This window comes from Cervus canadensis, chromosome 13 (assembly GCF_019320065.1).
Source record: "Cervus canadensis isolate Bull #8, Minnesota chromosome 13, ASM1932006v1, whole genome shotgun sequence".
In the NCBI taxonomy this organism is placed as follows: Eukaryota; Metazoa; Chordata; class Mammalia; order Artiodactyla; family Cervidae; genus Cervus; species Cervus canadensis.
This window is the reverse complement of record NC_057398.1, coordinates 70,136,441-70,280,619: the sequence shown is the minus strand read 5'-3', so window position 1 is coordinate 70,280,619 and position 144,179 is coordinate 70,136,441. Positions and strand designations below refer to the sequence as shown.

Sequence of the window (144,179 nt, the reverse complement as noted above, 5' to 3'; positions counted from 1 at the left end):
GTGAATCTGAGCAAGCTCCGGGAGTTTGTGATGGACAGGTTGCTGCAGTCTATGGGGTTGCAAAGAGTCAGATATGACTGCATGACTGAACTGAACTGAAGGACAGAGAAGCCTGGCAGGCTACAACCCATAGGTCATATAGAGTCGGACAGGAGTGAAGTGACTCAGCATGTGTGCACAGAGAACTTCCAGATTTATATGTAGAACAATCTAACACACACATTATTAGCATTTCCAACACTGTTACATTTATTATTTAATTCTGATAAGTAGCCTGTAATGTAAATAAAGCAAATATATATGTATTTTAAAAAAATCCATGTGTATTAATTCTGTTTTTATTGTTCGGACTCTATAGTACTTGGTCTTTTTTCACATTCTGCTATTAAAGTGTGGTTTAAACAAAAACCATGTAGAAACATTCTTGTATATTTTTATAATCTACCTTACATGGACTTTAATTCAAGGAGGGTCATGATTTATTAAAGACCAGGTCATCAACACTGTACTACATCATCAGGGATACAGAACTGTTAACCTGGGAATTGCTGTGTGTATCTTTAAAAATTATTTTAGAGTAAGATGTTAACACTGTTTCCCCCTTCCTGTCCTCACTTCTGAACAGATTCTGGTGATTTTTTTTTTTTCCTGGTGATCTTCAATTTCATACCAGCTGCAAACGTGGGATGTTTTGGAAGCTCAAAGATGAGACAATTCCTGTCCATTTTCAGCTTACAGTCTATAATAAAGACAGTCATTCTTGGCCAAAAGAAGAGCATAATTAAAGGTACACATTGTGAAAAACTTGGGAGTGAGCAGAATAAAGCATTATATATAAGACTGGAATAGAGCATATGTGGGTGAGGGAAGCAGAAAAATAGCAACACGTCAGAACTGCACTATGTGATCCTTCTACTCATACAGTGAAATCATTTTAATCATTTTTAAGAATTCTAAATTACTATGGAATCTATGAGTACCTGGGCTTCCCAGGTACCAGTGTTAAAGAACCTGTCTGCCAATGCAGGAGATGTAAGATGTAAGCTGTAAGGTCCAAGTTTAATCCCTGGGTCGGGAAGATCCCCTGGAAGAGGCCAAGACAACCCACTCCAGTATTCTTGCCTGGAGAATCCCTTGAACAGAAGAGCCTGGCAGGCTATAGTCCATACAGTTGCAAACAGTCGACATGAACACTACGCAGCTTTGCCATGTGACATGTCTTGGATATTATCTTGCCTTAATATTCATGTGTCCTACAGGTAAGAAACATTCAGAAATTATTTGATAAAAGAATACTGCCTACGGCTTTCTAAATTACTTCTTTGATCATTCCATCCTAAGCAGGATTTTCCTAAATACAAATGATTACATAATTATTTTGAACTTTTAAGAACTGAAAATCTCCTATGTTTATTATTTAGCTTTTTCCAGTAATTTTCTATGTTTAAAATAATTGATAGCATTTATTGAATCTTTCTACATGCCAGACACTAGCAAGGGGCTTTCCATCCAACATGAAGGGCCTACAACAATATTACTACATAGTTTTCTCAATACTGTTTCAGAGAAGAAAATTTTATGCCCCAAAGAAATTAGGTAAGTTTCTTAGCACCACATTAATATGTACAGAAATTAAAAATCAAACCCTAAAAATGAAATTTCATTCTGAAATGTACACTCCTCCCCACACCATCTCCACTCTCTCAAATTTGTTTTATTCCATCACACTGCCTTTTGCTCTTACTGGTTGGATCTCCTTGCAGTCCAATGGGCTCTCAAGACTCTGATTTATTGATCAAAACCTTCTCTTTTAATCTTTATATACCACTTTTAGTTCTTTGGGATTTGTTTTATTCTAATTACATTCTCTAGTTCTGAAATCTATGAAGTGGTATGCTGAAGATATTTTTAAATAACTTCTTTATACTTTCCTCCCCATATACCTTTTAAAAATTGACTTCAATGACCTATGCACATCAAAGGCATTCTGTCCCAGGGCTCTACCAACACAATTCTAAATAATCCTTGAATTATGAGGGATAAAGGAGTATCTAAATCTGATTGTGATTTGTACAAAATGTTTCATGATACTTTAGTTAGGAGTCAAAACTATGTTCAGTTCAGTTGCTCAGTCATGTCCAGCTCTGTGGCCCCTTTGACTGCAGCACACCAGGCTTCCCTGTCCATCACCAACTCCCAGAGCTTGCTCAAACTCATGTCCACCAAGTCAGTGATACCATCCAACCATCTCATCCTCTGTCATCCCCTTCTCCTGTCTTTAATCTGTCCCAGCACCAGGGTCTTTTCCAATGAGTCAGTTCTTTCCAACAGGTGGCCAAAGTATTGGAGCTTCAACTTCAGCATCAGTCCTTCCAGTGAATATTCAGGGCTGATTTCCTTGAGGATAGACTGGTTTGATCAGCATGCATTCCAAGGGACTCTCCGGAGTCTTCTCCAACACCACAGTTCAAAAGCATCAGTTCTTCAGCACTCAGCCCTCTTTATGGTCCAACTCTCACATCCATACATGACTACTGGAAAAACCATACCTTTGACTAGACGAACCTTTGTCAGCAAAGTAATGTACCTGCTTTTTAATATGCTGTCTAGTTTGGACATAACTTTTCTTCCAAGGAGCAAGCATCTTTAATTTCATGGCTGCAGCTAACACCTGCAGTGATTTTGGAGCCCCCCCCACCAAAAAGTCTCTCACTGTTTCCATTGATTCCCCACCTATTTGCCATGAAGTGATGGGAGCGGATACCATGATCTTAGTTTTCTGAATGTTGAGCTTTAAGCCAACTTTTTCACTCTCCTCCTTCCACTTTCATCAAAAGGCTCTTCAGTTCCTCTTCACTTTCTGCCATAAGGGTTGTATCATCTACATATCTGAGGTTATTGATATTTTTCCTTTACTCTTGATCTCCTTGCTGTCCAAGGGACTCTCTGATGCTTTTGAACTGTGGCTTTTGAAAAGACTCTTGAGAGTCCCTTGGACTTCAAAGAGATCAAACCAGGTATTTTTCCTTTACTCCTGAGCATAAAAGAAAGCACCTGTAATTAATTCCAAAACAATGAATATAAGAATGAATACTTATGAAAATTTATATTATACAAATCTATATCAAGCTATATCAACTGATATTTATCAATATCAATTATGAATTTCAAACATACTAAATATATGTGAATATATTTGCATTTCATATATATGCATCACAAATGCATATAAGACTTATTTAATATAACATTGTAATATTTAGCATATTTTCTTTATATGCTATTTATTTAAATAACACATTGTTAATTATAGTTAAACTTCTCAAAGCTTCCTATTTGTATACCTATCTATGTTTAACTAATCTGCAATAGGGATATTGGTATAAGCCTATTAGGGCAAGTCAGCTCTGTGATTTCCTGCATGCTTAAAGGCAGTGAAGTATAAAGAATAAATGAAATATGAATAAACAATATCATTTAAGTTTCTGCCGAAAATCAGGTAGGACTCAAGGGGATAGCTCTCTGTCAGAAATCTTCATGAATACTTATCACAAAATATACTCACAGTTCCAATCCTGGAGCTGACAGAACCTTATTAAAACACATATATACACTTGTGGCTGATTCATGTCACTTTATGGGAAAACCATCATAATACTGTAAAGTAATTAGCCTCCAATTAAAATAAATAAGTTAAAAAATGTATTTAAATTTCAGTAAAACACTAAACTCTTTAACTCCTAGTCATCCTGAAATGTATCAGTCATTTAAAAGCAAGTTTCCAACCACATCTACCTTATAATCAGTGGTAATCAGACACACAAAACATGCTTATCAGGGTCTCTGTATCCAATGTGTTGCTGTTCTGTTCTGTTGCTAAGTTGTGTCTCACTCTTTCTGAACCCATGGACTGCAGCATGCCAGGCTCCCCTGGCCTTCACTATTTCCTGGAGTTTGCTCAAATTCAAGTCCATTGAATTGGTGATGCTATCTAATCATCTCATAGCCTTAGGGTTGAAAGAAGACAACTCAAGTCACTGACACATAGGAGAGAATGCTGAACAGGAGGCTGCACATCCTGGTCTTTATTTCTTACAAATCCCATGGCCTCGGTTCCATTATGTTTAAAATGAACTTATTAAAACAGTTGCTGTTGATATTTAACAAGACACTTTTAAGATAAAATGAACTTCTACATATGAAACTAACTATAGAGTTCAAGCAGATTTATTCCAGGACTAGAATCAATGATCACAGTTCCAATTAAAGTGAAACAGTCCCCATGGAAGAGTATTTCATGAATTAACCTTTAAGAGACATGTGCATTCAAGCACAGATGTTAAGTCATGTCTGACTCTGAGACCCCACAGACTGTAGCCCACAGACTCCTCTGTCCATGGGATTTTCCAGGCAAGAATACCAGAGTAGGCTGCCACTTCCACCTCCAGGGGATCTTCCTAACCCAGGTATCAAACCCGCATCTCCTGTGTCTTCTGCATTGGCAGGTGGATTCCTCACCACTGAGTGACCAGGGAAGCCCAGGGGCCTCTATAAGTCTAGGTAAATTGGAATATTATGCTATTAATATCATCAGAGTTTAAATATAGCATTATTGTGAGTCATATTGTCATTTCACATGTAAATTTATACACATAGTTCCTATATTCTTAACGACTTATATTACTGTAATATGAAAAAAAAATTGAAAGGTTTTTTTGTCATTTATGATTCATTTCTTGTTATTTTTATTTGTACTAAATTTTATTTAATTCACATTGCTGATTCTTAGGAACCTGATCATTACATGAAGGCTATCGTGAACTGTTCATTTTAAACAACTTGATATTTTCAGATGGTCTTGTAACTCTAAAATTTCTAAAAACTTGCTATGTCTGTGATAGTAAAGATAATGAAATAAACACTTTTGATATCATTATTAGTGATCTTCGTAACAAAGATTTTACAGTGCTTTGTTTTTTTTTCGAGGTAATTTCTAAATTCAGGAAAGTATTTGAGGTTCTCAGAATTTTATGAAGTTATATTATTTTTACTCTTTTCCACATTTAGTTTTGATTTAGAATCCAAGAGAACCAAAAGTTAACTCACACATCAAAGTTTTCTTATCTCAAACAGCTAATTTTCTCAAGCACATAATTTGACAAAATTGCTTTCTACAAAAAATTATTTGGACACTGCAGCTTGCAATATATATGGTACCATGCTGAGAATAATGATCTCTTCCTGATACTGAAGATGTGACAATGTTGTATAGGTCAAAAACTATTTTCACTTTAGAATGTCTATTTCTTAAGTTATTATTACTTAGGTACATTGAATTTTTTAAAGCAGTGCAGAATCTCCTTTTTCTCAGTATGTACAAAGCATAAGAATCTCACTAGGAATATTTGTTTCCAAAAGAAGAACATGTTCAAATATTCTTCTTTTAATGAATAGAGAATATACCCAGGGACATTTAATAATCTTGATATTATTATGACACCATTGTTTTGAGATATCAGGAGATCATGATTTTATAAATAAAGTTCTCATCACAAGAAAAAACAATTGCAACTACATGGGGTGGTGAATGTTACTGAAGTTTTGACTCACTGATTCTGCCTTCTTCATTTCTTAGTAAGTTTTGAAAATCAGGTGTTCTTAAACTTACCCACAAGTGCTTAAAAGGTGAAAGTCTGGCATAGTGGTACAAAGGCACACTTATGTTCTGTGTATATATATTCATCAGACTGCCTTGATTTAACTTGCCACTGTGATCTGGAGTTGGTGATGGACAGGGAGGCCTGGCGTGCTACAGTCCATGGGTTCGCAAAGAGTTTGACATGACTGAGTAACTGAACTGAACTGAACTGTGATCTGCAGCCAAACTGAGGAGCAGAGGTTATAACAGGAGATATAGAGAGGAAATAGGAAAAAGGGCATTTTTTCTCTTTCCACTATGAATTCATCTATTTAAAGCAGAAAATATACTGTGTATCTTAGTCACAGTTTGAGTTCTGCTTTTTTGCATTTCATTGCTGCATATTTTAAATCCCAAATTACAAAAAAGGTAGATTTGTTTAATAAACTTAATCCATTTCAGGAAATTATCTATCTCTTGGTTCCAGTGCTTCTACAAAGTGGGAGAAATTGACCCAAGTTACAGTTGACTCAGTTCAGTTCAGTTGCTCAGTCCTGTCCAACTCTTTGTGACCCCATGGACTGCAGCACTCCAGGCTTCCCTGCTGCTGCTGCTAAGTCGCTTCAGTCGTGTCTGACCCTGTGCGACCCCATAGACAGCAGCCCACCAGGCTCCCCCGTCCCTGGGATTCTCCAGGCAAGAACACTGGAGTGGGTTCCAGGCTTCCCTGTCTATCACCAACTCCCGGAGCTTACTCAAACTTGTATCCATCGTGTTGGTGATGCCATCCAGCCATCTCATTCTCTGTCATCCCCTTCTCCTCATGCCTTCAATTTTTCCCAGTATCAGGATCTTTTCCAATAAGTCAGTTCTTCAAATCAGGTGACCAAAGTATTGGAGTTTCAGCTTCAGCAGCAGTCCTTCCAATGAATATGCAGGACTAATTTCCTTTACGATTGACTGGCTGGATTTCCTTGCAGTCCAGGTGACTCTCAAGAGTCTTCTCCAACACTACAGTTCAAAAGCATCAATTCTTTTGTGCTCAGCCTTCTTCATAGTCCAACTCTCACATCCATACATGACTACTGGAAAAACAACAGCTTTGACTAGATGAACCTTTGTTGGTAAAGTAATGTCTCTGATTTTTTAATATGCTGTCTAGGTTGGTCATAGCTTGTCTTCAAAGGAGTGTCTTTTATTTATTTTTTTTTCTACTTTATTTTTATTTTTTCATTTATTTTTATTAGTTGGAGGCTAATTACTTTACAATATTGTAGTGGTTTTTGTCATACACTGACATGAATCAGCCATGGATTTACATGTATTCCCCATCCCGATCCCCCCTCCCACCTCCCTCTCCACCCGATCCCTCTGGGTCTCCCAGTGCACCAGGCCCGAGCACTTGTCTCATGCATCCAACCTGGGCTGGTGATCTGTTTCACCCTAGATAATATACATGTCTTTTAATTTTATGGCTGCACTCACCATCTGCAGTGATTCTGGAGTCCCCCAAAATAAAGTCTCTCACTGTTTCCATTGCTTCCCCATCTATTTGCCATGAAGTGATGGGACTGGATGCGATGATCTTAGTTTTTGAATGTTGAGTTTTAAGCCAACTTTTTCACTCTCCTCTTTCACTTTCATCAAGAGGCTCTTTAGTTCTTCTTCACTTTCTGCCACAGGGTGGTGTCATCTGCATATCTGAGGTTACTGATATACTTCTCCCGGCAATCTTGATTCCAGCTTGTGCTTCATCCAGCCTGGCATTTCGCATGAGGTACTCTGCATATAAGTTAAAGAAGCAGAGTTATAATATACAACCTTGATGTACTCTTTTCCTGATTTAGAACCAGTCTGTTCCATTTTCAGTTCTAATTGTTGCTTCTTGACCTGCAGACAGATTTCTCAGGAGGCAGGTCAGGTGGTCTGGTATCTCCATCTCTTTTAAGTATTTCCCACACTTTGTTGTGATCCACACAGTCAAAGGATTTGGCGTAGTCAATAAAGCAAAAGTAGATGTTTTTTTCTGGAACTCTCTTATTTTTTTATTTTTTTGTTTTTGTTTTTTATATTTACTTGTTTTTGGCCGTGCTGGGACCTCACTGCCGTGTGCGGGCTTTCTCTCCTTGAGGGAGTGGGGTCTCCTCGTCATCACAGTGCAGGGGCTTCTCAGTGCGGGGCGCAGAGCTCTAGGGTGCGGGGGCTTCAGCAGTTGTTTTTTTCTGGAACTCTCTTATTTTTTTTGATGATCCAGCGGATGTTAACAGTTGACTAGTTACTGTAAGAGGGTAACACCCTAATGATGTTATTTCTTATCATTAGTCTGGTTCGAATGCACTAAAGCAATTCTCTTTATGACTTAAATATTCCAATGATTATTTAAGAAACAACCTTTTCCAACAAGAAATCAACAGGAAATCACTCCTTGTTTAAAAAGCAGCTGAAAATATGAGAACCTTATGCTGTGATGGACAGAACTGGGCTACTTTATTTTAGTGATGGCATTCTTACTTTAGGGCTTCCTTGGTGGCTCAGTGGTAAAGAATCTGCCTGCAGTGCAGAAGACCTGTTTTCAAGCCCTGGGTCAGGAAGATCCCCTGGAGAGGGAATGGCTACTCACTCCAGTATTCTTCCCTGGAGAATTCCATGGAGAGAGTATACTGATGGACAATGGTCCATGGTGTCACAAAGATTTGGACATGACTGAGTGACTAACAACACATCCTTCTTCTATCTTGTCAATTTCCCATGATAGCAGTCTAAAACATAGCAAGTTTTGAAATATTTCTATATCATGTATTTCTTAAATAAAATGTACTAAACAGAAGTGGCCACCTTTTGATAACCAAGGCTATCATTTTGACATGATTGTGTTACAATGAAAAATTGTATTTGCCTATTTCCATCCTTGTAGTTGCCATCTCTGATTTTTACAAAACATCCTATTTAAATTTGTTTGGTGTGTTTTCTGCCTTATAAGAAATCAATTATTCATGGTTTATAAATAAAAAGTAAATTCTGATTAACCAACATGGGGAATCCTCCTCAGAGTCAAGTGTTTAGTTTCCGATACTGAATTTTAGGCAAGTTTGCTGTTTTTGTTCAATAAGTAAGTAAGTAATCCCCCTATCTGCCACCCCATGGACTGCAGCACACCAGGCTTCCCTTTCCTTCAGTATCACCAGGTGTTTACTCAAATCATGGCCATTGAACGGGTGATGCTCTAATCATCTCATCCTCCTCCCCTTCTCCTTTTGTCTTCAAATTTTCCCAGCGTCAGGGTCTTTTCCAATTACTTGGCTCTTCACATCAGGTGGCCAAAGTATTGGAGCTTCAGCTCTAGTATCAGTCCTTCCAATATATTCAAGGTTGATTTCTTTAGGATTGACTGGCTTCATGTCCTTGAAGTCCAGGCACTCTCAAGAGTCTTCTCCAGCACCACAGTTCAAAAGCATCAGTTCTTCAGTGCTCAGCCTTCTTTATGGTCCAACTCTCACATCCCAACATAGCTACTGGGAAAAAACATAGTTTTGACTACTTGGACCTTTTTTCAGCAAAGTGATGTCTTTGCTTTTTAATATGTTGCCTAGGTTTGTCATAGAGTAAGCAAGTTTAGAGCCTGTATTTCCTCACTTCATTAGCCATATCTTAAAATGGTATTGGAAATTACTGTTGTTTCTGCAAAAAGGGAAAATACTAGAAAATATGAGGAGCTTCTGTTGTGCTGGACTGCACTGGGCAACTTTCTTTTGCTGGTGGCATCCTTAGCTTCTCCGCAGAAGACTAAGTCAAATCCAGTTTGATAACTCCTCTGAATCATGGTGGTGGTTTAGTCACTAAGTCATGTCTGACTCTTATGGTCCCATGGACTGTAGCCTGCCGGGCTCCTCTGTCCATGGGATTCTCCAGGCAAAAATACTGCAGTGGGTTGCCATTTCTTTCTCCAGGGGATCTTCCCAACTCAGGAGTTGAACCCCGGTCTCCTGCATTGCAGGCAGATTCTTTACCGAGTTACAAGGAAAGCCCATACTTGTTTGTACTTTTTATATTTATACGTTTTTCAACAAAAAGTAGTGAATATGGAAATAAAGTGGTCATCCTTAAATAGATCTCTCTTGACATAGATCTCCCTTGAATTCAAATCTGAAAATTACTTGTCAAATCATGAGTGAACTTTAGAAAAAGTAGAATTCTTGAAGTCTCTGAATTAACATGTTAAAAACAAGCACTCAGTGGTGGTTGCCAAGGCTTTAATCAGAGAAAAGTGACTCAGTTTGAAGTACTTTGAGTTCGAATAAGAGATGTGCTAAGATTTCAGATATGGCACTTTATTCTGAAACGGTTGCAGCAGATTTAATCTGAAAATCAGTTCAACTACTTGTGAGTATTACCTAAAGTGATGTATCAGGGATGGTTTCAGATTTTATGTTGAATATTATGTATGCGGATTACATGTTGTGTCAGATCGAATAAAACACAGAGCTTACAGTTTCTAAAATATTTGAATGATTTGTGCTGCATCTGAAAATTTATAAGAAACAGTCAAATAATGAAAATGCTAACATTCTATAATATTTGTGTATTTATACAAACCTGTATTAAATTTTTCCTGCTTTTCAATTAAGGTTCATTATCAATTCATAGATTTAAAAAAAGAAAAAAAATTCCACTTAAATGATTTTCTGCTTTTTATGAGGTTTTTCTGCGCCTCTCTTAAGAGGAAGAGGCTGTCATATTTTACAAGCAGCTGCTATATTCTTCAGAAGCTGAACATGCTTTGTAGAATATTGCCTGAAATTTAATTACTGTTTATGTCAGTTTGGTTTTCATCAATTTTTTAGCAGAATGAAACAGACTGATTTGAATTCGTTCACTGATCTTATACATGTCAAACAAAGATATTTTTTCTACATTAGGTTTTAAATGCCTATCTCTATGCATTTACTTAAAATTGAAGGAAAATACAAACTGAGATCCTTAGGAATTCCAGAAATCAGTTAACTAACCACTGTTCTTTGAAGCTGAATTTTTATTCAGAATATAATTTCAAACACATTACTGGAAGAAATACATAATCATTAAGATATTCATTGTTAGTAATAGGATATATACCATAAGGAAATTTATATTGAGTGGCATATTAGATTATACTATTTATAATATCTTAAGGCACTATGTTTATTTAGTGCAAAAATTTTAAACTATATTTTTACAAGACTGTTGAAATCTAACATTTTTCAAAGCCTTTGGGAAATCTTAAATTACTCAAGCTCTAATACTAAAAAAAATATATATATTCATTGGTCAACTGTGAATTGTTATGTGCTATAAACTATACGTGAATGCTGAATTTACTCTGCTGCAGAAGGCAGAAATATTCTTACTTTCATGGAGCTTATTTCTTATCATCAGTACATTTGACTCATGGAATAACACTGAAACTTAAATGAAAGGTATTAAATACAACATAGAAAATGTATGAATTATTCAAAAAACTTAAACAAAACATTGGTATTTTAAAAATAATAAAACTGCAGAGTGTCAAATGCATACACTGTTTGGTAGGTTTTGGTAGGTTTTCAGGGTTTCCCTTGTGACTCAGCTGGTAAAGAATCCGCCTGCAATGCGGGAGACCTGGGTTCGATCCCTGGGTTGGGAAGATCCCCTGGAGAAGGGAAAGGCTGCCCACTCCAGTATTCTGGCCTGGAGAATTCCATGGACTTTATAGTCCATGGGGTCGCAAAGTGTCAGACAGGACTGAGTGACTATCACTTTCACTTGTTATCAGGAATGCTACTAGCCAACTGGATAATCTCCACTACCCTGCCATCCTCCCTGTCTGGGTCTTACTCTAGTAAATATCTACCTGAGAAAATGTGTAGCCTAAATTTTTTTTTTTTCCTTTCAAGTTGCTTTCAGTCCCGTAAAAATGATTTAGAATAGTAATAGGCATATCATTCCTTAATTATACTTGAGGATTCGCTTAACCATTACTCTTTTCTCTACGTTCTCAAAGTATTATCTTAATCATAATCATTATGACTTAGTACTGCCAATGATGTATCAAGAGCCAGCAAAAAAAAGGAAAATGCTAAGCTTTAAAATAGGCATAATCATTAACATTAATCAATGATAGTCTTATATAAAATGACAATACCAAACAGAATTATCATATAAATTGTTTATGTCATTTTCAAATAAATAGGCAGATAATCAAATACTAGCAAATTAATACAAATTTATTTTAAAATTACTTTCCCCCTTTATTTCTTTGTTACTTTTGCTACATTTAAAAATATTTTTAAATATTCTTGATCTGTTAGAGCCCGGTTTTACATTTATAAGTTAAATAAGCTTTTATAGGTTCTTTGCAAGTTTTTGCATAGGAGAAGCCTACATGATGGAGACAATATTAAGGGCTGTTAGACAAAGAGGGTCAAGTAAAGGACTTATTCTTGAGGAGACTGTGGTTTAGTAGGGTAAAGAATGGATCAAGATTTAATGATGAAACTTTAACAAAAGAAATGCGTAATAGTTTTAGAAATATGGAATATGCTCTGTGCTAGGGTTAACTTTGTATGCTTGACATATTCTTTGATTAAAAATTATTGTGTTGTGCAGAGACATTTTAAAGCATGGGTTTCCTTAACGTTCTGTTAATGAGATCCATTTCTATGCAATATAGGAAAGGCCCCAGAAGAACTGGGGCACCTGCACCGCTACCCCCCCATCTGAGAAGGGAGTGGGGAAGACTTTGGTTAATGGACATGCTCTGTAGACATAACCGGTTGTGGCTTTTCTCCCTGAAGTGAAATGCCCCCTTACACTTAACAGCTGATTGACAGTGGTCAGTATTATAACTTCACTTTCCTCTTTTGGGACAGTAAGAGGAATCTTCTTGTATTCTCTGATGTTGTAGAATATTAGGCATGCTAAAATTTGTACAGCATAGAGCAGAATGTAAGAGCTGAGTTCTAATATTTAATTTTCCCTTCCTTGTTGTAATACATGAATACGTTCAAGGGAATTCCATGACTCAGTCCTTGTTATGCCATGCTTTTCCTGTGACTGCTTATTAAACTCAAGTCTTCTTGAACGAAGTTTTTTGTTTTGGTTTTTTTGTCTTATAAAAATGCTCAAGGATTCTTCAGGATTTCAAAGACAGGTAGGTCCAGGGACTGCTAAGTCATGGTACACCACAGATTGCCTTAACATGTCATGGCAAGTAACTCTAACTATCCTCACTAACAGGCAGCCATGAGATTGGCTACCCTCCATCTCGAGTAAAGCTTTTTCCTCACAGGAAGTCAAGGGACTCTCTGGGGATAATTAGGGAAGCAGTCAGCTTGTCAAAATGGCATTTTCTATATCAGTGTCCTTGTGACTCAGTTGGTTAAGAATCCACCTGTGATGTGGAAGACCTGGGTTCAATCCCTGGGTTGGGAAGATCCCCTAGAGAAGAGCAAGGCTATCTACTCCAGTATTCTGGCCTGGAGAATTCCAGGGACTGTATAGTCCATGGGGTTGCAAAGAGTCGGACACAACTGAGCAACTTTCAAAGAGAGAGAGATGTCAATGCCTGGTTTAGGAGGCCTATTGTATCTAATGTTCCTTTCTATACAATATCAGAGCTTCCCTGATAGCTCAGTTGGCAAAGAATCTGCCTGCAATGCAGGAGACCCAGGGTCAGGAAGACCCCCTGGAGAAGGGCTAGGCCACCCTCTCCAGTATTTTTGAATTTTCCTTGTGGCTCAACTGGTTAGGAATCCACCTGCAACATGGGAGACCTGGGTTCGATCCCTGGGTTGGGAAGATCCCCTGGAGAAGGGAAAGGCTGCCCACTCCAGTATTCTGGCCTGGAGAATTCCATGGTCTGTATAGTCCATGGGGTCGCAAAGAGTCGAACACGACTGAGTGACTTTCACCTTCTATAAAATGATACAGTTTGTTGTTATTATTGCATTATTTTTTTTTTTTTTTCCTGCACAGACTAGCAGTTGCATCGTGTGGCTCTCTAGTTGTGGCATGGAAGATTAGTTGCCCCGCGGCGTGTGGGATCTTAGCCCCTTGACCAGGAATCGTACGGGCATCCCCTACAATGGAAGGCAGATTCTTGACCACTGAACCACCAGGGATGCCCCACATATATTTTTATTAATTTCTAAATCTTTATTTTGAATTATACATATTCACATGCTTATTTATCTGTAAGGAGTGTCATCTTTCTAGACTAGGTGCCTGGCACAGTATCTTTCTTTTAGTAATTGTTTAAATAACAAAAATCTAAAATTCTAGAAAATAGATTGAATTAAGATTCTAGTTCTGGAGGTTGAATTCCAGGTTTCTGCTTTTAATCAATAAAACATATATATGAAATAAAATACTGAAATTGTTTTATATTAAGGTCACAAAATGATCGAGCCAAACTTTTATGTCTGCCAATATTTTTACTTTTTACTAAAAACTATTTAAGAATACCATGTATATCTTGCTTTTATTATTTACAAATACAGAGATTAGTGGAGCCAAATAATATGTGGAGGTGTTTAACAGACATGCTTCTTTCTGATTTTTTTATATACTCACTGTCCCTTGATTTACAAAGTCAATAGAAAATGGCGCCTTAGGGGATACACATAAGCACAGGACCAAAATGTCACAGATCATTTTTGATGAGGCTTTTTCTAGGTCCATCGTGAAATGTTTGTCTTGAGAGCTACCATTTTATGAATTCTGTCTTCTGGAGGGGTGGGGGGAAATTAAGCTCAAAGTTGATAGCCAGGATGACTCAGACTACAGATGGTAGAGTGGGCCAAAAGGTTCTCTTCCTGGCACACAATTTATGACAGATCCCTAATGGCAGGTGGAAGGCTTGGTGCATTTTGTGTGTAGTCATGGCTGGGTGTTTTAGATGATTCCTGTCTGCAGTCTCCCTCTCTGGGGTCAAAACTCTTCTTAGAGAGAGATAAATCCCCCTAGGTATGTCTGGAATTCCAGAGCAGTGATGCTGAACCTGTGGTTGGGATTCTTGTTAGTGTCAGCCTGGAAGAAGTTGTAGTTACTATGAAATGGAAATAACATATTTAGGCAGAGAGTGATCTGAGATTCACCTACTTGCCTCATTTTCCAAACTCTCGGCTTCTACTTCATCTGCTGATTTTTCCCTTCTCTTCTGGTTGAAGCAAAACCAAGGAAAAATCTCCTTTCTTCCCTCACCATTATTCTGTGTCTTTAACTTTTATCTTTGGAGCCCAGAAAGTGTTTCTAGATAGGTGGCAACAATATGTAAGTGTGAATGGTTTTGGAATATGTTTGAGAGTGTGTTATTCCTTTAGTAAACCAGACTCAGGTTTAATTTATGAGAATTATAGCGTCCACATAGTCTTTTGCTCTGTCATTGAAACACAGGTGGTCAGCAAGAAATTATACTTTTTTGAATAAAGGCTTGAATTATTTAAAAAAAAGAGCGAACAATATATGGAATTAAAAGCTGGCATTTCCAAGCATTGGGTGTGTGACTGCAAGGTCCTAAGTTTGATTAAAATTTAATTATGATAAAAGCAATATCTCTATCCAATAACGTTTTATAGCTTATATTACCATCTTGATCATCTTCACAATCACTTTATCCATTCTTCCTTTGAGAGTGAATGGAACTGATCACACAACCATTACTGGCTATGATCTTTTCTTTCTCCATGCACACAAATAACTTTTAAAGATTTTATTGTATACAGTTCCTGAAAAGTTGTTTTAAAATAACTGCCTATTTGGTGTAAAGATTCTAAAAAATTTGCAACTATGCTTATTTGATCTTCTTTCCAAAGAAGAGGAACTGAAGCTTCTAGGAACTTCTACCTTGCTCAAGATCACAGGTAAAAACAGAGAGTCAATTCCTAGGCAGGTTGATAAGAAGCCCTGGGTCCCCAAGGAGGAGAAAGGGGTTCGGGTTCTCAAGGAGCAGATAGGGGTCTGGAATTCTCAAGGAGGGGGAAAGGACTTCCCGACCCCCCCACCACATTCCTTAGTGAGGATTATATAACAACAATGTATCCTGCTTGAGGACAGTTTCTCCTTCTTGAAAACCTTCTGACTAATCCTGTTATCTTAAAATGTATAATATGGGAGTGGGTCTGGTAAAATCTTTCTATTGTTAAGTTCTAATCTTGTTATCTTAAAATGTAAATTGTGGGAGTGAGTCTGGTAAGATCTTTACAACTTGAGATATTCTTTTGATTTACTGTAATAACCAGTTAAAAAGCATATAACTTCCTTGCTTAGACTAGTGAGGGGGGGCACTCTCCATCCCCCTCCTGATGTCTGTGTCAGAAACTTTCTCTGTCCCTTTTTATACTTTAATAAAACTCTTTTATATAAAAGCTCTTTAGTGATCAAGCCTGGTCCCTGGTCCCAGGGAAGAAGCTAAATCTTCTTCAGAGATTAAGAATTGACATCATTCTCAGTAAGCTATCAAAACCAATTCAATTCAATTCAGCAGAATTGAATCCAGGGCATCAGAACTTCCAAATCCACACTTTTAATCACAAGTTCTTCTTTAATGTGTGATTTCACACCCCGGACAAAACAATGACTCTTTACATTTGCAGACTTTTTTTCCTTTTTAGTAACTTGTATTTGTTACAGAAACATTATAAGAATTTAAGCCACTGGGTTAATCTTGAAATCACAATAATTCTAAGGTCTTTTCCAGCAAAAAACAAAACAAAACAGTGCACAGGTAGGAAAAAAAGGCTGTTCAGTAATTACTCTGTATAAGGAAAGGGTGGACCTGGCTCTGGTCTGGTCTTTATGGAGACACAGGGCCTCTTTTCACTTGCTCCCTCATGTCATTAGAATAATATAATTAAGAAGACCTGTAAACAGAGCTTTATTTTCTTCTTTTTAGTTTTTATTTATTTAATTTTTTTCGGCTATGCCGTGTGGCTTTTGGATCTTAGCTCCCTGACCAGGGATCAAACCCTAACCCCCTGCAGTGGAAGGGCAGGGTCCTAACAACTGGACCAGCGGGGAAGTCCCCAGAGCTCTTCCTTCAATATTCATGGAGCCTCCATAATGGGATGGAAACCTTCTAATTCATGTCCTCTGGAAAGATAAATCTCCAAGTCCTTAAGATGAGAACACGTTGAGGGAAGTGGAGGCCTTTGGTGGCATTTATGTTTAAACACAATGGTCTGACTGTTTACATAGGGGAGGCTGGCACTGATGTTATAGTTGAGGTTGTGAGCCCTGGGTGCAACCAGTCTGGCACTATATTATTTTTTAGAAGCTATTAGTCATAGGTCAGGAAGCAACAGTTAGAATTGGACATGGAACAACAGACTGGTTCCAAATAGGAAAAGGAGTATGTCAAGGCTGTGTATTGTCACCCTGCTTACTTAACTTATATGCAGAGTACATCATGAGAAACACTGGGCTGGATGAAGCACAAGCTGGAATCAAGATTGCTGGGAGAAATATCAATAACCTCAGATATGCAGATATGGCAGAAAGTGAAGAGGAACTAAAAAGCCTCTTGATGAAAGTCAAAGAGGAGAGTGAAAAAGTTGGCTTAAAGCTCAACATTCAGAAAACTAAGATCATGGCATCTGGTCCCATCACTTCATGGGAAATAGATGGGGATACAGTGGAAACAGTGGGTGACTATTTTTCTGGGCTCCAAAATCACTGCAGATGGTGATTGCGGCCATGAAATTAAAAGATGCTTACTCCTTGGAAGGAAAGTTATGACCAACCTAGATAGCATATTAAAAAGCAGAGACATTGCTTTGCCAACAAAGGTCTATCTAGTCAAGGCTATGGTTTTTCCAGTGGTCATGTATGGATGTGAGAGTTGGACTGTGAAGAAAGCTGAGCGCTGAAAAATTGATGCTTTTGAACTGTGGTGTTGGAGAAGACTCTTGAGAGTCCCTTGGACTGCAAGGAGATCCAACCAGTCCATCCTAAAGGAGATCAGTCCTGGGTGTTCATTGGAAGGACTGATGCTGAAGCTGAAACTCCAATACTTTGGCCACCTCGTGCGAAGAGTTGACTCATTGGAAAAGACCCTGATGCTGGGAGGGATTGGGGGCAGGAGGAGAAGGGGACGACCGAGGATGAGGTGGCCGGATGGCATCACCGCCTGGATGGACATGAGTTTGAGTTAACTCCGGGAGTTGGTGATGGACAGGGAGGCCTGGCATGCTGTGATTCATGGGGTCGCAAAGAGTCAGACACGACTGAGCGACTGAACTGAACTGAACTGAATGATCTGAATTAGCTCCAACTTCGCTCTCCGAGTAGCTTCCAGAAGCAATCACTGACGATCATTGAACCTGTGTGGCTAGTTTTCATTATTTGCAGGGGTAGGTTTATATGCATCCTTGACTTTTTAGTATTTTATTATTCTTTAATTCATTTTTTAAAAGAAAGGCATGCTATGTTTGCAATCAGATTAAAAATTAAAAAACAACATAAAACTTTATGTATAGCTTTATAAAAATACTGAGAAGAGTCAAAATAACTGCATGGGTAAATTTAAAATCAAAAATATAAAAAACTTAATTACTTTCAAAACTATTTATAGTAAAATGATAATATCATTAATTTTAATGTGTCTTACTTATTTGCTTCAATAATTTTTAAGTAAAGCATAAGAGGACATGAAAATATATGATATCTCTGTCATCTAAATATCAATCTTTCTAATTGAAGGCTAAGTAGAATTTGGGTTGAAGTGATCATCTAAATAACTTTAATACTCTTCATAAAATCCCTTTGACTTGTAAACACAATGCTTGGGGTGATGGTTTACTGAAGAATAATATGAATGAAAACAACTGTATTACCTTCTGGATAAGCAACTGTCTGTTATATTTGTTCCATTCACAAAAATATTTTGAGCCCTGACTATCTGTTGGTACAATTCTCGGTATTGTTTATACAGTAGCGAACCAAAAACTAAGTCTTTGACTTTGTAGAGCTTAAATGTATTTATTTGGGGGCAGGGCAGAAAGCAACATTAGTTAACATCAAATGATGATGAGTATCCAAAAAAAAAAAAAAAAAAGATGTGTAAGGAGAAACAAAAGTGGGAATTGTTGCTGCTTAGGTAAGCTGGTGAGGGAGGGGCTCTCTCAAAAGGTGACCCATTTGAACAGGCACCTGAAGAAAGTGAGGATGCAAACAGCAATGCCCCAGGGCAGAAGTGTGTTCTATGCCGGCAGGCAGAACAAGAAGGTCACTGGATTTTTCTGGAGCAATGTTGGATGTTATTAGAGGAAATGAGATCGGAGAGTCAGTCCAGGCCAGAGCTTGCACTGTCACGTCTAAAACTGACTTTTACTTTGGCTTTTACTCTCTATGAGATTGGAAAGTCATTGAAGAACTTTGAGCAACAGAGAAACATCTACATTTAGCAAACAAAAAACACACAATGCTCAGTTACATTTGAACTTCAGATAAACAGTGAGTAAATGTGACATAAAAGACATCCCAAATATTGCATGGGGCATACTTACTGTAAAACATTATTTATGATCTGAAATTTGAAAAATAGAATATCCTGTATTTCAAAGGTGTTCTCACACTTGTTGTTTGGTCTCTAGGTTGTTTCCAACCCTTTTGTGAGCTCATGGACTGTAGCCCTCCAGGCTCCTCTGACCATGGGAGTTCTCAGGCAAGAATACTTGAGCGGGCAGCCATTTCCTCCTCCCAACCCAGGGATCAGACCCACATCTTCTGCATTGGCAGGTGGGTTCTTTACCACTGAGCCAGGGAAGCCCATGTTCTCTCACTGCTGTGTGGTAAATAAACATTTGTACAGGAAAGAAGTAGAAGCTGCTAGAGTTTACTTAAATAGATTCAAATATATTCACTCATTCTTCTTTAATCTGAAGTATATCTAAAAACCGTAACTCAGTGAGATGTGTGTGCTTATGGGAAGATATATGAATTTGTCTTATTTTAATAAATTTCTATCTTTTCAATTTTCTTTGGTAGCAATAAAGTATCTTTTAAACAGATACAATAAAATGAATTTTTATACAATGTCATTATAAACATGAAATAATTATATTATACAAAATAGATATTAATTTTAAAAAGCATAAAGTGGAACAAATAAGATTTGAAAAATATAACAAATTATTTTGAAGTAATGAACAAAATTAGGTCAGTAATTAGATTATACATGGTTTTTTAAGCATATATGGTGCATTTAGAAGCACTGTAAGCATTGCATTTACAAATGCAATTTGAAAGCAAATCACGAAACCTTTCAGAAGTGAAATTAAGATATTTTAAAAATACAATGCAATTATATTACAAACCAATGGCAAACCAAAAATAAAATACCCTTCACCTCATATTTTTAGACATTAAGAAATATAAAAGAATATTAGGAAAACATTATAATTGATAACAAAATGATGCTTATCAAACACTATCTGAAAAAATAAAGCAGAAATTTAAAATAATTTGCAATTTTAAACGTATAAGTTAGAAATCTGCCTGCAGTGCAAGAAACCAGAGTTCCACCTCTGGGTCGGGAAGCTCCCTTGGAGAAGAGAACGGCAACCCACACCAGTATTCTTGCCTGGAGAATTCCATGGAAAGAGGAGCCTGGAGGGCTACAGTCTATGGGGTTGTGAAGAGTTGGACACCACTGAGTGACTGACACACACACAAGATAGAAATAAAGTATCAGCTGAAAAAGTTGCAAAGTGAAAAGCAACCTGGGTCTAAGAGGTAGACAGAAAAAAATTCTCAGAGAAAGATAATTAAATAGAAAGTGTACATGTAGCAAAGTTCAAAAAAGGTCTGAAAAGTTGACAAAATAATGACTTCTTAATTGAGAGAGAGAAAAATAAAAGAGAAACCATAAATATACATATATATATATGAAATATACATATATATGAAATATATTTCAGTCATGACAGAGTGGATGCCTATAGCTGGAGAGAAGACATTAAACAGATAATAAAAGGATATTATGAACAATCTAAAAGCAATAGATTTGAAACAGATGTGAAGAGTAACTTACTAAACTGTTCATGAAAATGTTAAATGAGTATTCTGGGCTTTAAAGAAATGGAATATCATCCTTTTTTTTCCCCACAAATAAAACTCAAGGTCATGATGTCTTACCTTGTATTCTTCCAAATTAATAAGAAAGAAAATTTTCAATCTTATAGAAGCTCTTCTTGACAACAGATGAAGAAAACCCCACTCATTCCATGAGGCTGGAAGACCGTCACACCAAAATCTGACAAAGATAGTATGAGAAAGGAAAGTGATCATCCAATTTCATATAGGAACATAGATGTAATGGATTTTGCAAAAAAAACAAATACACACCAAATTCAGAAACATTTAAATATACAAATACATCCTGAACAAAACTGATCTATCTCAGTGAATGTAGGTTTTATTAACATTAAAGATCAGTAAATGTAAATCAGTATCTTAACCAGCTAAAGAGTAAAACAATGGGTTCATGGCAGTAAAAGTAGAAATTACATTTACAAAACTTCAGCATCCATTTGTCATAAAAAGAACAACAACCTCATGATCTTTCAGCAAAGTAGGTATAGAAGAGAATTTCTTTAACCTGCAAAGTTTCTCTAAAAACAAAGCACTGACAAAAAGGCCTACTGTAAATCACTTTTTCTTTAGAAAGGGAAACAATAAAGAAGAAAAAATTCTAAAATTTCTTAAACCTACCTACTTGCCTACCAGCATTCTCAATCTTATGTCATTATTATAGCTTGCTTTTCTTGTATAGAGATGCTCTTATCAAGTATATATATTCTCAGAGTCTTGCCTACCATGATATGTCTTGAGAAATTCTTCTTACTATTTGATAAAAAACTTTTTTTTTTCCTGAATCACTGCCATCAACTTAAACACTTTATCATTAAAAAAATGTCTAATAATGCCCATACATCCAACTTGCTTTTTAATACATTCAATCCCTTCAGCCCGAGGAGACATAATTGCTTACTGTAATTACTATTCTCTGGATTCATCAACTTTTCAGTTTTCTGTTTGTTTTATTATACTATTTTTACACTTTTGTAAATACTATCTAATTGCAGTCTCTTAAAACATCTGGATTGGATTCTGTTTCTATTAATAGCTGACATGCTCAGTAATATAATGGCTAATCTTTAAGATTAGAATTATTTCAATTTTGTTGAGTGCAAGAAATGGTATTTATTACAAGCTATAAGTTTGTTATTTAGCTGACTGACTAAACCATTGCATATTAAGTGTGATAAGCTAGGCTGGATAAAGCAATGATTCTTTGCATATATGTTAGAGGCTGACTAAACATTTTTAACTTGATTTTGGCAAGTTTGTGTGCCTGTGCTCAGTAGTGTCCAACTCTTTGTGACCCCATGGACTGTGGCCTGCCACACTCTTCTGTCCATGAGATTTTCCAGGCAAAAATACTGGAATGGGAGGCCATTTCCTCCTCCAGGGTATCTTTCCAACCCAGACTGAGCCCAAGTTTCCTGCATTGGCAGACAGAATTTTTATGACTGTGCCACATGGGAAGCCCAGGTGGAATCTCTCTATTCTGACACGGGAATTCCAGAGGGTTTTCACACCACTAATAATAAAGCCAAACGCTGTGCTGTGTGCCGACCTGAAAGGACACACATGGTCTGTTCCTTACACTGTGTTTGGCATCATTTCCTGTCATGCTTCCCTTTTTCTCTCTCGTTTGGCCACACTGGCCTCTTAACTGATCCTTTGCTGACCAAACACTCTACCTTCAGAGGCACCTTAAACATCACAACTTCTGCCTAGACTGCTCTTTTCCTAAATAGCTTCATGATTTGCTCTTTTACATTTTTAAACTTCCTAAATTCCAATCACCATTGACCTGTTTTTTTTTCCTCATAGGGATGTTAAGTACTGAAATATTCTATATCGTCTTATGATTTGCTCACATTACAATACCTCCATGGAACTATCCCTATAAGAACAGGTTGTCTGGCCACTTTAAGGACCCATTCAACAGTGCCCATGACACTTTCCGACATACAGTAGCAACTCAAAAATACTTGCTGAGTCGATGAATGAGTGGTTAGCAATGATGATAAGGTGAACCCAACAAAAATTAAAACATTTCTACATAAAAAAAAAATTCCAGAAAAGAAGTTATTAGGTTGGTCAAAAAGTTTGTTTGGGTTTTTTTTTCTGTAATATCTTATGGAGAAACCCAAATGACCTTTGGCCAACCCAATATTTTGCCATTTAAGCCTTCTTTTCTTATGGGCCCCACTTAGTTTTGCTATAAACTACAAAACTCAATGGAAGGAAATCCTTTCAGAAGGATAGGTATCATAAGACAGGCTTTATTGTACAGGTTGCATGAAAAGATGAAGAAAAAAGAACCAACAGAAAGAGGAATAAACTTGAAAGAGGAAGACGTCTCAGAGGAGAGACTAAGAGATTGCCTGTTTAAATCTAATTTAATTTAAATTTAAATCTAGTTTAAATTTAAATCAGTTTAAATCTATTTATACTTCCTTCACTTATCCCATTAACATCCTTACTGCAGTGTACTAATTATGTCCTTGAATCATGATAAAGATTTTCTTCCTCCTCAAAATCATGGACAGGCGTGAAGTGGGCCTGAGCTGCTCCAACAGCAGCAGTTTTGAATCATCAGTAGTAAATTAAAATGTAATTTTCTTTTCTTTTTTTTTTGGTTGGAGGTTGAAAAAGGGGGATTGCATTTATTAATTTATCTATTTTCCATTGGAGTAGTTGTTTTAAACCTTGTGTTACATTTTTGTTGGACAACAAAGTTGTCCACATAGCTGTATGTCTATACCCCCTCCCTCTCTGACCTCCGGCCCGCCCCACCTCACCCCTCCAGGTCATCACTGGGCTGAGCTCCCTGTGGTGTACAGCAGCTTCCCACCAGCTGTCTGTTTACACAAGGCAGTGCACATGCATCAATCCCGGTCTCCCGAATCCTCCCCCTCTGCCTCTGTGGAGAAGGCAACGGCACCCCACTCCAGTACTCTGGCCTGGAAAATCCCATGGACGGACGAGCCCGGTGGGCTGCAGTCCATGGGGTCGCAGAGAGTCGGACACGACTGAGCGACTTCACTTTCACTTTTCACTTTCACGCACTGGAGAAGGAAATGGCAACCCACGGAGCTGTTCTTGCCTGGAGAATCCCAGGGACGGGGGAGCCTGGTGGGCTGCAGTCTCTGGGGTCGCACAGAGTCGGACACGACTGAAGCGACTTAGCAGCAGCAGCAGCAGCTGCCCTCTGTGTCCACATGTATCCATTCTCTCCATCTACGCCTCTATTCCTGCCCTGCAAATAGGTTCATCTGTACCATTTTTATAGATTCTCTCTCTCTATATATATATATGCTTAATATACAGTATTTTTTTTTTCTCTTTCTGGCTTACTTCACTCTATATGACAGTCTCTTGGTCCAAAGGTAATTTCTAAGTCCCACCTCCAGGATTTCAGATTCCGAGAGTCAAAATGTAGCTGATTACTGCATATTTGTTTAAAAAAAAAAACGTGGTGTTTAGGCCCAGGGTTGGCCATCCCAAAATGTGCTTCAGTGGCATACCAATTATTTTAACGTTACTTAAGAATTGGCCAATGCAAGAGAGACACCTTGACTTTCATTTCTCTCTCTTTGAAGGCAGAAAATGAATCTTTTATGTGAAAAATGCACTTCCTGTGTCTGGAAGTAAGAGGTCATCCTTATCATGAAAGATAGGAAATTCAGGGCCACGGAACCCATAAAGACAAACCAGGTGACTTGAATCTACCACTCCAGCCCCAAACTCCATTTCGATTCTTCATTAATTAAACACCCAACACTTAAGTTTCTTTGTCCTGCTAATTCTTACAAATATATTGTTTCTTTTTCTAAAAGTGTATAATCTATTCCAACCACTTCTTAGGCCCTCCTTCTATGAGACTTCTGTGGGCACCAGTAGAATGTGTTTCTTTTTCTCCTGTTAATCTGTCTTGTGTCAATTTAATTTCTTATCCAGCCACCAGGACTCAAGGGGGTTGAGGGTGAAATTTCATCCTCTCAACAGTGGCTCAGATGATATCAATATTTACCTTTAATATGATTTAAAAAGCAATATGATCATTCCTGTAAATAATACAAATAATTGGCCACTATGATGCCAAAAAGAAAACAGAGAATTATTCTGATTCAAAATAGGAGAAAATAATATATGTGTTATATTAAGGAATTGATGTGATAACAGGAAATTTTCCTCATCTACTAGCCATCTTTGATGCATAAACACTTACTTTAATGAACATAAGGTTAAAAGCTTATGCAACCTCTCTAATAATATTTTTAAGTCTGCAGGTGAAAGCAAATGTTTAGAAAAAGGCAAAGGTCAACCAAATTTTATTGTAATATCTAAATTACAATTAATATGTAAAGTATACTTAATTCCTATAGCAACAGGAATCTTTTTGAAACCCTGAACACTCATGTATTTCTCCTAATTTATGGAAAATGCTTAGAAGAAAAAATGCAGGAGATGTTGTGACCAGAATTCTTCCATTGCATGTTATTATCATGAAACCTCACACTATAAGTATGAAATATGATACCGCAGAGCACACCAATCTGTGTCACATCTTGCTTTCTTGCTCATTGAAATGGTAATTCCATGGAAAATAGATTCTTTTCTTGGGAAAAGTGACTAGCAATAACTTCGTAATGCTCATTTATTCTTTTCTTAAACATTTTTTCAGCAAATTTGGTGTAACAGAGAATATGCTAAACTCTGAGAATACACAGAAAAGTAGACAGTCTTGGCTGCAAGGATGCTGTATATGTAAATTTCTCTCAATGTGGACTTCAAAGAAGGTGACTCACTTTTCTTCCACAGATGCCATTTCAATTGTGAAATCTTTATACCTAATATTAGACATTATCCTCTTTAATATTTATACTTAAAAACCACTAATGCAAATTTCACTGTCACTAGAAAGTTGCTTATATTAGCCTCTTGGAGAGTTAAACCTGAAGATAGTTTCTGACCCTAACTTATACTGATCTACTTTATGGATACTCTCACATTATATGATTACATAATCATATGATTATACAACAATAAGTTAAATATTTGAAATATATACCATGTCTTGAAAAGTATAAAAGTCTCTAATATAGTAATTGCTAATCTAATTTCAATATAGTATTTGCAAAGCTGGTATAAGAATATAGTTATATAGTTATACAAATGCTTTAAACTGAAAAACTGCACACTTTTTATTGACTGAGAAATTTAAAATTCTTTTCCATAGGGTAAAGCAGTTGTTATTAGCCAAAACCAACAAACTCTTCTATTTAATACTTTTGGAACACATGAAAAATACACTTTAAATTCTTCAAAGTATCTTACCCATAACTTCTTTTAGGCAATACTTTTAACTTCCCAGGTCAATTGCTTCTTCTGTCAATTACTGTGCATTAATTTTGTATTCTGCAAATTTACTGAAGTCATTGATGAGCTCTGGTGGCATCTTTAGGATTTTTTATGTATAGAATCATGTCAACCTGCGACAGTTTTACTTCTTTTCCAATTTGGATACCTTTCATTTCTTTTTCTTCTATGATTTCCATGGCTAGAACTTCCATAATTGTGTGGAATAAAAATAGTGACAGTGAGATTCCTTCTCTTGGTTCTGATCTTAGAGCAAGTGCTTTCTGCTTTTCACCACTGAGTGGGATATTTGCTGTGGGTTTGATGTATATGGCCTTTATTACGTTGAGGTATTTTCCCTCTATCCTCACTTTCTGGAGTTATTATCATAAATAAGTGTTGAATTTGATCAGAAGCTTTTTCTGCATCTTTAGAGATGAGCATATAGTTTTTATTCTCAGCATATAGTTTTTATTCTCAATTTGTTAATGTGGGATATAACATTGATTTGCCAATATTAAAGAAACTTTGCATCCCTGAAATAAGTGCCACTTGATCATGGTGTATGCCTCAATGTATTGTTGGATTTGGTTTGTTAGCATTTTGTTGAGTATTTTTACATCTATGCCCATCAGTTATGTTGGCCTGTAATTTTCTTTTTTTGTGGTATTTTTGTCTGGTTTTGGTATCAGGGTGATGGTGGTCTCACAGAATGAGTTTGGGAGTGTTCCTTCTTCTGCAATTTTTGGAATGTTTCAAAAGGATAAGTGTTAACTCTTCTCTAAATGCTTGACAGAATTCAACTGATGATTTTGATTTTTTTGGAAAAATTTTAATCACAGTTTCAATTTCAGTAGTTGTGATTGGTCTATTCATCTTTTCTATTTTTTCCTGCTTCAGTCTGGGATCAAGTTTTTTTATATTTTCTTTACACAAAACTATATTCACTGACAATGAGTTAGTAATCACAAAAATTTAAGTCCCCACTTATACGTGTATCAGTATGACACAATTTTTAAGTGGCAGGAATTTCCCTTTTACCCAGACTGCCTTATAATGAAATGCAATTTTTGACTTCTGCTAACTACTGCAGGAATCAAAATTATCTGAAAAACATGGAGACAGCTCATAAATTTGCTGAAAATACCAACAGCTTTCATTTTTGTTTCTCTGCATTAGGGTGTCATTCGGAGTTCTGTTCCTTTGTATATTACTGCATATTAAATATTACAAATAAACATAATGCCATTTTAAATACTTGAGATAGTCAAACCTGCAGATGTAAGTACTGTCAAATCCATTTGAGGGAAGAAAGGAGGATATAAATTTGCTACCTCATTTTGTCATTCCACGGGGTACTGAAAATGAATCCTATGTACTAAATGTTAGATTTCCTTTTTGTGGCATTGCTTTACTTTAGCTCAGGCTTGTGTTTTCTCTTGTCTAAAATAACTTCCTAGTTTAGCTTCCTTTGCCTTCCATGCTTACTCTGCCACTAGATTTTCTCCTATATTGTATCCTAGGTAAATTGCCCCTAAACTCTTCGGGTCCCAGAGAAGATCTTCTCAATATTACTACTGTCACCTCAACTTTGTCTATCATTACCTTGGCCACTCAGTCAAACATTACAAACACTGGTATCAGTTTCCACTCTTCCCTAAAGGCTATGTTTCTTCATATTTCAATATCATGGCAAATACTCTTCCTCTTTGAGAGAAAATTCCTCCAAAACTGGAAAGACATGAGAGTGGTTGAGTCATTTTCATCAAAATGGCAATATTTACCTAGTCTGCATAGTCTAGGATTCAAAATATCCACTATATATATTTTTAATGTGTATTATTCTGTTAGAAATATTTCTATTTACCAAAATACCTGAATTAGTACTTTAACTCAGGGAAAAAATTTCAAATGCATGAACTATGATGGTGGTAGTTTAGTCACTAAATTGTGCCCAAATCTTGTGACCCCATGGACTGCAGCCTGCTAGGTTCCTCTGTTCATGACATTTCCCAGGCAAGAACACTGGAGTGGGTTGCCATTTCCTTCTCCAAGGGATCCTCCCATCCCAGGGATCGAATTGGTGTCTCCTGCATTGCAGGCAGATTCTTTACTACTGAGCCACCAGGGTAGCTCATGAACTGTACAAAAAGCAGTTAAATAGATATAATCTATTCAACAGTTAATTTAATATGATGACTCATTCATACCCACCCCATAGTTATACCATTAACAAAAATCTACTATTAACATACACATCTGAAATTAATGTGGTTTTGAAGCTCCTCTAGTTACTTTTCACTAACGAGTGTTTTGGAAATCAATACCAACTGAGACCTAGGTTCAATCCATGGGTTGGGAAGATCCCCTGGAGAAACTGGCTACCCACTGCAGTATTCTTGCTTGGCGGGACACAGTCCATGGGGTCTCAAAGGGTCGGGCACGACTGAACGACTAACACTAGTGCTTATCTGACTTTTTAATCATCTTTTTCCACCTCATGTATGTAAGACACTTGGAACACCCCTTTCCTACTCTATGTCACTTCTGTGAACACTGTGCAACCTGCGATGTCCCTCAGATGTCACATGTCCCTCAGATGTCACATGTATGGACACTCCATCCTGGTCTCCCAGCTCACAGGACGCGCATCTGTTTGTTTTTCTCCTCCTGCACCAGGGATCGTTTGGGAGTCAGTCCCACTCATCTGTGAGCAATCAAGAGCACTGTGCTAGTCATGGACACTGCTGTAATGGAGGACCATAACTTGCTGTAAAACAAAAGAAAAACACTCTCTCACAGTGCTGGGTGTAGGATGTCCAAATTCGGCATCATCACTTCGAAATTCAGTGTTAGCAGGATGGTGCTCCCTCAGCAAGCTCCGGGGGAGGATGGGCTTCCTCTTCCAGCTTCTAGGTGGATGCCAGCTTCTGTGACTTATGTTCGTCTCACCCAGGCCTGCCTCCATGGACACATGGTCTTCCTGTGTGTCTTTTCCTCTTCTATGTTCACATCTCTCTACTTCTTTCTTATAAGAACACATGTGACTGCATTTAGGGCAATGTATCATCCAGCATAATGTACCATCTCAAAATCCTTACAAATCATCCCATCTTTCTGTCATATAAGGTGATATTCATAGGTTGTGGGAATTAAGTCCTGATATCCCGGATATTCTTTAGCATCCTGTAAACATGGCCCCATTCAGATAATTCTCACTTTGGTAAGTGCTAGACTAATAGTTCTATTATGTGGTTAACTCACAACCTCCCTATTTAAACTGAATTGATTAGACCTGTCCTTCAAAGCAAAGCATCACTTGGTCAGCATCAATTTATGTTTAAAACTAAACACTTCAAAGCAAGTAGTGGAAGAGCTTAGGGATTAAATAAAGCATTATTAAGGTAGTGATATCAAATTATTCTCCACTATGCCCTTATAACTTTATTGACTACATTAAAGCTTCTGACTGTGTGGATCACAACAAACTGTGGAAAATTCTTAAAGAGATAGGAATACCAGACCACCTTACCTGCCTCCTGAGAAATCTGTATGAAGTTCAAGAAACAACAATTCAAACCAGACATGGAACAATGGACTAGTTCCAAATTGGGAAAGGAGTATGTCAAGGCTGTATATCGTCTCCCTGTTTATTTAACTTCTAAGCAGAGTACATCATGCAAAATGCCAGGCTGAATGAAGAACAAGCTGGAATCAAGATTTCTGGGAGAAATATTACTAACCTCAGATATGCAGGTGATACTACCCCTATGGCAGAAAGCAAAGAGGAACTAAAGAGCCTCTTGATAAAAGTGAAAGAGGAGAGTGACAAAGCTGGTTTAAAACTCAACATTCAGAAAACTAAGATCATGGCATCCAGTCCCATTACTTCATGACAAATAAATGGAGAAACAATGGAAACAGTGACAGACTCCATTTTCTTAGGCTCCAAAAATCACTGCAGATGGTGACTGCAGCCATGAAATTTTTTTTCCATTTATTTTTATTAGTTGGAGGCTAATTATTTTACAATATTGTAGTGGTTTTTGCCATACATTGACATGAATCAGCCATGGATTTACATGTATTCCCCATCCTGATCCCCTCTCCCACCTCCCTCTCCACCTGATCCCAATGGGTCTTCCCAGTGCACCAGCCCTGAGCACTTGTCTCATGCATCCAACCTGGGCTGGTGATCTGTTTCACCCTTGATAGTATACATGTTTTGATGCTGTTCTCTCAAAACATCCCACCCTCGCCTTCTCCCACAGAGTCCAAAAGTCTGTTCTGTACATCTGTGACTCTTTTTCTGTTTTGTATATAGGGTTATCGTTACCATCTTTCTAAATTCCATATATATGCATTAGTATACTGTATTGGTCTCTATCTTTCTGGCTTACTTCACTCTGTATAATGGGCTCCAGTTTCATCCATCTCATTAGAACTGATTCAAATGAATTCTTTTTAATGGCTGAGTAATATTCCATGGTGTATAGGTACCACAGCTTCCTTATCCATTCATCTGCTGATGGACATCTAGGTTGCTTCCATGTCCTGGCTATTATAAACAGTTGCAGCCATGAAATTAAAAGATGTTTCTTCCTTGGAATAAAAGCTATGACCAACCTAGACAGCATATTAAAAAGCAGAGAATTACTTTGCCAACAAAGCTAGTCAAAGCCATGGTTTTTCCAGTAGTCAGGTATAGATATGAGAGTTGGACCATAAAGAAAGCTGAGCACCAAAGAATTGATGCTTTTGAACTGTGGTGTTGAAGACTTTTGAGAATCCCTTGGACTGCAAGGAGATCCAACCAGTCCATCCTAAAGGAAATCAGTCCTGAATATTCACTGGAAGGACTGATGCTGAAGATGAAGTTTCAATACTTTGGCCACCTGATACTAAGAACTGACTCATTGGAAAAGACTCTGATGCTGGGAAAGATTGAAGGAAGGAGAAGGGGATGACACAGGATGAGATGGTTGGATGGCATCACCAACTCAATGGACATGAGTTAGAGCAAGTTCCAGGAGTTGGTGATGGACAATGAAGCCTGGCATGCTGCAGTCCATGGGGTCACAGAGTCAGACATTGCTGAGTGACTGAATGCCCTTAGGAGATCCACATTCCTATTTCCATGTAAAGTAGGAATAAAGAGATTCAGAATGTTTAAGTTTTTCCTAATATCTCCAAGATCAGGTTTAGGCTCAAAACTACATTTTTTAAGTCAAAAGCCATTGTTTTTCAGTGAAGTCATACTCCCTTAAAAATAAATATTACTAAGGATAAAAACAAATACCCTACATGATGACTTAAATAACAGCATAAATGACAATATGAAGTTTTTCCTTGATCACTAAAATATCTGACCTGATGTATGATGGAAAAGCTAGCAGTTTCTTGGCCTTCCATTTGTTAATGATAAATGTGCATTCTATGGAGTGACGATCCAGCAAAAAACAGTATAAGCTCTCTGGTTTGTCTTCCTGGTGTTCTATGTAACTGAGTATTTAAGAAAAGAGCTTTGTTTATCCCTTTATTTATTATAGCTTAAATGTTGCAAAACATTGTGATCTACACAATCCTACTGCCAATAAGAAATGAATAATTACCTAGGACTGGGGTTCTAAATAAGACCCATACCAATAAACAGATGTCAGCAGGATGTTGGCTTCAGTTTTTTGCCTGCAGGAAATCATTAAAAGATAAGCAGAAAATCAAGTCTGCTCCCCTGGTAGCAGAATGTCCATCCTTGGAGGCAGGCACATTTACTTTGTGTAAATCAATCCTGAAGAGGCAATAAAATAATCTTTTCTGTATTTACTTCAGGCTCTTGAAGCAAAGGAGTTCTGAACAATTCAAACCTGTTTTAGACAATCCCACCCCTTAGTAAATTTCATGGTTCGGTCTTCCACAATCATGTTGTGGTCTATTCGTGTGCCCTTAATGACTTTCCACTATCTGGAAAGCAGCACTGTATTCCAGCTGTGCAAGAAGGAGAATTTGTATTCCAGAATGGTTGATGCGCCGGCAGAAAGGCTGACTGAAAGCAGGTGTGCATCATTATGCTTAATACTCAGGACTTTTCTTTCTTCCATCTTAGCCCCCTAATGATTCTACAAGTTTTTTTTTTTTTTTGACTCACAAGTTTGCAAAGGTCTAAATGGCTTAAAGAAGGTGGCTTAATTTTTTTTTCCCCCTCACATTAAATAAAAGCTAAATTTCAGATATTCTTCATAAGAGACTCTTTTTTTTTATTAACATATATTCTAAGTAATGGCAATGAACCATTAAGAGTACAGAGTAATGAGTATGGAGTGGTTTTCATGTATCAGCAAGGAGCATAAGACAATACAGAAAAATTATTTTGCTTCAGACAAGATCAAGAATTATGTAAGATTTCCACATACAAAAATGAGCAGGGAACCAAGGATTTCTAAAGTTATGAAGCCACACACACTTGCCATTAACAAATTAGCTGTAGACAGACCTAGAGACTGTCACACAGAGTGAAGAAAGTCAGAACGAGAAAAACAAATAGGTGTTTTCATGCATATATATATATATATATATATGGAATCTAGAAGAAACGGTGCGTGTGTGTGTGTGTGTGCGCGTGCGTGCGTGCACATGCTCAGTCATGACTGACTCCTTGTGACCCTATGGATTGTGTGATCTATGTATTGTAGCCCCTGCTAGGCTCCTCTGTCCATGAAATATTCCAGGAAAGAATATTCCAGGAAAGACACAGACATAGACAAGGGACACATGGATGCCAAGTGGGGGAAGGTTGGGACGTTGGGAGACTGGGGCTGACACATATACACGATTATGTATAAAACAGCTCAGTAGTGAGAACCTCCTGTAGAGCTCAGGGAACTGTACTCAGTGTTCTGTGGTGACCTACACGGGAAGGAAATCCAAAAATGAGGGGATACATGAATATGCAGAGCCAATTCAACGTGCTGCCCAGCAGAAACAAACACGTCATTGTAAAGCAACTATATGCCAATAAAAATTCATTTTAAAGAATCTAGTTATGTGTTCACAATTTTTGTTCATAGGTGATGAGTGAATTATTCTTCTAAAGCTGTGAAATGTCAGGTTTATTTTAATGCACTCTTGAGTTACACAAAAGTTTAAAAATAAAAATGCAGGAATAAAATGTCTTATTTTTATGTTATTAAATGTATGCCACTTAGTGCTCAGTCCAAATTGCAATATCACTTGCCAGTCATGTTGGTAGTACATATTGAAAATCATATGGGTAAACAATATGTACAATACAAGAACGTATACAGACACACTTCCTTCTCCAGGGGATCTTCCCGACCCAGGACTCGAACATGTGTCTGCTGTGTCTCCTACACTGGCAGGCAGGTTCTTTATCACTAAGCTACCTGGGAAACCCCACATAGACTGTACTTTCCTTTTTAAACAGAGGAGTAAAGTTTAAAGGAATTACTTTGTTAACATCTGAATGTTTATTCTCTTAGCTGTTACACACACTGCATTTTTAGATGTTACAAAAGAGAAAGTTTAGGTAAAAGCCTACCTAAATTTAGGTGGTTTCCTACTTTCAGTTTTGTGGAAAAACAGGTGGGACATCCTAGCCAACTATGCAACACAGTAAAGGCACTGCAGCATGAATCCCAAATTCAAATTAATTTAGTTTCAACGACTCCAATATTTATGACACCATAAGCAGGCAGATCTGCAGTGTGCTGTCCTCCACAGAGTTATTGCTGACAGAATTTTCCCTCCTTACTGGGAAGATGTAGTGGGTACAAAGCTGAGATAGATATGGCATCTTGTGTAGTTTTCTCTTTATGATATGAGTAAAATGAATCAGCATGGCTGTAACCTGTTTGGTTGTTATCAATAAGAATTCCCATAGGTAAAGATATCTACAAACATTATTAAAATAGAAATTGTTTATGCAGTTAGGAATGAAGTCAGATGGTCATCTCATGCCACACAGCTAAGTGTCAGACCTAGGATACAAAATCAGGCAGCCAAGCTATAGAATCTACTCTTTTAAGTACAAAATCATAATGTCTTTAGAAAACTACATGCTTCTTATCTGGCTGTATCAGTTAACTTCTCCTGTCTAATAAATGACCTTGTGGTGGACAGAATCCAGGGTGTTTGAGATTTTGTGTTAATATGATATCCTGCCCTGAGTATACGAAGGGTCTGTGTCTTGCTCCTAACCAACAGAATGTGGCCAGGGTGATGTGATGTCACTTCCTTGATGATGTTACCTATGGAGGACTTGGTCTTACCACTGGCAGATTTGCCCTAGAGATGCCCCTTGCTGGCTGAGTAAGGAAGTAGCCATGTTGGCAAAGTCCACATGACAAGGAATGTGAGCAACCTCTAGTGGTGGAAGGCAACCTCCAGCCGAAAGTGGGCAAGAAACTGAGCCCTCTGTCTTGCATTCATGAGGAAACAAATTCTGCCAACAACCTGAGAGTGTCTTAAAGTATATTCGTCTCCTCTGACTTACTTCACTCTGTATTACAGTCTTGAGGTCCATCCACTTCTCTATAAATGACTCCATTTTGTTCCTTTTTATGGTTGAGTAATCTGCCATGGTATCTGTGTAACACATCTTCTTTATCCATTCCTCTGTGGATGGACATTTAGGTTGCTTCCATGTTCTGGCTGTTGTAAATAGTGCTGCCGTGAATTTTTGGGTGTATGTGTCTTCTTCAATTATGTTTTTTTTCCTCAGGGTATATGTCCAGTAGTGGAATTGCTGGGTCCAATCCAGCTTCTAGATAAAATCACAGCCTTATTGATAGAATTTAAACCTTGAGAGACCCCTAGCAGAGGACCCAGATAAGTCATGCCCTGACTCCTGAGCCGTGAAAACTGAAATAAGCAATCTAAGTTTTGCTGTGCTTTGCTCCACAAGAGATAACTAACACAAGTAACTGTGGTTTAAAACAAAAACTATTAATTTAGCTCACAGCTCTGCAGTTTTGCAATCAGTTTTGATCCCACTAGATAGTTCTGGTCTGTGTGGATTGGTTAAAGTGTCTGTCAGCTGGCAGGTCAGCCACTGAGGGTGTTTCACACAAGACTTAGGCTGGAATGGCTACCGACTTGGTTCTCTCTCCATGTGTACAGGTTATTCTGGAATTGTTCTCAGGATGGCAGCAGTGTTCTAAGTAAGTTCTTAAGATAGCAAAGTAAAATATGCAAGTACTTTTCAGGTCTCTGTGGTGTGACATTGGCTAATGTTCTATTGGCAAAAAACAAGTCACATGGCCAACCAAGACTTAAGAACTGGGTGACAGACGCCAACCCCTGAGAGAAGAAATGGAAAAGACTGGCTGTGTTTACAAATCACTACACTGGTATTCTCCATCTCTAAGTGACACCACAATTCACCCAATTGATGAAGTCTGAATCATCCTTGATTCTTACTTTTTCACTTCCTATTTCACTCTTCTATCTGTGTAACCTAAGCTTAATTGGTTCATTTCTTTCCAACATTATTGCATTTCAGTAGAAATACAAATGACTGGGTTGTAAGCCTCAGTAAAAATGTGCAGGAATAAAACACAGTGTTTGCAGCTTAGGAAATCTTATGGCCGTTTGTCTGGTGTCTATGGACAAGCATTGAATATAACCTAGTCCTCACAGCTCAGTTGGTAAAGAATCCACCTGCAATGCAGGAGACCCCGGTTTGACTCCTGGGGTGGGAAGATCTGCTGGAGAAGGGATAGGCTACCCACTCCAGTATTCTTGGGCTTCCCTCATGGCTCAGCTGGTAAAGAATCTGCCTGCAATGTGGGAGACCTGGGTTCGATCCCTGGGTTGGGAAGATCCCCTGGAGAAGGGAAAGGCTACCCACTCCAGTATTCTGGCCTGGAGAATTCCACGGACTATACAGTCCATGAGGTAGCAAAGAGTCGGACATGACTGAGAGACTTTCACTTTTGCTATGGGTTTTAGTGTATGTTCCTAGAGTAGCAAAAAACTAGGAGTCTCTTAAAGGTCACCAGGAAAACACAAAGTACTAGTTGGGGTTCTCTAAGGCTGAAGTAAAACTTGCTAGAGCATAAAGAACCTCTCACCTGTTATTTACAGGCTAAATCCAATTTACTCTTTGAAAGTGAAAGTTGCTCAATTGTGTCCGACTCTATAACCCCATGGACTATACAGTCCATGGAAACTCTCAGGCCAGAATACTGGAGTGGGCAGCCTTTTCCTTCTCCAGGGGATCTTCGCAACCCAGGGATCAAAGTCAGGTCTCCCACATTACAGGCAGACTCTACCAGTTGAGCAACAAGGGAAGCCCAAATTTACTCTTTAACCGGGGTCAAAAAGTATGATCAGCAGAACAAATCTGTACTACTGCCTAATTTTGTAAAACAAATGAGTTAAGAAACCTATACAGATTCAATAGGAGAAGACTTCTAATCCCCTTTCAGCAGAGTTGCAAAGATATTGTGGCCATCTTCATTTTACCACAGGAATTTTGTGGAATATAATTTAATGGATTCATGGATGTTAATAAATTATGCCCTACCTGCTTAGAAATTATGAACACAGCCTTGGGCAGTCAAGCAGTCAGTGTGGGAATCCCTGCTGTTTCCATTTTTAGCTCTATGACGGAGGAAGATACATGTCTGTTCTTTACTTTCCCATGGTGGAGCGCATATGCCTGCCTCAGACATTTAATTCTGTTATCCTTAGTCTGATCTCTTGCCAAGAAAATGTGGTAGACAGGAAGCTTCTGCATTTAACCAGATTATTCTGATACTTAATATTCTTTTGATCTATCAGGTTTTGGATCTAGCCAGAAAAAGGCAAAACCAACTAGACTTCACTATTTGGATTCTTCAAATGATAGGTTGCCTATTTTCTCCTAACACTGAAGATTTTAAATGTTGTCAAGCAATAGTAAGTAACACTTGTATTTTAATGACATATTGTGTTTTAAAAGCCACAAAGTGATTTTATTTACATAATATCATCCACGCTTACAACTGAGGTAGAAGATAGATGGGCCCCTGGGCTGGACAGCTGGTGTTTGTCAAGTGGAGTAAGACTGAAGCTTTGTTCTCACCCAGACACTCCAAGGACAAAGCTAGTGGCAGAAGCTGAGCTCTGCTGAAGTAAAAAGATAAGGTGCCTACTCTTGAGGTCAAGGAAAACTTCTCTTCTGCACATGTGTAGGAAGGCTCCTTGAAGGAAGGGGGTGCCATCCCATAGTAAGTGTGGAGATACTCCCACAGGCCGCTGTGGTGGGATCCATCTTAGCAAAAAGTTGCCCAAGCATCTTGGGGAGGATCCTAGGACCAGTCAGGTAGGTGTGAGAAAAGAAATGTTCCTTCTAATTAGAGAGGATGTCCACATCCTTCTGCCTTGCTTCAGTCTTTTTTTTAATATATGTTGATTTTTTAGTTTTTGTTTTTTAAAATTTACAATGTTGTGCTGGTTTCTGCCATACAACAAAGTAAATCAGCCACAGTTACACTTATATCCCCTTCCTCTTTAGCCTCCCTCCCCTCCCTCCATTCTACTCCTCAAAGCATCACAGAGCACCAGACTGGGCTCCCTGTGGTATACAGCAACTTCTCACCAGCTGTCCATTTACAAATGATAGTGCATATATGCTGATGCTAATTTCTCCATTTGCCCTACTCTCTCCTTCCCCACTGCGTCCACAAGTCTGTTCTCTATGTCTGCAACTCCATTCCTTCCCTGCAAGTAGTTTCATCAATACCACTTTTCTAGATTCCACATATATGTGTTAATATATGATATTTGTTTTTCTCTTTCTAATCTACTTCACTCTGTATAACAGGCTCTAGACTTATCCACCTCACTAGAACTGACTCAATTTGTTCTTTTTTATGGTTGAGTAATACTCCATTGTATATATGTACCACTACTTCTCTATCCTTTCATCTGTCGACGGACATCTAGGTTGCTTCCACGTCCTGGCTACTGTGAGCAGTGCTGCAATGAACACTGGGGTACAGTGAATAAATTGCTTCTCTGTGTGCTCTCTCACTTGTTGTGCTGTGTCTCTAATAATAAGCTTTGTACCTGTTTTTACAGCATTTGCTTTCTTGAAATATTCCTGCTTTCACTGGGATAAAGGTCAAGGCCATTCTGCTTCTAGCCTCTAGCCCCTGGTGGGTCTAGAAGTTGGGAGTCCTGATTTTCACCCAGGCTACCCAGGTTCAATTCCTGGGCAGGGACTGCTCACTGCTGTATCTCTGACATCACAACAACAATTTAAATAAATGAAGAGTGGTTACTATTTTCTCTCTCTTTTTTTAACATATAAAGAAATCAAACATCAAAAGAAATTAACTTAATTTTTAAAATTCACATTGCTAGGGCATGTTCAGGGCTCAAACACAGGCTATAAATTTGAATCACAGGAAAGAAGACAATATTTTTGACATATCACTTACTGAGAAACTTCAACAGGTGTGTAAAGGAGAGAAGGGATCCTAATGTGTTTAGGGTCCTAATGTGTTTAGGATCCTAAGGGATCCTAAACCTCGAAGTAACATAAATACTGAAAACTGTTATATTTATAAAAACCTAATAAACTCATCATGTGAGAGAGTATATTAATATTACCTAATTGTGACTGATCTTTAGGTTGCATTCAACCACTTTATAATTTATTAAGCAACTTCAATGTGCTTATTTCTGTATGCACAGAATCTAAAAAAGAAATCTAAGGAACACTCCACCATTGGAAAAAAATAACTTGAAATTCAGAAGTGCTTTGAGTCTCATTATCATTCTGCTGGTGCAGAGTGTTAATAACAGCATTGAGAAGAGTTACTTTTGCATTAGTATAATTTTCATGTAGATGCCACCATCAAAGTTTACCTAAGTTGACAAATGACTGCAGCCCACTGCCACACCTGCTGCCTTTTCCCTGACAGCAAAGAGTACTATGCTATTGAACTTTCAAAAGATTAATTTCTATTTTCTGCAATTATGAATGACATGGTTAGAGGAGGTTATATGGAGTTGAATCACTGTGATTACTGTTTGCTGGAAATTATACAAATATGTATAAAAGCAAAGTTCGTGAAAAATGAAATTAGGTTAGACTTGATTTAACCTAGTATAATTAATGTTACAACTCAAAGTGTAAATAAAACACCAACATAATAAAATCCAAATCTCAATGTAAATATGATTTTATTAAGAAGCACAAACAGGATGGCTGTTAACATTTTTACTGTAGCATTACTGTATTTGATATCATTTTTGAGGTATTCTGAAGCACATTAAAATCCAATCTTGCATGATATATAATTTGAAAATGCTGCTATTTTATTTTTTTCCCTAAGAGCATTGAATTCAAATATGTTAGGCTCATCTTAGAGGCCAAATACTTCACCTGAGTTATGATTCAGAAAATAATCATTTGGTTCTGCTAAGCATAAGTTTATGTGATTTAATTTATATTATGGCAATATTAGCAATATCTCATTTACTCAGGATATTTGACTATTTAAATCTTAGTTTTGAGATCATTTTTTCTATTAATAATTTACTAAATTTCATCACTAAGTCATACTTCCACTCATTCTTATATTTGGTACTTTCTTTAGTTCTTTCATATATGACATATTGAAGCAAATGTCAGATGTGTATTTATATGTTTTATATCCTCACATGTGACAAAAAATGTTTAAATGTATGAAAGAGGCAAACACTCTAGGTTAGATTTAAAACAGTGCAATTATGAAGAAAAATTTAAGCATTTTCATATAAGAAAGGCAATGCAAAAGAATGCATACATACCAGTTCAGTTCACTCACTCAGCCATGTCTGACTCTTTGCCACCCCATGGACTACAGCAAGCCAGACTTCCATGTTCACCACCACTCCAGGAGCTCACTGAAACTCAAGTCCATCAAGTCGGTGATGCCCACCCACCATCTCATTCTGTCTCCCCCTTCTCCTGTCTTCAATCTTTACCAGCATCAGAGTCTTTTCCAATGAGTCAGTTCTTCACATCAGGTGGCCAAAGTATTGAAACTTCAGTTTCAGCATCAGTCCTTCCAATGAATATTCAGGACTGATCTCCTTTAGGACGGACTGGCTGGATCTCCTTGCAGTCCAAGGGACTCTCAAGACTTCTCCAACACCACAGTTCAGCAGCATCAGTTCTTCAGCACTCAGCTTTCTTTACGGTCCACTCTCATATCCATACATGACTAATGGAAAAACCATAGCTTTGACTATATGGGCCTTTGTTGGCAAAGTAATGTCTCTACTTTCTGATATGCTGTCTAGGTTGGTCATAGCTTTTCTTCCAAAGAGCAAGCACCTTTAAATTTTATGGCTGCAGCCACTACCTGCAGTGATTTTGGAGCCCAAGAAAACAGTCTCTCACTGTTTACATTGTTTCCACATCTATTTGCCATGAAGTTATGGGGCTGGATGCCATGATCTTAGTTTTTTAATAAGTATATACTTAATTATATATAAAGTAGAGTAAAGTCATTCAGTCGTGTCTGACTCTTTGCAACCCCATGGACTGTAGCCTACCAGGCTCCTCTGTCCATGGGATTTTCCAGGCAAGAGTACTGGAGTGGGTTGCCATTTCCTTCTCCAGGGGATCTTCCTGACCCAGGGATCGAACCCAGGTATCCAGCATTGCAGACAGACACTTAACCGTCTGAACCACAAAAATAATATATGTATATATAAATATCTATGTATACATAATGTATAAATATATAACTGATAAATATAAGTTGATATTGCTTCAAACATTATTCAGAATTTCATGTTCAGAATGGAGGCTTTATTTTAACACTATTGCATGTGTTTTCAGGATGCTGTTTTTAAAAACAAAGAAACCACCCCAAATTACATTATGTATTTATAAATACAGTTACTAGAATGTTAATATTCACAGTCAACTATGAAATCATCAGTGGCTATGAGACAGACCTATTCTACTCATCTGCTTTTTTCCTAGACATATAGTCTAACCAGCTTACTGTGCAGTAAGGCATGATCACATGACTAAATGCCCTCCACTGGGAAGCAAAGGTCAGAACCCCGGCCTCACTCAGACCTGTCCCATAACGACCTTCCACATGTGCCCTTTCATGCTGTTTGCCAGCCTGAGGCTGAAAGACACACTGACCCAGAAGCCAAGCACTTATTATGACAGAGCTCATTGTTGAACACTGAGGTACTGTAGCACCAATCAGGAGAGCTCTGGCTACCAGCAATAATAGCGGCTTCAATTCTGTGCAGAAACAAAATAAATGCCTCTCATATTTAGAAATATGTCCATTTTAGGGTTTTGTGCATGCATGTGTGTATGTGTGTGGTTGAGATATGTATGAGAGTAGTTAATATGATTTAATTTTATATGTAGAGTTAGAAGATATATGGTGTGAAAAAAACTAAAGATTTCAAGAGATAAGAAATGAAACTTTTTTCTGGCTGTCCTTTGCATATCTTCTTATTTAAAATTTTTTTTTTTCATTTTTTGGTTATACTGTCCATTATCACAACTGTTCAAATTGGAGTAGATCTTTGACTTTTGTCTCTATTTTGGAATAATTTTCTTCATAAAATCTTAGACTCATTTTGTTTAGGACTGAGAGTTACCTCAGGAAAGCAAGTCTGGTTCAACACTGAAAAATTAATTACTGTAAGTCACCAAATTGGTAAAGAAGAAAAATTTTATCCTAATAGATACAGGAATTGTATTTGACAATATTCAATAACTTTCATTATAACCACTGACAAGAGGGAAGGGATAGAAGAAAAATTCCTTAACATTATAAAGAATATCTATAAAATGTTTACAGATAATTTAATTAGTAGTGAAAGACATATTGCTTTCTCCAAAGATTAGGGACAAAGTACAGATATTCTGTCCCAGTACTCTTGTTAAATAGCATACTGAAATTTAAAACCAGCAAAATATCACAAGAAAAAATAAAAGATACATATAGGATACAAAGGAAGAAGTAAAACTAAATATTTACAGTGAACAGAATTTTTTACATAGAAAATGCAATAATTTGGAATGCAGATAATTCCAGGACTAATAAGTAAATCAGTAAGGTTGCAAAATATAACATCCACTCATTTCTATATACCAGCAGTGGACATTTGTTATTTTAAGAAATATTATCACTTATTGTAGCACCAAAAATGAAGTAAACAGGTAAAAAAAATTCATCAAATATGCACAAGATTTGTACACTGAGAACTACAAAAAATTTATGAATGAAATCAAAGAACTCTATTTAATAGAGAGTTGGGCTGTGTTCATACATTGAATGAGACTATACTAACAAGATGTCAATTTTCTTTAAATAAATCTATAGATTCAATGCAGTTCTAATAAAATATAGCAGAATCTTTTTGTAGGCCACAACAAGCTAATTCTAAAATGTAGATGGAAAGACAAAGAAACAAGACTAACCAAGAGAATTTATTCAAAAAGAAAAGAGGATTCACACTGCCTGATTTAAGAGCTACGAAGCTGCAGTAAGATAGTATGAATTATCAAGGAATAAACACATATGTCAGTGAAACAGTAGAGCATCCAGAAACAGCCCACAGAAATATAATCAGCTGATTTTTGACAAAGGTATTAAGACAAATCAGAAGAATTAAGAAATGTCTTTCAATGCATGAAGCAGGGCACTCAAAGCCAGTGCCTGAGACAACCCAGAGGGATGGGGTAGGGAGGGAGTTGGGAGGGGGTTTCAGGATGGGTGGACACATGTGCACCCTTGGCTGATTCATGTTGATGTATGGAAAAAAACCACCACAATATTGTAAAGCAATTAGCCTCCAATTAAAATAAATTAATTAAATTAAAAAATAGTGCTATAAGATGAAATGTCTACATGACTAAAAAAATGAACTTTGAGTCTATTCAAAAATTAAATTTGGATCACAAACCTAAGTATAAACATTAATTTATAAAACTTCTGGTAGAAAACATTGAAGAAAAATCTTTGCGACTCTGGGATAGGTAAAAAGGTTTTGGATACATCAATTAAACCACCATCTATGGAAGAAAAAAGCAATAAATTTGGCTTTATCAGAAAGAAAAATTCAGCTCTGTGAAGTGTACCATTAAGAACAAACATCAGACTGGGAGAAATATTTGTAATAGACATATCTGAGAAAAGACTTGTAAAATGTATCCAGAATACTTAAATAATTCTCAAAACTCAACAATAAGAAAGCAAACAACCTAATAAAAAAGTGTGCACAGCATTTGAATAGAAACTCCATCAAAGAAGATTTATGAACAGTAAATAAAGACCTGAAAATGTGCTCAACTTCCATGTCATTAGTCATCAGAGAATAGCAAAAGTTAACTCAGGGTTATACCACTGCGTAAGTGTTACAATGTCTAAAAAATAACAAAGCAATACTACATTTGGCAAAACAAACAGCTGAAAACCACTCAGAGTGAAATTTACTGCACATTAATAAAGAAATGAATTATACAAACTTCCAGTCAGCAGTGGTCATGTCCCAACAATGCACATTACCTTTCTCTACAGCTTTGCATGTTGGGAGAATTCTCTTCTGCAGAGATGAAAGCTGCCTCCCTGACATGTGGCCTCCTGATCCATTTCTGTTTAAAGTAGCCACAAAAATGACATTCAATTTCAGGTAACGTGTCAGCCAGCACTCAACTCTGAGACAGCTGCATGTGTATTGTTGCGACCTAACCTGGAAGAGTCTATTTTGACTCTTCAGTGCTAGCTGGATGTGTTTCTTTGGCCGCCTTTGTGATTATAATCACACATAATGGCCTGCCTCAGAGAATCTTGCCCCTCTGCCTGGCTATAAAACTAAAGTGCCTTTGTTCAGAAACTCATCCTCCTGTACACGGCAGGAAGGAAGAAATTAACACAGCCCCCTGCCAGAGGCTTGCCATTCTTGGAGATACTTGCAAGATTAAAGACCTTTATACTTTGTTTTACCTCCCTCATCTTTGATCCATGGAAGAACCTGGCATCCAGACTCTGACAAGATGGTTATTTGGAGACATTAGTCTATCATCTTCACTATCAGCTGGCTTTCTGAATAAAGTCCTGTTCCTTGCTTCAACACTTCCTCCCTCGGATTCACTGGCCTCTCATGTGGCAAGCAGAGCCAACTTGGACTCGAACACTGTGTGTGTGTGTTTTGGGATTATTTCCTACCTCAGCACAATATAGGGATTTTAAACTTCTTGCTACATTACATGCTTTTATGTTCATTTGAAAATGTCTAGAAAATCATTATAAATAAACATCTGATCTGGATATAAAGAAAATTAAAACAGAAGACTTGGCAGGGCTATTTTTGTCTTTATCCTCTTTTTTGTCTCATTGCTTATAAACTCAAACCATCAAAAAGACACATAGGTGCCCAAATTGCACTCCTCTGGGCAACTTTAATTCCATCCACATTCCAGATATGGTCTCAAGCAGCTAAGAACTCTCCAGCACTATCCCAAAAATCAACAGCAACATTTTAATTAAAAATAAGAACTAATTAATCCCTAAGTAATTTTGGGCACTTTTAACTTGTACGATAAAAACCAAATGAACTCACTAAGCCATTGCCGAGAGGCAAGAGGTTGCTGACAATATATCCATCAGGCTAATTAAAAAACAAATATTACAACAGAAAAGTTGGCTCAATTGATTGATTGCCTGGAGACTAACAACTTCCTTAGCATATGACATTCAGGTTTCGACGAGAACCTATAATTAGACACACATATGTACAAGTAATATATGCAAGAAAGAAAATATAAACTACTAATTTATTTCAAAATCACTGCAGGTATTCATTTTTTAAGAGGGGGTCTAATTTTTTTAATTAAAAAATAAAATATACATGATAAACCTCTGTGAAAGAAAATATGTAAACCAATTTGACGTATAACTTTACTAACCTAAGCAGTTAGATGTAGTTTTTATTTTCGCTCACTCAGGAAATACCTCGTTTCCAGGAACCACAAAGGATTACAAAAATAAATAATATACAACATCTGCTCTTATGGAAAGGAACTGTAAGTATTCTATATAGGAAGGATGGTGGCCTTGACTAAACATAGATGATTTACCCTACTGTTATTACTGACAAACAATTTGGTATTGCTTGTATGGCTGAAACCTAGTAATATACTTGTCAGAGTAATATTAATGGGTCAAAGTGTTATATAAATAGTTTAAGCATTTTGATGCATAATGCCACAATATCTTCTACAATAACTTTATAATTTCACATTACCACTTATAAAATCATATCCCCCATACACTCACTAAAACTCACTAACATGATGTATTATAAATAAAAAACAAATGAACAAAAAAGAGCAGAGCCCATTAATGTGCTTATATTTGATTGCTGAAGTTAAATTCTCAACCTCTTGACACCTTAAAGCTGTAATTCTAACCACGCATTTAACCTTCAGTGTCATCTAAGGGAATTTTACCAGAACACCTATGGTTTGTCACATCACTAACATTCCGATTCAGTAGTCCTTATGTAGGCTACCTGTGCATCTCTATTTCGGGAAAGGAGCTGGGCTCATTTAAGGATGGGCCTTCATTTACTGTAACTACCTCCCGAGTTCTGCTCATGTTTACAGACAAAAACCTCTGCATGAGTACAAGAGGGTCAAGGACTCACATGTATCACAAGTCCTACCCAACGCCAAGCTTGACTGATGATTAGTGAAATATGAAAAAAAGACACCATCACCACTGGCTGCTGAGGGAACTTGAGAAATCATTGTGTGCCCTCAAGGTTGGGTTTCCTTATCTGGAAACAAAGCACACAAACCAGGACATATTTTGATGCTGACAAAGCAAACACAGTCACCGTCACCTTCCTGCTCCCTCCCCATGAAGCCTGGAGATGGTTCCTGGGCCAGCATTCATGTCTGGGGTCCCTGATTAGTCAGATTCAGTTCCCTGAGAAATTCCTTCTTTGCGGTTTTACTGTTTCCAATAACTGCATGACTTTAAGAACATTATTAATTAAAAAAATGGTGATGTGAAAAACACCAGTGAATTTCTGCATACTGAAATAGACACTCGCCATTTTTTTGGTGACCAATCTTTAAATGGCAATTTACATTAAATGATTTGACTGCTCAAATGTGATAAACTAGTTCATAATATTTTTCCCAAGAAGTTATACTTTTCTGTGGATGATTTGAATTTCTTAAAAATCTCAATGATGAAGTTGGAGTTCTATTCAGAGAGTAGAAAATGAGTGAAAAAGAAAGAAGCAACAGAGATACTGCATGCTAACTTGCCATTAGTTGTGCTTTGCTCTCAGACAGATTGTGAAAGCTAGAGCCTGTGCCTTCCTCTCACTAATTTAGAATTCAAACTCATCTAAAGGTGATAGATCCTATTTTTTAAGACAGAGGCTACTGCTGCTAAGTTGCTTCAGTCGTGTCCGACTCTGTGCGACCCCATAGACAGCAGCCCACCAGGCTCCCCCGTCCCTGGGATTCTCCAGCAAGAACACTGGAGTGGGTTGCCATTTCCTTCTCCAATGCATGAAAGTGAAAACTGAAAGTGAAGTCACTCAGTTGTATCCGACTCTCAGTGACCCCATGGACAGCAGCCCACCAGGCTCCTTCGTCCATGGGATTTTCCAGGCAAGAGTACTGGAGTGGGGTACCATTGCCTTCTCCATTAAGACACAGGGCAGCTCCTCAAGCATGAATTATGACAGAATATCTCAGGTTACCTGGGCTTTTGCTTTGAGATATTTCCTGTGACATTTCCTCTTCTCAGACCTAACGGTGGCCCCACAGTGAGTGTCTGACGTGAGTGCTGGTGAATTGAGGGTTAGAGGATACCTTCCCCCTACTGAAACCGAGTTGAATGCTGTGGGGCTCCCAAGCACAGAAGCCTTTTTGTACCCAGTTTCTTGTTTGTAGGGAAGAGTCTCCAGCCTCAGTGACCTTCCCTGAGTTCCAAAGTGCAGGTTCAAATAGCTGCTAGTCTGGTAAGAGAGGGAATGCAGAGACAAGGAGCACCCAGGAAACAAGAGTGCAGTCTTGGGACAGGGCTAGTTCCTCCTCAAGGGACACACAACATCTTTGTGCTCTTCTGCGGAACTAAAACCCCAACAAATGGACGATGTTAACTACTTGACGAAGCAGTCTTCATTCCAGAGAGAAGGTCACAGTTTGATAATCTGGAGAACCACAGAAGCTCATCGGAAGACCAGATGAGGCCAGACCTTGCACCCTCTGATTCCTATCAGCAACTCTACACTTGAACCATTGCTATGAAACTTCTCACCAAATCCCTCTGGGTTGAGACACACAGTTTTGAGGACCTTAGCCCACTGTGCTCTCTTTTGCCTGGTAAAGAAATAAAGCTATTTTTCTAGACTTCACCCATCTTCTACCTCTGAGATTTGATTAGGCACCAGTGCACAGAGGCTACGATCCACCATCACAAACACTAAAGCAAACAATCCAGAGAGTGTCTGTGTTGAGAAATCGCCAGTCAAGGGCAGTGCATGTTTTACTCTCCCTGCCCTGACGTTTCTAGGGCACTTGTTCCGTGGTGACTTGTATGATCTCTGTTGCTGTGCACTAAAGTCAAGGCTTCTGTCTTCATAAATTAACCACATTTCCAAGTGAGTTCAGACTGGTCTCCTGTTATCTCTATACCTAAATTTAGCAGCTCTCACTGCTGGTGGATTCCTGCTGGCACTTTCACAAAGACAGGAGAGTTCCTTTCACTGTTTTTCTCCAAGTTGTGCGGCCACCAAGGGTACCCTGTCATCTTCCACTCATTCAACACTTGACGTACAGAAGTACTTATGCCTGGAGCAAAGTACTATTCTATTCAAGAAAGCACTCACTCCTACCTCAGGTCAATTTGCTTTTACACATCTACCACGGTGAGATGCTGGAGATCTTAATGAGGGTTTTGAATAGTTTCCTCAGGTTATAAAAGTTTATTCTAGGAAATAATGTATGAACCAGAGGAGCTATTAAGGTTTTAACTTTTGCTTATGTTATTTCCCCATCTAAGAGCAAGAGACATTCACCATCTCAGCATTTCCTTTTCTTATTAATAAGACTTCATCTTTGTTTCAGTTTGGGGTGTGGTTAGGGAACATAAATTTGACTGTGTGTGCAACAATTCTAACCTGGTCACTAAGTGATCCCATGTTCAGGACTCACTCATGTTCCAGCTCTGACCTCTGCTAAATGTATAACTTTGAGCAATTTTTGTTTTGTTTTTAGTGTAACTGAGCCTCAATTTCCTAATCTGTAAAAGGGTCATAATTTTAATACTACTCTAACATAGTTTGCCGAAATGACAACATAAGATACTTAGTGTGATTATTGGAAATATACCTATCATCAACCTGATTAAAACTCTTAAAATATATTACCATTAATTTTTGATAAGATGCAAGATCCTTAGTGGTGCTTATAAGGCCTTGAATATTTTGATCCTCTTCTCACTTCACATTGAATTCCTCATTATTTTGCCTTCCTCTTCCTTTGCATCTGTCTCAGTGTAAATAACCTCTGTAAGACATTAGTAAGCTTTCCTAAAGTCCTCAATTACTTTTCCTAAACTCTTTCTTCTTGGTAAACATCATGGCAGATTTTCCTTTCCACGGATTGCCAAGGCAACATCTTCCACCTCACACTTTGCTCTGCAATGTGATGTTGCCCCTCCTCTATCAAGAGATAAGAAGCTATGTCTTATGAAAAAAGAAAAAAGAAAAACTATTAGAGGGTCCTGTGACTGCCTTGAACAAGAATAGAGTAGAGAAGGATGCTTTGCTTATTTCAGGTGTATCCTTAACTGGATGGGCAACTTCTGTATCCTGTCCTGAGACAATTGCGCATGCGGTGCTTTTATCATATTCTGAACCCAGTCATCATGCAGTGAGAAACCCAAGTCACACGGAGAGGCCTCCTGGATGCAATTATTAACAGATGATCTTCTAGTCTCCTAGCAATGGGAATAATTTTCGTTGGATGAGCAGACCAGGTGAGGATTCAACCAACTCTAACATGCCAGTATTGAATGGCAACTGCATTAAGGCCTCAGATCAAGAGATGTCCACGGGAGTCCTATTTACAGCAATGCGAAAATCAATTATATTAGTCAAGTAAGTTTTGGAGTGTTTTCCTCTTTAGTATCAAATAATTAGAACAGATTTTGGTGAAGTTTTCTGTTTTAGTTTATCGATTTGTTTTAGTAGCAGAATTTCTAGAGCCATACTTAAAAGCATCATTTGTGACACCATTCCTTATTTTGCTTTGTCTTTGGATTCTTTCCTCTCACATGCAGTTCACCTTCTGTGTACAATTTCAGAAAGTCCACAGACTCCCTAAATCTCATTCATTAATAAATCTTTCTAGGCAACTACAATTTACCTTAAAATATTCTGTTTCAGAACATTTAACTTTTTTTTTTAAGTCTTTATTGGATTTGTAACAACATTACTTCTGTTTTATGTTTTGGTTTTTTGGCCTCCAGGCATGTGGATATTAGCTCCCCAACCAGGGATCAAACCTGCACCCCTTGCATTAGAAGGCAAAGTCTTAACCACTGGACAGCCAGAATTTGCTTTCTAATGTCCTCCTCTCTTTGATATTTTCAATCATGTTTTTCTAATAACAGTGAAACTTAGTACAGAACAGGAAAAAGACAGATAAATGTATATTAGTTACAGGCTGAAAACACCAGTGACGCTAACACCTAGGATGTATCATATTCATTATATAACAAAATCAGGTTTACAAGGAATAGAGTTATTCTTAATTTTAATTTTGAAAAGCTATGTATCTATTCAGTTTTTAGTTTATTTGTGTATTTATTCACTGTTTTCTCACTGTTCATTTAGTAAACATGGATGAAGCTCCAATTAAGTTCTGGGCCTTGTGCACAGAAATGCAGACATAGAGATGAATGAGGAAACATTTTTTTCCCCCTCAAGACACCCACAGACTAGCTGCAAAGACAGATATGCAAACAAACAATAGAATTTCTTTAGTACAACAGTAAGAGCATCAGAGAACATCTTCTTTCGTCATTTATGACCTTCATTTTGAAGATGAATGGGAATTTTCCAGGAAGGAAATAAAAGGTAATGACCATTAGAAAAGGGTAGGAGATAGCAGCTGGCAGTTAGAAAAGATTAGAACTGTTGAATAATTCAATGTGAATGGAAGGTATAGCTGGAGATAACCTTGGTGATGTAATCAAGGCCATGTTAGGGTGTTTATTTATTGTTTAAAAGTGAAATGTATTTGACATATAACATTGTGTAAATTCAAATTCAAACTGTAAAACACATTGATTTGATACATATTTATTATAATATGATTGACATCATAGCAATAATCAGCTTCATTATCATGTCATAAAATTTTCATTTGTTTTTAGTGGCTGGAATAATTAAGACCTAGTCAGATAGAGAAAGACAAATCATGTATGATACCACTTATATGTGGAATATAAAAATGCCACACTAGTAAAACAAGAGAGCAAAATGGTGGTTACTAGGAGATGGGGTAGGGGAGATAGGACAAATGTTGTTTAAGGATATAAACTTGCAATGAGTAGTAAGTCAGTCCTAGAGATGTAACGCATAGTATAGTTATATAGGCAACAATACTGTATTATAATCATCAAACTTATCAAGAAACATGCTAGGTTGTTTAGACTTGTTCTGGAAGGGAACAGGGAGCTATGAAGGGGGTTCCATTAAGAGAGAAAAATAATCAGGATTTATTTTTCCTCCAAATGATCACTTTTGAAGCAATATGAAGGAAGGATTAAAGAATAAATTTCAGAAGGAACACTATGCCAGTGGCCTTTCTAAAAGTGAACTATGTTGGAAGAGAACTAAATTAATAAAGTGGCAGCAGGAATGAAAGACGATAGGTTCAGAGATGTATTTGGAAGGCAGAATTTGCTGATCCTAAACATCGTTTTTTTTTTTAAATTTTATTTTACTTTGGAGTATAGCTGATGAACAACACTGTGTTAGTTTCAGGTGTATAGCAGTGACTCAGTTATACACACATTTACTCTTTGTCAGTGTTTTCCTATATAGGCTGTTACAGAGCATTGGGTAGAATTCATTGTGTTATACAGTACGTCCTTGAGGCTTACTCATTTTAAATGTAGTAGTGTGCACATGTCAATCCCAAACTCTGACTATACCTTTCCCCCATCCTTCCCTCCCTGGCAACCACAAATTCTTTCTGCAAGCCTGTGAGTCTTTAACTGCTTTGTAAATTAGTTCATTTGTATCATTTATTTTAAGATTCTACATATAAGGGATATCATATGGTATTTCTACTTCTCTTTCTAACTTACTTCAGTCAGTAAGACAATCTCTAGGTCCATCCATGATGCAAAAGGCATTATTTATTTCTTTTTAATTTCTGAGTAATATTCCATTGTTATTTTGCCAACAAAGGTCCGTCTAGTCATGGCTATGGTTTTTCCAATGGTCATGTATGGATGTGAGAGATGGACTGTGAAGAAAGCTGAGCGCCGAAAAATTGATTCTTTTGAACTATGGCGTTGGAGAAAACTCTTGAGAGTCCCTTGGACTGCAAGGAGATCCAACCAGTCCATCCTAAAGGAGATCAGAATACCGGAGTGGTTGCCATGCCCTCCTCCAGGGGTTCTCCCCGATCTAACCTGTGTCTCTTATGTCTTCTGCATTGGCAGGTGGGTCCTTTACTACTAAAGCATTAAAATATCAGGAAGGAGACAATGTGGGAAATTATGTGTCTTATGGCCAATCAAAATGATATAATACATTCAGTATATAAATGAGTGTATATGTATATGTATGTATAATGTATATTCTCAGAAACTAAAAGGAAGAGTTAAAGTAAATATTAACAACTTACATATTCCTATAAGTGCAAACACAAGTATATATTATTAACTGATTATTTATGCCCAAAATTGTGCTCAATATTTAATATTAATATATATTTAACATACCTTTAATTAGCCTTTAGACTTGAAAAAAGTGAACTGAGGTTTTCATTTGATTTTGGAAACACGAAGTACATTTTGGAAAAAAAAAAGAGTAGCTTTAAAAGTAGCACTTTTAAAGGTGAAAACATATTTCAAGGACTTCTGGATTTCTGTCATCTAGATGAGAGATTAATAACAGCTTCAATATTAGTGTTTTTGTAAAAGTCAGATTGCACCAGGTTTTCAAGCCTGCTGGCATGAACTGAATTTTTTTAATAAGAAGTGTTTTAGGTTACCCTTTTTGCATCAAGAAGAAGATCCATTAGTGTTACAAACTTTGTTCTGTATCATCTCTTGGTTTTCAAAGTTGACATTATGAAAGAAGTTACTAGAAAACTATTCAAATTTTTGTTATTTGATATGAATCACCAAAATTTAGCAGTCAGTTTGACTCCTGCTAATGAGTTAAATAATTACACCTCTCAGGGAATGACAAATTACTTAAAGTTTTCTTTCTCAACCAAAAATAATATGTAAAGATACTGAATGACTTATGGAACTGATATTTCTCCACTGATAAGTTCAAAGCTATAATTTGATTTAAAATGAGGGTACCATATCTAGATTAGTGTATTTTTATCAGATAATTATTGATTTTGACTGAAATTACTGAGCAGAAACATGCGAAGAAAAATTTTTCATGTGATATTAAGCACAAAATGTGACAAAAGATATCAAAACTGTGAAGCATCTTAAACAGTGGGCAAAGGGCAGAGGTTCTTTCTATGTATCATTTTAATGAAGATACTTTAATCAAGATACAGGTTAGTGTGCTTACAATTAAGTATAGGTATGAAAAATGAGACTGAGATTAATGAAGTAAACAAGATTATAGCAGCAGAAAACCTGGAGTTATTATTTAAAGCCTAAACCTATGCTATACCTAACTGAAATAATTATAAGCAAAAGAACAAACACAGTCACAACAGAGTTGTGTGATATAAAGAATATATATGTATATACATATATATACACACACACACATATAGTAGAATTTATATAACTCTAGATGTATTAGAGTAGAGCATATATAACTAGATGTATTAAGAGTTTTTTATATATATATATATATATATATATATATATATATAAAAAACATGAAATTGGGGACCCAAAAGAGTGATCAGAATTTGTAAAAATAATCTAAATAGCATTATCCAAATCTCAGATTATGGAATAGAATGGGAACTGATTTTAAGACTAAAAAAATAAAAAAAATCCAGTTTTATAAATAATTAGTAGTAAACTTGGCTTGATTAGTTCAAGTTACTTAGGGTCAAAATGGATGTTCATTTAAGCAGAAGTAATTAAGTTTTCTAACAGAATATTTGTCGTAAAGCCGCTGTCTTTGTTAAATTGTCTCACATGCTCTTTTCAGCACCCCATCCTCCATAAATTTCTTGCTCCTTTCTCTCCATGTTGTGCTTCCTTATTTAAAAAAAATAAACAAACAAAACCCCCAAAACTTCCCCTGACCATGTTATTTCATCTAGTTCTGGCCCCATTACATTCCTCTTTATTATAACATTTCTCAAAACATTTTTTTCTATCTTCAATTCTTCACCAAATGTTTTACTTTTCTTTATAGTGGCTTCATTGAGATGTAATTCATATAACACACAGTTTACCTACCTAGCGGGTATAACCTACTGTTTACTACACAGGCAGAAATACACAACCATCCTTCTTCTCAACTGTATAGTCTCCATCACCACCAAAAGAAACCATGAACACTTTAGATACTACCATTTTTTTTTTTAGTAGTTTTTTTTTTTTTTTTTTAGGTATTACCATCTTATATTCACATTAAGCCCTCAACTCAAACCTGAGAAACCCTTAACCTGCTTTCTGTCTCCATGAATATGTCTCTGCTTAGTCACTTTAGACCTCTCTGACTCTTTGTGACCTTCTGGACTGTAGCTGTCAGGCACCTCTGTCCATGGGATTTGCCAGGCAAGAATCCTGGAGTAGGTTGCCATGTCTTTCTCCAAGGGATCTTCCTGACCCAGGGATCAAAACTCTGTCTCCTGAATTGCAGGTGAATTCTTTACCACCGAGGCACCAGGGAAACCCTTCTGTCTCTATAGATTTACCCATTCTGGACAATTCACATACTATGTGGCATTCTGTGACTAGCTGCTTTCACTTAACATCATAATTTCAAAATTCAGAAATATTGTACCATGTATCACTGCTCCATCACTTTTTATGACTAAATAATATTCCAGTGTATAGATATACTGCATTTCATTTATCCATTTGTCAGCTGATAGAATTCAGGTTGTTTTCATCTTTTGGCTATTATTAATAAGGTTGATATAAATATTCTACTAATTTTTGTGTGGACATGCATTTTAGTTTCTCTTAGGTATCTACCAGGGTGTGTAATTTCTGGGTAATAAAGTAACATATGGTAATGTTTCACAAATCACCAGATTGGTTTTCAAGTATGGCTATAGCATTCAGCAACACGTGAACTGTGAACTTCCAGATGTTTAAGCTGGTTTTAGAAAAGGCAGAGGAACCAGAGATCAAATTGCCAACATCCGCTGGATCATCAAAAAAGCTAGAGAGTTCCAGAAAAACATCTATTTCTGCTTTATTGACTATGCCAAAGCCTTTGACTGTGTGGATCACAATAAACTGTGGAAAATTCTGAAAGAGATGGGCATACCAGACCACCTGACCCACCTCTTGAGAAACCTATATGCAGGTCAGGAAGCAACAGTTAGGATTGGATATGGAACAACAGACTGGTTCCAAATAGGAAAAGGAGTATGTCAAGGCTGTATACTGTCACCCTGCTTATTCAATTATATGCAGAGTACATCATGAGAAACACTGGGCTGGAAGAAGCACAAGCTGGAATCAAGATTGCCGGGAAAAATATCAATAACCTCAGATATGCAGATGATACCACCCTTACGGCAGAAAGTGAAGAGGAACTAAAAAGCCTCTTGATGAAAGTGAAAGAGGAGAGTTAAAAAGTTGGCTTAAAGCTCAACATTCAGAAAACTAAGATCATGGCATCTGGTCCCATCACCTCATGGGAAATAGATGGGCAAACAGTGGAAGCAGTGTCAGACTTTATTTTTGGGGGGCTCCAAAATCACTGCAGATGGTGATTGCAGCCATGAAATTAAAAGATGCTCACTTCTTGGAAGGAAAGTGATGACCAACCTAGATAGCATATTAAAAACCAGAGACATTACTTTGCCAACAAAGGTCCGTCTAGTCAAGGCTATAGTTTTTCCAGTGGTCATGTATGGATGTGAGAGTTGGACTGTGAAGAAACCTGAGGGCCGAAAAATTGATGCTTTTGAACTGTGGTGTTGGAGAAGACTCTTGAGAGTCCCTTGGACTGCAAGGAGATCCAACCAGTCCATCCTGAAGGACATAAGTCCTGGGTGTTCATTGGAAGGACTGATGCTGAAGCTGAAACTCCAGTACTTTGGCCACCTCACGCGAAGAGTGACTCATTGGAAATGACCCTGATTCTGGGAGGGATTGGGGGCAGGAGGAGAAGGGGATGACAGAGGATGAGATGGCTGGATGGCATCACCACCTGGATGGGCATGAGTTTGAGTAAACTCCGGGAGTTGGTGATGGACAGGGAGGCCTGGCATGTTGCAATTCATGGGGTCGCAAAGAGTCGGACACGACTGAGCAACTGAAATGAACTGATACCATTTTATATTCCCACCAGCAGTCTATAAGGAGTTTGATACTTCTCATCCTTGGTAACACTTATAATCTGACTTTTTTATTATAGCCAAACTAGTGAGTATAAAGTAAAAGAAATCTCATTGTGGTTTCAGTCTGGATTTCCCAGGTAGTTAATGATGTTGAGCATCTTTTTACGTGCTTATTGGTCATTCACATAACTTCTTTATAGAAATAGCTATTCAGGTCCCTCATCCATTCTTAATTGTGTTGTCATCTTCTTCTTGAACTGTAATGGTTCTGTATATCCTAGATAAAAAGTACCTTATTATAAATTTAATTTTCAAATAATTTATTTTATCTTTTCACTTTACTTGATAGTTTCTCATGAAGCAGAAGTGTTTTTATTTTTTATGAAATCTAATTAAATTTTTTTCTTTTGTTGCTTATACTTCTGGTGTCATATCTAAGAATTGTCTATGAAATCTGAGGTCACAGAAATTTATCCCTGTGTTTTCTTCTTAAAGTTTTGGAGTTTCAGTTTTTATTTTTAGATGTTACATCTACTTCTAGATAAATTGTGTAATAGTACAAGGTAAGAGTCCAATTTTATTATTTTGCTTATCCAGTTGTCCCAGGATCAGTTGTTGAAAAGACTATTCTTTCTCCATTGAACAGTGCTGATACCTTGCTAAAAATCAATTGACCACAGATATGAAGTTTTATTTCCAAACTTTCACTTCTATTCCACTGGTCTATGTGTCTATCATTATGCAAGTACCACACTGTTTTGATTACTATGGTTTGTAATAAGATCTGAAACTGGGAGCTATGAGTCTAACAACTTTTAGTTTTTAAGGCTGTTTTGGCTTTGTAAGTCCTCTGCCACTCTACATGAATTTTAGACTGTGTTTGTCAATTTCTGCAGTGAACCAGTTGGGACTCTGATAGAGATTGTGTTCAATCTTTAGACAAATTTGGTGAGTACTGCAATTTTATGTACTATATTGAATTTAGTGAACATTTTCCATTTATTTGAAACATTTTTAGTTTATTTCAACTCTTTCATTGTCTTCAATTTATATGTTTGCAGTTTATTGGTTAAATTTATTATATTTTTCTTTCTGATGCTATTATAATTAGAATTGCTTTCTTAATTCTATTTTGGATTTTTCATTGCAAGTGTGTGGAAATACAATTGATTTTGTATATTGATCATGGGACCGGCAAAACTGCTAACATGTTTATTAGTTCCAAAACTGTTTTCAGCATTCCTTAGAGTTGTCTATATACAGGATTTTATTGTCTAGGAAAATAGATTTTTTCAGTCTTCCTTTTCAATCTGGATGCCTTTAATTCATTTTCTTGACTAATTGCTCTGGGTAGATTTCTAGTGTATATCCTTGTCTTGATCCTGGTCTTTAGCTGGTTAATTTGTTTTTAAATTGGTGACTCATTAATTGATTTTTCAACTTTGAACCCACTCCTGGAAATAGACCCTCTTCTCTAGAGTGCCTTGACATCAGCTCTCTGCCTAAGGAGGGAGAAGAACATGTGGATCACAGCATTCCAGACCCTCTTCTTCCTTTGGGTACTACTTGGGCTCTCACTAGTTTGTCCATCTGAGATGAGAACCCCGTCGCTGAAAAACATTCTAGACCATCCTCACTGAGGCCACAGTGACCCTGAAAGCCACTTTGGTTGTCTCCTGACTCTATAATTAGGTAGTGCAAACAGCAGGTGATGAGATCATTAGCCATAGTCAGATTTCCATATTTGCTCAAGCAGCTCCTACTGGTTATTAAGCCCAATTAAATCTCCTTATGAGGTCAGTTCTATCTATCCACAACACAACCCAAATCTTAACTGACACACATGGACACAGAAAAGGCAGCTATAGTCAAAATAGAAAATCTAACAACAAAAAATATATATAAACAGGTAAAAATGATATTTAGGTACCATCTCCTGGACCATCTGGGCAAGAACCTTCCCAAAGGAATCTCTAGGTCTGGTTATTCAAACATGAGGTCTCAACGGAGGAGACGGATAAGCTCCTCAGTCCATGTACCTGGTTACCACAGGCAACACTGCTAGGGCCCTCATGATCGTCCTATGATTAATATGAGTGCTATTCCCTTTGATCCATCCCATGAATCTGGAGATGCATCAAGCGCCTCACCAACTTTGACCCAGGTCTTTGGGGCTTTAAAGAGTAAAACAAAACAGAAAAAACAAAATAGTACTAGAGGTTAGGCCAAGGTCCATGTGTTCCCAGGAGAACAGAAGGGTCTATGTGAGGGTTAGAGTCCAAAGGGGAGTGGGAAAGAATCACAGCCTCTGATATGGGGGCTGAGACTACCACCTCTGGGACCACTGTCCAAGCCTGACTATAGGTGGGTCCTCTAGGGCTCCTACCAATCCCCAAAGCTGTACGTCCTGCCATTGAATGAACAGATCTATCATCTATGTGCCCTCCTGCTCACTTTTGCCCCAAGTTCCTGTCAGCAAGTACTGCAATCAGGGTGACACTTGTGGGGTATACAGAAGACCATGTACCCACTCTGCTACCTACACCTGCACCCAGTGCTGTCGGCTCTCAAAAACAAAGCTGGCAGTTTGTCTTTTTGAATTGCAGTTTTCTCTGGGTATATGCCTAGTAATGGGATAGCTGGGTCTAATGGTAGTTCTCTTTTAGTTTTTTTAGGAACCTGCACACTGTTCTCCATAAGTGTCTGTACCAATTTACACTCCCACCAATGGAACATGAGGGTTCCCTTTTTCCCACACCCTGTCCAGCATTTACCTTTCATAGATTTTTTGAGGCTGGTCATTGTGATCTGTGTGTGGTAATACCTCACTGAAGTTTGGACTGCATTTCTCTAATAACTAGTGATTGTTGAGCATCTTTTCATGCATTTGTTACCCATCTGAAGGTGATGTAAATGGGAAGGAAATTGGAAAAAGAGAGGATATATGTATACACATATATGTGTGTGTATGTGTGTGTGTATACATATATAAAATTCATTCTGAAGTACAGTAAAAAAAACTACTACAACACTGTAAAGCAACTATTGTTTGTTTTTAGTCATTCAGTCAGACTCTTTGCAACCCTATGGATTGTAACCTGCCAAGCTCTTCTGTCCATGGGATTCTCTAGGCAAGAATACTGGAGTGAGTTGCCATTTCCTTTTTGAGGGGATCTTCCCAACCCAGGGATTGAACACAAGTCTCCTGCATGGAAGGTGGATTCTTTACCATGGAACCACCTGTAAAACCTAAAAGCAACTATATTCCAATAAAATTTTTAAAAAAGAAAGAAAGAAAATAAATAGCTAAAAAGAAATACTGGCTGCCTGGTTTAGTTGCATAGTCATGTCCAACTCTGTGACCCCAAGGACTGTAGCCTGCCAGGCTCCTCTGTCCATGGAATTTTCCAGGCAAGAATACTGGAGTGGCTTGCCATTTCCTTCTCCACCTGGCTGCCTGAGGAAGAAATAAACAGCTGTCCTCACTGCTGAGCCCCAGGAAGACAAAGCCCTCTCTGAGACTGTTTATCTGTTCAGCAGCCCGGTTTTACCTGTGTGGAGGGCCTCAGGTGCCTGGTGAATCACCTTGGATAACAAATGGCTCAACACCATTGTTCAGCAGTTGGTGGCCTGCGGTGTTTCCTGGACATTGTGAATCCTATGCGCTATGGCCCAAGCTGAAGGTACTTAGTAACTGACATTCCAAAGGCACTTTTAAGCATTCCTTTTACTGGGATGATGAGGATAGCTTGCTTTCACATGGAGTGGGTTACATCTTCAGTGTTCTTCTACAAGGATGCCTAAACTTCTGGACTGTCTGCCATCAGGAGGTAGGTCATGGCTTGGGACAAGTCCCAGTCTTGGAGGAAGAATGCTTCATCATATAGATGACATGTTCCTAGTGGGCCTAGAGCTGGAAACCATCCTATGCTGAACTCCTGAATTTTCCAGCCTAATGACCTCTGATGGTAAAGAGTCTGCCTGCAATGCAGGAGACTTGGGTTCAATTCCTGGGTTGGGGAAAATCACCTGAAGGGAGAGGCTACCCACTCCAACATCCTTGCCTGGAGAATTCCATGGACAGAGATTATAGTCCATGGGGTCACAAAGAGTTGGACACAACTGAGTGACTAATGACATCATCTAACCCTAATTAGACAGACAGACCTAGACAGCATATTAAAAAGCTGAGACATTACTTTGCTGACAAGGGTCCGTATAGTCAAAGCTGTGGTCTTTCCAGTAGACATGTATGGATGCGAGAGTTGGACCATAAAGAAAGCTGAGAACCAAAGAATTGATGCTATTGAACTATGGTGTTGGAGAAGGCTCTTGAGAGTCCCTTGGACTGCAAGGAGATCAACCCAGTGAATCCTAAATGAAATCAGTTCTGAATATTCATTGGAAGGACTGATGCCGAGGCTGAACCTCCAATACTTTGACTGCCTGATGTGAAGAAGTGACTCATTAGAAAAGACCCTGATTCTGAAAAAGACTGAAGGCAGGAGAGTAGAGGATGACAGAGGATGAGATGCTTGGAGGGCATCACTGACTCAATGGACATGGGTTTGAGCAAGCTCCAGGAGGTAGTGATGAACAGGGAAGTCTGGAGTGCTGCAGTCCATGGGGTTGCAGAGTCAGACATGACTGAGTGACTGAACTGAACTGAAGGAAATTAACTAAATTACTACATAATACCAAACTGCTTAAAACTGATTTTAAGCAGAATTTAATACAAAACACCAAATATTGATTTTTCCACTTTTTCTAAGAGCGTCCTTTAAAAAACAAAACAAAACAAACACCATAATGATGCTTTTCTAGGTATAGAAAATGGGTCGAAAAGCATGCTTTTGAAATGTATGGGAATTTTGCAAATAGACCTCTGTCCCAAATTTGGATTTGAAAAAGGAAGTAAAAATTTCTTTGCTCTTGAAATCCTCTCATTTATCCTCTTGGTTTTGTTCTTGACTGCATTAACAACATGTCCCAATTTATTATCCTCAGATTCTGTTTTTAAACTCATGCTTGTCAGAGTCTGTCATCGTTAGGGTTTTCTAAAGTAATTTGCATCACACGTGCATCTTATTTATACAGTGTCAGATGATGACTGACAGGGAAGCCTGGTGTGTGCATGGGGTCACAGAGAGTAGAGGACACAACTGAGCAACTGAACTGAACCCTAATTACTTCCTCAAAGTCCCATATCTAAGTATCATCATATTGGGAGTTAGGAGTTCAATGTATCAATCTGTGGGGACACATTCAGTCCATAACACTTTATCTCCCTATCTTCTATTCATCTTCCCCTGATACCTTTCTTCACCCTACTGAACTTGCTCGATTTTCACTGAACACACTTCTGCCTTATGGACTTTAATACTTCTTCTTTCGTCTGCCTGGAAATACATTCCAAATATCTTCCCATTTTCGGCATCCTACAGCTCCTTCAATATTTGACTCATCTCAGTAAATAATTCCCTAAATCTGCTCATGAATATTATAACACTCTCATTCTCCTAAATTCATTTATCTTCTTTCACAGCACTAATCACCAGTGACCCTGCATGGCATGGCTCACAGCTTCATTGAGCTATGCAAAACCCTTCACCATGATAAAGCTGTGAACCATGAAGAAGCACCTAGTAATAGTCTACATAAAATAAAATTTTAGGATTCTCAGCCTCTCATGAAAATTGAAACTTTATTAGAGCAGAGATTTTTTTTTTTTTCAGTTTACTGTTACATTTCCAACTACTATAGTCATGTATGACACAATTAAAAATGCATACTTTTAAATTGACTCAAATTAAAATGAAGTAATTTAAGTCATCTGAGGAAATATACAATTAAGTTATTAAAATTATGACTGAATGTCAGTAACATAATTTGTTGTTTAGTATCTGTTCTTCATTATTAGATGGTATGCTCCATGAAGCAATGATTTATTCAGTACTGAAGTTTTAGCAGTCTGGACACTGCTTTGTTCATCACTGGAGTTCAGTCAGTACTGTTGAGTACATGGCCATATTTCTATTAATTTATCTTATATAATAATAGCTTGTTGCCAATAGCACTCCTGTTGGATTTTCTGCTTTGAACTATAAAACTCTTAATCTAAACTACTATGCACTATTCTGTATTGTCTATGTGTTATGTCTGTGTTACAATAGCAAATGCAAGACACTCAACTTTGTGTAGGAAAAACTCTTCCTTTTGAATTTAAAAGATACTTTTTAGAGCAATTTTCAACTATTTTACACATAATATTTTATTTTTTTTAACTCAATGACCTTAATAAACCCAGCCTGTCAAAATAATGCCACCAGCCGTATTATGTATTGCATTCATTGAAATGACTCATTTGTGGACAAACTGGTTGCTGTAAAATGTTTTCCATGAAGGCTGGCACAGGTGGTTTTTAATTTGTCTGTAAGGCAAAACCATTCCCTTTGGAGTAAATGTTTTCATTTGGATACTTCGATTTGCCATGTTTGCAAACAGTATTTTGCTCACTTTGTTGTGAAAAGGAAAGAGTAATAAGAGAGTAAATCTGAACACATACAAGTACAAATCAAGTAACTTCTTTCCTCTTTAGCTTGCTTCTTATTCTAGATAAACAAATAATGTTCAAAAATAAATTAATTGGCTTAACATACTTAAATTATGAATTTGATTATCCAAATAAACATGTTTGCTGAGAACTTTACTTTTCCACCTACTTAATACAAGCTTGGAGAAGGAAATGGCAGCCCACTCCAGTATTCTTGCCAGGAATATCTCATGGACAGAACTTGGTGGGCTGCAGTCCATGGGGTCACAAAGAGTCAGACATGGCTAAACACGCACACACAATACAGCTTAGTGAGATGACAGCAAAAAGCACTGCTGCCATTTTGTAAATGAAGAGGAGAAAACCCAACATTATGAATTGACTTGTCCCTTAATTCCAGGGTCAAAAATAATGCCCTGGTTCATTTTGTTCTAGTATTTTCTCTATTCCATATATTAGTCTACACATATTATCAGTAGGTTGTGAATTTGGCTTTGGTTTCACTGACATGAGAATGTGTTTACATTTGGCTCTCAGACATCCTTAAAATTTCTACTGCTTTAAAGCAAATAAAACTGACCAAGGAGTCAAATGAAGATACTTATATCTAAATATTAAGAAGCCATGATTCTAATGTCATTATCATTCCTGGTGAAATTTATCTAGACTGAAAAGGTAGAACAGTTGAGACAAAGGCCAAGTTTGCTACTTTGACGAGTGTTTCGATCACAGTGCACAGGCCCTACTTCTTCTAAGTGTAACTGATGTGTAGCATGTTTAGTGTCACAATTGTATTCTAAGGTTTAGCTTTATATTCTTTCATGCCTCATTTATTATGCATAAATCTATTTCAGCAATTATGATAAAATAATGCTATCTTTGCATTTATTGTTTTAAGCTGGGGGTTAACATATATGATTAACAAAAACCTAGGTTTTAACATGCCTTACAGGCAATCCTGTTGCAATCAAAGCCATGAGCACTACAGATTTAGGGTATAGGGTGAATCTTTGGAAGAAAGGGCTCCCGTAACATAGCAGCTCAAAGATAATAGATATTTTATTTTCCTTCAAACAGGAGTCTAGGTGCAGGAGGGCAGTCCATATTAGTTCGTGGTGCCACTGTTACAGGAGACTCTGCTCATAGACCCAGCTGCTGTCATTCTAAGACTGTGGAAGGCTGACTCTCAAACATACATGTATATTTCAGCTTGGGGAAATAGGAAAGACAGGATATGGAACTACTGGTGCAGGTGATGCTTACAGCTCAAAAGATAAACCCCCAGACCATGGTGGACTGAGCACCTGAATTTGTTTATTAATTACATGAAGTCCCAAACAGTCCTGTCCACTGGGTAGAGTCCTGTCCACTCTAAGAGGATCTTCAAGGACCCAGAACCCTTCTTGCACATTCATTATTTTCAACATGTGAATTCCAGGCTAGTCCTGCTTGTCTTCCTCCAGCTTGTTGTGGGGGAAATGATCATGAAGGAGCAATTTGGGGGTTACTAAGGAACACAGCAGTGGCATGGATCATTTCCATCACATCCAGTCTCCAGAATGCATGGCCATGGGGAGGAGGAGAGGAAATGTGCTCACTGACCAGCTACAAAATTTATGCCAACTGGAGTGTAATTTTATTTTTTTAAGTGGTAATCAACAATTTTCTTCTCTCTTACTTATTATTGACTTAGTCCTACTTTGATCAACAAGTTGTTATTAATTTAGCAAAAGGCTAAATTTAGTACTAAATTTAGATTTAGTACTCTAGACTTTCAAAGAAAGCAACATTGCATAGGTTTAGGTAAGTGCTTTGCTTTTATTGGGAATATGGCAGATGTCAGTCTAAACAGATTTCTATATAAATGATTACCAGCTGTCTCTCTGTATAATATCTAAGAAGCATCACAGCACTTACTGAAGAATTTGTCCTTCATTAGTATGAAGGATGCTCTCCTTCATATGGACAGTATACTCTCAAAGGAAACTGTCTCTAGGAAAAAAGAAAAACAATCTAATATTTAACTAGAATTAAGCAATTATTTGTCAGGAACACTGCTAAATATTTTCACATGTAGCAGCTAATTAAATGGTGTCATTGGTAGTAAGGCTGTTTTTCTAAGGAAGGGCTAGATAAAGGAGAAATTAAAGAGGAGGTTGAGCACCAAAGAATTGACGCTTCCAAACTGTGGTGCTGGAAAAGAATCTTGAGAGTCCCTCGGACAGCAAGGTGATCAAACCAGTCCATCCTAAAGGAGATCAACCCTGAATACTCACTGGAAGAACTATGCTAAAGCTGAAGCTCCAATACTTTAGCCACCTGATGCCAAGAGCCAACTTATTGTAAAAAACCCTGATGCTGGGAAAGACTGAGGGCAGGAGAAGAAGGTGGTGACAGAGGATGAAATGGTTAGATAGCATCACTGACTCCACGGACGTGAATTTCAGCAAAGTTGGGGAAACAGTGAAGGACAGAGGAATCTGGCATACTGCAGTACATGGGGTTGCAAAGAGTTGGACACAACTTAGCAACTGAACAACAACAACGAAGGGCAAAATGTAAAACTAGGGAGAAGTGGAGGATAATTCATAGAGGATGTGAGTCTAGGAAGACAGGTCATTGAGTTAAGGAGAATCCTTGGCAAAAACTACAGAGCTGAGGAGTATTACAGTGAAATAACAGGAAATTCAAATAGGCCCTGATCCACACCCAGTGATTCTACTCTGTTTTTCTGGTTTGCTTTTTTAAGCTTGCTTCCCTACTTTCAGCAAAGGGTCTTAAACTCATTTTTGTTTTTAAGATATCAGACAGAGAGGAGCTTCATAGCTGGCTGCCACTTAGGCTTATTCATTTAAACCGGATAGCATCATTTGTAGTAAATACCAATCAGGTTAATCTCCAGCTCACAACACTCACCCTTCTTTGAGAGAGGTCCCAGCCATAGAGGTGGGTCTGAAGTAATGATGTACAAGGTCCTTGCACCTGAGCCCTAACCTCCGGTCATCTCCTGGGGATGGACAACTGATCAACGCTGGACCAAGTTTGGACACTTGAACGGAGACACAGAAGTTGGTTGAAGCTCTTACCTTAATGGTCCTGTGATATCCTCCAGCTGCTGAGGGCTCCAGGGACCACAGCGGGGATGGGGGTGAGGTTCCCAGCTGCTTCCAGGTCTGGACCTGGCCGGTGGGTGCTGGTGAGGGAGGCTCCGGCGTTCACGGGGCCTCCAGAGTTCTGTGAGACACAGTCCTCAGCCTGTCCTGGGCCCCCAGCTCACTCAATGGCCCTGAGGCCAAAGGGCCTGGGGGCCGTGGAACAAGGCCCGGTTCCACGTTTTGCTGCATCCTGCCAAGAAGACCACCGCTAGGCTGATCATCAGCGGAGCAGGAAGACCTTTAACCCCCGGGCTGCTGGTCTCCCGACCTTTAATCCTCACGCTAATGGTCTCGCGACCTTTAATCCCCACGCTAATGGTCTCGCGACCTTTAATCCCCACGCTAATGGTCTCGCGATAGCAGCCTCCCGCCTGCGCTATTCCACTTTCATTTCACAGACAGCGTTCAGCTTCTGCGCCGTCACCACGCGGTCGTCCTCACGTGCTGTCGGCACAGGCTTCACGGCCTTTCGCTCTTCATTTCGTACCAGCCAGCATGTGCTTTTCACATCCACTAAAACCATTTCTTCCACTGTCACAAAGGAACTCTGTGTTGGCCGCTCCACAGGTATGTAGTTTTAATCTCACTTTACCCGCTATCCCAGAGGTGTTTAATTCAATGGTTGATTCTCCTTTTGTCAAATGAGCTGCTGTTGGGTAAATTCCTTGATGGTTTCCTCATTCATCTCTGTTTCTTCTTCTAGATAATTTTTTTTCCCCTATCCTTTCTTCATAATTGTTAAATACGGTGCTTCAAATGACCTCCCTTTTCCTCATTGGATTTCAAATGAATAAAGAAATAAAAGAAGTGAGTTAAGCAAATGGGAATAAAATATTGTATTTTAAATGAAGAAGTCAATGTTTAAGACTGTGACTTAAGTCAACGTTTAAGACTGCGACTTAAGTCAACGTTTAAGACTGCGGCTTATGTATGTGGGCTGATGGTCTTCCCAGTAACAGATCCTAGATATGGACCAACTCACCGAGACAGTAACAGCTTAGAGCCTTTCTACCTGCCAGGCTCTTTGTGGAAGATGGCTCCCAAGAGAAAGAGGGGAGGAAAGAACAGAGCTAAGCTTGTGCTGTGTTTCGTGGCACAGTCCCGTCTGACTCTTTGTGATCCCATGGACTATAGCCTGCTAGACTCCTCTGTCCGTGGGGATTTTCCAGGCAAAAATACTGAAGTGGGTTGCCACACCCTCCTCCAGGAGATCTTCCCAATCCAGGGATCAAACCGAGGTCTCCTGCATGCATTGCAGGAGAATTCCTTACCATCTGGGCCACCAGGGAAGCTCATGAATACTTGAGTGAGTAACCTGTGGATTCTCCAGGGAATCTTCCTAACTCAGGAATCAAACTGGGGTCGCCTGCATTGCAGGAAGATTCTTTACCAGCTAAGCCAGGAAGCCCAGAGCTAAGCTTAAGCAGGATCATTATCCTAAACTGAATATATGCTATGGTAGGAGGAATCAAGAGAATCCAGCAGTGCTGTCTCCCCTCTGTGAAGGGAAGCATTGCAGATGTGTGTGAACAGGTACAGGCAATCTGCAGAACTGGAACTCTGGAGGTTGTATAAAGAAATAGCCATAAATACTGTGTGACAAGTATGTGACAAGTGCATAAATAGGTGAGAGAAGACACCTGAGCAGAAAGGCCTTCATAGGCTACCCAACAAAAAATACTGTTCTTATCCACTTGTTGTTGTCATTTAGTCTCTAAGTCATATCTGCTTGTAACTTTCTGTCCATGGGATTCCCCAGGAAAAAATACTAGAGTGGTTAGCATTTCCTTCACCAAGTGGTCTTCCAGACCCGGGGATGGAACCCACATCTCCTGCATCGGCAGGCAGATTCTTCACAACTGAGCCACTTGGGAAGCCCCTTACACACTTACTCCGTGCTTGCTTTCCTCTTATACCCATTAGAGGCTGACCCAAATGGTTACTTGTTTATGATTTGCCTAAAGTGCATCTTCATTTTGTTCAATCTGTGTCCCCACCATCTATAATAGTAACCAGAATGTAGGAGGCTTTGTTGAATGAATGAATGTACAAAATAAATATATAAAAATATCATATCACTTCCATTGTTGGAAGAGATTAGTGATCTGTAGGCTTCAAGGAAATATAATCTGAGCTGGATTATAAAGTATACTAAAGGAAATCAACCTAGAATATTCACTGGAAGGACTGATGACTGAAGTTGAAGCTCCAAAACTGTGGCCACCTGATGCAAAGAGCTGACTTATTAGAAAAGACCCTGATGCTGGGAAAGATTGAAGGCAAGAGAAGGGGATGGCAGAGGATGAGATGCTTGAATGACATCACCGACTCGATGGACATGAATTGGAGCAAGCTCTGGGAGTTGTTGATAGACAGGGAAGCCTGGTGTGCTGCAGTCCATGGGGTCTCAGAGTTGGACATGACTGAGCAACTGAAGTGAAGTGAACTGATATATATATACAACACCAAAATTTACTTGCAATTTTCCTTTCTCGTCTCTAAAAAGAAGTGAAAAGGGGGATATTTTTCTTTCTCCATGGAAATTAGATGAGCAATACTGTCAGATTTTAAGACAAATTCTGAAAAACTTCAGAATGAACTCTCTGGAGAAAATATGCAAAGGCCACCATATGTTCTCTTGTTTTTACCTTTCATGATTCATGAGTCCAGAGGCAGTTGTTACAGACATAAACTCCTTATGAAACTAGACAACTTATTTATTTTCAATAAGAAAAATGATTAATGCCTCACATTAGCAGCTTTTAGGACTTTGAGAAAATGTTTCCTACAACACATGGCTGTATTAAGCATAATTTTTTTGAGGTTAAGATAAAAATTTATCTTGGGAATATTATTTTTGTTCAGAAACTGAAGAAAGAATAGCTACAAATTCAATGCTCATTCAATTCAGTCGCTCAGTAGTGTCCAACTCTTTGCAACTTCATGGACCGTAGCATGCAGGCCTCCCTGTCTATTGCCAACTCCTGGAGTTTACTCAGAGTCATGTCCATTGAGTCAGTAATGCCATCCAAATATCTCATCCTCTGTCATCCCCTTCTCCCGCCTTCAATCTTTCCCAGCATCAGGGTCTTTTCAAATCAGTCAGTTCTTCGCATCAGGTGGCCAAAGTATGGGAGCTTCAGCTTCAGCATCAGTCCTTCCAATGAATATTCAGGACTGGTTTCCTTTAGGGTGGACTGGTGGGACCTCCTTGCAGTCCAAGGGACTCTCAAGACTCTTCTCCAACACCACAGTTCAAAAGCATCGATTCTTCAGCTCTCAGCTTTCCTTATAGTCCAACTCTCACATCCATACGTGACTATTGGAACAACCATAGCTTTGACGACTATTGGAACAACCATAGCTTTGACTATGTGGGCCTTTGTTGGCAAAGTAATGTCTCTACTTTCTAATATGCTCTCTAAGTTGGTCATAGCTTTTCTTCCAAGGAGCAAGCACCTTTAAATTTTATGGCTGCAGCCACCATCTGCAGTGATTTTTTAGCCCCCCAAAATACTGTCTCTCACTGTTTCCACTGTTTCCCCATCTATTTGCCATGAAATGATGGGGCCAGATGTCATGATCTTAGTTTTTTGAAAGTTGAGCTTTAAGCCAACATTTTCACTCTCAAAGAATTTCACTTTTAAGAGGCACTTTAGTTCTTCTTCACTTTCTTTCTTCGCTTTCTGCAGGTGGTGTCATCTGCATATCTGAGGTTATTGATATTTCTCCTGGCAGTCTTAATTCCAGCTTGTGCTTCATCCAGCCCAGTGCTTCTCATGATGTACTCTGCATATAAGTTAAATATCAGGGTGACAATATACAGCCTTGACATATCCCTTTCCCAATTTGGAACCAGTCTGTTCTTCCATGTCCAGTTTAGGAAGTGACATACATTCTGTAAAAAGAAAATTTATTTACACATTTTTGTGCAAAGTGTATTTCTGTGCACTCTTTAAAATGTTTGCAGATCATGGAAAGCTTCTGTGTGAATATCTGTTGATATTTGCCATATTAAATATTAGACTTACAGAATAAATATTTATTTATTCCAAAAATGATAGAATTAATATATTTGGTTAAAAGTACCAGTAAGTAACCTATTATGGATTAGCATATTTTTTATAAAAAGACCTGTACTTTCCACATCAATAAGATATGCAAAAAATAGATTTTCAAAAATGTGAAACAATGCACTTTATTTATCAGGTTCTTCATTCAGTGTATTGACATATATTATTTTCCTTGAAGAAAATGAAGGTAAGCTCACTTAATTCAGTAGTCCAGTTGGTAGAGAAGAATGTTTTAACCATCTTTTCAGATGATGATGGATATGTTTCTCAGATATGACACCAAAACTAAATAACTATTAATTTTGAAAAGTTTGCTTGCAAAGTGGAATCTGTAACTGTGTCAGTGAATTCTTTATTTTCTCCTATATTAAAACCCACTGGTGATTCATTCACTTTGAATGGGTCTCTCACATATGCATGGTTTTGCACCTTCATGTACTGACCGTTAGGAAGGTGGTGATTATGTCTGATATTGACCTATTTCATTATACAGCATAAAAAAATCACAATCAGTTTCATCAGTTTTTTCATTAAAACTGGAATACTGATACAAGTTTTCCAAAATGCTAATTTTTGCTTAAAAATTGAGTCATATTATTGGCAATGTGGTATAAGTGCCTAGCATTAACCATTTAATTGTAATGTAACTTACAATTAAGCTTTTGATTGCCAAGGCATCCATTTTCATGGCATTTATCTTGAATAATCATATAGCCAACTGCATGACACAGCTACTGGCAGAATACTTAGATAAGGAACCAGGCTCTCACCCAAGACAGTCCCTTTAAAAAAAGCCCTGAACCTAGAGATAGCCATGATGAGTGAAGTAAATCAGACAAAGGAAGACAAATGCCATATCATATCACTTATATATGGAATCTAAAAAATATGGTACAAATGAACTTATTAACAAAACAGAAATAGAGTCACAGATGCAGAAAATCAACTTACGGTTACCAAGGGAGAAGCAAGGGGAGGAGGGAAAGGATACATTTGGAGATTGGGACTGACATATGCACACTACTATATATAAACTGCATAGCTTATAAGAACCTACTGTATAGCACAGGGAACTCTACTTGTTATTCTGTAATGACCTATATGAAGAAGAATCTAAAAAAGAGTGGATATATATGTTATGTGTAAATCTGAATTGTAAGTCAACTATACTGTATTCCAATAAAAATTAAAAAAAAAAAAAACCTGGATAATCTAAATAACCAACAACTTTTCCTGTTCCTTACCCTAATTCCCAACCTTAAGCTTTAAAGTCACCAATAAAGAGTAAGCCCTCAAAGTCCTAGGCACCCCACCCTCAGAACCCAAAACAGAGCCCGAGTCCAAACTCTGTCTCTGAGATTTCATTCAGTGTCAGGGTACAGAGACTGGATTTGGCTTTGTAATTATTGCTAAAGCCCTAGTGTATTTCAAGATCAGGCAAGAGGCTAGCGTAACAAGTTGTGAGCTTGTTAAACTTGTGAACTTGTTGAGTTGTGAACTTGTGAACAATGACTGAGAAAGAAGAGATGGAATTAGGGAAGTAACAAGGTGATCAGATTATATAAGACTTTGTAGACCATCATACGGATGTTTTCTCCTCCTCTTGTTTAGTCACTAAGGTGTCCAACTCTGTTTTGACCTTACTTTTTGTTGAATACAGACATATTACAGGATTTTGAGGAGAGGCGTTGTATAGTTTAATTTAGACGTCAAAAAAAAATCAGTCTAGTTGTAGAATTTAAGAATAAGAGAGCATGGGCAGACACACATCAATGAATTAGGAGACTATTATGGTAATCCAGATGAAATATCGTGGTGGCTTGGGCTGTCATGATAGCAGATGCTCAGTTGTATTCAGCTCTTCATGACTCCAAGGACTATAGCCCTCCAAGCTCCTCTGCCCATGGAGTTTTCTTGGCAAGAATACTGGAGAGGGCTGCCATTTCCTAGTCCAGGGGATCTTCTTGAACTAGGGATTGAACCTGCATCTCTTGCATCTCCTGTGGGTTCTTTACCACCATGCCACCTGGGAAGCCCTGGTAGCAGATGGCTTGGTAGGATAAAGTGATTAAATGCTAGATATGTTCAGAAGACAGAGTTCTTGAGGAATTTCTAACTGGTTGAATGGATGATGTGAGAAAAAGACATGTCTAGAAAGACACTAGAGTTCTTGACCTGAACTTATGACATAACAGTATTACCATTAATGATAATGGTTGCCACTTCATGTAAGTTTGAGCAAGATCAGTTTAGTTTTTACATAGGACATTTGAGATATCTTTTAGATACATAACATCAGATATTAAGTATGTAGTTAAATGGGATATATTGGACGGGATTGAGGGGTGAGTTGATGCTAGAGATAAGGAGTTCCTCATCGTTAGACTGGGAGTGTGTGTAGATTGAGAAGAAGAGAAAATACATACTTAAATACATACATACCTAGACCCTCCCCCTATTAGGAAGATGGGTGGAAGAGGAAGAAGAAAAAACACCAGAAGAAGCAAACAGCAGGGGTTCATTCAAAGGAGTCTGAGTTTATTAGGTCAAGTGAAAAATAGTTGGGCTGATTTCCTATATCAAATTTTGTCGACAGTAACATGAGAACTGATCATTGAATTTAACAAATGAAATCCAGTGGTGGCCATGATAAAAAGTTCCCTAGCAGTATTATAAGCAAAATCCTGATTACATTGGTCCAAGAGAGAATAGGATCCTTAACATGAAGCTGGAAATCTTAGAATACTTTGAAGCAAAACACAATAGAGCCCTTTAAAACAATCTATTAATATGCTTCAACATCATGTTTAGTTTTGTTATAAATCAAGGTTTCTTGTTGTTGTTTCTCAGTGACTAAGTTATGTCCTACTCTTTGTGACTCCATGGACTGCAGCACGCCAGGCTCCCCTGTCCTTCACTATCTTCTGGAGTTTGCTCAACCTCATGTCCATTGAGTCGGTGATACTATCCAACTCAACTATCATCTTCTATCACCCTCTTCTTTTGCCTTCAATACTAAATATGACCCATTTTCAGATTTTGTGTTCTATTTAAAATTCTAAAAATAAGAAGCTCAAGAGAAAAAAATATAGCATGTTTAAATATGCATTTAACTCTTACAATATTATGGAAACTATAGTTTATCAAAATATGTAAGTTTATCAAAACTATGTTATCATTGCCAAAAAGGATGCTAGATTTTCAGCATTTTTAGCTTTCCTCTATGTCAGGGGAAAGTCTTGTGTAACGTCATGTAAGAAGCAGAGGGGACATAAATAATCAATTTCATTCAAATAATTTTTTCTTAACCTATATTATAAATATAGGTTATATAGTATAGTATAGTCCCACTAATTATATTTATGTTTGCATTAATCACATTAAATATACCTCAAAGAAATTATGCATTTCATGCTGAGATATCACAGTTGACATGTGCTTTCTTTCTCAATATGTAAAAATTACCTAAGCTTCACTATTTTTTAGTATTTCTAAAACTTTCACTTTATTTATTAAATCATTTTTCTTAAGCTCTGACTATCAGCTAGGCACTTTTCCAGGAACTGGATGAAAGTCAGCAAAGAAAACTACTAAAATGTGTGCTTGCCCTCTATGTTTCTTTGCAGTTTTAAAAAATGAGAGGTCATGGAAGACTGCAATAAAATGGCAAACATTTAGCAAAACTTAAATGCTAAATTGAAAACGTTTAACAGGTTCTTCTATGTGCTGTACCCAGGATACATGATCAGTCATGACATTTTTTCCCCCCAAATTGGCTTAAACTCTTTTTTTGAGTAAAAATATATATAATATTTTTTGATACCAGGTGTAACATCTATGTAACCATATCTGTTCCTGATGTACTGTGACTGTCCCAGAATTATAAACTAAACTTTTGCCTTGACTCTATTTTTACAACCAAAGAGAAATGAAATAACATAGAAACCCAGAGAATAGAACCCTAGGAAATGAAGGACCAGGCTTGAAAAATTTCTGGAAACCACACATCTCTAAGAGATCAAGGAAAAGGAAGTGCAAGAAATATTTGTAAGAAGTCAGTAGGGAGAGATGTATATTTAGGTCTTTCCCCCATTTTTTGATTGGGGTGCTTTTTTGATGTTGATCTCCATGAGCTGTTTTATATATTTTGGAGGTTAATCCTTTGTTGCTTTGTTTGAAAATATTTCCTCCCATTCTGAGGGTTGTCTTTCCATCTTAATTACCTAATTCTGAGGCAGGGTAAGAGACAGATGTAGAGAATGGACATATGGACACAGAGAGGTTGGGAGGGGAGAGTGGGACAAACTGGGAGATTGGAATTGATATAAATATATATACACCACCATGTGTAAAATAGATAGCTAGTGGGAACATGTTATAAAGCACAGGAAGGTCAGCTTGGTGCTCTGTGGTGACGTAGAGGGATGGGATGGGGTTGGAGTGGGAGGGAGCCTTAAGAGGGGATGGATATATGTATGCATATGGTTGATTGACTTCATTGTACAGCACAAACTAACACAACACTGTAAAGCCCTTATATTCCAATAAAAAAAGAAGTCAGGAGGGGAGTCTGTGAATCAAGACTAAGCCCTGGAAAAAATAAACTGAATGCATATTGCTGTCTTATAGTTTAGACATGGAATTAATAGAATAAATACAGAAAAGGTAGAAAAAATAAGAATAAACAAATATAATTGATAAAGCATAAATTAAGACAATAAGTATGAATCTAAGAATCAGTCAATATAGTAAATCTGAATGTTAAATTTCTGTTGTGAAAGGCAAAAAGGTTTATGGAAATGAATTCAACCATATGCATTTTTGCAAATGATTCACTAAATTATATTAATAGATACACAGAAAAGTTGAAAATGAAGAGTTAAAGGGTTTCAGGCTCGGAAGCAAACAACTATATTAATGTTGTCAGAGAAAAAAGAATTTAAGAAAAATAAAACTTTAACACAACAGAGAAGGACAGTTCAGATTATTGTTATGAACTAAATTCTTGTGTTCTCAAGTTCAGATGTAGAAGCTCCTATCCCCAGTGTGATGGTATTTGGAGATGGGACTGCTAGGAGGTAATTAGAGTTTATGAGGTCATGAGAGTGGGATCCTTCTAGATTTTAGGATTAGTTCCCTTCTAAGAAGAGACCCAAAAGAGTATAGTCTTTGTCCTTCCACTCACACACAAAGCAGGGGTCATGTTACCACATTATGAGATGGCAACTGCCTCCAAACCAAGAGAAGAGGCCTCAGAATGAACCCTATCTTGATGGCACTTGGATCTTGGACTTGCAGCCTCTAGAAGTGTGAGAGATGAATTTATATTGTTTAATCTGCCTGTGCATGCATGCATGCTAAGTTGTTTCAGTCATGTTTGACTTTTTGCGACCCTGTGGACCATAGCCTGGTAACCTATCAGGCTCCTCTGTTCGTGGGATTCTCCAGGCAAGAATACTGGAGTGATTTGCCATGCCCTCCTCCAGGGGACCTTCCTGACCCAGAAATCGAACGCATGTCTCTTATGTCTCTGGCATTTGCAGGCAGGTTCTTTACCACTAGTACCACCTGAGAAGCCCCTTAATCTGCCCAGTCCATGGTATTTTATTATGATAAGTCAAGCAAACTAAGACAGTTATTTTGAGATAAAATCCATAATATTCATGGACTTTTACACATGTAACTAGATATGTATTACAGCAAAAAAGTCACTATAAAATTGAAAACATTGAACTTCTTTCAGAAAAGACAGAAAAAACAATAACAGAAGAATAGGAACAAGAAATTTGATTGACACAACTGTAAATCTTGATCTAATGAATGTACATGGAACCATACACTCACAAGTTCAGCATTTACGCTCTTTTGAAACATGTATAGAAACACTAGTAGGTAGTTTCCATGTACATAGTCTTAAAAGAATTGTCAAGTAATTTTAAAAGAAAAAGCCTAATTTTACTTAATACATTTTAAAAATGCAAAATGCTAGCCAAAATTATGCTTCATCATTAATTAAAATGCACTACTCTGAATAATTATTGAATAAGAAGGAAATTTAAATTATTATTTTTAAGAACAGAAATATTATATGTGATATGAATAGTATAACAGGAAAATACATAAATAAAAAAAGAAAATGTATAAAATTCTTATTTGGGTAATGCTAAAACAAGATTTATTCTATGAAAGCCTATTTTATATAATAAACTCAAGGCAAGGGAAATCCTAAAAGACAAAAAATAATAATTTTAAATAGAATAAAAACCTTTCATATTCAGTAAAACTCAATATTAGTCTTTTGGGAAACAAAAGAAATACTGGCAAATTTGATCACTTATAAGTACACATAACCTTAGAAATCAAAATGAGTAAGTCAGAGAGTAACTATAAAATTGTGAGAGCATATTATATATGTTTATGTCAATAAATTTAAAAATTTAAATAGCATAAATGCTTTTCTAGAGAAAAAAAATTCCATACAGCAATTCTTATAAGTAATTGATGAGGCAGACAATTTTTTTCTTGAATGGCATACAGCTCTTTGATGATATTACTGAAAAAGAAATAGAGAATGTTGGAATTCTGTCCATTCTAAGTTATATAGTTAAAACGGTCAACAATTAATACAAAAAGAAAGTTATGGAGGGTTTTTGTTTGTTTTTGTTTTCTTTTATCCCTTTCTGAAGGTATCATCAGCTGTTGATCTTTAGTCGCTAAGTCATATCTGACTCTTTCACGACCCCATGGACTGTAGCCTGTCATGCTCCTCTGTCCATGGGATTTCTTAGGCAAGGATACTGGAGTGGGTAACCAGTTCCTTTCCCAGGGCATCTTCCCCCTTGGAGACTGAACCCATTTCTCCTTCATCAACAGGCAGATTCTTTACCACTGAGCCTCCAAGGAAGTGCATCATCAACTGAGTCATCTCAAACAAAACCATCCAGGCTCCAACAGGCAGTGGTTGTAAAGTGGTTTTAGTCTGGTTCTAGTCGTTTTAGGAGAAGGTATTTTGGATCTGTGGAAGGTAATCAGCATCTATCATTTTTATATACTTCTGAAGTAACTCTGTATGTGTCTGTATGGAATTTGTGACTTAATTTGAGTATGATGCTAATAAAAGCCAATTAAACTTCCAGTGTCTTGATCCACATCTACACTAGGCAGTCAGGACCCTGAGTTAGGAACATGACTGGTGAGAACTCTGTCTAATTCCCAACAAGGTTTGGTTTCTACTGTGTTTGGAGTGATTTTTGAAAGTATGGAAATATTTACATTAATATTTTTATTTAACTTTTGAAGTAAACTATCCTTGTAAACATATAAACTTAATTTCGTAGTAAGTAATCATAAATCTGATCTATCAGACTAGTGTTGCTTCATGAATGAAGAATTCTCTTGAGGGCTGTCTGTCTTGAGGGAGAGGAAGAAGCACAGCAGTTGTTGTTCAGTTGCTCAGTCGTGTCTGACTTTTTGCGACTCCTTGGACTGCAGCATGCCAGGTTTCCCTGTCCTTCACTATCTCCCAGACTTTTCTCAGTCTCATGTCCATTGAGTCAGTGATGCCAGGCAACCATTTCATCCTCTGTCGCTCCCTTCTCCTACCCTCAATTTTTCCCAGCATCAGAGTCTTAGAGCAGGGAGAATGTCTGATCCTCTGAGGTGGCAGATCATAAGATCATGGGCTGCACCTCACCTATAAATTGCTAAAATAACAGGGATCCTTTCCCATGAATTCTGAAAACTGCTCCTAGGGATCCTAGAGTGTTTTTTGTAGCAGTGCTAGAAGCACCCAGTTATGCACTAGAAACTGCAAAACTGCATAGCTGGAGAAAACTAATTTTGAGGAGGCAGTAACTATAATCCTAGGGTTAGTTATGGAGATAATGGGTGTGAGTCAGGGTTTCTAAACTAAGAAACACTTTAAAAAATGTTTCTTCTATCTCTCCATGTCAGACCAAAATTGACCTTCTAAGAAAGCCAGCACACAATGGAAAAAAGCAATCCAGAGATATTTAGATATTTCACACACATTATGTGGAATAGTTTCTGTTGACCTGTTTTAGCAAGATATTTAAAATAGCCTTTATGTTCTGCCATAGAATTTTCCAGGATTTCTATTTAGTAATTTTTACAAGATGATTCTTAGTTTCTCGATGCTGCTGTGTAATTACTTTTCAGAAGCAAGACAGACTAGGCCCATTTTCTTATTTCTATTGAGTTAGTGTTCATTTTGGCAGTCACTATAATTACATTGTGCTGAATTCAGGATTTATTCAGAAAAATAAAATGCAAATGGGTGCAGTGCTGTTACAGTCCACATACTGGTTTCCCTATAAATGATTTCACAAGTGAAACATTCCTGTCTCTCCAAAGGCTTTCAAAACACTACAAAAGGAATATTATCAAAAGCATTTTTTCTAACTCAAGGCAAAACATGTAGAGGAAAACTAAAACATAAAAGGAACAAAGCACTCTCTGTAATTATACTTGCAAAAATGTTTCATTTTCCCCAAATATCACATGTATTTTTAGCAGTACTTATTTTGCGTGTTTAATATTATACAGTTACTGGAAAAAAACTGTTCTTGAGAATCAAGTCCATTACATAAAAGAAGCTCTCTTCTGTTAAACTATTTTGAATTAAAAAAAAAAAAAACTTCTCTAATATATTCATTACTGTAATTGTATTTTTTAAACAGATAAATCTATTTCAAAAAAAAGTTTTTCTGAGCTAGAAAAGCTTCATCTCAAAAGTGATGGGAGAGAGATTTATAAAATCAAAGAATCTAGAAATGCAAATAGTTGATCCAGACAACAAAGAGAAAATAATAACATTCTCAAGTACTGGTAAAGCTTCCAGTAAGATTTTAATAGTAGCTGGGACCATTTGAGTATTCTTATTAAAGGAATGGGATTCCCTAGTGGCTCAGATGTAAAGAATCTGCCTGCAGTGGAGGAGACCTGGGTTCAATCCCTGGGTTGAAAAGACCCTCCTTCAGGGGTGAAGGAGGAAATGCCAACCCACTCCAGTATCCTTGCCTGGAGAATCCCATGGACAGAGGAGCTTGGTGGGCTACAGTCCACTGGGTCACAAAAGAATAAGATGATGTAGTTATAAAATATTTATTATGTTCCTACTTTGCATTAAGCTAATATGAAAAATTCAAGCATAAAAATGCAATGTAATTTATAATAAGGCCATAAATTTACAAACTATACCTTATGAGTGGGCAGAGTCTGATCTTTATGATTTTTGTTGACATATAGCAGTTCAGGTGTCCATGTGGCCATTGTGATAACTACTTATAGTGAAAATTTAGGACTGTTCTTTCCAGTTCTCCATTTTGCTAATTTCCCTGCTATAGTTTCTTTATATACCCATTCCATCACTCCAAAAGCAGTCCAGGTAATGGTTATCAAATAAACTCTAAGCACTTGATAAGCTTTCAATTAATGTTCATTAAAGAAAGATTGAGTAAATTATTCTATTTCAGACTTAGCTTATGAGTAAATATTTTATTCATCAATGGATAAAAGAATACTTAGGAAGTTTTATAATACATAACTAATTTTTTGTGTAGTACTTGGCATATATAATCATCTAAGCTGATATATTTGTTACATTTCAGATTACATCATTTTAGCTGGCTTATGTACTATGTAAAAGGGCAAGCCCAGACAAAGAAATACTGTTTTACATTTGATAAATTTTTAAAAATTTGTTTTGAAATAATTATGAAATCATTGCAGATTCCAGAAATAGTACATCAATTACTCTGTAACATTTACCAAACTTCTGCTAGTGATAACCACTTACATAATTATCGTGCAGTGTCCAGAGCTAAGACATTTTACATTAGCACTGTTAAAGAGGAAAAGTTTTCCTCTTCTCATGAAGGTTAATTTGGCTGGTCTAATAATTAAGTTGACATAAGAAAAACAAATGTGATTCTGTGTATATGGAACCTCACAAAAACTTTAGAGGACTCAAGACAGTCAGGTGACTGAGGCTTGTGTGCCATCCTGAGCTGAGGAGAAGCTGTGGGGGTCTGGGACTATAAAGGGGAGGAAACAGTTTACAGGGAGATAGGAAAAGCCAGTGTCTAGAAAACAAATGTTTGTCATGCCACATAGAGATAATGGGACAAGAGTAAGTTCTTGAGAAGCAAGAGCAATGGTAGCGTTTTTCTTACAATATTTAGTCTTTTGTCTTCAATTGCTAGAAAACTCCAGAGCCACAAAGGTGAAATGGTGTCTTATTATTTATAGCAAGCCCCTTTCTACCACAACTGGGTTTAAGTTAATGAGGTGACTTTTGAAAGCATCAAAAGGTGGAGACTGGTCGTCTGGAGAATCAACATTGTGGTTAGAGAATTGGAACATTTAGTCCCCTCTGAGGATATCTGGAGAAGGGAGAGGGGCTAAAAATTGAAGTAGTCACTGAAGGTCCATGATTTACTCAACCATAGCTAGTTGGGAAGCCTCTATGAACATCCAGAATGACTGTGTAAGCGCTTCTGGGCTGGTGAACACATGGGGAGAGTGATGCTCTCAGAGGTTGTGGAAGTTCCCGCCCTCCTCATACCTTGCCCTACATGTCTGGCACATCCCAAGTTATATCTTTTTATAGAAAAATGGTAGCCAAGTGAGTAAGTGGGTTTCCTGAGTTCTGTCACCCACTCTAGCAAGTACTACAACTCAAGGAGGGACTTATGCAAACCTGTGATCTACAGCCAGTCAGGTAGAGATACAGGTGACACCTTGGGCCTGTGACTGGTGTCTCAGATATGTGGAGGAGGGCAGTGTCCTAAGGGGCTGATCCTCTAACTTTTAGAGTATGATGCAGTCTCCATGTAGATCAGGTAAATTTTGTGTTTTAATTGAGTTGAATTATAGGACACACAGCTGGTGTCTGGAGAATTGTTTGGCAGTATGAAGAGATCAATATTGCTGGGAGAAATATCAATAACCTCAGATATGCAGATGATACTACTCTATGGCAGAAACAGAAGAGGAATTAAAGAGCCTTTTGATGAAACTAAAAGAGGAGAGTGAAAAAACTGAAATAACTCAGCATTCAGAAAATGAAGATCATGGCATCATCCAGTCCCCTCACTTGCTGGCAAATAGATGGGGAAACAGTGGAAACAGTGACAGACTTTATTTTCTTGGGCTCCAAAATCACTGCAGATGGTGACTGCAGCCATGAAACTAAAAGATGCTTGCTCCTTGGAAGAAAAGCCATGACAAACCTAGACAGCATATTAAAAAGCTGAGACATTGCTTTGCCAACAAAGGTCCATATAGTCAAAGCTATGGTTTTTCCAGTAGTCATGTATGGATGTAAGAGTTTGACCATAATGCAAATTAGTACAGCCGCTATGGAGAACAGTGTGGAGATTTCTTAAAAAACTGGGATTAGAACTGCCATATGACCCAGCAGTCCCACTTCTGGGCATACACACTGAGGAAAACAGATCTGAAAGAGACACGCGCACCCCAATGTTCATCACAGCACTGTTTACAATAGCCAGGACATGGAAGCAACCTAGATGCCCATCAGCAGACGAATGGATAAGGAAGCTGTGGTACATATACACCATGGAATATTACTCAGCCATTAAAAAGAATTCATTTGAATCAGTTCTAATGAGATGGATGAAACTGGAGCCCATTATACAGAGTGAAATAAGCCAGAAAGATAAAGACCAATACAGTATACTAACACATATATATGGAATTTAGAAAGATGGTAACGATAACCCTATATGCAATCAGAAAAAGAGACACAGATGTACAGAACAGACTTTTGGACTCTGTGGGAGAAGGCGAGGGTGGGATGTTTCGAGAGAATAGCATCAAAACATGTATATTATGTAGGGTGAAACAGATCACCAGCCCAGGATGCACAAGACAAGTGCTTGGGCCTGGTGGTGAAGAGGGAGGTGGGAGGGGGGATCGGGATGGGGAATACATGTAAATCCATGGCTGATTCATGTCAATGTATGACAAAACCCACTACAATATTGTAAAGTAATTAGCCTCCAACTAATAAAAATAATGAAAAATAAAAATAATGAAAAAAAAAAAAAGAAGGCTAAGTGCTGAAGAATTGATGCTTTTGAACTGTGGTGTTGGAGAAGACTCTTGAGAGTCCCTTGGACTGCAAGGAGATCACACCAGTCAATCCTAAAGGAAATCAATCCTGAATATTCATTGGAAGGACTGATGCTGAAGTTCCAGTACTTTGGCCACCTGATGCAAAGAGCTGACTCATTAGGAAAGACCATGATGCTGGGAAAGATTGAAGGCAGGATAAGGGGATGACAAAGGATAAGATGATTGAATGGCATCATCGACTCAATGGATGTGAGTTTGAGCATGTTCTGGAAGATAGTGAAGGACAGGGAAACCTGGCATGCTGCAGTCCGTGAGGTCACAAAGAGTTGACACGACTGAACGACAATGAAGTGAACTCCTCTCTCCATGGTAAGACTGGGCATAAACCAGAAGAGTAGAGTTAAAGCTTATAGGGTCCTGAAAAATCAATTAATTACCTCCTAATTTTTTTTTTTCAAATCAGAATGTAAACAAATAGAAGTTGGAATTTGTATAATCACAGTGAAATTATTGGTAACACTCAGGATGATTTCTGAATGCTTCAAGAATCATGGTGACCAAACATTGCAAGAGAACCTGCTACTGGAGTGAAGAAAACGAACACAAAGCACCAAGCAATAACAACAACAAAATTTCGAATTCACTCATAATTTGAATTGTTGTTGTTTAGCCTCTCAGTTATGGCCGACTCTTTTATGACCCTGTGGATGGTAGCCTGCCAGGTTCATCTGTCCATGGAGTTTCCCAGGCAAGAGTCCTGGAGTTGGTTGCCATTTCTTTCTCCAGGGGATCTTCCCGACCCAGGAATCAAACCCGTGTCTCCTGTATTGGGAGGTGATTCTTTACTGCTGAGCCACCAGGGAAGCCCCATAATTTGAATACATAACATTCAAAACTGCAGTGGTATTTATTTGGGCATTCATATTCTTAGTGGCTGAACTTTCCCTTGCATATATGAAAGTCTCTGGATCCAAACTCAGGAGACCTGTTATCAAGTCCAGACTCTAATAATTATTGGCTACATGATTTCAGATGATTTGCTCAATATTTCTTGCCTATTTTTTTCATCAGTAAAAGGAGAATGAGATCTGTGACCATCAGACAGGGTCATTTTGAATGTCAAATAAGACCATTTAATAAGTTCTCTTAACTCTAAAATCATATGCTAAATTTAGTAATCATTATTTTTGCTCTTCAATCCTATGTATCTTAGCTCATAATTGAATCTATAAACATAATCCATCTTTCATTCTGTCCTGACTTTATATTCTTCTAATGATCTAGCTACTTTCAGTGGAAAACTATAATAAAAATACCAAAATAAAAATCGGTTTTTGAATGACTTCTAAATATATGAAACACTAAACTTGTGTAACTTTTTAGTTCTTTTAAACAATTATTTTTCTTTCTTTCTTATAGTGACCTCATAGCATTTTGTTTCTGCCAGGTTAGTATTTCTTTTTTTACACAATATCTAAGGTAGAATGTAGCCTGCCCTGTGACATGTTTGCTTGTCCGATTTTTTAAAAAAATAACTGAAAAATGTTTGAAGCAAAGTAAATACTTAAGATTGCCCATCAAAATGATTTTTGTTGTTTTACTTTAAATACTGTTTTGTACAACCGGGAAATAACACTTCCTAGTAGCATTGGTCCTGTATCTTAGAAATTACTTAAATACAGTAAATCACATGTAAAGTATTCTTAGAAGTGGAAAAAATCAAAATTTACCTTTTTCGACCTCATTCCCCTGAATCTAAAGAAATTTATTTCATTTACACTTAATAAACAGCAATCAGCAACATGTAGTTTCACATTAAGACCCTCATTAAATTAAAGGACTACTTTAATGTATTTTCCGGAGTTATACTACCATGCAAGAAAAACTGAATTTTTGGCTCATTTTGGGTTAAGCTCAACAGGTAACAATATTAGACCTGCTCTCTAAATTGACTTGTTTAAACATTACCAATCATGATACAAGTGAAAAGGAGAATAAGAAGACAGGCATTGTATTGAAAACTGAGTTGATAAAATACTTGGTTTATTGATGGCAGTGGCTTATTTTTGTAATCAAGTTTTTCTCAGACTAAAAAAAATTATTTCATAACTTGTCAGCAATTCTTTGATAAAGAACAGTTAAAGGAATGTCAGCAGAAGTTCAAAATGATGCTAAATTGGAGAGGAAAGTTTGCCTGGAATTAAAATGTTGCCGAAATGATCCTTGAAGTAGACCATCTGCCACTATTAGATCATCATATTTCCAATCCGGTGGAGGCCTCTAAATACAGGTATTGTTGCCCTAGTAACAGAAAGGAAAATTACAAAGAAGGGAAAAAAGAAAAAACAAAAAACCCTCAATGCTTGTAATTTAAGAATCAATTTTAAACCTGATGTCTGATGATGGAATTTACTATATTGTTTGAGTAATTTCTGTAACTCACAGATTAGTATTTTTCTTTGAATTTGTACTAAGATGATAATAGATATACAACTAGGGTGAAAGACAAGGAGAAGCAAGTCATGCACAGAGACTGGGGAATAACATTCCAGGTTCAGAAGCCCTAAGGAGGGAACTGTGTTATCATGTTAGCATTCACTCAGTAGTGTAACATTTACAGAATAAGGTAAATATTCACCCTTTGTCTACATAATGTACAGTGTTGCTAATTATGTACAAAAGTTAACACATGTATTTCTCTGCATGCATCTTGGATTAGTTACTGGTGGAAGTTTCAAACATTAGGAATCAAATCATTGGAATGAATTTTACACATTTTTTCATGTGCTGTCTGTAGTGCTCATTTTCATTTCTCTAGTTCAACTAATTTTAGTTTCATTTGCATTTATGCTCTAGATACTTAATGACTAAAATATATAGTCATTTAGAAAATATTACTACGTAGGAATACTTGATCTTTACCTTTATCAATAAAATTGTCAACTTGGATTAGTGGGATTAAAATGTGATGTCTTCTCTTGCTCTTTATTTATTATCTTACAGCACAGCAGTGAACCATAAATCAGTTCTTTTGAGCACAGTAGTAGATATTATTGCTTCTGGCTAACCACACTTTGATTGATACAGATATTAAGTCTAATTAAATTCTGTGTGGATATTAGCAGTTAACACACTAACTGTTACCTGGAGTTATGTTAACTTTTTATGTTGGAAAATTATTTTTTTCATAAGAATGGAATTAAAATTTTGTTTTCCTCAAAATAATAAGAGACATAATCTGAGAGTAAATTTCAGGTATATAGTTTCTAAGGGAATACAATTTAAAGCCAAGGAACTCAACTAGACTCTTCAACTATCTTAATATACAAGACTTTCTATAAAAATGCATTAAAAAATTCAGTGATTCCACAGTACCAGCTGCACCTCCCTGCTCATATTCTTGTGACTTTTCTGTGCACCTCACTGATTTTAAATTCCTGGTATCTGTATCTCAGTGCTTTGCTCCCCAGTGTTGCTTCTGGAACCTCCTTATTCTAGTCTCCCTTAAAGCATTCAGGTTTGTATTTTCTGTCATTAGTGTAAACCACACTGTATCTCTTCATATTGAAAGCATTTTTCAAATACCCAAGTTGGCCTCTCACTCTATGATTGTAATTCTTGGTTAGATATCTAATCTTCATAATTTCTACTTTGATAACTCAGTGGTTTCAGTATCCATGAAGATAAAAATTCCCAAACTCACAGCTTCTTGGTTATCTCATCAACATTCAGTATGTCAAATGCCAGTTAAATGGAGGATAACCACCAATTTTTTGTCTAAATTCTTCCCTTTTATATCTGTGAAAGTACTGGCACAATCAAGATTCTGAGCCTCTCACCTCCAAGAGTTTCCTCATGCCCTTTGAAATTTATTTCTCCCCATCCTATGCTCCTTCTCTCCCCAGACAAGGATCTATTTGCTTTCAAGCACTATCAGCTAATTAAATCTGTTCTCTGCTCATATAGGCTGGAAGTGAAAGCTAATTTATGTGGTTTTATAATTTAGCATAACTGTTACTTATTCCTGGCATCTTCCACATTTTTTTAATTTTTATTTTTGCCAGATTGGTTTTGGAAAGAGTAGAAACCATGAAAGAGATATACAAATATCAGTATATGTAATGTCAAGATTAAAATAAGGCAATGACTTGATTTTACTGATCCATTTTTAAACTCTTATTGGATCTCCATTCTACACTCCCAGACTTTGTCCTAGTATTAAAAAGAGTCTCTAGGGACTTCTCTGACAGTCCAGTGGTTAAGACTTCCAATGTGGGGGCGAGGGGGGGGGGCATTGATTCAATCCCAGGTCAGGGAACTAAGACCCCACATGCTGTGTTGCATGACTGAAAATAAAGGCTTAAAAAAGTGTCTCTAGCTTATTAAAATCTGCTCCATACTTCTAAGTTTGATTTTTATTTTTTTGAGATGAGCAAGTATATCTACTCTTTAGTATTTATGAACATGACCTTTAGAATTTTAATTCTGGTTGAGGTATTAGGCAAGGTATTTAATCTTCCCATGCTCTTTTCCCTCCACAGCAATACAGTGATATGCAATGTGCTTACTTTCTGGGGTTGTGTGAAGTTCAGTTTAGTAAATCACAATAAAGAAAACAGAAAAAAATCAGCATTACTCATAAAACCATTTCAAAATAATTTCGGTAACATTTAGAGACAAGTGTATTCAATTTTACAATGTTTCAAATGTTTATTTTCTAAAACTGTGTAAGAGTAGGTGCACTAAACATATTATCTGGTTAGTCTAAAGTTCCATCTATTCTAGTGGCATCAGAGCTTATTTTTGCAAGAGCCATCATAATAATTACCCTGTATGAGGCAATGTCCTTCATGGTGACCAGCCTCACTTCATCACCTTCAAAAGGTCATTTTTGGCCAATTTTCCTTGGTTCCTGTGACTTCAGGGAGCTGATCACAGCAAGCTTGCAAATCAGAAACAAGATTTCTCCCTTCTTGGTCCATTATGTATAAAATTGTGATGTTAAAGTGCTTTCTGGAATCACTTAGATTAGCCCAAATGATGACGGCTTGATGTTTTCCTGGAATTTTTTCATACATCGTCTGCTCCAAAATGAAATAATGATTCATAACGTAGTCCTCACTCAAGGCACAAACACGTTACTAATGAACATTTGCCTTAATGGAGTGGGTTCTATTATAGCGAAAGAAGACTTATTCTTCCTTGGCAAATCTATCTTACTATGTCTGTGGATTTATAAAGAATAATAATGATTTAAGCAATTCATAAACATATGCAGTTAGATTTCTCTACAGAGAGAGCAATGCAACAAAAACTCAGCAGTGGATCTTTTACTGTGGGTAGATGTTCAGTCTATGTGTATAATTGATGAAGTCAAATCATTTTTAATAGAGATACTGACAAGTGGGCCTCTCTCATAGTTCAGTCAGTAAAGAATCTGCCTGCAGTGCAGGAGACCTGAGTTCAATCCCTGGGCCTGGAAGATCCCCTGGAGAAGGAAATGACAACCCACTCCAGTACTCTTACCTGGAAAATCCCATGGACAGAGGAGCCTGGTGGACTGCAGTCCATGGGGTCGCAAAGAGTCGAGCACAACTGAGTGACTAACACTCCATTCATTGAGAAGCACCACTTGAGGTTGATAATGGTAACTAATTAATTTTATTTTTTATTTGTATTGGAGTGTAATTGCTTTATAACGTTGTGTTAATTTCTCGTGTACAGTGAAGTGAATCAGTTGTCAAGTATACATATATTCTCTCCCTCGTGAGCCTCTGCCCGCCCCCATCCCACCCTCCAGGCCATCACAGAGCGCTGAGCTGCGCTCTCTGTGCTCTATGGCAGCGTCCCGCTAGCTCTCTGTTTACACATGGGAGTGTAAATGTGCCAGTGCTACACTCTCAGTTCATCCCACTCAAGTTTTATAACTGTGTTCCTAGTGCAGGTCAGCTGGAAATCTTGTGATTAAATTAAAATAGTAAGAAATAAATGCTATCATCGGGAGGTAGAAATCTAATAATCTGTCACAAATAGATTATCAACAGTTTTTATTTCTGAAATAGAAATGTTACTAAAGATACCTAAAACATGCAGAAAGACAGAGAGAGACGGGGGACAGATTCTATCAAATGTTTATAATTTATGTATGTATGTGGGTAGATGATAGATGATAGAAAAACAGCTGCGTATGCATGTATACTTGTCTTACACTCCCTGTTTGCAACAACACAGGCCTATAAAACAGCAAGCTGGGTAGGACCTAGGGTCTGCCAGAAAGGCAGGCAAAATAAGTAATGTATATGAGCGTTCAGCAAGTGTCAATCAAATGTTTTAAATCCCCACATTTAACCTTCACAACAACCCCACACAGAATGCTCATGTCAAGATTCTGCGTCCAACCATTCCTAAAAACAACCAAAAAAAAAAAAGGTAAAAACTGAGTTTGTTTTTATTATAAGCATTTATAAATGTATTTGGTAGCAAATCATGCTTTAAATTGTCATGCTGTTAATGTTATTCATAGTCATTTTTTCATCTGACCAAGTGAGAATATGCAGTTGCTTCCCTCCAAATTATTAATAGGTTTGTTTATGAGGTGTAACGTAGCTTGCAATCTGTGTAATGTAATACTTATCAAAATGTTTTAAAAATAGATTCAAACATATATCTGGCCCCAAGGATTTGGAATCACAGAATTGTGGGGCCGTGTCCCTCCCACATCAGGGAGAGAATATGATTATAGGCCAGCATATCAGTGGCTTATTCTTTCTGCTTAAACAATAGTGTAGACACAATAATTAATCACCATCATTAACAGCAACAGCAGGGGGAATTTTCACTTAATTGCAAATAAATGAGTTGGGATCTTTGGGATTGTCTCTCGATGAGCCAGAGAATAATTCAACTCTTTTTATTTGTCCATTTATAACAGTGGTGTTTTTAAGAAAACTGGTTGAATGTTTCTCTTCTGTTTCATCTCCCTTCCTGCTGAAGAGAACTAAATTTGCTCATAAAGTGCTGAGGAGTCTGAGACAGCATAGAAAATTCTAGTAGGTGATATGTCAAGTTTAGCTGGCTCTTCCTAGAACAGCCGGTTTGCCTTTTCTTGCAGATACTCTAAATCATATAACTGAACTTGGTTTTTATTATTAGGAAAAGCTGGTTTTGAGGATGCTTACAGTAAATTTTGTGTCCAAATACAGTAAGTGTGTAAAACATCCTTTGGCAGATTTTCAGAAGTAACGTTGAATAATGTTTCACTTTATTTTCCCTAATAATTTTTCCTTTTCAGTCATTTACCCAGTATAACATATTTTTGTCATGTTGAATAGTATAGGATTTTGTAAGCTAGCTTAAAATTTTTGCAACAAAGTAGATAATATGAAAAGTAATTCAGTGTAATTCATGTTTTTTCATTTAACATTGTAACACAAATCTTTTTATTAGAACTTTTCATAAATATCATATTTCAGTGACTACATGAGATTGCATTCCTTCATGATTTACTTTATCACTTCCTTCTAGTTGATTGAATGCATTTCCACACAGTTATTAAAATAATTATGTGATTAACATCATTATGTATAAAGTTTATAACTTAGTTTAGGTAGACTGATATTAGAAAAAGAGAGTAGAGGATATTGAAAAGCAAGAAAGAGGTCAGTTTAGTATTAGACCAGTGTATATATTTTCAAAATTAATGTATACTTGAAAGGCAAAATATTAGACTAAACTATATGAAATCTCTGGGAGCCTATGCCTGCCTAGAGGTGAGGGCAGAGGCAGTCAAGCTCTGACCCAACATGAATCCAGTCCAGGAAGATACAAAATCACATTGTTCCTTTCATGGGAGAAAATTGCTGAATTAAAACCTGTCTGTACTTAATTTTAAAGAAATTTTAAACATCTCACTTTAAATATAGCTGGGGTTAGGCAAACTCAACCTAAGTCTTTATATTATATTCAAAAAGAAGTAAACTCACTTCAAAATCTTAGGTTAATAATAATTTTCTGTGGTGAAATATGCATTAGATTTCTCAGAATTCCAGAAATCATGAATATTTATAGTTAAATCCTTTAAATATGGTTGGAGTATAAAATAATCAAATAAATAAAACATGTCACTTTAAGTCTTTCTTCATTTTTAAGAAAATTTATGTTGTTAGCTAACGAGAATAGTTCAGACCCTCTTTCCTTTTTATACACTTTGAATAATTGAATCTTCTTCTTCCCCAAGATTTGCCTCATAGTTCATTTAAAAAATGAACATAAGCAAGACTCCTAAAATGCTTCATATTTGCAATCCTACACTACCTTCTTCTCCACTCGTAATTCCTGCCTTTGAGCTTCTTAAAAGGAAAAAAAGATAATTCCTGTTCCTATCAAAGTCTTGTCCAGATCCTCCATTTTTTCTCAAATTCTCATAACCTCTAGGCCTCTTAAGGAATTCATTCCTGAAATAACCTTCATACAGGATCCTAAATTTCTCCTGTGGTACTAAATCATCTTCATTAACATAAAAGTAAAAGAAATATAGCCCTAAAAAATCAAGCAAAAAAGGCATTTATAAAATCTTAAATCTGTCTTTGCTCATGTTTATCACCCTACTTTTTCCTCTCTTTCACAGTGAGCATTTTTGAAAGTGTATTCTATGATATTGACTCCGGTCCTTACCACCTATTCTCTAGCCAATTCACTCCAATTGCATTTCAGTTGTAACTTGTAGAAATGTGCTTTCTTTCATGCAAAGCTAGTAACACCCCATATTAAATAAATGAACATTAAAAAAAAAACCTCATTGCATCACAATAAATTAAAATGCCACAAAGCAATTCCAAGTTCATGACTTTGTCAAAAACAAATTGAAAGAACATTATGCACAGATAAGGCAAAGATGCTAACTACTTATAGATAGCACCTTACAGGTTTTTTCAAATACATACTGAGTGAGAATAAGCAGAGAATAATAGTTCCCTGGAACTGTTCTCTTTAAGTCATAGTGAATTCACATTAAATGTTGTTGTCTGATCTCAGTATTTAGCAGTCTCCCTGAAACACAAACTTGCCTTGCTCGCAGATATGAAATAATTTTCTCACTTGCTGTCAGCATCCCTTTAGTGGTGCTTTCTCCTCACGTGTATTTTTAATGCAGGAATCCAGAGAGCTTGATTTAAGTCTCTCTCTGCTATATTTATATTTGTATTTATTTATTTTGAAAAATTAATCATTTATTTCACCACTCCTACAAACTTTTTCAAGTTTTCCATTTTCACTTTTAATAGAAATGAGTTTCAGGCTTAAATTTACACACTGGCAAACATACTTGCAAATCATATAGTTAAGCTTCACATTAATAAAACCAAATACATATATTTTTCTTTTTTAAAAAATTTATTTATTTAATCGGAGGATAATTACTTTACAGTGTGTGTGATGGTTTTTGCCATATATTGATTTGAAACAGCCACGGGTGCATGTGTCACCCCTCATCCTGAACCCTCCCCCCACTTCCCCCTTTACCTCATCCCTCTGCGTTGTCCCAGAGCACTGGCTTTGAGTGCCCTGCTTCATGCATCAAACTTGCTCTGGTCATCTATTTTACATATGGTAATATATGTGTTTCAATGCTATTCTCTCAGTAGCCTTCACCACATATTCCAAAGGTCTGTTCTTTACATATGTGTCTCTTTTGCTGCCTTGCATATAGGATTATCATTACTGTCTTTCTGAATTCTACATATATGCATTAATATACTGCATTGGTGTTTCTTTTTCTGACTTATTTCATCTACCTCACTAGAACTAACTCTGATGTATTCCTTTTTATAGCTGAGTAATATTCCATTGTGTGTATGTACCAAAAATTCCTTATCCATTCATCTGCTGATGGACATCTAGGTTGCTTCCATGTCCTAGCTATTGTAAACAGTGCTGTGATGAACATTGGGGTACACATGTATCTTTCAATTCTGGTTTCCTTAGTGTATATGGCCAGCAGTGGGATTACTGGGTCGTATGGCAGTTTATTTCCAGTTTTTTTAAGGAATCACCACACTGTTCTCCATAGTGGCTGTTCTAGTTTGCATTCCCACCAGCAGTGTAAGAGGGTTCCCTTTTCTCCACACCCTCTCCAGCATTTATTGTTTGTAGACTTTTTGATGGCAGCCATTCTGAAGGCATGACATGATATTTCATTGTGGTTTTGAGGTCCCATCACCTCTTGGGAAATAGATGGGGAGACAGTGGAAGCAGTGTCAGACTTTATTATTTTGGGCTCCAAAATCACTGCAGATGGTGACTGCAGCCATGAAATTAAAAGACCCTTACTGCTTGGAAGGAAAGTTATGACCAACCTAGATAGCATGTTAAAAAGCAGAGATATTACTTTGCCAACAAAGGTCCCTCTGGTCAAGGCTAAGGTTTATCCAGTGGTCATGTATGGATGTGAGAGTTGGACTGTGAAGAAAGCTGAGTGCCGGAAACTTTATGCTTTTGAACTATGGTGTTGGAGAAGACTCTTGAGAGTCCCTTGTACTGCAAGGAGATACAACCAGTCCATCCTAAAGCAGATCAGTCCTGAGTGTTCATTGGAAGGACTGATGCTGAAGCTGAAACTCCAGTACTTTCGCCACCTTATGCGAAGAGTTGACTCATTGGAAAAGACCCTGATGCTGGGAAGGATTGGGGGCAGGAGGAGAAGGGGATGACAGAGGATGAGATGGCTGGATGGCATCACTGACTCGATGGACATGAGTTTGAGTGAACTCCGGGTGTTGGTGATGGACAGGGAGGCCTGGTGTGCTGTGATTCATGGGGTTGCAAAGAGTCAGACACAACTGAGAGACTGAACTGAACTGAATAATGAGTGATACTGAACATATTTTCATGTGTTTATTAGCCATCCATATGTCTTCTTTGGAGAAATGTCTGTTTAGTTCTTTTGCCCACTATATTTTTAATATGCCATATTTTGGTGATCTCTAGCCTCATGAATATTAAATATCATTTTTGTGATGAAAATTCCTAAATTTCAGGCACATGAATAGAATACAGGTATCTCAAATTGGATATGTTCTCCAGGCATCTAAGCTTAATAAGGTAGCTTTGCATTCTCCATGTAACCTGCTCTATATCTGTGTACCCCAAGTTACCCACATTTTAGTAAATGGCACCATCTTCTACTTTGATACTAAATCACTTAATATTAGGAGCATCGTTAATTATTCCCATGTCCTTCATCTGCATATCTATTCCATTGGTAATAGAATATCACCTTTCTTTCCAAAATGAAACTTGGCTTTACCACATTCTCTCCGTATTCTCTCCATTTCCAGTGGGAGGGACCATTCTGTCATTTCTAGAGAAGGATTATCTCATCTTTCCCGGCTGGACTCAGTGCTTCCCGATGTGACCTGATAGTGCATCTCCTTTTTAATGCCAATGTGATAATTCAAATATGGAAATTGAATAATTAGCAGACATAAAGAACAGACTACTAATATCAATTACCTCAGATATGCAGATGATACCACCCTTATGGCAGAAAGTGAAGAAGAACTAAAGAGCCTCTGGATGAAAGTGAAAGAGGAGAGTGAATAAGTTGGCTTAAAGCTCAACATTCAGAAAACTAAGATCATGGCATCTGGTCCCATCACTTCATGGCAAATAGATGGGGAAACAATGGAAACAGTGGCTGACTTTATTTTTCTGGGCTCCAAAATCACTGCAAATGGTGATTGTAACCATGAAATTAAAAGACGCTTACTCCTTGGAAGGAAAGTTATGACCAACCTAGACAGCATAGTAAAAAGCAGAGACATTACTTTGCCAACAAAGGTCCATCTAATAAAGGCTGTGGTTTTTCCAGTGGTCATGTAAGAATGTGAGAGTTGGACTATAAAGAAAGCTGAGCACCAAAGAATTGATGCTTTTGAACTGTGGTGTTGGAGAAGACTCTTGAGAGTCCCTTGGACTGCAAGGAGATCCAACCAGGCCCTCCTAAAGGAGATCAGTCCTGGGTGTTCATTGGAATGTCTGATGCTGAAGCTGAAATTCCCATTCTTTGGCCACTTGATGCGAAGAGCTGACTAATTGGAAAAGGCCCTGATGCTGGGAGGGATTGGGGGCAGGAGGAGAAGGGGGCAACAGAGGATGAGATTGCTGGATGGCATCACCGACTCGATGGACATAGGTCTGAGTAAACTCCGGGAGTTGGTGGTGGACAGGGAGGCCTGGTGTGCTGTGACTCATGGGGTCTCAAAGAGTCGGACACGACTGAGCAACTGAACTGAACTGGACTGAATAGTAAAACTAAGTTAAGACCAATACAACTGATTTCATGTCATGCTTTTCTCTAATTCTCAAATCTACATCAATCTTTTAGGTCTGGCATAGCTCAACCAAGATATGCCTAGGATATCTTACCTAGGATAAGCGACCTAGGTAAGCGACCACTCTAGTTTATTTCTCTGCTTACCATTGAACTGGAAGTTCAGCCTCTGTACCGCAGCATCTAATTCAATCTCAGAGACAGATTGTCGATTGAAGTAGAAAAGAATAGTTTTATTGCTTTGCCAAGCAAAGGGGGCCACGCTGGATTAACGCCCTCAAAACTGTGTGTCCCGACTTGGAAGGGATAGTGAGAAGTCTTATAATCATGGTTCAAACAGGCCATGATCAACTTGTGGACATTCTTCTGATTAATTGGTGGTGAGGTAAGTGGGAGTCAACATCATCAATCTACTTGTTCTAACCAATCTGGGGTCTATGTGCTTGTGGGCAGCATACAGTTAACTTCTCCCACCTGGTAGGGGTCTTGATGTCTGTAAAACAGCTCAGGTATTGTTGTATGTATCCCTTGGTAGGGAGCCAGGATGCTGCCCCAAGGCTGCACTGTTATTTCTCTTGACTGTCACTTTCTCCTTTGTCTCTATCGCCTCCTTACCTAATGAACAACTGCTTGGATCTCCCCTTTGGAACTGAGGAAGGTTATGGAGGCTAAATGAAGCCTATTTCCTGAAATCAAGAAATGGGAACACAGAAAGGTTTTGTGCTGAAGAGCCCCCCAGGGTCCTGCTGGATATCACCATCTTCGGTCATTCAGTTTCATTTTCTTGATGACATTTATCACTGTCTGAATATAGGTCATCTGTTCATTTGCTTACAATTTGCCCTTTCTCTCCTTCCCACAAATTTAAGTTTTGTTAAAACAGATTCTTATCTCTAGTTCCTTTTATATTCCTACTTTATAGGTTGCAGTTACTATCACGAAGTAGGTGGTCAGTAAATGTTTTACTGAAGGAATGTTGTTCAGTCACTAAGTCCTGTTTGACTCTTTGTGACCCCATGAAGTGCAGCATGCCAGGCTTCCCTGTCCTTCACTATTTCCCAGAGTTTGCTCAAACTCATGTCCATTGAGTCGGTGATGCTATCTAACCACCTCATCCTCTGTCATCCCTTTCTGCTCCCGCCCTCATTCTTTCCCAGCATCAGGGTCTTTTCTAATGAGTCAACTCTTCGCATCAGGTGGCCAAAATACTGGAGTTTCAGCTTCAGCATCAGTCCTTCCTATGAATATTTAGGGTTGATTTCCTTTAGGATTGAGTGGTTTGATCTCCTTACTGTCCACAAGGGACTCTCAAAAGGGTCTTCTCCAGCATCAGAATTCAAAAGTGTCAGTTCATTGGTACCCAGCCTTCTTTATGATCCAGTTCTCACATCCATGCATGAGTACTGAAAACACCATAGCTTCGAATATAGGGAAATTTGTTGGTAAACTGATGTCTCTGCTTTTTAGTACACCGTGTAAGTTTGTCATAGCCTTTTCTTCCAAGGAGCAAGCATCTGTAGCTTGCTACAGAAAATCATATTTTCTCCCAGAAGGTTTTCCATTAATTGTTATTCTTGGTTAATATAAAAAAGTATGAAATAGTTAATACTGTATAATATAATTACTCAAGCATCTTCCTCTCATTTTTCTCTTGCATATTTACAGTTTTGCATTTATTATACTGATTAATGTACTTGTAGCAAAAGAAGTCTATGGATGAATAAATTTAATACCACTTATAATTGGAGCTACAATTTGATAATAAAATTATCATTTATGCAGGGGGATATATTCAGACAAGATATGCTTAAATCAAAGTAATAATAAGAAACTGGGGAAGTAAATAAATGTGTCATTTGCATGGAACATGTATTATTTGCACAGAATAATACTTATAATTAGGGTAGCCAGAAACAAAAATAGAGCATTTCAAGAATCAGACACATAACTATATTTTAATCTATCAGTTAATAAAATGTAAAGACATTTCAAAAATCATTAGAGATCTTTAATCAAGTCACATAGTTTTCTGTCTGCTTCTGGAAGTGCCTTAGAGAAAGAAAGCAACAATTTTAAAGCATGCTTATCAAACACCTTGGAGTTCAAAATTATTCTTTCTTTTTTTTAGATTGAGAAGCTAAATGGTCTCACGGCAACACATCTGGTGAGTGACAGACTGTGACCTCAGGCTCATCCTCTTGCTTTCCTGCTGCTTCTCATACAAGGCCTATGGCATTACTCAGTGACCAGGAATATTTTAGCCTGCATTTCCATATTGCATCCAGAGTTATATGATAATGACTGCTGTGAGTTGCCATTTAGCTAGAACTTTTATTTTTCTAACGTGAAACCTGACGTTTCTTTTTTAAAGGAAACTTACTGGCTCTGTTCCTATTTTGCTGCTTTATTTCCAATGATATTTAGAATTTATTTCAGAACCTTAGAAGATGTTTTACAAGACAGTTTGCTAAGATTGAATGTGCTGTATCAGCAGGCATGAAAGCACAGAAAATATTCTTAAGTTTGTAAATAAATTATTGTATCCTGATCAGTTATTCACCAGTAGTTTTGGTGTTGTAGCAGCTTACAGTTTTATAGGAATAATAACTTACAACTTAATATGACATTCGAAACTACACTGTGGAATAGATTAACGGCTACAGTCAGTCAGGTATTCACTGTGAAAGCATTTTTGTTGTCTGTTTGAGCTCTTCTATATCCATCCCAAAATATAAAATATGATTATGTGATATAAGATGCATATAGGGCTAGTCACCCAATGGTGTTTCACATATAAAATGATGTTTTGCACTTCTTCTTCACTTACATTGAATGTAGTAATTTTGAATGAATTATACATAAAATGAAAAATTGTGATCATTCTCATATTCCAGGACACAAAACAGTTTAAGAAGCTAGAAAAAATTGTTCTTAAAAAGTTGGACTTTTGTAAGATTACTCTTCAAAAACCTAAGACATATTCTTAAAACCATCTACATAAACAGCATTCATAATTTTAAAATATATAATTGCTGTGATTTATGTCAGAGAGTGTTTTGCCTATGTTCTCCTCTAGGAGTTTTATAGTTTCTGGTCTTACATTTAGATCTTTAATCCATTTTGAGTTTATTTTTGTGTATGGTGTTAGAAAGTGTTCTAGTTTCATTCTTTTACAAGTGGTTGACCAGTTTTCCCAGCACCACTTGTTAAAGAGGTTGTCTTTTTTCAATTGTATATTCTTGCTTCCTTTGTTGAAGATAAGGTGTCCATAGGTACATGGATTTATCTCTGGGCTTTCTATTTTGTTCCATTGATCTATATTTCTGTCTTTGTGCCAGTACCATACTGTCTTGATGACTGTGACTTGGTAGTAGAGCCTGAAGTCAGGCAGATTGATTCCTCCAGTTCCATTCTTCTTTCTCAAGATTGCTTTGGCTATTCGAGCTTTTTGGATTTCCATACAAATTGTGAAATTCTTTGTTCTAGTTCTGTGAAGAATACCGTTGGTAGCTTGATAGGGATTGCATTGAATCTATAGATTGGGTAGTATACTCATTTTCACAATATTGATTCTTCCAATCCATGAACACAATATATTTCTCCATCTGTTTGTGTCCCCTTTGATTTCTTTCATCAGTGTTTTATAGTTTTCTATGTATAGGTCTTTTGTTTCTTTAGGTGGATATACTCCTAAGTATTTCATTCTTTTTGTTGCAGTGGTGAGTGGTATTGTTTCCTTAATTTCTCTTTCTGTTTTCTCATTGTTAGTGTATAGGAATGCAAGGGATTTCTGTGTGTTAATTTTATAATCCTGCAACTTTACTATATTCATTGATTAGCTCTAGTAATTTTCTGGTAGAGTCTTTAGGGTTTTCTATGTAGAGGATCATGTCATCTGCAAACAGTGAGAGTTTCACTTCTTCTATTCCTGTCTGGATCCCTTTTATTTCTTTTTCTGCTCTGATTGCTGTGGCCAAAACTACCGAAACTATGGACCTACCTCCCAGAATATTGGAAATAAAAGCAAAAATAAACAAATGGGACCTAATTAAACTTAAAAGCTTTTGCACAACAAAGGAAACTATAAGCAAGGTGAAAAGATAGCCTTCAGAATGGGAGAAAATGATAGCAAATGAAGAAACAGACAAAGGATTAATCTCAAAAATATATAAGCAACTCCTACAGCTCAATTCCACAAAAATAAATGACCCAGTAAAAAAATGGGCCAAAGATCTAAACATACATTTCTCCAAAGAAGACATACAGATGGCTAACAAACACATGAAAATATGCTCAATATCACTCATTATCAGAGAAATGCAAATCAAAACCACAGTGAGGTACCATTACATGCCAGTTAGAATGGCTGCTATCCAAAAGTCTACAGGCAATAAATGCTGGAGAGGTTGTGGAGAAAAGGGAACCCTCTTACCCTGTCGATGGCAATGCACACTAGTACAGCCACTATGGAGAACACTGTGGAGATTCCTTAAAAACCTGGAAATAGAACTGCCATATGACCCAGAAATCCCACTCCTCGGCATATACACCGAGGAAACCAGATGTGATAGAGACACATGTACCCCAATGTTTATCGCAGCACTGTTTATAATAGCCAGGACATGGAAGCAACCTAGATGCCCAAAAGCAGATAATGGATAAGAAAGCTGTGGTACATATACACAATGGAATATTACTCAGCCATTAAAAAGAATTCATATGAATCAGTTCTAATGAGATGGATAAAACTGGAGCCCATTATACAGAGTGAAGTAAGCCAGAAAGATAAACACCAATCTAGCACACTAACACATATATATGGAATTTAGAAAGATGTTAATGATAACCCTATATGCAAGACAGAAAAAGAGACACGGATGTATAGAACAGACTTTGGACTCTATGGGAGAAGGCGAGGGTGGGATGATCTGAGAGAACAGCATCGAAACATGTATATTATCAAGTGTGAAACAGATCGCCAGTCCAGGTTGGATGCATGAGACATGTGCTCAGGGCTGGTGTACTGGGATGATCCAGAGGGATGGGATAGGGAGGGAGGTGGGAGGGGGGATCAGGATAAGGAACACATGTAAATCCATGATTGATTCATGTCAGTGTATGGCAAAAACCACTACAATATTGTAAAGTAATTAGCCTCCAACTAATAAAAATAAATGGAAAAAAACCATATATATATAATTGAAATTTAATTTACCTACAGGAGTACATGAATCATGAGCGTACAGTTAAGTAAACTTTCAGTACACACCCATGAACACAACCATGTAAGTACCACCAGTTCAACAAAGTATTTCCAGAAAGTTAGAAGAAATTCTCATGCCCCCTTCAATTTATGAGCTTTTCATTTATTTTATAAAAGTAAAGGCTGCTCTGACCTTTAGCCCACTATATTATATGTTCCTGAAATTTGTATAAATCAAATAATAAAAAATCATTCTATTATGCTGGTTTTTGTTCAAATTTACATTTTTGAAGTCTTGTTTTTGTTCTTTTGAATGTAGTTATTTATTAGTAATCCCATTCATTTATTCATATTAGTGTTGATGGCCATTAGAGTTGTTTGCTACTTCAGGATATTACACATCAGTTCCATTCAGTCACTCAGTCGTGTGCAACTCTTTGCGACCCCATGCACGTCAGGCCTCCCTGTACATCACTGACTCCTGGAGCTTACTCAGACTCATGTCCATTGAGTCTGTGATGCCACGCAACCATCGCATCCTCTGTCATTCCCTTCTCCTCCTGACTTCAGTCTTTCCCAGCATCGGGGTCTTTTCAAATGAATCAACTCTTCACATCAGGTGGCCGAAGTATTGGCGTTTCAGTTTCATCATCGGTTCTTCCAATGAATATTCAGGACTGATTCCCTTTACAATTGAATGGTTGGATCTCCTTGCAGTCCAAGGGACTCTCAAGAGTCTTCTCCAACACCGCAGTTCAAAAGCATCAATTCTTTGGCGCTCAGCTTTCTTTATAGTCCACCTCTCACATCCATACATGACAACTGGAAAAACCATAGCCTTGACTAGATGGAACTTTGTTAGCAAAGTAATGTCTTTGCTTTTTAATATGCTGTCTATGTTGGTCATAACTTTACTTCCAAGGAGTCTGCTAAGTCGCTTCAGTCGTGTCCGACTGTGTGACCCCACAGACGGCAGCCCACCAGGCTCCTCCATCCACAGGATTCTCTAGGCAAGACTACTGGAGTGGGTTGCCATTCCAAGGAGTAAGCATCTTTTAATTTCATGGCTGCAATCACCATCTGCAGTGATTTTAGAGCCCAGAAAAATAAAATCTGCCATTGTTTCCACTGTTTCCCCATCTATTTGCCTTGAAATGATGGGACCAGATGCCATGATACTAGTTTTCTGAATGTTGAGCTTTAAGCCAACTTTTTCGCTCCTCTTCCACTTTCATCAAGTGACTCTTTAGTTTTTCTTTACTTTCTGCCATAAGGGTGCTGTCATCTGCATATCTGAGGTTATTGATATTTCTCCTGATAGTCTTGATTCCAGCTTGTGCTTCTTCCAGCCCAGCGTTTCTCATGATATACTCTGCATATGAGTTAAATAAGCAGACCACATACAGCCTTGACGTACTCCTTTTCCTATTTGGAACCAGTCTGTTGTTCCATGTCCAGTTCTAACTGTTGCTTCATGACCTGCATACAGATTTCTCAAGAGGCAGGTCAGGTGGTCTGGTATTCCCATCTCTTCAGAATTTTCCACAGTTTATTGTGATCCACACAGTCAAAGGCTTTGGGTAGTCAATAAAGCAGAAATAGATGTTTTTCTGGAACTCTCTTGCTTTTTGATGATCCAGCGGATATTGGCAATTTGATCTCTGGTTCCTCTGCCTTTTCTAAAACCAGCTTGAACATCTGGAAGTTCTCGGTTCATGTATTGCTGAAGCCTGGCTTGGAGAATTTTGAGCATTACTTTACTAGCGTGAGAGATGAGTGCAATTGTGCGGTAGTTTGAGCATTCTTTGGGATTGCCATTCTTAGAGATTGGAATGAAAACTGACCTTTTCCAGTCCTGTGGCCACTGCTGAGTTCTCCAAATTTGCTGGCATATTGAGTGCAGCACTTTCACAGCATCATCTTTCAGGATTTGAAATAGCTCAACTGGAATTCCATCACATCCACTAGCTTTGTTGTAGTGATGCTTTCTAAGGCCCACTTGACTTCACATTCCAGGATGTCTGGCTCTAGTCAAGTGATCACACCATTGTGATTAATCTGGGTCAGAAGATCTTTTTGTATAGTTCTTCTGTGTATTCTTGCCACCTCTTAATATCTTCTGGCTTCTGTTAGTCCATCACCATTTCTGTCCTTTATCGAGCCCATCTTTACTGAAATGTTCCTTGATACTCTAATTTTCCTTGAAGAAGTTCTCTAATCTTCCCATTCTGTTGTTTTCCTCTATTTCTTGGCATTGATCCGAGGAAGGCTTTCTTATCTCTCCTGGCTATTCTTTGGAATTCTGCATTCAAATGGGAATATCTTTCCTTTTCTCCCTTGCTTTTCACTTCTCTTCTTCTCAAAGCTATTTGTAAGCCTGCCTCAGACAACCATTTTGCCTTTTTGCATTTCTTTTCCATGGGGATGGTCTTGATCCCTGTCTCCTGTACAATGTCACGAACCTCCGTCCATAGTTCATCAGGCTCTCTGTCTATCAGATATAGTCCCTTAAATCTATTTCTCACTTCCACTGTATATTCATAAGGGATTTGATTTAGGTCATACCTGAATGGTCTAGTGGTTTTCCCTACTTTCTTCAGTTTAAGTCTGAATTTGCCAATAAGGAGTTCATGATCTGAGCCACAGTCAGCTCCTGGTCTTGTTTTTGCTGACTGAATAAAACTTCTCCATCTTTGGCTGCAAAGAATATAATCAGTCTGATTTAGTGTTGACCATCTGTGATGTCCATGTGTAGAGTCTTCTCTTGTGTTGTTGGAAGAGGGTGTTTGCTATGACCAGTGCGTTCTCTTGGCAAAACTCTGTTAGCCTTTGCCCTGTTTCATTCTGTACTCCAAGGCCAAATTTGCCTGTTACTCCAGGTGTTTCTTGACTTCCCTACTTTTTCATTCCAGTCCCCTATAATGAAAAGGACATCTTTTTTGGGTGTTAGTTCTAAAGGTCTTGTAGGTCTTCATAAACTGTCAACTTCAGCTTCTTCAGCGTTACTGGTTGGGGCATAGACTTGGATTACCATGATATTGAATGGTTTGCCTTGGAAACGAACAGAGATCATTCTGTCGTTTTTGAGATTGCATCCAAATACTGCATTTCAGACTCTTTTGTTGACCATGATGGCTACTCCATTTCTTCTAAGGGATTCCTGCCCACAGTAGCTGATGTAATGGTCATCTGAGTTAAATTCACCCATTCCAGTCCATTTTAGTTTGCTGATTCCTAGAATGTCGACATTCAATCTTGCCATCTCCTGTTTGACCACTTTCAATTTGCCTTGATTCATGGACCTAACATTCCAGGTTTCTATGCAATATTGCTCTTTACAGCATTGGACCTTGCTTCTATCACCAGTCACATCCATAACTGGGTATTGTTTTTGCCTTGACTCCATCCCTTCATTCTTTCTGGAGTTATTTCTCCATTGATCTCCATTAGCATATTGGGCACCTATCGACCTGGGGAGTTCTTCTTTCAGTATCCTATCATTTTGCCTTCTCATACTGTTCATGGGGTTCTCAAGGCAAGAATACTGAAATGGTTTGCCTTCTCCAGTGGACCACATTCTTTCAGACCTCTCCACCCTGACCCGACTGTCTTGGGTGGCCCCACACGGCATGGTTTAGTTTCATTGAGTTAGACAGAACTGTGGTCCTGTGATCAGATTGGCTAGTTTTCTGTGATTATGGTTTTAGTGTGTCTGCCATCTAAAAATACCAATACCATTTCAAAAATGCTAACTTAATCAAATGATCCGTGCTCATAGCTAACCCAGAAAATTATATTAGCCATATAATAACATTAATGTTGACAGAGGATGAGATGGTTGGATGGCATCACTGATTCAGTGGGCATGAGTTTGAGCAAACTCTGAGAGATAGTGAAGGACAGGGAAGCCTGGCATGCCGCAGCTCATGGGGTCACAAAGAGTCAGACATGACTGAGCAGCTAACACCACCACAATATAATATGCAGGGTAGAAACCAATGGTAGTTATTATACAGAAAAAACTTTGCTTAAGGGGGGGATATAGGAGTCCAAAATACTTCTTAGAAAAAATAAATATCATATGCTTTAGTCTTATATAATAATACTCATTGGTATTTCAGCAGTCAGTTCACGAGTGTTAGCAATAACATGGTTGCATGACATGGTCATAAGATGTAATAACACATTCATAAATATCCAAAAGACAAATAGTATAAAATAAGATGAGAAAGATAGGTGATCTCTACAAAATGCCAGTGAAATACAGGCTATGAAATGTGTGTCTTAAATAGAGTCCTTAAGCCCAAATCTTATTTTGTGCTACTTCATGAAGTTAAAACTTGTTTTACCTTTTTATTATGCTTACAGTACCTACATTTTATAATAGTGTATGAATGTGTTCTAAGCAATGATTTGACAAACATAATGTCTCTTTTCTATAATTACATCATTCCTAAACTGACAATGTTCTTTTTATCTTTAGAATCTTGTAACTCACTCACTCCTGGGGAATAATTTTTACCGAGGAAAAATGAATAAAATATGGTAGAAATAGCAGGTGAAACATAGAAATAGGAAGTGGTATTTGTTATGGCTTACCTAATCATCAAGCAGAGATATTCAACTTGAATCGAGGTGAGGTGCTTGGTGTTATATTGAGGCTTTTTCTGAAACAAAGCAAAAACATTAAATCTCTTTTGAAGAACCTTTCAGTAGTTCAGAAACCTGGATCCCCTGAATTGGCTCACTATGAAAGAATAATGTTATAACATTGTTTTCACAGTTAGATGCATTCAAATTAGCCCCAGTGAGAGCTTTAAAATTAAAAACCCTTAAATAGGAAAACTCAAATGCCTATTGAATTTCCATACAGCATTTGCAAATTGACAAACATAATGTCCAAATATTTTGAGATGGAGCCAGATCTATGACCTTGTAAAAAATGAACATATATACTGCAAAAAATCCTTGATATTTGTTTATATCCCCTGAGATGACCAAGTTTTAATGGAACCAATTTAGACAATAAAAGTAGATGATAGTTGGAATTATGAGTGTGGCCATTTTTGCACTTACTGTCTCTCAATTTTAATTAGAAATGCATGGTTTTTGAATGCATTAGTTTTACAACGAAATGAAATGTGACTTGACTTTCTATTGTAAGCCTTTGGAGCCCTTTAAATCATCTTTATCTAAGTAAAGAAAGTCATGAGCTGCAATAATATAAAACAACAAACCCACAGTATTATTAGCAGTGAAGGAGTCACTAAGTTAATCAAAAGGAATTAAGTTTGCTCTCAGAAGAGTGGTGTTAAATACCCTTAAATTGAAGCATTCTGTTCTGGTAATATTTGCTAATGATTTTCTTTTCATAGCAACATAGTTTAGAGTGACCTAATTAGACATAAAATGGGATGTGCTCTTTGAGATAATAAAGGACCCGTTTTGGCTAAATTCTCAAGGACCATTGTTATTCATTTTCCCTCACAATATGTTCTTGATCTTCTCCAAAAGAATTTTTGCTTGTGTGATCAGTGTGTAATGGTTTTTCTTGAGATATTCCTCTACTTCAAGTGACCCATAGGTTTACTGATTCAGAACCCTATATGCAAAACAGAAAAAGAGACACAGATGTACAGAACAGACTTTTGGATTCTGTGGGAGAAGGTGAGGGTGGGATGTTCTGAGAGAATAGCATTGAAACAAGTATACTATCAAGGGTGAAACAGATCACCAGCCCAGGTTGGATGCATGAGACAAGTGCTCAGGGCTGGTGCAATGGGAAGACCCAGAGGGGTGGGGAGGGAGGTGGGAGGGAGGATCAGGATGGGGAACACATGTTCCCCCATGGCTGATTCATGTCAATGTATGGCAAAAACCACTACAATATTGTAAAGTAATTAGCCTCCAACTAATAAAAATAAATGGGAAAAAAAAAAGAGTTGGACACGAATAAAATAAATAAATAAATAAATACAGCAATGTCTGTTGTTGGTCACTTCATTGATGGCTTCCTTGGGCTTACAGACTACAGGAGGTTGAAAATAGGGCAGATATTTTCTAATTTGAAGACTTTTTTGGTATGGACCTTTTTTTTTTTTTTTTTTAAGTCTTTATTGAGTCTGTTACAGTATTGCTTCTGTTTGTTTTCTGGGTTTTCTTTTTTTTTGGCCATGAGGTGTATATGACCTTAGCTCCCCAACCAGTGATTGAAGCTGCACCTCCTGTATTGAAAAGTGAAGTCTCAACTACTGAATTACCAGGGAGATCCCGAGGCTAATTAATTTTCATTTGAACAGGATCTTTGACCACAACTTCCTGTGAATTAAAATGGTAAAACATGCATTGGAGGCTACATTAAAACAGAGGCTTTTCTGGTTGGTCAAGAAAAATATATGAAGTGTGGTGATTAAAAGATAAATATCCCTATATTGATCAAGAATTTTTTGTTGCCAGTGAGTTACCAAATCCAGCTAACTTAAGGATACTGTGCAGCCAGTGTGTCAAGAGACAGGTACTCTGTTGGGCTTGAGACATTCATGACTGGGAGGTAATGGGAATGCCCCCCCGCCCATATCTAAATACTGATAGCAATTATGGAGGAAGTTACAGTGAAACACATTTATCTAACATAAGAGAATTTTCCAGAAAATCAAACTGTGCAGTAATTTAGTGGGAGTTGTATAAAATTGAATGCCCGTGCCATATTTGAAGAGTTAGGTAGAAGTTCATTTGTCAGTGCAGGCGTGCATGCTCAGTCACTTCAGGGATGTCTGACTCATTGCAACCATATGGACTGTAGTCTGCCAGGCTCTTTAATCCATGGGATTCTCCAGACAAGAATACTGGAGTGGGTTGCCATGTCCTCCTCCAGGGGAATCTTCCTGACCTAAAGATCAAACACACATCTCCTATACCTTGGGCATTGCCAGCAGATTCTTTAACCACTGAGCCACTGAAGAAGCCTTTCATTTCTCAGGTGGTGGTGGTTTAGTCACTAAGTTGTGTCCGATCTTGCGACCCCATGGGCTGTAGACCACCAGGCTCCTCTGTCCATGGGATTTTCCAGGCAAGAATACTGGAGCAGGTTGCCATTTCTTCTCCAGGGGATCTTTCAGACCCAGGAATTGAACCTGGGTCTCCTGCATTTCAGGCAGATTCTTTACCGACTGAGTTATGAGGGAAGCCCATTTTATTTTTCAGAGATGTAGTTAAGTAAACTTTGATGTTATACAGATTGGGTGGTTGGTTCTTTCCACTGGTAAATGATTTGTTTTATATATTCAATTAAAAACTATACATATTTATAAAATCACTCTCATTCCAAAGATAGCCCCCTCCCCCCAAAGAAAGACAACAAATACTTCTATAATGTATACTATGTACTGGATATTTTATACATGCTTTGTATACATTAATATATGTATCTGTTAAGAATCCCTAAGGGATAGTTACTATGCAAATCTTGGTTTTTCAGGTGGGAAAGTAGAAACTCATGTAACCTGAATAAGGTTACACCCCCAGTTAAAGGCAGAAGCAGAATTCTGTTACATTCAGGCTTCCCCCATATTCTATTTACTTTCAGAAACACAAAAAATGTATGCATTGCCTTTCAGAATATATTAAAAGCTGATGCTGTTTCCTCAGGAAAAATTAGAATTTGGAGTTAAAAGGAACAGAAATCATATAAATTTTATTTTTCACAGCAGAAATGTAGAATTTCTTATAAAAGTAGTTTATTTGCTAGAAAGACATAACGATGCCCTCTGTATATCACTGTAATCCACAAACATCTAATCATAGACTTAGGTAAACAAAATCTGACTAGAGATGACTAGAACTGTTTGAAACATGTGTGTAAAATACACAAATAAGGATATGAAAGAAATGAAGTGATATGTCAAGTCTAAAGCCCAACAAGGAAAGGATGGCAGTTATTCTAGATGAAATACTGTCTGCCCTGAGCAGGCACCACATGAACTCACATGGGGAAGATTTAGAGGACGTTACTGTTTACTGGGCAGGCAGGGGGAAGATGGAAGTGAGGTCTGGCCTTGGCAGAGCAGTTCAGGTGAGGTCACCTGGTAGATGATGGCAAGCTGGAATCTAGTCTTAAACTGTCTGAAGACAAGAGACAGCATCGTCAGCACAGTTTTCAGAAATAGGCTCAAGGTATATAGGATGATGTGTCAGACCGGACTTGATAAGTAACATTACAGTAAGTCTAGAGAGCACAAGAGAGGCTATATATAATCAGGGTTTCAAATTCTGTGCCCACTCTGCTGAAAGCAATGAGACTTCATGAATCATATAAAGTAGCTATTTTTGGTTTTATTTTTAAAAAAATACGTTTTGTGTTATATGCTTAGTTGCTACTCGTGTCTGACTGTCTGTGACCCCATGGGCCTGCCAAGTTCCTCTGTCCATGGATTCTGCAGGCAAGAATACTGGAGTGGATAGTCATTCCCTTCACCAGGGGATCGTCCAACCCAGGGAACAAACCTGTCTTCTGCGTTGCAGTCAGATTCTTTACGATCAGAGCCACCAAGCAAGCCTGAAAATACATATTACATTTTCTTATTTTTACTGAAGTATTCTTGATTTACTGTGTTGTTCTAGATTCAGGTATATAGAGCAGTGACTCAGTTTACCAGTATCTATATCTATATTTTTTAGATCCTTTTCCCTTATAAGTTAATATAAAATACTGTGTATAGTGCTCTGTGATGTACAATAGGCCCTCATTGATTATTTTATATATGATAGTATAAATATGCTAATGCAAAGCTCTTTTTAAAGCCTTACTCTTTTGGACTTGAAGGTAGAGTACAGGGTAGATCACAAAGCTTGGTGTATAATAATAGTTCAAGTTCATTTCAGTTGTTTAATTATGTCCGACTCTTTGCGACCCCATGGAAAGCAGCACGCCAGGCTTCCCTATCCATCACTAACTCCCCAAGCTCGCTCAGATTCAGGTCCATCGAGTCAGGGATGCCATCCAACCATCTCATCTTCTGTTGTCCCCTTCTCCTCCTGCCTTCAGTCTTTCCCAGCATCAGGGTTCTTTCTAAGGAGTCAGTTCTTAGCATCAGGTGGCCAAAGTATTAGAGTTTCAGCTTCAACATCAGTCCTTCTAATGAATATTCAGACTGATTTTCTTTAGGATTGACTGGTTTGATCTCCTTGCAGTCCAAGGGACTCTCAAGAGTCTTCTCCAACACCACAGTTCAAAAGCATCAATTCTTCAGCACTCAACTTACTTTATAGTCTAACTCTCACATAGATGCATGATTACTGGAGAAACCATAGCTTTGACTAGATGGACCTTTGTTGGGAAAGTAATGTCTCTGCTTTTATATATGATGTCTGGGTTGGTTATGGCTTTTCTTCCAAGGAGCAAGCATCTTTTAATTTCCTGACTGCAAGCACCATCTGCAGTAATTTTGGAGCCCGAAAAAATAAAGTCAATCACTGTTTCCATTCTTTCCCCTTCTATTTGCCATGAAGTGATAGGACAGAATGCCATGATCTTAGTTTTTTGAATGTTGAGTTTTAAAGCAACTTTTTCACTCTCTTCTTTCACTTTCATCAAGAGGCTTTTTAGTTCTTCTTCGCTTTCTGCCATCAGGGTAGTATAGTCTGTATATCTAAGGTTATTGATATTTCTCCTGGCAATCTTGATTCCAGCTTGTGCTTCCTCCAGCCCAGCATTTCACATGATGTACTCTGCATAGAAGTTAAATAAGCAGGGTGACAGTATGACAGCTTTGACCTACTCCTTTCTCAATTTGGAACCAGTCCATTGTTCCTTCTCTGGTTCTGTTTCTTCTTGACCTGCATACAGATTTCTCAGGAGGTAGGTAAGGTGCTCTGGTATTCCCATCTCTTTAAGAATGTTTCAGAGTTTATTTTGATCCACACAGTCAAAGGCTTTGGCATAGTCAATAAAGCAGAAGTAGATATTTTTCTGGAACTCTTGGTTTTTCTGTGACCCAAGGTGTTGGCAATTTGATCTCTGGTCCCTCTGCCTTTTCTAAATCCAGCTTGACTATCTGGAAGTTCTCGATTCACATACTGTTGAAGCCTGCTGACCCATGCCTCCACAGGAGACACTCAAATGTTCAAAGGCTGGTCTGGCTAACTCTCTGTGGTGTCTCTGGGTCCTTGTGCACACAAGGTTTTGTTTGAGCCTTCCAAGTGTCTCTGGCAGGTATGGGATTTGATTCTAAATGCAGTTTCGCCCCTCCTACCTTCTTGCTGGGGCTATTCCTTGCCGTTGGACCTGGCATATCTTTTTTTGGTGGGATCCAACATTCTCCTACTGATGGTTGTTCATCAGTGAGTTGCAGTTTTGGAGTTCTCACAGAAGAAGATGTGTGCACGTCCTTCTACTCCATCATTTTTCGTATCCAAGATGGTAAATATGTGTGCATATCCTTCTGCTCTGCCGTCTTGCCTATTCATCTTGCCTATCCATAGTATAATGATAAGTTGAAACTAAATTAGACAATAAATACTTGCAGTATCAAGAGAAATTCTGACTTTCAATAGGCTTTACTGAATTGGTTTATAGCAATTCTATTCTGTTAAAAAAAAAAAAAATCACACCATAATACTTACAAAGGTAGAAGCCACAGAATCCAGTGACTGGAGACTTCTGGATAGGACATAAGCTTGTTAGTCAGGCATCTATATTCACCAAACAATATTGAGTCAAGGCCCAGGGAAACGCTAGTGGCCAAGAAAGGCAAACTCTAACATTCAGATGAATTGTGTTGATGTAAGGTCAGTGCTGTTGCTGATTTGTGATAGATAACAGTGTAATGACTTAGGACTGACTCAACATTGAAATATTTTACATAACGAAATCCATCCGCAAACATATGTTTGTATATATGTGTGTATGTAACATGTATGTATTTAACCTAAAGATTATACAAGTACATAATGGCATATATCTGATTAAACATGGTAAATTGAATACATATGTTTATCTCCATGTCATTCTAAATTTTCAGAAAAAAAAAAAGTAAAATAGTTAAAAGAGTCCAATTTTACAAGGGTAAAGAGAAGTGGAGAAATGCTAAAAAAATGAATAGTAAGATGAATACTGGATGAATACTTATCAGAATTGTTGTTTAGTGACTAAGTCATGTCTGACTCTTTTGCAACACCAGGGACTGTAGCTTTCCAGGCTCCTCTTTCCATGGGATTTCCCAGGCAAGAATACTGGAGTGAGTTGCCATTTCCATCACCAGGGGATCTTCCCAGCTCAGGGATTGAACCCATGTCTCCTGCATTGGCAGGCGGATTCTTTACCACTGAGCCACCAGCGAAGCCCCATATCAACAACTGTGTTGTGTGCTTAGTCACTCAGTTGTGTCCGACTTTTGCCGTCCCATAGACTGTAGCCCGCCAGGCTCCTCTGTCTGTGGGATTCTCCAGGCAAGAATACTAGAGTGGGTTGCCATTACCTTCTCCAGGGGATCTTCCTGACCCAGGAATTGAACCTGAGTCTCCTGCACTGTAGGCAGACTATCCACTGAGCCACCAGCGAAGCCCCATTTTAATGAGTAATCAGATTTAAATATTTAAGCAATTATTCATCCTGGGTAGAAAATGATAATATAATGGAAAATGGAACTTTACTACAGGATTTATCATTGTCATTATAATACAAATAGTGATGCCATTGTGATATAACCATAGTAAGGAAATAAGGTAAGAAAATGCTTTTGTGAGTATGTGTGTGAGAGTATGTTCTGTTTATATGTGAATGTGGGGAAGGGAGTGTCGAAAAAATTGCTGAATTTTCATCTTCTATAGAGAGAATACAATAGTGTCCAAAATGGAAAAGTCAAGAGAGAGCTCAGGATAAAAGTAATGTTGAGAATTTGTAGGTAGGGAAGTGAAGAAATGGTTAAAATGTTTGAGATGATTGCTTTTGAAGTTTGCTCTTAGGATATGGGGTAGACTTTTCATTATATAGCTGCCAATATTTTATAGTTTTTAAAATAGTGTAGATGTGTTGCACTGATAAAAGCAGTTTTAAAAATAGCACAAAATAGGTTGAAATTTGTTGGAAAAAAATAAGTCGTCAAACATTTATTGAGACTCTGACATATTAAAGTTCTGTTTTATTAAATGTGACTATATGTTAGAAAGCATCAAATGATGACTGGTTCCCTTGGGGAAAAATTTAAGGTTAGATGTTAAGGCTGTAACATAAATGTCATTTTCTCTAGAAAACCTGCCCTCAACCCACAAGGGTTGGTTCAGTGTTCATTGAATATAGTCCTTATAACTTTCAAAACATTTCTTTCATAGTCAGTACACATACTATTGTGACTAGTCTGTTGCCTGTCTGCCACTAGGCTGAATGTCAGGTAGGGTGGGAACATGGGTGAGACAGAAAATTGTAAATTCATTAATTAGATCTTAGAATTACATCATTGACTTTTACCAACTAGTTAATCTTCTGTATTGCAAACTATTATATGATCTAAACTTATTTTGAAATATGTTCACATCAGAGTCTCTTGGCACATTTTAGGCACATTTACAAATCCATGGCCATTTGTGAATTTGCATCACAGTCCTAGTTTCATTTTTGTTAGGAAGCATGAACTTTGGGGAAAAAATGTAATATCATTGGTCTATAAAGGGCAAAAAAGCCTTCATTAGTCTTTGATTAAATTTCTAATCAGTATTCATTTCCAGTTTCTTCCAAGTTTCACTAGAACATAGCAAATAAAAAACAAATCACCAAGTCTGGCAATATTTAAAATATTAGTGTCACTTTCCAAATTCATTATTTTCTTTTCTTCAAGGCAACATACAGCTTAGTTTTTATGGAAAGAAAAATAGATCCTCTGTAGCCATTTCTATGCATTAAAAGATTTTTAGTTTTCTAAGACATCATTCCAATTTGATCTAAACAAATGCTGAAGGCAAACTGACTATTTATATTATGCTTTTCTCCAAGTGAATGACTTGTACATGCTTCTGGTAATAGAGTCTTTCCACTTTTTAAAAAAAAAATTATTTAGTTTTTAATTGAAGGGTAATTGCTTTACAGAATTTTGTTGTTTTCTGTCAAACTCAGCATGAATCAGCCATAGGTATACATATGTCCCCTCCCTCTTGAACCTCCCTCCCCTCTCCCTCCCCATCCCACCCCTCTAGGTTGATACAGAGTCCCTGTTTGAGTTTCCTGAGCCAGACAGCAAAATCCCATTGACTATTTTATACATGGTAATATAAGTTTCCATGTTATTCTCTCCATACATCTTGTCCTCTCCTCCCCTCTCCCCATGTCCATAAATCTGTTCTCTGCCTGTTTCTCCATTATTCCCTGCAAATAAATTCTTCAGTACCATATTTCTATATTCCATATACATGCGTTAGTATATGATATTTCTTTTCTCTTTCTGACTTAACTTCACTCTGTATAATAGATTCTAGGTTCCTCCACCTCATTAGAACTGATTAAAATGTGTTCCTTTTAATGGCTGAGTACTATTCCACTGTGTATATGTACTACAACTTCTTTATACATTCATCTGTTGGTAGACATCTAGGTTGCTTCCATGTTCTAGCTGTTGTAAATACTGCTGCAAGGAGCAATGGGATACGTGTGTCTTTTTCAATTGTGGTTTCCTCTGGGTATACACCTAGGAGTGGGATTGCTGGGTCATATGGTGGTTTTATTCCTCGTTTTTTTTAAGGAATCTACATACCATCTCCCATAGTGGCTGTTTCAATTTACAGTCCCACCAAAAGTGCAAGAGCATTCCCTTTTCTCCACATCCTTTCCAGAATTTATTGTTTGTAGACTTTTTGATGATGTCCATTCTGACCAACGTGAGGTGATATCTCATTGTAGTTTTGATTTGTGTTTCTCTGGTAATGAACAATGTTGAATATTTTTTCATGTTTGTTAGCCATCTGTGTCTTCTTTGGAGAAATGTCTGTTTAGATCATTTCCCCACTTTGTGATGGTGTTATTTGTTTTTCTGGTATTGAGTTGTATGAGCTGCTTGTATATTTTGGAAATTAATCCCTTGTCAGTTGTTTGCGATTATTTCCTCCCATTCTGAGGGTTGTCTTTAACCTGCTTTTAGTTTCCTTTGCTGTGCAAAAGCTTTTAAGTTTAATCATATCCCATTTACTTACTTTTGTTTTTATTTCCATTACTTTAGGAGGTGGGTAATAGAGGATCTTGCTTTTTTTTTTTTTTTTTTTAATGTCATTGAGTGTTCTGCCTTGGTTTTCCTCTTAAGAGTTCTATAGTTTCTGGTCTTACATATAGGTCTTTAATCCATTTTGAATTTATCTTTGTGTATGGTGTTAGCTCAGTTCAGTTCAGTCGCTCAGTTGTGTCCAACTCTTTGCGACCCTATGGACCACAGACACCAGGCCTCCCTGTCCATCACCAACTCCCGGAGTTTACCCAAATTCATGTCCATCAAGTCAGTGATGCCATCCAAACATCTCATTCTCTGTCTTCCCATTCCCTTCCTGCCCTCAATCTTTCACAGCATCAGGGACTTTTCAAATGAGTCAGTTCTTCGCATCAGGTGACCAAAGTATTGGAGTTTCTGCATCAACATCAGTCCTTCCAGTGAACACTCAGGACTGATCTTTAAGATGGGCTGGTTGGATCTCCTTGCAGTCCAAGGGACTCTCAAGGGTCTTCTCCAACACCACAGTTCAAAAGCATCAATTCTTTGGCGCTCGGCTTTCTTTATAGTCCAACTCTCACATCCATACATGACTACTGGAAAAACCATAGCCTTGACTATATGGACCTTTGTTGGCAAAGTAATGTCTCTGCTTTTTACTATGATGTCTAGGTTGGTCTTAACTTTCCTTCCAAAGAGTAAGCATCTTTTAATTCCATGTCTGCAATCACCATCTGCAGTGATTTTGGAGCCCGAAGAAATAAAGTCTGCCACTGTTTTCCCATCTGTTTGCCATGAAGTGATGAGACTAGATGCCATGATCTTAGTTTTCTGAATGTTGAGCTTTAACTCAACATTAACTCAACTCTTTCACTCTTCTCTTTCACTTTCATCAAGAGGCTCTTTAGTTCTTCTTCGCTTTCTGCCATAAGGGTGGTGTCATCTGCCTATCTGAGGTTTTTGATATTTCTCCTGGCAAACTTGATTCCAGCTTGTGCTTCATCCAGCCCAGCATTTCTCATGAAGTACTCTGCATATAAGTTAAATAAGCAGGGTGACAATATACAGCCTTGACGTACTCCTTTTCCTATTTGAAACCAGTCTGTTTTTCCATGTCCAGTGTCCAGTTCTAACTGTTGCTTCCTGACTTGCATACAGATTTCTCAAGATGCAGGTTAGGTGGTCTGGTATTCCCATCTCTTTCAGAATTTTCCAGAGTTTATTGTGATCCACACAGTCAAAGGCGTTTGTATAGTCAATAAAACAGAGAGAGAAGTTTTGTGTGTGTGTGTATGTGTGTGTTTTCTGGAATTCTCTTGCTTTTTCAATGATACAGCAGATGTTGGCAATTTGATCTCTGGTTCTTCTGCCTTTTCTAAAACCAGCTTGATCATCTGGAAGTTCACAGTTCACATATTGCTGAAGCCTGGCTTGGAGAATTTTGAGCATTACTTTACTAGGGTGTGCAATGAGTGCAATTGTGCAGTTTGAGCATTCTTTGGCATTGCCTTTCTTTGGGATTGGAATAAATCATGACCTTTTCCAGTCCTGTGCCCACCGCTGAGTTTTCCATGTTTGCTGGCATATTGAGTGCAACACTTTCATAGCATCATCTTTTAGGATTTGAGATAGCTCAACTGGAATTCCATCACCTCCACTAGCTTTGTTCGTTGTGATGCTTCCTAAGGCCCACTTGACTTCACATTCCAGGATGTCTGGCTCTAGGTGAGTGATCACACCATCGTGATTATCTGGGTCGTGAAGATCATTTTTGTACAGTTCTTCGGTGTAGTCTTGCCACCTCTTCTTAATATCTTCTGCTTCTGTTATGTCCTTTATTGAGCCCATCTTTGCATGTAATGTTCCCTTGGTATGTCTATTTTTCTTGAAGAAATCTCTAGTCTTTTCCATTCTATTATTATCTTCTGTTTCTTTGCACTGATCACTGAAGAAGGCTTTCTTATCTCTCCTTGCTATTCTTTGGAACTCTGAATTCAAACGGGTATGATGTTAGGAAGTGTTTTAATTTCCTCCTTTTATGTGTAGCTGTCCAGTTTTCGCAGCACTACTTATTACAGCGGCTGTCTTTGCCCCATTGTATATTCTTGCCTCCTTTGTCAGAAATAAGGTTCATGGGTTTATTTTTGTACTTTTTATCCAGTTCTGTTGGTGTATATTTCTCTTTTTCTGCCAGCACCATATTCTCTTGATGAATGTAGCTTTGTAGTATAATCTGAAATTAGGAAGGTTGACTCCTCCTGCTTCCTTCTTTTTCAAGACTGCTTTGGCTATTTGGAGTCTTTTGTGTTTCCATATGAATTGTGATTTTTTTTTTTTTTTTTTTTTTAGTTCTGTGAAAAATGCCATTGGTAATTTTATAGGGATCACTTTGAATCTGTGTATTGCTTTTGGTAGTACAGTCATTCCCACAATATTGGTTCTTCCCACCCAGTAACATCGAATATCTCTCTATCTGTTTATGTCATCTTTGATTTCTTTCATCAGTGTCTCATAATTTTCTCTATACAGTTATTTTTTTCTCCTTAGATAAGTTTACCCCTAGATATTTTATTCTTTTTCTTGCCATGGTGAATGGCATTGATTCCTTAATTTCTCTTTCTGATATTTCATTGTTAGTATATAGAAATGCAAGCAATTTCTGTGTATTGATTTGTATCCTGTGACTTTGCTAGATTCACTGATTAGTTCTAATAATTTTCTGATAGTACCTTTAGGTCTTTCTATGTATAGCATCATGTCATCTGCTGCCAGTGAGAGGTTTATTTCTTCTTTTCTGATCTGGATTATTTTTATTTCTTGTTCTTTTCTGAATGCTGAAGCTAGGACTTCCAAAACTATGTTGAATAATAGTGGCAAAAATGACACCCTTATCTTGTTCCTGATCTTAGGGGGAATGCTTTCAGTTTTTCACCATTGAAAATAATGTTTGCTGTGTATTTATCATACATGGTCTTTACTATGTTGAGGTAGGTTTCTTCTATGCCCATTTTTTGAAGAGTTTTAATCATAAATGAGTGCTAAATTTTGTGAAAGGGTTTTTCTGCATCTATTGAGATTTTCATGTGGTTTTTATCTTTTAATTTGCTAGTATGGTATATCACATAGATTGATTTGTGTATATAGAAGAATCTTTGCATCCCTGGAATAAACCCAACTTGATCTTGGTGTGTGAGCTTTTTAATGTGTTGTTGAATTCTCTTTGCTAAAATTTTGTTGAGGATTTTTACGTGTATGTTCATCAGTGATATTGGCCTTAGTTTTCCTTTTTTGTGTTGTCTTTGTCTGTTTTTGGTATCAGGGTGATGATGGCCTTGTAGAATGAGTTTGCAAGTGTTCCTTCCTCTGCAGTTGTTTGAAAGAGTTTTAGAAGGATAGGCATTAGTCCTTCTCTAAATGTTTGGAAGAATTCTCCTGTGAAGCCATATGCTCCTGGGCTTTTGCTTTATTGGGAGAATTTTGATTGCAGCTTCAATTTCAGTGCTTATAATTGGGTTATTCACAATTTCTATTTCTTCCTGATTCAATCTTGGAAGATGGAACTTTTCTGAGAATCTATTTCTTCCAGATTATCCATTTTATTGCCATATAGTTGTTTATAATAGTCTTTTATATTCCTTTCTATTTCTGCACTGTTTGTTGTAATTTCTCCTTTTTCATTTCCAATTTTGTTGATTTGATTCTTCTCTCTGTTTTTCTTCATGAGTCTGGCTAGTGGTTTATCAATTTTGTTTATCTTCTCAAAGAACCAGCTTTTAGTTTTATTAATCTTTGCTGTTGTTTCTTTCATTGCTTTTCCACTTATTATTGCTCTGAACTTTATGATTTCTTTCCTTCTACTAACTCTGAGGTTTTTTTTTTTCTTTTTTTTCCAGTTGTTTTTGGTATAAAGTTAGATCGTGTATTTGATGTTTTTCTTGTTTCTTGAGGTAGGATTGTATTGCTTTAAACTTTCCTCTTAGAATTGCTTTGGCTGCATTCCATAGGTTTTAAGTTGTCATCTTTTCATTGTCATTTGTTTCTAGGAATTTTTCTTTTTAAATCAAAATGTTGTACTTTTTATTTTTTTAATATAAATGTATTTATTTTAATTAGAGGCTAATTACTTTACAATATTGTAGTGATTTGGCCATACATTGACATGAATCTGCCATGGGTGTACATGTGTTCCCCATCCTGAACCCCCCTCCCACCTCCCTCCCTATCCCATCACTCTGGGTCATCCCAGTGCACCAGCCCCAAGCACCCTGTCTCATGCATCGAACCTGGACTGGCGATTTGTTTCACATATGATAATATATATGTTTGGGAAGATTTCTGATTACAGTTTCAATTTCTATGCTTGTGAATGGTCTGTTGAGATTTTCAATTTCTTCCTGGTTCAGTTTTGGAAAGTTGTACTTATCTAAGAATTTATCCATTTCTTCCAAGTTGTCCATTTTATTGGCATATAGTTGCTGATTAATAGTCCCTTATAATCCTTTGTATTTCAGTGTTGTCTGTTGTGATCTCTCCATTTTCATTTCTAATTTTTTTGATTTGATTCTTCTCCCTTTGTTTCTTGATGAGTCTGGCTAATGATTTGTCAATTTCATTTATCTTCTCAAAGAACCAGCTTTTGGTTTTGTTGATTTTTGCTATGGTCTTTTTTTTTTTTTTTTACATTTATTTCTGCACAAATTTTTAAGATTTCTTTCCTTCTCCTAATCCTGGTGTTCTTCATTTCTTCCTTTTCTTTGCTTTAGGTGTAGAGTTAGGTTATTTATTTGACTTTTATCTTGTTTTTTGAGGTAACCCTGTATTGCTATCAACCTTCCCCTTAATACTGCATTTACAGTGTCCCATAGGTTTTGGGTTGTTGCGTTTTAATTTTCATTTGTTTCTATGCATATTTTGATTTCTTTTTTTATTTCTTCTGTGATTTGTTGGTTATTCAGAAGCGTGTTGTTCAGCCTCCATATGTTGAAATTTTTAATAGGTTTTCTCCTGTAATTGACATCTAATTTTTCAGCATTATGGTCAGAAAAGATGCTTGGAATGATTTCAATTTTTTTCAATTTACCAAAGCTAGATTTATGGCCCAGAATGTGCTCTATCCTGGAGAAGGTTCCATGTGCACTTGAGAAAAAGGTGAAATTCATTGTTTTGGGGTGAAATTTCCTATAGATATCAATTAGGTCTAACTGGGCTATTGTATCATTTAAAGTTTGTGTTTCCTTGTTAATTTTCTGTTTAGTTGATCTATCCATAGGTGTGAATGGGGTATTAAAGTCTCCCACTATTATTGCATTATTGTTAATTTCCCCTTTCATACTTGTTAGCATTTGTCTTACATATTGTGGTTCTTCTTTGATGGGTCCATATATATTTATAATTGTTATATCTTCTTGGATTAATCCTTTGATCATTATGTAGTGTCTTTCTTTGTCTCTTTTCACAGCCTTTGTTTTAAAGTCTATTTTATCTGATATGAGTATTGCTACTCCTGCTTTCTTTTGGTCTCTATTTGTGTGGAATATCTTTTTCCAGCCCTTCACTTTCAGTCTGTAGTCTGCCCCTTGTTTCGAGGTGGGTTTCTTGTGGACAACATATATAGGGGTCTTGTTTTTGTATCCATTAAGCCAGTCTTTGTCTTTTGGTTTAGGCATTCAACCCATTTGCATTTAAGGTAATTATTGATAAGTATGATCCCATTGCCATTTAACTTTGTTGTTTTGGGTTTGAGTTTGTACACCCTTTCTGTGTTTCCTACCTAGGGAAACTCCTTTATCATTTGTTGGAGAGCTGGTTTTGTGGTGCTGAATTCTCTCAGCTTTTGCTTGTCTGTAAAGCTTTTGATTTCTCCTTCATATTGGAATGAGATCCTTGCTGGGTACAGTAATCTGGGCTGTAGGTTTTTTTTTTTTTTTTTTTCTTTCATCACTTTAAGTATGTCCTGCCTTTCCCTTCTGGGCTGAAGAGTTTCTATTGAAAGATCAGATGTTATCCTTATGGGAATCCCCTTGTGTGTTATTTGTTGTTTTTCCCTCGCTGCTTTTTAATATCTGTCCTTTGGGTTTGATCTTTGTTAATTTGATTAATATGTGTCTTGGGGTGTTTCACCTTGGGTTTATCCTGTTTGGGACTCTCTGGGTTTCTTGGACTTGGGTGACTGTTTCCTTCCCCATTTTAGGGAGGTTTTCATCTATTATCTCCTCAAGTATTTTCTTATGGCCTTTCTTTTTGTCTTCTTCTTCTGGGACTCCTATGATTCAAATGTTGGGATGTTTTACATTGTTCCAGAGGTCTCTGAGGTTGTCCTTATTTCTTTTAATTCTTTTTTCTTTTTTTCTCTCTGTTTCATTTATTTCTACCATGCTATCTTCTACCTCACTTATCCTGTCTTCTGCCTCCATTATTCTACTGCTGGTTCCCTCCAGAGTGTTTTTTAACTCATTTATTGCATTAGTCATTATATATTGACTCTTTTTTATTTCTTCTAGGTCCTTGTTAAACTTTTCTTGCACCGTCTCAATCCTTGTCTCCAGGGTATTTATCTGTAACTCCATTTTGTTTTCAAGATTTTGGATCATTTTCACTATCATTATTCGAAATTCTTTATAGGTAGATTCCCTATCTCTTCCCCTTTTGTTTGGTTTGGTCTCTTCCCCTTTTGTTTGGTTTGGTGGGCATTCATCCTGTTCCTTTACCTTCTGGGTATTTCTCTGCCTTTTCATCTTGTTTGTATCACTGTGTTTGGGGTGGCCTTTCTGTGTTCTGGCAGTTTGTGGTTTCTCTTTATTGTGGAGGTTCCTCTCTGTGGGTGGGGTTGGACAGGTGGCTTGTCAAGGTTTCCTGGTTAGGGAACCTTGCGTCGGTGTTCTGGTGGGTGGAGCTGAATTCTTCTCTGTGGAGTGCACTGAAGTGTCCAGTAGTGTGTTTTGAGATATCAGTGGGTTTGGTGTGACTTTGGGCAGCCTGTATATTGAGGCTTAGGGTTATGTTCCTGTGTTGCTGGAGAATTTGCGTGGTATGTCTTGCTCTGGAACTTGTTGGCCCTTGGGTGGTTCTTGGTTTCAATGTAGATATGGAGGCTTTTGATGAGCTCCTATCGATTAATGTTCCCTGGATTCAGGAGTTCTCTGGTGTTCTCAGGATTTGGACTTAAGCCTCCTGCCTCTGGTTTTCAGCCTTATTCTTACAGTACCCTCAAGAGTTTTCCATCTATACAGCACCGATGATAAAACATTTAGGTTAATGATGAAAAGTTTCTCCACAGTGAGGGGCACTCAGAGAGGTACACAGAGTTACGTGGAGAAGAGGAGAGGGAGGAAGGAGATAGAGGTGTCCAGGAGGAAAACAGGGGAAATCTAAAGGGGAGAAGCAAGCTTGCCAGTAATCACTTCCCTATGTGCTCTTCACAGTCTGGGTCCCCCAGAGATGTTCACAGAGTTACACAGAGAAGAGAAGAGGAGGTAGGAGACAGAGGTGGCCATGAGGATAAAAGGGGGAATCAAAAGGGGAGAGACAGATTCAATCAGTGATCAGTTCCCTAAGTGTTCTCCACAGCCTGGAACACACAAAGAGATTCGCAGACTTGGGTAAAGAAGAGAAGGGGGAGGGAGGAGATAGAGGCAACGTGGTGGAGAAAAAGGAGAATCAAAAGGGGGAGAGAGCAATCAAGCCACTAATCTCGCTCCCAAGTAAAAATGGTACTGAAGATTGTGTTCTTAATGGTCCAAAGTTGATAACAACTACCAAAAAGCAAAGATTAGAAATCTAGAGTAGAGGTTAAATTCTCAAAAATACAATATTAAAAACACAAAGTCACAAAAATTATAAAATATATATGTATTTGAAATTTGCTTTAAAAATAGTATTTTTTTTTGGCAAGGTAATAGTAGGTCATAAAAATGAAAATTAAAGGAGTAATAGAGGACTTTAAAAAAATAAAAAAATGATAATAGTGAAAATATATCTAGGACTTTCTCTGGAGCTGTTGTGGACAGTGGGGGTCAGTTCATTGTAAGATAGTTCCTTGTTCTGGCTTATACTTCTCAAGATCTATAGGCCCCTTCCTATGTAGTTGGTGCTAACTAGAGGATTTTAATCTATTGCGCCTGTCACTTCCAAAGGGGTTCCGTTTGTTTATTTTAGCTTCTTCTGTTTGCTGGTCTCTTCAGTGGCCAATTTCTGCCCTGACACAAGGGAGTGATGGTGGTCACTTTTTTAGGCTCACTTGTTCAGTTGTGCTGTGGGGAGGGAGGAACACTGCAAAAAAATATCACTGGCGTGTGTGGGGAGTGCTTGCAGTGTCTGAACCATGCTGTTTGCCCCCGCTCACGGCGTGTGTGCTTTCCCAGTCTACACTGCTCAGGCTCTAGGTTGCTCTGCCGGGAACCGTCTGAGGCGGGCCCTGGGTTGTGTGCTCCTCCCACGTCTAAGCCGCTTGGTTCAGGTTCTCGGGTATTCCACAAAGGCACAGACTTGGCTGGGCCTGCTTTTTGTGCCCTTCCCGGGTCTGAACAGCTCAGGTGACCAGGTGCTTAGTGCGTGCAGTCGCCCCCAGTTGAAGGCTGTGTCTTATCGCCTCCCCTGTCAGCCTCGCCATTTTCTGGGTGTACAGCGGGCACGCCTTCTCAGGTGTGCCATGTGTCTCTTCTGGGGAGCTGACCTCTGGCTGCAACCCTCCTGGCAGATGTTGACCATCCAGAATCCCAAGGAGTCTTGGTTAGCAATGAAGCCTGCTTGCAGTTTGGTAGAGGATGCCTCTCTGGGGCCATGATTGCCCCCTTCCGGCTCTGGCTGCCCTCGCCTGCCTGTCTCCAGTGGGGGATGGGCCGGTCCGCAGCCAGCCAGCTCTGCTCAGTCCTTTGTTCTGTGAACAGGCCTGGCAGTGTTTAGGTTAGGGCTTTTCCTGGGATAGCTATCCCACAGTCTGGGTTGCTATCTCAAGTTAGTTCCCTCAGATTACCCTCGGGGCATTCAGGCCCGGTCCTTACCCTAAGCAATGCAGTCGGTGCCTCCTTGCCCAGTCCCCACTTGCTATTGGCGGATGGGAGCGTCTGGGCTGCTTCTCTGCTGGGAGTTGCCGTTAGGCGTGTAATCTGTGGGTTTTATTTATTTATTTATTTATTTTTCCTCCTGGTTACGTTGCCCTCTGAGATTCCAAGTCTCGACACAGACCCGCCAGAGAGAGGGTTTCCTGGTGTTAGGAAACCTCTCTTTTTTAAGACTCACTTCCTGAGACAGATCTCTGTCCCTACCTCTTTTGTCTCTCTCTATGTTTTGTATTTTGTGCTACCTCATTTCAAAGACAATGGGCTGCCTTTCTGGGTGCCTGATGTCCTCTGCCAGCATTCAGAAGTTGTTTTGTGGAATTTGCACAGCGTTCAAATATTCTTTCAATGAATTTGTGGGGGAGAAAGTGGTCTCCCTGTCCTATTCCTCTACCATCTTCTCTAGGAATTTTATTCCCCTTTTGATTTCTTCAGTAACCTGCTCGTTGTTTAGAAACATAGTGTTTAATTTTCCTGTATTTTTTTTTCTTGTAATTGATTTCTAGTCTCATAGAACTGTGGTAAGAAAAAAGTGCTTGATACGATTTCAAGTATTTTTAATTTTACTGAGGTTTGATTTGTGACCCATGATGTGTCTATTCTGGAGAATGTTTCATGTATGCTTGAGAAAAATGTGTATTCCTTTGCATTTGGATGGAATGTCTTGAAGATATCAGTGTGATTGTTCTCACATAATGTATCATTTAAGACTCGTGTTTCCTTACCTATTTGCTGTTTTGATGATTAGTGTGGTGTTAAAGTGTCCTACTATTATTGTGTTTCTGACAATTTCTCCTTTTATGTGTGTTAGTGTTTGTCTTATTTATTGAAATGCTCTTATGTTGGGTGCATAGATATTTACAGTTGTTATGTCTTACTCTTGGATTGATCCTTTGATCATTATGTAGTATCCTTCCTTATCTCTTGTAATCTTATATTAAGGTCTATTTTGTCTGATATGAGGATTGCTACTCCAGCTTTCTTTTGATTTCCATTTGCATGGAATATATTTTTCTGTCCTCTTACTTTCAGTCTGTATATAAGTCTTCAGGTCTGAATTTGCTTTCTTATAGACAGCACTAATATATGTGTCTTGTTTTTGTATGCATTCAGCCAGTCTGTCTTTTGGTTGGAGCATTTAATCCATGTACATGTAAAGCAATTATTGATATATATGTTCCTATTGCCATTTTCTTAATTTGGGTTTGCTTTTGAAGATATTTTTTTCTGTTATATTTCCTGACTATAAAAGTGAAAGTAGGCCAGTCGTGTCCAACTCTTTGCGACCCTGTGGACTATACAGTCCATGAAATTCTCCAAGTCAGAATACTGCAATGGTTGGCCTGTCCCTTCTCCAAGTGATCTTCCTAAACCAGGGATCGAACCCAGGTCTCCCATATTGCAGGCGGATTCTTTACCAGCTAAGGTACATCCTTTAACATTTGTTGTAAAGCTGTTTTGGTGGTACTGAATTCTTGTAAGTTTTGCTTCTCTATAAAGCTTTTGACTTCTCCATCAATTTTGAATGAGATCCTTTCCAGGTAAAGTAATCTTAGTTGTGATTTACCCTTTCAGTACTTTAAATATATCCTACCATTCCCTCCTGGACTTCAAAGTTTCTGCTGAAAGATCAGCTGTTAAGCATATGGGGTTTCCCTTGTGTTTTACTTGTTGCTTTCCCCTTACTGCTTTTAGTATTCTTTCTTTGTGTTTAATCTCTGTTAGTTTGATTAGTATGTGTCTTGGTGTATTTCTCCTTGGGTTTATCTTATATAGGACTCTCTGTGCTTCTTGGACTTAATTAACTGTTTCCTTTTCCATGTTGGGGAAATTTTCAACTATAATCTCTTCAAATGTTGGTGTGTTTTATATTGTCCCAGAGGTGTCTGAGACTGTCCTCAGTTCTTTTCATTCTTTTTACTTTATTCATCCCTGCAGCAGTTATTTCTACCATTTTATCTTCCAGCTCACTGATCCATTCTTCTGCTTCAGATCTTCTAGAGTATGTTTAATTTCAATAATTGTGTTTTTTGTCTCTGTATGTTTATTCTTTAATTCTTCTAGGTGTTTGTTAATTGATTCTTGCATTTTCTCCATTCTGTTTTCAAGGATTTTGATCATCTTTTCTATCATTATCTGAATTCTTTTTCAGGTATTTGCCTGTTTCCTCTTTGTTTATTTGGACTGCTGTGTTTCTAGTTTATTCTTTCTTTTGTGCAGTATTTCTCTGCCTTTTCATTATTTTTTTTTTAACTTATTGGGTTTGCTGTCTTCTCTTCCCAGCCATCGGGGTTGAATTCTTTCTTCTTTTTTGTTTCTGCCCTTTTTTGTTTCTGTTTGGTCTAGTGGTTTGTGTAAGCTTTGTGTAGGGTGAGATTTGTGCTTGCGTCCTGGTGGAGGGAGGTGAGGTTATTTTTTTGTTTGTTTGTTTGTTTTGTTTTTTGTTTGTTTTTCCTCTGATGGGCAAGGCTGAGTGAGGTGGTAATCCTGTCTGCTGCTGATTGGGTTTGTATTTTTGTCTTGTTTGGATGATGCATCCTGCACGGGGTGCTACTGGCAGTTGGGTGATGCCAGGTCTTGTATACGAGTGGTTGCCTTTGTGGTAGTTCTATTTGATACTCCCTAGGGTTAGGAGTTCTCTGTAGTCTGGGGTCTTGGGGTCAGAGCTCCCACTCAAAAGGTTCAGGGCTTGATCTCTGGCCAACATCAGAGATTCCACAGGTGGTTTGTTATTGCATTAAGTGGGATTGAAACAAATGCCCCAAAATGAGAAACTGAAAACAACAGACTGGTTCCAAATAGGAAAAGGAGGGCGTGAAGGCTGTATATTGTCACCCTGCTTATTTAACTTATATGCAGAGTACATCATGAGAAAGGCTGGACTGGATGAAGCACAAGCTGGGATCACGATTGCCAGAAGAAATATCAATAACCTCAGATATGCAGATGACACCACCCATATGGCAGAAAGCAAAGAAGAACTAAAGAGACTCTTGATGACAGTGAAGGAGGAGAGTGAAAAATTGACTTAAAGCTCAACATTCAGAAAACTAAGATTATGGCATTCAGTCCCATCACTTCATGGCAAATAGATGGGGAAGCAGTGATAGACTTTATATTTTTGGGCTCCAAAATCACTATAGATGGTGACTGCAGCCATGAAATTAAAAAAATGCTTACTCCTTGGAAGGAAAGTTATGAACAACCTAGGCAGCATATTAAAAAGCAGATAGATTACTTTGCCAACAAAGGTCCGTCTAGAGAAGGTTATCGTTTTTCCAGTAGTCATGCATGGATGTGAGAGTTGGACTATAAAGAAAGTTGAGCACTGAAGAATTGATGCTTTTGAACTGTGGTGTTGGAGAAGACTCTTGAGAGTCCCTTGGACTGCAAGGAGGTCCAGCCAGTCCGTCCTGAAGGAGATCAGTCTTGGGTGTTCATTGGAAGGACTGATTTTGAAGCTGAAACTTCAATACTTTGGCCACCTGATGCGAAGAACTGACTCATTTGAAAAGACCCTGATGCTAGGAGGGATTGAGGGCAGGAGGAGAAGGGGATGACAGAGGATGAGATGGTTTGATGGCATCACCAACTCGATGGACATGAGTTTGGGTAAACTGCGGGAGTTGATGATGGACAGTGAGGCCTGGCATGCTGCGGTTCATGGATTCGCAAAGAGTCGGACACGACTGAGCAACTGAACTGAACTGAAAGACAAAACCCAGATGAATGGCAATTACAAAATCAGTCAAATAATAATTAAAGTAACATAATATACACATATACATATATACCCATAAGCAAAATCAAAACAGTCCAACAAATATAAAGTACAATAGATTGAACTCAGTGAGCAAAGGAAGCCATAAATGATATCCACTGGTTAAGAACAAAAGTAACTAAAGTACAAACTGGAAAACAGAACTAAAAGCAAGTTGGCAACTAAGGAATTAAGCAATGAAAACAAAGCTAACAAATATGGTGAGAAAAATAAAGGAAAGAAAGAATAGAAATGCAAAGTTAGATATAGGTATATAAAAAAAGATCTATATATATTAAAGATTAACTGCAAGGGGGAAAGAATAGTAAGAAAAATAACAAAGGAATAAATGTAGAAAAAATAATAAGTTTAAATAATTTAAAATTAAAAAAAAAGATAAAAATAAAGGAAAATTCCACAGAATTACAAAAGTCCAATGTAGGGCAGAGGTTTATAACAGCAATGAAAAGTGTGATTAAAAAAATATGGAAAGTTTAATTCGATTTCATAGTGCTAGTAAAATTGACAGCTACAGCAGAGTTGGGGGGAAAAGGAAAGAACAAAGAAAAGAAAAAAAAAAGTCCATAAGAAACTACAGAACAAGTCAAAATACAAGAATAGTGAATGTTTTTCTTGAGTCTCTGCTGTCAGCGTCCTTTCCCCCACAGTCTTTCTTGCCTCCCTAAGATGCCCTCCAACACTGCACTGGTCTCTGGACCTTCTTGGAGGCTGCTCACTCTAATCTGGTCCTACTCCTGTGTATTCTCACCTCCAGTGTCCACAGCTACCATAACTAGTCTGCTTTCTTTTGCGGGAGCTCTCAATGTCCTTTTATGTATTCCATAGACACAGTGTCTGCCTAGTTGATCATGTGGATTTAATCTGCAGCTTATACAGCTGGTGGGAAGGTTTTGGGTCCTCTTCCTTAGCCACACTGCCCCTGGGTTTCCATTGTGGTTTTATCTCCACCTCTGCGTGTGGGTCGTCCACTAGGGCTTTCTCCTGAGGCTGCCCTGGAGGACTTCTGACTGACCCAGTGATGGCTAGGTGTGGAGGTGGTGCATACGCTCAGATGCTGGGGCCATAGCAGCGCCTGGTACTTAGGTTAAGTTGGCGGCTAGGACAGAGGAAGTATAGAGCTCTAGAAGGATATGGCAACCCACTCCAGTATTCTTGCCTGGAGAACCCCACTGACAGGGAAGCCTGTCATAGTCAAGGCTATGGACTAGGCCATAGTCCACAGTGTCTCAAAGAGTTGGATATGACCGAAGCGACCCAGCATACTTAGACACAAGACTTTTTTTGCCTGTGGCAGCTCTGCCCCAGCGAGGGTTGAGCGTGAAGGGGGCACAGCTGCTTGGGTCGCGGGGACCTTGGAAGTGCCAAAGTGCAGGGACACAGACTGCCTCAGCCACAGGAGTTACGGCCCCATCAGGCTTTTTTCCAAGCCTCTGTCAGCTGGTGATCAGAAGACCTCTTTAGCTAGACTTTCTCCATTGTTCTGCCTTTTCATGCGCTGAGAGGACTACTTTTCCTGGGGTCCTTCTCTGCTGTTCGTCACATCAGACACATAAGGAGGCCCCTGGCTGGGGTCCTACTCTGTTGTTTGGTGTGTCAGGCACTTAATGGGGCACCTGGGTGGGGTTGTACTGGATTGTCCTGGCATATCAGGCACTTAAACGGCCCGCTGGGTGGGGTTCTACTCATCCAGCATGTCAGGTGCTTGCTGGACCAGCCTCTCTATTGTTCAGCTACCAATGCTGAGGGGGCGGGGAGAGAGACATACAGTGATGGCTCCACCCCAAGGTGATACTCAGAGGTATCACTTTGCTTCCAGGGCTGCCTGGCTTTCCTCCACAGGCGTTTCCCACCACAGTATCCTCCCTCACGTCCCTTCAGTCTGTCTCTCTCTGCAGTCAACAGTAGCTCTTGCCCTGGGATTGCTCCACAATTCCTGTGCTCTAGCTCCCAGCCACTACACCTTCTAGGGGACCTTCATCCCTGTCTGAGGTATGTATGGCTGCGGCAAGGACTGTCTGATTCTCATTCCGTTTAGGCTGCCACAGAGCAGCTGCTTCACTCTCAGCCTCAAATGTTTCTCCTCTGACCCAGCCAATTGCTCTGATGTGGGGATCGGACCCCTGCTTCAGTTCCCCCACCTGCTGAGCGCAGGTCCAGTCCTACTAACACTCCCCTTAGTTCCTTCATCCTACTGACTTTTGCATGGTTCTATATATTCTTTTCCAGTGGTCGGATACTCCTGCCCACTCTCAGCTGGTGTTCTGCAAGCACTTCTCTGTTTCTGAAGATGTATTCTGATATATCCAGGGAGAGAGATGTACTCCATGTCCACCTACTCCTTCGCCATCTTGTTCCTGCTCGGAGTCTTTCCATTTTTAAATGGTGTTTATTTCATTAATGTAATATAGGACCTGGACCTTCGTTTTCAAAAACTGCATCAACATCTTCTCCCAAAGGAAGGTGAAATAATGTGACAATGAGGAAAAAAAGAACCATCTCTCTTCCTTTTATCCCCTGAGATCCTTGCTAGGGTCACATGGGAGGCATGTCCTATAAATAAATGAGAAGATAGTTTAATGCAGCAATTTTCTAGAATGTTGTTAAGTATTGTCATAGTGTCTCTAATTAATGTAAATCTATTAAACCTGATCTGTAAAATTATAGTATTTTTGATCTTAAAAAGGGTATGTCAAATTTTAAGAGTAGAGTAGAAAAAAGTGTTTGCCCTAATTTTTTATAATATATCTAAATCCTCAAATTGCTGGTGATTTTTTTCCTAGTACTTTGTGTTTGAATCTAGACCTAATTTTGAGTTGTTTCTTATTTTGTTACTCTGATTTATCTCTGGGATATTTATCTTAAACTTTTTAAACAATTTTCTTAGTTATAGATAGACTGTAATTGTTCCCCTTAGCTCATTTGAACTTCAAACCAAATTCCTTGAACCCTCCTTTTTCATTTTTAAGAGAATATCTTATGCATTTCTGTATAGTTGTGGCAAGATTAACAAAATTCAGGTCTGCCTTCCAACAAACTGAGCTTCTAGGATTTGTAATGTAACCTTTCTCAGTTTTAAATAGATTCACTCAGTTCTCACAATGAGCCTATGGTGTATGAATTTTGCAATTTTTCCCATTTTACTGAATTTTTTGAAGGTTCAAGAGTTTCTTAGAGGCCATATAACTATCAAGACTAAGTTAAGACTCTAGTTCAGCAAGGTAGGCTCCAGTGCACTGGGGACTTAACCTTTCTGCTAGTTGGTATAAGATGTTAACATCTGCATGATGTTTATCTGTAAAGAATTCACCTACCGGTGCAGGAGATGCAGATTCAATTCCTGGGTTAGGAAGATCCCCTGAAGAAGGAAATGGCAACCCATTCCAATGTTCTTGCCTGGGAAATCCCATGGGAAGAGGAGCCTGGTGGTCTGCAGTCCATGGGTTTGCAGAGTCGGGCATGACTGCAACTAAACAACAATGACAATTATTTCTTATGGGCTTTGAAATGTCTTTACTCCAAAAAAATTACAAAGTAAAGTAGTGAAATTCTACACTTCTTTTTAATTTAGCCACTGTCTAATGTATTGCACACCTGTACCTTCAGATCTCCTGGGAGATGACAATATTAAAGAACACTGCTACCCAGTATCTGTGTTCAAGTTGGCATTTGATTTAAAATGTAAGAATTAAGTGATCCTGCAAAAGTTTGATTTTTAGCAGTGTTCCACTAAGGGCCAGATGCTGACCCCTAGGAGCATCTAGATACATTCCAGAGGATCACCCTACCACTATGAAAAACTTTGCTTTATGTGAATACAGAAAAATCCAACCCATTTTTATTTTGCCTTGAAGTGTTTTGCAACCTGATTAAGAAAGTGAGACACCCACCCATTAATTGAACAGAGACAACTTAAGGCAACATATACCCATGTGACAAATTGAGTGGAATCATAAAAATTGAAAGATTTTTAAAATCTTTCTGAATTAAGTTAGCTTTTAGCAGTATATGAATGCAATATGTATGTGTATGTATAAAGGTAGTGAAAATCAATAGTGTTTGAATAACATTGTACCAAATGCCAATGAGCGATATGCTTTAAAATGGCTAATTTTAAGTTATGTGAATTTTACCTTGATAAGTAACCTGCATTTATTGTGTGCATAAATAATAAATACTATAATTTTTTGGCTTGTTTATTAGATGTTGAATGAATAGAAAATCAGTCATTACTATCAGATAAATTTTAGGGTGTAGAGAAATTATTTTCACTGAATTCAACAATGAGCTGTCTCTGTAGCCAAATATAACCAAAGATAATATTTTAGTGACATGTTGCTCATTACAGTAATATGAATTGTTTAATTTTTAGGGACCAATATATTAAGTAAATTAAAGTCATATAAATGCATAAGCAGAAGTTTTAATGAGGGAAATCTTCAAAATAGCACAATGTCTTAAGAATCATATATTTAAACATCCATTTACTTAATACAACCAGGGTCAATTGTAGATAAATAAATCTACAGTTTATTTTCCCACTTTTCATATGGTAGCTCATTAGCAATACAAGCTGAACTAATTATATTTAAATGTTATTCTGAATTTGGACTACAGAGATTTAAGGTTGTAAAGCAAACATTAAAATGATTTTACAAATGACTGTACATGGAAAAGATTTTAGCTACCTTCTCAGTAAAGTGGACTAATACAAGTTTAGTCTGTAAAAGTAAATATTCTTTTGAAAATTGTTGAGTTTCTTTTTTATTCTTAATCTGTTTACATAAATTCTGTCAGCAGATATTTATGATTTAATTGAAGTCAGTTTTTTTTTCAGCATATTTATGTAAAAACACAATTTTTCAACTGCATCTTGGAAACAAAAAATACAAAAATATTTGTTACATAATAATTCAACATCATTAAAATCTAATAAGAGACTGGCTGGATGTTTTCAAATGCTGCCATTTGTGCTAAATTGAATTGTTATTATGATTTCTTATATATACTCAATTGAGAGATATAACACAGATACTTCGAAATTGAGTTTCAAACTAGGAAATTTTAATACTTTGCTTAAAATGTAATTTAATTTTTAAAATGAAAAAGTTTTTAAATTATTAACAGTTATGCTTTATCCCATTGCCTCTGTCCTCAAAAAGACATCCAATTATTTGTAGTTCTGTGATTGATGAAAGAAACAATGGGAAAAAAAGGTGCAAACTTTATAAATTCTCCAAAGGAAGTCATTATTCAAACATCAGGAATATTAAATCTTGATAGATCAATTACAAGTAGCTCTGTATGTTCACTCAGAATTGTGTGTTTCCAGTAATGAAGTCATATCACTTGGATATAAATCATATCAGACTGGATTTAAATTGTTGAGATTTGATAAAATCTAAGGAACAGATTATTATTGTTATTATTTGCTTTAGGTGTGCAAATAATGATTTCAATTTGTTTCAAGACACAGTGAGAATATAAATCATGAGTTTGAAGGATGTTACATTTTTACTCATTTTTATCTTTGCCTTTAAATTTGGAGGCTTTCCTAGAAGCTGTAGAGAGTATAGGTCCATGTAAATGGCAGTATGTTCTCTGATGAGTGAATCTAAATGTCTAGCAATGTTTTTTTACATTGATATGAAAATACCCACCCTTCATAAGAAGTCACCTGACATTTTTTATCTAATTATCCTGTTTTATTCAATTATAAAATTATATAAAATTTCTAGAATTATAAAACACTATAGAGATTATTCTATAGTGCTACAGAAACACATTCAATCTGACAACATTTCTGCAAGTTAATTTTCTCCCACCAAGGTTAGTGAATAGCCTCCCACTGACTTTCAATAACCTATACTCATGCAATCAATCCCCTACTTGAATTCTTGGAATCAAGTAATGTCAAATCATTGAGGGTGTCGTCACTAGTGTTTGGAGCCTTATAGAATACTGCTTTTCTTCAAAAAATAAGCAATCTACTATAAAAATTTTTCTTTTTCTTGTGATTTTTACTTTATTACAAAGTCCAGAATATCTTTTTATAGGAAAATTTAGAATATTTTCAGGGGATTGCATGATACAATAGCTTGGCAGAGAGAAAGCAGCTTAAATGCAGGACTTAAGAGTGTGATTTTTTTAAATCTAGTGACATAGTGGAATTGATGGGTGGCAGGGTATGGACTCCTCTGTTGGCTGAGATGGTAATGAATCTGCCTGGAGTGCAGGAGACCCAGGTGTGATCCCCAGGTCGGGAAAATCCCCTGGAGAAGGGCATGGCAACCCATTCCAGGATTCTTGCCTGGAGAATTCCATGGACAGAGGAGCCTGGTAGTCTACAGTCCATGGGTTCGCAAGGAGTCAGACATGACTGAGTGACTTTGAGAGAGAGAGAGAGGGTATGAAGGAGATACCCGTAGAGAATGATCATGATACTTTTTGTTGGATGTACTGTGTGTAGCTAAGCACTGCTCTGCTTATATACATTTATAATATGGTCATACATTTGCTTTTAACCCTGCCAATTTTGGATTTAGCCCCTGCATAAATATTGGACAATGTAAGCCATGGTTTATTCAGATTATCTATTCTAAGGAAAAATGATTTGGAGAAAAGAGAAGGGATGAAAATATTACATATTTTAATAAGTTATTTAATAATAAATAACAGTGATCCATAAAGCTTTTGTTATTGTCTTAAATATTTAAAGTAGCCTATTCTGTGAATCTATTCTGAGTTTTTCTTGGCTATATGTTAAAATCTTATGAATTCAGATATATTAGTTATGTTAATGTATACAATTCATTCTCCTATCAAGTTATCATATTACAATGACTCAATGTATTTTTTGCATAGAGGAATGATCTTATAGTGATTCTTAAAATGGATTTTTAGTATAGCCTATTTATCTTAAATGTGAAAGAAAAAATAAAGGCAAAACATTGCTTCTGAGCCATTATAATGTAAGTTTTACAAGTCACATCATTCTCATTTTTCTGTTTTTCCTTTACAAATTATTAGGAGTAATAAAATTATCCTTTTTGTATATGTTTGATAGCTGATAGGCGGTACAGCTGATAGGCTCATTGAATTACTATATGTGGTGCAATGTAAATAATGTTGGAAACATGTCACACCAAAAAAGCCCCTAAACGCTGTCTTTTCTTCAACTTCATAGGGCTGCTTAATTTGCTATCTCTAAATTGAACTTGTAGCTTTTATTTCCATGCCCCTCTGTTAGTCTAGTCACCTAGATGCTGAGCTTTTCCACGTTCCCAGAGTTGGAGGTCAGTTGGACGTCACTTCCACATTCATAACCATCATAATTTTATATTTATTTTATTTCTAACTTGTTACGGAATGCTTTTAGTGGGCTCTTAAATATTCATTGAATGAAGCTTAGACTATTAAATAACTAGCTTAAATGCCCTTTATAAGACACTTTATTTACTTCTCTTATAAAGAAATTTTAAGGTTTACAAAAAGAGGTAAATTTAACTGTAAAAAATTGAAAATGAATCAAGCCTTACATTAATAAAAATTTAGACACTGTTGAATACAGTGTACTCTTTCTCTCTGGGTTAACCTGATTGAAGAATATGGGAACAGGGGATTAAATATGGCTATATTTGGAAAATTAATGGATTGCAATATAGAAGCCTCCATATATGTCTGTGTGTGTGTGTAATTTTGCAAATGTTTGTAGCCTGTTCTTGGTTTAAACTAGTTTAATTTCTTTTATTCCTATCCTTCATAGTAAATGTGCTATGTTATTAATATATGCTGTCCCAGAGTGAAGGTTTAAAGAAGAATCAATTACTTTGCTCATGGGTTCTGTCAGGATCAGGCTATGACATAATGAGGATGCATCTTTTCTGCTGCACAGTATCTGGGTCCTCAGCTGGAAAGACTTCCAAGATAGCTTCTTAATCACAAGTCTCTGGGCTGGGCTGTTGGACTTGCTGGGCTGGATGTATTGATCTGAGTATCTACCTGTGAACTCTCCATGTAGCTTGTGTGTCTCAGAGCATGTCATCTGGGTTCTCAGTAGGAGTGTGCAAGTAGGGGGCTTCCAAAAATCAAGTGTTCAAGGAGAAGCTTGTGGAAGATGACTGGCTTGTTACGACCTAACTTTGCAAGTCACATAGCTTCTTACCATTCCTCTGTGTGCTATAGACTGAAGCAGTCAGAATAAAAGGGATGGGTATAAACCCTACTTTTATTTATTTTTTATTTTTTCCCATTTATTTTTATTAGTTGGAGGCTAATTACTTCACAATATTGTAGTGGTTTTTGCCAAACATTGACATGAATCAGCCATGGATTTATATGTGTTCACCATCCTGATCCCCCCTTCCACCTCCTTCCCCACCCCATCCCTCTGGGTCTTCCCAGTGCACCAGGCCCAAGCACTTGTCTCATGCATCCAACCTGGGCTGGTGATCTGTTTCACCCTTGATAATATACATGTTTTGATGCTGTTCTCTCAAAACATCCCACCCTCGCCTTCTCCCACAGAGTCCAAAAGTCTGTTCTGTACATCTGTGTCTCTTTTTCTGTTTTTCATATAGACCAATACAGTATACTAACGCATATATATGGAATTTAGAAAGATGGTAACAATAGACCCTACTTTTAAATGGGAAGATTGTCAATGAACTTGAAGTCTTTTTCTTTGTAATATTTCTCAGTGGTATTATGAGATAATTTAAGTACAGTATTTGTCTTCTGATGTTTCCATAGACATATTTTAGTAAAGTTTGTTTATATTTAAATGTTAAGCAGTGTTTTTATAGCATACTTAATTTTTTAAAAAGTTCTTGGGAGGATGAATATAAATTGATGAATAAGTAAGCAATAAATAGAAGAGACTATGGCATTTACCATTTTTATAATTAACAAAAAGAAGCTATGAATCACCTAAATTAAGTTTATTATGTAAATATAACAAACATGGTCAGGTTCATGACTTTCTAGGTTCTAGAAATATTATATTTCTGTATTTTCTTAAATCAAGTTCAGTCTGTCTTGAATTTGTCTCAAAATCAATGAAAAATTCAGTATCAGTAATTTGGGTGCTCCCTCCTACAGTTTCCTCCCTTCACTTTTTGGAGAAAGATATTTCTCTTTTTGTTTTATGTAACATTTTAATATAGGTTTTTTTTTTTTTTCTTTTTTCTTGAGTAGGCCCTTGATAATGTACTTCTCACCTAGCTGTTTATCATAGCAGTTTATTGAACTCATGCTCCCAGCAACACAGCACTTCTTATAAGTCTGATGAATAAAATTACATCTTTACACAAATACACATATAAATTATTTCTCTACAATTACACAGTCTTCTCACATAAGTGAAATTCAGTCTTGCCTGATATGTCTTAGTATGATAGAGAACAACTTTCAGTTTTGCTTATAATTAATAAATGTGTTTGCCATTTTGCTTGAATTAGTTTATTTTTTATCTAATATTTTCAGCTTATTTCAACAGATAAAAGCAACTTTGTGAGAATAATTGCCCTGAAGAGTGAAATAAGGAGAGAAGGTTTTATTATTATATTAATAACTCACAGTGTGACACATGGCACACTTGCTCTGGTAATGGACCACATTAAAACATATTTAGTGTTAATAATAGGTTTGCAACTGCTATTCCTATTCCTGGATGACTGTATAAATTGTATTTAAAACATATATTTAAAGATGTAGATGATATCTCCAGTAAAGTAAACTGCCAAAAGGATCTTAGGATGGGAACAATGGAATAAATATAGCTATAATTTAGATAATCTGTGAATTACAGTATAAAGACAATATATTTTATGATTTTGAAAATACTGGTAGTTTGCTCTTGGTTTGAACTGATTCAGTTTCTTTTATGCCTACCATTGGAATGCTAATTTTCATTTTTACTTCCTACACATTTTATTAGTTGGGGTTGAAATTATGATGTGTGGAAAAATCTGTTTATTTAATTAGTGAATGATTTAGAAACTAATTCTCATTTTGCAGCTTCTAACCTCATTTCAGAAATATGATTACTCTTCTCATCATGCATGTATGCTACGTCACTTTAGTCATGTCTTACTCTTTGTGACCCTATGAATTGTAGCCCGCCAGGCTCCTCTGTTCATAGGATTCTCCAGGCAAGAATATTGGAGTGGGTTGCCATGCCCTTCTCCTGGGGGTCTTCCCAGTTATTAATTCATTTCTATAATGTATAACCATTTGTACCCTAACATTATGAATATTTGTCTTTCTGTGCAGTGACATAAATAAGAAAATTAACTACTGCACCTAAAATTATGTTTAAAAAATAAAAATGTGAAAATACAGTGAAAATATAAAAATACCAACCTACAGAAAAAATATATGTATATCTAGAATAATGTATATAGTCAAGGTTATTCCTTCATTAAAATGTGAACTATGAAGTTTGGCTTTTGGTGCTTTTCCTCATTTATTGAAATTTCCTCTACACCATATTATGTAAGACTTTAACTTCCTCAGTCTTAAGACTTTTTCCTCTTTTTATCCCCCCTCTTTTCCTTCCTCCTTCCCTTCCTTCTTTCTTCCTGTTATTCTTTTTTTCTATCATTAAATATTTCCTTGTAGCTCCCTGGGCTCTAAAGAGATTTTGAGGTGAGTAATAGTGAGATGGCATTACTCAAGTTCCTCTTTTTAGGAAGATGCATTAAGTAATCAATTATGGTGGATAAAATTCTATTGGGGGATTAAGTATGAGAGCAAACCTATGAAAATCCTTAGTAATTTTTTAATGTTGATCAAAAATACCAGTGAAATTGCAGATCAGATACAGGGATACTTTATTTTAAGGCTTACAAATTAGAGTTGGTGGAATATACTATTATTTTTCATTTTTCATAGTCTCATTCTGACTATGTAATTTTTAGGACCTTCATCTCATTTCAATTTAGGTTGGTGGGTCAGTGGTAAAGAATATGCCTGCCAGTGCAGAAGACATGGGTTCAATCCCTGGGTCAGGAAGATCCCCTGGAGAAGGAAATGACTACCCACTCCAGTATTCTTGCCTGGAAATCCCATGGACAGAGGAGCCCATCAGACTTTAGTCCATGGAGTTGCAAAGGAGTCCAACACAACTGAAGCGGCTAGACAACAAGAAAACTACTCACAGTTTTTCTTCTAGAGTTTTTAAATTATGAACTAATTTTCATTATTGAATTTTTAAAAACTTCATTGTTGGATTTCTTTTAAAAAGCTAAAATTTTTTTAAATTAAAAAAATAAAATCAGAACCACTCTTAAAAGGATTCAGAATAAGTAGCAACCAATAAGTCCTTGATTAGAAGTCGTTTCATTTGTGAAAATACATACATAGGCAAATACATATATATCACAATTTTTCATTAGGGAAAACTGAGATTGAGAAAGAAGTCTTCTATTAGATAGCTTTTCATTGCTGTCAACTTCTTAGTGCAAGTATAAGTCTTCTCAGCATATTTCCTTTAACTAACACAACAGGCTTATGAATTTTCATCTCATATTCTTTTATGGCTTTTTGGCTTAATGTGATTTAAAAAATCCTAATTGATTTGATCTGCATTATACAGCAATGTTCAGCCAGAGACAATGGCTTTTCTTAGCACATAAGATAAAATTTGCATTGTCTTAAGATTGTTGGATGGCATCACCGACTCAATGGACACGGGTTTGGGTGGACTCCGGGAGTTGGTGATGGACAGGAAGGCCTGGCGTGCTGCAGTTCATGGAGTCGCAAAGAGTTGGACACGACTGAGTGACTGAACTGACGGTTTGACTAACAGTAGAAACTTTGCAACACTCATTTTTGAGAGAAATACTTTCTCTTAACCTTTATTGACTTTTAAATCTCATTACTCAATTGCATTCTTTTTTTCAGTAAGACCATCTCTCCAGTTAGTCTTCCAGAAGCTGTAACTATACCACAACTGATGCCACCAGTCTTCCCCTCCAAGGAAGTCCCAACATGATTGTCTTAATTTGAATTATATTCTGATGTTAGTCAGTCTATGTACCTTTGTTCTTCCTGACCTGGAGCAACTTAGGACAGAGATTGTTTTCACTCATATTTATATTTATGGGGCCTCACTCAGTGACCATCTGGGCTTCCCAAGTGGCTCAGCAGTAAAGAATCTGTCTACAGTGCAGGAGACAGATTTGATCCCTGGGTTGGGAAGATTCCCTCGAGAAGGAAATGGCAACCCGCTCTAGTATTCTTGCCCAGAAAATTCCATAGACAGAAGAGCCTCACAGGCTACAGTCCATGAGGTCACAAAGAGTCAGACACAACTGACTTCACCTGCCCTCAATGACTGCACTCCTGAATGAATGCAGTTTAGCATAGGATCTTACCATCCTTTAGTTTTAAAAGCAAATGCATAAACAATTTGATTTATTAACATTTTATCTGAATTATTTGTTTTCCTACCCAAATTCTAGATTGTACCAGTGATCTGATAATTATGCTTTGTGGAGTTAATATCCTGTGTTGATATTGTTCAGTCTCTGATTCATGTCTAACCCTTTGAGACCCAATGGGCTATAGCATACCAGGTTCTTCTGTCTTCTGCTATCTCCTGGAGTTTGCTCAAATCCATGCCCATTGAGTCAGTTCTGTTCAATCGTACCTAAAATAATTTGTTTCAAATAGACATATCTATAATGATGATACCACAGACCACCTACTGTTATATAATTAGTTGGATATTGGATATTTATTGAAACAGGAGGGAAGGGAGCAGAGCACAACCTTTGAAATAATGATATAGGCTGAAGACACAATATTATCTGATTACAACCAAATATATCCAAGATGGCAGAGGAGTCAACTTCCAGCAAACTTTGAGCCTTCCATACGTTCATTGTAATATATTAGCATAAGCTAAGTGACACACCTTCCCGTAACTTGACAGTTCTGAGGCCAACCATAAAAGGTCAAAAAGTGGTTGGTGGCCCAGTTCCTGGAAATCCCCACCCCTCCCCTGAAACAATTGGAGTAATCCTCCCAAAAAACTAACCACACTGTATTTCAGGGCTGTCTCACCTCCTGAGGTGGCCCAGACTCTGTGGAGTGTTTCTCTCTAAATTAATCTACTTCTTATCTATCACTTGGTCTCTCAAATGAATTCTTTCAGCAGTGAGTTATCAAGAACCTCAAATTCACTGAGAACAGACTTATCTCCAAATTTCATTTTTTTTCCCCCTGTTTGGATATTTACATTACTTAGATTAGTTGGGACTAAAGTCTTCTCATATTTTAAGTCTTTTTCCTCCCTCTTTTACTCCCAGTGTTCTGTGATTTATTACTTCTGGGATTCTATGATCTATAACTTTCCCCGAGAGTATCTTTTTTAATCATTAAATTCTAAATATGTAAGTTAAAACACCTTTTCAAAATAAAATGGGTGATAAATTTCTCACCTCTTCTTAAAATTATATTCAAAACCTGTTAACAGTGTTAATTCTAATTTGAATAAATATGTCACTATTTTAAAAAAGCAGAACACAAATTTTCTTTAATTGGATCTGTTTATTGTAGACATGCTTATCTAAAGAACAAAAGGAAAAAATGTGCCCCAGATTGCCAAACCCAAACACTTGTAAAGTTTAGTTTTCAATAACCCTGGAAAAGGCAATCAAGGAAGAAAGGATATTAGCTAATGGTACTGAAAACTTCATTTTGTCTGGCGTCAATATTCAACTAGTTAGGACATTCTCTTTCGCTGCCATGTACCCTGGGTTGCTTATCTACCACTTGACAATCACTGAAGTTTCACAGTCTCAGAATCTGCATTGACTTTTGCTCTCCTGAAGGTTGTTAGTGTTGGTCCCACACTTCTCTTCAGAGCATGGTCCTCCCCAGGTCCTCCCCAGGCTCCCCAGGCTGAACTTCTTAAGGCTTCACAAGTTTATAACATAGTGCAAATTGTTTTTTATCTATTGTTTAAATGTCATATGATACCATTTATATGTGGAATCTAAAATATGACACAAATGAATTTATTGATGAAACCAAAACAGATTCACAGATACACAGAGAACAGACTGATGGTTGCTAAGGGGAGGATGGGGGCAGGGTTGGGGTTAGCATATGCAAATATAAAAAGAATGAAAAAACAACAAGGTCCTACTGTGTAGCACAGGAAAGTGTATTCAATATCCAATGATAAAGCATAATGAAAAAGAATATGAAAAATTGTTTATATATGAATAACTGAATCACTTTGCTCTACAGCAGAAATGAACCTAACCTTATAAATCAACTAAACCTCAATAAAATAAATTTTTAAAAATGTAAAATGATTTACCCTTTCAGCATTTCAGCCCTTCTCCCTAAGGAAATAGGAAATTCCTCTTGATTTTCCTTCTTATTAGATCAGGGAGATTTTAAATAAGTAGTCTGCAAAGGGAATTTGCCTCTATCATTTCTTATCCAGTTTACTTGGAAAATGTTCAGACATTCTTTACCCCCATTTGGTGTGAGTTTCTGCTTATTAGGGAATTATCTGATAGGTTCTGTGGTAGGTTTAAGATCCAAATTTATTGCTGAAACTCATTCCCTGCCATTTTTTCCCTTACCCATGGGATAGTTTTAAGTGGAGCTCCACTGAAGATTTATGTACATAGAGAATTATCAGCCTTCCTGATAACCAGAAGAATAGTTGCCAGTCTGTGGCCCTGTTAATGACCTTTGAGCCCTTAACTAGCGTAGAACACACATCAAAATGACAAAAACACAAGATTGGATGTGTCATGTTGTACTCAGTTAAAATTCATTTTGGTAGGATTGCAACCTCTTTAACTTACTTTGATAAACTTTTAAATGCATTCCTTTAACTTTATTCAGTCAAGAAAAAAAAATTATTGTGTGCCTGATATATGATTGATATTGGATATTATTCTATGCTTTGGGAATACATTAGTGAAACAGAGAAAATCTTTCACCATAGAAAGCTTACATCCTCAAGGAAGCAGAAGGAAGATATAAACAACAATTACATAATTCATTCAGTATTTTAGAGATTAAAGTGAGATTAAAATAATAGAGAACAGATACAATTACTGGTTAGGGAAGGAGACTGCAGTGTGGAATAGGCTAGTTGGGAAGTAGATCCAGTGAGAAGGCAAATTTGATCTGAGATTTGAAGGTTAAGATAGTTCATTGTTGGGATGTCTGAGTAGAAGCACTCTAATCAGAGGAAACCACCACAGCCCACTCTCAAATACTCTTTGTGTGTTAAGGCATGAAGTATGGCTGGAGCAGAGAGCAGGCAAGGAGCAGTATGATTTCTGGAAAAAGAGAAGGATTGGAGACACTTTCTGTGAAAGATTTAGCATGGCGCTAATAATACTTCGGCCACATCATGCGAAGAGTTGACTCATTGGAAAAGACCCTGATGCTGGGAGGGATTGGGGGCAGGAGGAGAAGGGAACAACAGAGGATGAGATGGCTGGATGGCATCACCAACACGATGGACATGAGTTTGAGTAAACTCTGGGAGTTGGTGATGGACAGGGAGGCCTGGTGTGCTGCGATTCATGGGGTTGCAAAGAGTCTGACACAACTGAGCGACTGAAATGAACTGAACTGAATAATGCCAAAGATATTTAAATGATATCCTATATTATGAAACATGGATTATAGAAAGACAAAGTCACCTGGAATATGTTGGTTTCCCATGGCTGTTATTGCAGATTACTACAAAATTGGAGGCTTAGAACAACAGAAATGTATTCTCTCACTGTTTCTCAGCCCCCACATATGAATCAATATTGCTGGACTCCAATCAAGGTGTTAGCCTCTCCCAGCTTCTGGTGGCTCTACTATTCCTTGAAAGAAGTGAAAGTGTTAGTCACTCAGTCATGTCTGACTCTTTGCCACCCATGGACTGTAGCCCACCAACGCCTCTGTCCATGGGATTTCCCAGGCAAGAATGTTGGAGTGGGCTGCTATTCCCTTCTCCAGGGGATCTTCCTGACCCAGGGATTGAACCTGGGTCTCCTGCATTGCAGGCAGATTCTTTACCATCTGACTCACCAGGGAAGCCCATTCCTTGGTTTGTGGCCAAATCACTTCAGCCTTCAAAGTCAGCATCTTCAAATTTTCAAGACCAGCCTCTTCAAATCTCTGTTTTCATGTTGCCTTCTTTGTGTGTATCAACTGCTTCCCACTTATAAGGACACTTGAGATTGTGTTTAGGACCTACTCAGATAATTCGAGACAATGTCCCTTTTAAGCTCCTTAAATTAATCACTTCTTGAAACCACTTTTTCCGCATAAGGTAATATATATGTGTGCCAGAGTTTATGACCTAATTTATGTGTGGGCTGTTACTTGGCTGACCATGAATGATTAGGGAATTAGAGTATCATTACAATTTTTAAAGGGATAAAATTAGTTCTAAATTTTACCTATAAAATTTATTGGGACCACTCTGTTCCAACTGACCTGAAGCCCTACTGGTATTAAGATGGATATTGTCATCCTGTAATCTTTCTAGCAATCTTATGTTTTAATTGTCCACATGGCATGTCTACCTTACAGGGAGGGTAAGCAGTGTTTTGGTAAAAGTCCAGTTGATGGAGAGAGAAGGTTTTGCTTTATAAGATCCCAAATTACAATTAATTTTTATCAGTTTCTCACCAGTTCTGTCCTCATCACAAAATGCATATGAAATATATGTCTTTTTTCAAGAGATAACCTATAGCTATGAATTTAATCTACTTTCTTCTTGTAAACTCCTATGGTTTTATCTTCTTCATCCACTGAAGAATGTAAGATTTTACTAGAGTTTGTTGACCTTGGGTTTGAGGGTTACATCCTGGAGCCTACACCCTATATACTGTACGTCCTTCCAGTGGGCCCTGGGACTGGAAGCATGTGCTGTTGTTTCATTTATTTAACAACAAAAAAATTCTAACTGGGACAAAACATTATTATACAGATGAATGTGTTATGCAAATCCATTCTGCTTTGAAGTACTCTATGAAATGAGTGAACAAAGAAGTGAAGTTGGAATGTACTGCTAATTCTGTTTTTATTATAGACTTTCACAGGATTACTCTCTTGTTGAGAAAGCCTAGCAGTGTCAGGAGAAGCCTTCATCAGGGGGAGAGCCCAGGATGTCAGAGTTGACAGAAGAGATTATTAGCATTTTGCACTTTTGTAGGAACATGACTAGTTTCTTTATTTTTAAGAATTTATTGAATTTGTTGCAGTATTGCTTCTGTTTTATGTGTTTGTTTTTTGGCCACAAAGCATGTGGGATCCTAGCTGCCTGACCAGGAATCGAACCCTCACCCCTGCATTGGAAGATGAAGCCCTGGACCACCAGGGAAGTCCCAGTCTTGTTTCTTGTCATGGCGTCTGATCTGTTAACATATAAAGGGGTGTAAGGTGTAGGATCATGTATTCACCTAGTCCCACCTGGGATCCTGAAGCCAGTGGTGAGACTGAAAAGTGTCTCCTGGAGATGAACCTTCTTGACTCTATGTTTCTGTTTCTGGAGTGATTTATTCCTTTAAACACCATAATCCTGCCCTGGAAGCACAGCCCTCCTATCCCTGCTCTACTTTAGAGAAAGTTCACAATGTCTCTAGTGAACCCCACCAGGAAGCTTTGTTTCTACACTTTTTAAATTGTTGTTGTTCAGTTGCTAAGTTGTGTCTGACTCTTTGCGACCTTGTGAACTGCAGCATGCCAGGCTTCTGTCCTTCACTGTCTCCCGAAGTTTGCTCAAACTCAGGTCCATTGAGTCAGTGATGCCATCCAACCATCTCTGCACTTTTAAAATAATGACTCCTATTTAGAATCCGCCTGCCAAGCAGGAGACGTGGGTTTCATCCCTGGGTCAGAAAGATCCCCTGGAGA

At 37.6% G+C, this 144,179-nt stretch overlaps 1 long non-coding RNA gene across 2 annotated transcripts; it reads left to right on the top strand.

Annotated features, from left to right (window-relative positions):
• Positions 1-65,970: 65,970 nt before the first annotated feature.
• Positions 65,971-128,644, top strand: LOC122452263. Of its 2 annotated transcripts, XR_006272641.1 has the most exons (4): positions 65,971-66,110; positions 76,490-76,640; positions 96,193-96,228; positions 128,514-128,644. It is a non-coding gene; the product is annotated as an uncharacterized LOC122452263 (long non-coding RNA). The 2 variants fall into 2 exon arrangements; XR_006272642.1 differs by lacking the exon at positions 65,971-66,110 and having other exon boundaries at positions 76,360-76,640.
• The last annotated feature ends 15,535 nt before the right edge of the window (positions 128,645-144,179 follow it).